This window comes from Emydura macquarii, unplaced genomic scaffold (assembly GCF_026122565.2).
Source record: "Emydura macquarii macquarii isolate MOO-44397 ecotype Brisbane River unplaced genomic scaffold, CSIRO-AGI_Emac_v2 contig_306, whole genome shotgun sequence".
NCBI lineage: Eukaryota > Metazoa > Chordata > Testudines > Chelidae > Emydura > Emydura macquarii.
The window spans coordinates 13,814,157-13,930,081 of record NW_027130443.1 but is presented as its reverse complement, the minus strand read 5'-3'; the positions used below and the strand labels follow the sequence as shown (position 1 = coordinate 13,930,081).

Genomic DNA, 115,925 nt, shown 5'->3' with positions numbered 1-115,925 from the left:
TTCTAGGTATTTGTGCAGAGTATGCATGTCCCATTAGAGGCTCATGGCACTACCACAATAATAGCCCGTCGTCTCACATTTTATGGGCCTGAAAATGTACTTAAAACTGTAAAGAAAAATGGGAACTTTTGGCAATGTCTTGTGTTGGGGAGTGTCTGTTTCTTACATTGGTGTCATTTAATACTTTCCCGAAGTACTGTCTGTTTTGTAATCTTACTTTTGTTTCTCCCGACAATAGAACCTCGCTAATTCTCACAAATAGATCCCTGCCATCAAAACTTTGAGGCTGGTGGGGAGGGGAGATTGCTGGGAATATTTTATTTTGATTTAGAATGAGTAAAAGCACTCTTCGGCTAGTTCTGAGTGCCCTGCTGCTTATTTAAAATGAAAAAACAATATGTTTGGCTCACTCCTCTCAGCAAGACACAGCACATTTATTCAAAGACTCCTACAGCTGTCCAGTGGCCAGTACCTCAGTCCATCTACCCCTCTTCTGAGGCTGAATGAAAAGAATAAGCCCTGTAGTGCCCTCTGAAAGTCAGCAAATCTGGGTTGTTTTGGAGCAGGGCCAGGAGTCACATGGCCTTTACTGAGAACATCTTGCCAGCCGCACCCCTCTCTGTTATATCTAGCATCACTTCCTCTGCTGACAAACTGTGGCCGTGTATCCATATTATTGAAACTTGCTTAATAATCCATTGTAAAGCACTTTGAGATCTACTGATGAAAATTGCTAGTTTGTGAAACATTATGAATGATTGAAATCTAGCTACTTTTTGTAAAATAAATTATCACAATATACTCTGATTTACCTTGGGATGGATTTTTTAAAGTCATGTTTGTTAGTAGACTTATTAAGTGACCAAGTGCTATAAGTTACCATAGGCCTCCTGGCGTTAGTGTGAGGCAACAGGGTTTCACTGCAGGTGCCTTAAGGAGAGAGGAAAGATAGCATTATTTAATACATCTAAAGCTCTATTTAAAAACGTCAGGTGGATGTGGGAGCTTTCCCAGCAGTGCCTTCTAACACAGCTTTTGCTGATGCTTGATCAGACCATATTTCAGGTGTTTGCAACTCTGCTGTTGAAGACCTCTCGAGGTCCCTTCCAGCCTTCCCTTTCTGTGATTTGCTTTGGGAAGAAACTTGATCTGCAAGGTCTTCACTTAGGAGTGTTTTTTAATGAAAAACAACCTCTCCTAATTCCATTTGTTGTGGGGACTATCGCATTGTGCTGTGCGTTTTAAACACAGCCTGGGCATGGCACTCACCCTGCAGGCCCTAGACTGGACCTGGCTTTCCACCCTCATCCCAAAGTTGCTAATGACTGAATGGCAACAGCACAAGCCTGGCACTTTTTAGTTGAATATTTAAACTGAAGGGAGTCGCACAGTGACGTTTGGAGCTATATTTATGGGCCAGTTGTGATTTTAACTTCATAACAGTTCAAACCCTCTGTTCCATTAAGCATGCTAACTCTGCCTGAGATCTCGGCTGTGGAGTCTGGCAAGGAGCAGCTCGGAGACAGCTGCCAAACTAGCTTCATCTGCAGCCTGAAATTAGATTCAGATTGGAAGACAAAAGGTAAAGATTTAGTACCCAAGGACTGGGCAGCATTGGGAGCCCGGAGTTGCAAATTGAAATGGAAAGCAGACTGACTGCTACAGCAAAAGTCTCTAAGGTTTATTTACTGCAGAGAGAACAAATCAAAGCCTCTTGGCTTGGTCCCTGGGGCTTTGCCGTTGTGATTTCACACCCAGGTTCCAGTCACATAATTAGGAAGAGCAATTTCTGTGGCTTCTTAAAAATAAAATAAAAAACCTTTTTTTCACTTTCTCATGCAGGCCACTGGCAAAACTCTGCTTCTGGCTACACAGGTTTAAAACTGGAGTAATTCCTTTGAAATCACTGGATTTACTTCAGATTAACACTAGGGTGACCAGAGCAGAATTTAGCCCCATAGGTGAGTAGGGATGTGTATCTTCTTCCACTCACATTGCTTTGTAATTGAACCCAGCGGTGTTATCTGATAAGTTTCTAATCAGACCACTGCTCTTTGTACGAACAGAGCTTGCCATTGTTTTGTCTTAAGTGCATCATTTTCCCCTAATCCACTAGTGCAGACTCGGCTGGAGTCCTGTTAAATATGCAGGCTTGGAAGGCACAGACTTACCGATTCAACATCTGTTCATCTCGCTGAGCTGAAACCTTGGGTTCAGAGTAAGTGTGTTAATGGCAGCATTATGATACCGAGGCATAAATAAATGTGTGGATTTCACTGAGGACTGAAGGAGAGAAACCTGTTTAGTGATGAAGTCAGTATGCCAAAGCTATGTGCGTGGGGTAGAATTTGGGGAAAGGATTTTTGCATTAGATGTGCATATTGGCTGTTTCCTAGGAAGGTGTGCTCATTGGCGGTCAGATACCACAGTGATGGGTGCATTATAACCACCTCCATGGGTGAAAATGCATTCGGTTTGCTTAGGGAGGAACTTTCTACCCTGCACCTTTTTGTCTAGGTCAACACTCATCACTTTGAGATCTGGACTGTAAAGTGGTTGATTAGAGAAATCCACCGGAAGGGTTTGTTTTCCTAAGTGGGAGGAGTTGGAAATGGTTGACTTAAAAAAAAAACCTAAACAACGCTGCCCTCACCCCAAACCTGACAAATGTTTATTGCTTTTCCAGGACTTGTGTAAACTAGGCCACTCAGCCTGTACTACCCTGGCCTACACTAGCCTGTCTCTGCTTACCATATGGCACGTGCTGGGTTTGTGGCTTTCCCTATCAGGATCTGAGACTTTTAGGCCATCTTAGACAAGGGGAAAGCTGTTTGTCCTCTGGGGCTGCAGCTGTTGGGGTACAGGGGAAGCCCGTCCTTATAACTGGCCGTAGCACTAACAGAGAAAATATTCCAGCCTTTACATCAGGGCATGAATGCCATCTTGTTGGCGCCTTGTCCCTGTCAATCTTGTCATGGGAGAGTTTTAGGCAGAAGCCTAGAAAATAACCAAAAAGCTGCGTGTGGCTTACAGCTTGCAGTTTGGGGAATCTGTCATTTGCATAGTGCAAAACGAGAAGCTCCATTCTGCTTTGGATGGGAATTCTATGAAGCAGAAAATAGGGTTTGAATGAATGAGCCATACCTAGTGAGGGGGAGCCTAAGAAGCTGCTTAGAAAATGCACCCATTTTGAGGTGCCTAGGCCCTGGATTAGGAAAGCACTGAAGTGCGTTAGTAATCACATTCCGATTCAGCAAAGCACTTAAGATTGTATTTCAAAGTTCCAGAAGCACACACAACATTAAGCATGTGCTCATGTGCTTTGCTGAAATAGGACTTAATCGCTAAAGACTGCTTCTCTGAAACTTGGAGTACAAGTGAAGGTCAGACTCAGACAACAAAGACAGCAGTCTAGTTATGGAAACCACTAAACAGGGACCACACTTGGGCTGTTATACTGCTGAATGAACAACTTTCTGCAATGTCTTAGTGAAAGTTAAGACGCTCGAACCCGTGAACTGCTTGGATTTTCCAGGCATTCTAGTTTGTTTGGTGATCCAGTTCCAATGCAACAAATAACAGCCCTCCGCCTTCAAAAAGTCACTCAGTTCTCCTCCTTCCTACTTCTGATTTCTGTGAGCCCTAAATATAAATGAAGGAGGTACAGTGTTGACCTTTTGTTTTCACTTAAAATGTTCAGCTAGGCAAGGAAGCAGCAGTGGTGAGGCCCAGGGCCCTGCACCAATTTTCTGCTGTCTTTAGTTCTGATGAGTAGGACAGGTGAAAACATGAAGTTAACACGCCGCGTGAACCAAATGGAATATTTTCCTTTGAGTCGTGTCCCTAGAGGTGCTCCACTTCAGATGCACATGTGCCCCTCAAGCTCTTCATAGGAGATTTTTTGTTAGCAGTGTCTGTTCAGCCTGCGTGTGCGTCCTCTGCATCCTTGTGTCACATCCCAAGCCTATGTGGGGCTGAGTGCGCAAACTGCCCTCGGTTCCTTCTCAGCTGCCTCAGCACGAGACGGAGCCTTCGTGCGTCTGCCTGGAGTGTTCCTTGGCTGTCGCTCTTGTTTATAGTTGTAGTTTCGTATTAAGGGTGCAGGCATTCCTTTCCTTCGTCCAACTCCAACAATCACTGTGACAACAGATGCATCCCTGTTGGGATGGGGAGCTCACCTGATACTCCCGTGGCTCAGGGCAGATGGTCACCTGGGGAAAGCAGTCTCCATATCATCCTGTTGGAACTCAGGGCAGTCAGATGGGTGTTGGCCTTCTCTCTAGATAGAACCAAGCAATTTCGGAAGTTGCCTAGGGGGTTTGTTTCCAGCTCAGACTATCTCCACTCAGAGGCTGTCTAGGTGGATCTCTGAGTGTACTGTTGCTTGTTGTGTGATGAAGCCGGTGCTCAGCCCAACGGGGTGATAGCGCTTCCTACCAGCTTGCGAGCCACGTCCACGGCATTTTGCAAAAATGTGCCAGTATCTGAGAGATGTAAGGCTGCTCCCTGGGCTTCAGTGCATACATTTTCCAACCACTGTGCCTTGATCCATGCTGCTGGAGCTGATGTGGCACTGGGTAATCTGGTTCTGTCTTCAGTTCATAGAATCATATAGAATGATAGAAGATGAGGGTTGGAAGGGACCTCAGGAGGTCATCTAGTCTGAGCCCCTGCTCAAAGCAGGACCAACCCCAACTACATCATTTAGTTCTGGATTCAATTCTGATGCTCCCTCCTCCTTGTTGAGATACTGTGTGGAGTCAAGTGAAGTGGAGCACCCATAGGAACGCTACGTGAAGAAGACGACATAGAAGAAGAAAGTTTACTCCCCCTGTGCAGTGACTGTGGTTCTTTGAGATGTATGTCCATATGGGTGCTGCTCTACCTTCCCCACCCCTTCATACTGCTCTCTGTGGGAAGTTAAGATAGAGAAGGAACTGAGGGTGATTCACACACACCCCCAGTCCTAGAGAGGCTCAGTGTGTAGCACAAGGATGTATAGGACTCACGCGTGGACTGAATGGACATTGCTAACGACAAGTCTCTGCTGAAGGGCTCACCTGTAGGGACACATCTAGAAGCTCTGCAGTTACAGCACATGGTGAGTAATTCTTTTCCTTTCCTTTCATTCTTCTTGTTCTGTACGTCTGTTTGGGGGGTTGGTGGGAAAGGCGTCCACTTTAAAACTGACACAGGGAAATACCTGTGCTTTGTGTGGGGAAAGGAGTCTCTGGAACTCACTGCCACAAGATCTCACTGAAGTCAGGGTTCCATGAGATTCACAAAGGAGTAGATGTTTTTATGGCTAATGAGAACATCCACAGTTACGTTAGGGAGGAGAGGGATCAAACCTTCACACTTCAGGGCATAAGCTAACTGGTTGGGGCTACGAACGAACTCCTACTGTGGGCTATTTATTCCAGAATTGTCCATTGTGGAGGCTTCTGGCACCTTTCCTCTGAAGCATCTGGTGTTGGGGACTAAGATGGGATCCTGGACTAGATAGACCACAGCTTTCCTTCAGCCTCACTGCTGAGACTGCCCCTAAGGTTGCCATCCGTGGTGTGGATATCTGTCTACCACAACCTGGACTAAGACCCATCCACTCAATAGGGAGTGTTGAGGCTGCCTTTCAGCAGTGGGTGAAGTAAGCTCTGTCTATACAGCCTGTTAAGTTCCTTGAGAGTCAGTGTCTTCGAGATTAAAAACGCTGTATCAGTGTAATGAATTATAACCTATACAGAGAGAGGTCGAAGGGTACAAGAGACTTGTAGCTCCATGTAATTTGAAACCTCCCACCAGACAAGCTGAGAGGCCCCCATCCCAGCACTGGGGATTGCAATGAGGCAAGGAGGGAGGGGGTCACCTTCAGGTTTGACTGTTGTAATGCCCACTGCCTGCGGTTGGATGCTTCTAAAGCAGAGCCTTGTTTGCGACAAAGCCCAATGCAAGTCTTTTAGCCTGTGCTTCACTAACTCCCCATTAGCTTCAGAGCATCCTCAGCATTTCGGTCCTAATCTCAAAGGTGCTTCCAACACAAAAGGTGTAGAGGGATGAGTTAGGTATCTCTACCATCCCAGGGGGTCCCTGTTGCATTTTCCAGTGAGACCAGTGTTCTGGTATGGCCCATCTGTGCTCAAGGGGGAAACAGGCAGACATATAAATAACATTTACAGCATCAGCTCATCATTTTGTCAAATACTTGGTATAGCATTTGTTGGGGGAAGGGTGAAACCTGGCACTGAACTGAACTGCCTTCTTGCCAGAGCCTTAATGCAGTCAATTCCATATAAAGAAGTATGGGTTGGATGAATGGACTATAAAATGGATAGAGAACTGGCTAAAGCATAGGGCTCAACGGGTAGTGATCAATGGCTCTATGTCTAGCTGGCAGCTGGTCACAAGCGGAGTGCCCCAGGGGTCGGTGCTGGGGTCGGTTTTGTTCAACATCTTCATTAATGATCTGGAGGATGGGGTAGATTGCACCCTCAGCAAGTTTGCAGATGACACGAAACTAGTGGGAGGGGTAGATACCCTGGAAGGTAGGGATAGAATACAGAAGGACCTAAACAAACTGGAGGATTGGGCCAAAAGAAATATGATGAGGTTCAACAAGGACAAGTGCAGAGTCCTGCACTTTGGATGGAAGAATCCCATGCACAGCTACAGACTGGGGACCGACGGGCTAGGCAGCAGTTCTGCAGAAAAGGACCTGGGGGTTACAGTGGATAAGAAGCTGGATATGAGTCAGCAGTGTGCCCTGGGTGCCAAGAAGGCTAATAGCATATTGGGCTGCATTAGTAGGAGCATTGCCAGCAGATTGCGGGAAGTGATTATTCCCATCTATTCGGCATTGGTGAGGCCGCATTTGGAGTAGTGTGTCCAGTTTTGGACCCCCCACTACAAAAAGGATGTGGACCAGTTAGAGAGAGTTAAGCGGAGGGCAACAAAAATGATTAGGGGGCTGGAGCACAAGACTTATGAGGAGAGGCTGAGGGAACTGGGCTTGTTTAGTCTGCAGAAGAGAAGAATGAGGGGAGATTTGATAGCAGCCTTCAAATACCTGAAAGGGAGTTCCAGGGAGGATGGAGCTAAGCTGTTCTCCGTGGTGGCAGATGACAGAATAAGGAGCAATGGTCTCAAATTGCAGTGGGGGAGATCTAGGTTGGACATTAGGAAAAAGTTTTTCACTAGGAGGGTGGTGAAGCACTGGAATGGGTTACCTAGGGAGGTGGTGGAATCTCCATCTTTAGAGGTTTTTAAACTGCGGCTTGACAAAACCCTGGCTGGGATGATTTAGCTGAGGTTAGTCCTGTTTTGAGCAGGGGGTTGGACTAGATAACCTCCTGAGGTCCCTTCCAACTCTATGATTCTAAGATTTATATTGTCTTCCAGGCCAGGCACTCAGCTGTAGGCCAGATCCCACCCACACCCCACAATGTGCAGCTTTGAGTGGGTGAGAGACTCCAGAAACAAATAAATGTGTGAATTGTTTTAAAGAAAATGTAATACATTTTAAAAAAATTATTTAAGAAGTTTTAACAAGTTTACACATACTTGGTATGTAAATATCAGGATAAACAAAATTACTACAACAGTTAGCTTTTGTTTAGAGAGATTCAAGAATATAGTTATCAGATCTTTCTATTTGACAGGCTGTTAACACATTACAACACTATAATGTCATGTCTAGTGATTTTATTAAGTTAGCCATGCCTGGTCTTTAAAATATGTTAATCAGATGTTAATATTCAGGAATAATTGGACAGGTGTGCTTTTTTTGGGGAGGGGAGCAGGCAAATGTACGTTGAGTATTGAATAAAAGGTAACCAAATATCTATCTCTCCTCAAGTCAGAGGAGGTAAAAGGTTCTGTTGCCTTGGGGATTAAATCTAATCAAGTGGTCATCCTCAGTCTTTCACCCCATGTTTAATCACATCAGGAGGAAGTATTTATATCAAATTTCATCTTTAGCCCTTAATCTTCTGATGCCAATATCAGCAGATTGATATCTGGGTCTTTGGCTGTTTGATATTCCCATTTGTATTAGTCAGTTCTTAGAGTGGGGTAACTCTACAAATCATTCCTACCCTTCCCAAGCAAAAATAAATGCATGTGGTTAATGAATCTCAGTAAGTCACAATATCTACATGCATTTAGTGCTACAGATCCATTATGCAGCTTGCACAGTGTTAATACCACTGCACAGTCTGTTCCATTTACTCTGATGGGCTGTATTTAACTATTCAGTTTGCTGTTTATCTAATTATTTATTCCTGTTCAATAATACATCAGCCACTAAGTTATAAATGAACTGCAGGTTAGCAAATGGAACTTAAAGTAAAATATTACCTTGCTGTTAATAGTAATAATATATTGTGCTTACAGAGGCATAATTTCATCCAGCCATCTCCAAGAGCTTTACAAAGGTGGATAAATATTCTCTCTCTCAATGGGGCAGCACAGAGGTGGAGTGACTGGGCAGAGGCTGCACAGTGAGTCGGTGGCAGCCTCTTTCCTGTAACAAACCCCGCTCGGTATCTGTAATTAACTCACTTCTGCCACACACACCCCCCCCCCCCCAGCAATCAGAAGTCAGGCCCTTAAAACGAGTGAGCTGGGTTTACATGTGAAATCAAACAGCAGGGCTGGGGGGTGCTGTGTTACTGAGCCCCTGGTTCCTGATCCCTTGGGGGGCCCTTGGGCCTCTCCTCCAGGTGTTTTCCATATGGGGGGGCAGGCTGGGGATGGGGGGGAAGGAAGGGGGAGGGAGGAGTTGGGGGGCAGCGGGGGGAAGGAAGGAGGGGGGGGAAGGATGGGGATGAGGGGCAGCCAGGGCTGGGGGGGAGTGGGGGGGCAGCCGGGGGAAGGAGGGAGGAGTGGGGGGGCAGCCGGGGGAGGGGGGAAGGAAGGAGGATGGGGGGGCAGCCGGGCTAGGTGCCCCCCGCCCATTCGCTCTTAGGGGGTGGGTGGTGGGAGTGGCACGTGGGAAGGGACCAGTGAACAAGAGCGGCAGAGCCAGACTCCGCGCGCATGCGCATTGGACGGCAGGGTACCCGACCTGCTCCTCTTCCTCCTCCCCCCCTCCCCATCTTTAAAGGGCCAGTGTCAGTAACGGGCTCAAGCAAGACAGCCCCGCGCCTGCGCAATGGCGCGTTCTGCATTTCGCCCCGCGCACGCATGCGCACTGGGGGGCACTTCGCCTCCTCCTCAGGCGCGGGCGCGCGGGTTCCCCCTCGCCCTGCCCCGTCCCTCGCGCATGCGCCCTGCCCCCTCCGCTCCGGCCCGGGGAGGGGGATGCGGACGCGGACGGGGGAAGATGGCGGCCTCGAACAACCCGCGGAAATTCAGCGAGAAGATCGCGCTGCACAACCAGAAGCAGGCGGAGGAGACGGCGGCCTTCGAGGAGGTCATGAAGGACCTGAGCCTGACCCGGGCCCACAGGGTGAGCGAGCGCGCGGCCGCGGCGGGGGCGGCTGACACCCTGGGGGGGGGGGCAGGTCGTGTCCTCTTTGGGGGGCTGAGCGGGGGTAGCTAGCACCCCTCTCGTGGGGGAGGGGCGGGTCACATCCCCTCTGGGGGTGCGGGAGGATGCTGCGGAGGGGGAGGGGACGATTGGCACCCCTCCTCTGTTGGGGGGCGGGGGCAGGGAGGATTGACCCCCCTCCGTTGGGGGCGCTGAGGGAGACGGGGCACGGTACACAGCCCGCGGGCCGGGGTCACAGCCTTGCCTGCAGAGCGGAGGCTCCCGCGGCGGACTCCCCCCTCTCTGCCCAGGGTGGGGGGCACCAGATCTACCGGCCGCCCCCGGCGAGCCTGCGGAGCGGCTACTGCTTGCGGCTGTGGCAATGGGTCCTGCAGGCCCCGTGGCCCGGCCCCGCTTTGGGTGGTTGCCGTGATGCCCACTCGCTGGACAGAGGCAGATGATGATTGCGGGGTAGAAGCAGCACCTAGGAAGAGCAATGAGCATCCTCCTGAGCGCCAGAGCCGAGTCTGAGGCGAGAGGACCGTGATCTGGGTGTGTGGTCCAGTTTCCAAACCGCCTATTTTTGAGCAGGATTAAAGTAGCACCATTTAGGTTCAGGGCCCTTTTGTGCTTGGTCCTGTGCAGACGTACAGAAAGAAGGGCATTGTCTCACTCACAAAGAGTTTATAATCGGATCCTCGTCCTCCTTCAATGTAAATAGGCATTTGCTTCCTTGCTACCTTCTGTAGAGTGCTGAGAGCTTCCTTTTGCTTTACAAAACATGGAGTAATGAAGTCCCTGACTTGAGTAGCTTACAGCTGAACTTAGACGTTATGCAGGATGAGTTTAGATACAGGAAGGTGTGGAGGAGGCACCTGTATTACCATACTGATAATAAGTAGAACCTGAGTGAATGCATGGAGTTAACATCACCAATATTTTTCCCATTATGTTTTAATTGTCATCAGTGCTAATTAGTGCACCTCCAGCTCCTTCTTGTCTTGTGTTGTCTTTGGGAAACACATAATTAGAAATTACAGTGTAGTGAATAAATGTTCAGTGCTTGCCAGAAATGTCACGGTGCCTTTTTGACTGCTTATGGATTTTTCTGGTTTAGTTCTAGTGATGATTGGGAAAGAGAACGTGAGCTCTCCATTAGTGACTTCAGCTTACGTGTGTGTATCAACGTTTTTTATGCTGCTTTAAGTTTTTAAAAAAAATATGCAAGCCTATTTGTAGCCAATCACAACATGAAAAGGAACAGTAGAACATGTTGAATGTGCTGTATTGCTTTATATTCCTTGCCATCAGAATAGTTTAAATACTTGTTTATTATTGGTTTACTTTAAAAAGCTCTGTCTCTTTCACCAGCAGAAGTTGGTCTAGTAAAAGGTATTACCTCACACACCTTGTGTCTCTCATAAAACAAAGGCATATTACTTTTATCAGCAAAGTCTTACTACGGTGTGACTCTGTTCATGCTAAACTATTTGTTAACTACACAAAGCATCCTCCATGAAATGTCATTCCTTGTGTTCGTTAAGGGTATACTGAGAGCAGTTTTGTGATGTTTGCAGTTGTCGGAATCATCTCTTATTCCTAGTGTTGCTGTTGTCCTGGTAGAGTTTGACAAGTTGGGTTTTGTAAAGAATCTATTTAAATGTACACAACCTTTGCCATTTTCAACCCTCTGGACACTTCTCAAGATTTGGATATTCTTGAGAGAGAATTTCTGAAACATATACTTAAAATGTGCCTGTTGAAAAGTAATATTCAATAGTGAGCATTCCCAGTTTGAAATATTTATATAAAGTAAGGATGGATATAAATCACAGTCCCAGCTCCAACCACACCCAAATATTGATGTTGAAAATCCCATTCTGAATTTTGCAGATGGAAGTGATCTTTAGTTTAAGGAAAACCACCATTGAGAAAGTGACCTAAGCTGAATAACTTGTTTCAGGATTCTGGGTTCTGAAGTGATGGAAATTTTGGCTAAATAGCTGAGCAAAATGTCTCCTTTGTGGATTTTTTTTATTGCATGATTTCATCTGTGCTTAAAATGCAATATAAAAAGGGTTAAGCACAGTATCGCTGTTTGCTCTCAGTTTCACTTAGCAACCACACAGTTTGCTGTCAGTTTGAAAATACATTATTCTGATTCAATTTGTGGAACCACCCCAAAATTTCTCTTGTTTTTTTCATTATTAGTAATTGTCTTTTTGCAAAGTTTACCATCTTGTCTATTTAGTGTTAGTTATTGGTCAGAGCAGAAGCAAAGAGCTACTGCTGTGCTAAGGCTTGTGCACACACATACACTAATGCTTTTCTGACTTGGTTTTCTTCCAACTATTTATGCAATATAGTCCGTCTTGGTTTTTTTGAAGCCATGGTATTTTCTTGTTCTTATCCAAGTATTTTAAATATGAAACAGAAAGTCTTGATTTTTTTTTCACAGCAGAAACATATTTTCCCCCTGAATTTTAAATTATTTTAGTTTTAAAGGTAACTTACCCTCATCAGGAAGCAGTGGGGAGGAAGGCCCATCCTGCAACAGAGAGAACTTGGGAGCATGTTCTCTCTTTCTCTCTCTCTCTCTCTCTCTCTTTTTTTTGGGGGGGGGTCAGGCAGAGTGCATGGGGATAGGGAGGTGAGTGGCTAATACAGGGAGCACACTGAAGAGGGGATGTGTCTCAAATGGAATTGCTCCTTGTGTATGGGACCTTTGTGTGGGTAATTGGAGAGACCTGTGAGACTCCCATCTTCCCAAAGTGAGTGAAAAGAACTTCTCTTTATTATGGACTTCAGGATCCTAAACAGAGAGTAGGAGGAGCTGTTTTTAAGTTGGGCAGTAACTCTTTTGTGGAGAGCTATACCCCCTATCTGATTTCTCTTTCTTGCATCTGACGAAGTGGGTTGCAGCCCATGAAAGCTTATGCCTGCAGAAATTAAATTTGTGTCTTTAAAGTGCTACAGGACTCTCGTTGTTTTTGCTGTATACAGACTATCACGGCTACCCCTCTGCAATTTTTTGGGACAGGGCATGAACTTCCAATTGCTTTCCTTCTACCAATTACTACTTTCTTTTGATGAATGGGCTATCTACATCACTCTCCACACAAAGTATCTGTTATAGCACAGCCTGATGATGCTTTGCCACTGTATGTCATCTTGAACGATGGAGTAGCAGCTTTAATATATCTTTATAAATATTTATTCCATTTTTTAAGGTTATATGGACCAACATGTTAAGCACAAAAAATATTCAGATAATGTTGATGATCATATGTGGACTTCCAAATGTCAGGAAATTCAGGGTCTAAAAAAATCGGTTTAGGCTCAGAATGTCACATTATTTTAAGGGTGGTTCTAATCCAGTTGGAGATGTTCCCTGGGTTCTAGCTGTTTTTATATTATTTTAAAGTCACTAGGATTTAAGGGATATCAGCCAGAACAGTATTTGAGCTCCCTCTTCTGGACTCAGCAGTGTTAACTAAGTAAGCACTGCTCTGAGAGCTGCGCTGACATGGATGATGCTGGTTCATAAACAAGGAAGTAAACAAAAAAACTAGCTTCATGTCAACAGTTGGAAACATTTTGCATTAGTCCAGTACTCTTGTGCAAAGGTTTCTGTTGTGGATAAAATCCCTATGGTAATGGAAATATGTGGAGTTGTTTCATTCAACCTTAATACTAACAACACTCTTCATCTGAGGACTCCAAATAATAATCATAATAATAAACCTATGATCCCCGATGCCACACATTTACTTTATTATGTTCTACAGTGCACAATCCAGTGCCCTATCAGTCTGTATGATGGTACTGTAACAGTGTTTGTCTGCATATGTTTGACATAAGAAAATGGTACATGCCACCTTTAGTAACTGAGTAACCTTTGAACAGGTAATGTAAGTTACTTTGTGAAATACCTGCTCAAAGTTCACCTTGACTAAGCCTAAATGCTTACATTTTTATATAACGATGAAGTTTTAAAATTGATTTTTCAATCTTAAACACAGAAAGTAAAAACAATAACTTTGGTATATATAAGTGTAGCCATATGACTGAAGTAAAATTAAATAAAAATGAATGAAAGAATAAACAGGGTAAGAGATCAGTATGTTTGTGTGTGTATTATATTTGTGTATATGCAGTAAAAAATTGAGAGAGAATTTCATTACTTCTATTTTTAATTAAAGCCTATATATAATAGCAATATGTCTTATATGTTCATAGAACACACAATTTGCAATCAATCAAAGGTAAACACTATGCAAAACAATATTTAAAAGGTTAGTTAAACCAAGAATGCTAATCCATACGTTTTTTTAAAAGGCAGGCTAAAAATTAATGATGGTGATGGTTTGTTTTTGTTAAAATAATTTGATGAAAATGGTGACTAGATTAGATGGTCATTATGCCAATCTGTACAGCTAAAATATGTTGAAGAAATATATCATGAAAAATTAGGGCCCAACTCTGCAAGCACTGCAGGTAGTGCTTTCGACTGGGATTAGTCCCACTGAAGTCAATAGTACTACTTATGGTAGTAAGCACTACACTTCAGTGTGAGTGTTTGAGATAAGGCCCCTATGTTACTTAATCAGTGTTTAAAATGCTTAGTCATTTTTGTGTATTATTTCAGATCTCAGCTGCCCTAATTTCTTAAGTGGAACAACAGTTTTTATTTGATATTGTGCTTTGGTAATCTTTTAAATATTACCTAAAAATCAACACACAGATGATACAGCAGAGTTTGAATACAACATAAGCCATGTAACTGAAATTTTAAAATAATTAGTCAGCCATTATAAAATCATATGGTATTAGAATGGTCTTTTCTGACACTGCATTTTAGTTTTTTTTATTTCACTTTTGATGAATTTAAAGATATTGGTGTGCTGGTGCTGCTCATGATCTTTCTTTTTTTAATAGAAGACTGCTTGTGTATTGTACATAGATACATACTTATAAAGGAAGTTAACCTGATTTTAGACTGAAATGTACATGTTAATTTTGACTTTGTTCCCTAGTTTTTTAATTAAGGTCCTCCCCTTTATGTCCTTCTCAATGCCAAAGAAAGACTCAGACCTTTGAATACCACATCTCCAAGCCAAAGAGTAGATCACTTAGGACTGGTTCATAATCTTCCAGTATGGTAACTGAATTTCTGTGGCAGGACACAGAATAGAGCCATAATCCTGCAATTGGCTGTGTGTGGGTGAATACCTATGCCTGCAGGTAGCATCTCTGTAGTGATTGAGGATTTGTATGGGTACAGGGCTCTGCTTTTGTGCAACAAATTGCAAAATCTGGATCTAAATGTCCAAGGAGCACTACTGTGTGCCCATTGGCTTTGTGCATCTTGTACTTCTGATACTCTCAAGCTTAGGCAGAATTAAATGTGCAGAATAATTGCAGCAAATGTCATTCGTTCTTTGAAAGATTTAGTGTAAATTGCATTGTGTGAACATGAAAGTTAATTACCCAGAGGGGAATAAAGAGTTTCTGTTCTTGTGCATCACTCAGTGTTCCTTAACTAGTTTGCGCTGTCCAAGGTAAACAGACCTGGGTTGCTGTTGATATGCCATAGTATAATACATGCAGCCTTTATTTACCAGTGTAATATTTCCTACTATAAACTTGCTTACATTTTGTTTGAAGAGAGAAAGGGAAGAAATTGCTTTGCTACTACTTTGTCATTTACATGCATTCAGACTGCTGAATTTTCTTAGAGGAAGTTTTTTTTCCTATAGAATCTCAGTGTTCTTGTATTTAGAGTCATAGTATTTTTTTTAGACCCACAAGAAATTACCCTTGTAAAAATCTGTTATGTTTCAACAGCATCTTGTAAGTGGCAGTAGGAGAACACCAGATTGAGTTGAACATGTTCTGCCTTTTGAAGTTGTTTTCTCTAGCTCAAGTGCTGGAGAATACCTATGGTGGTTTGCTTTCATAGGAGTTACTCAGATTACAAGCCGATCCATTCTGAAAGATAGGTATGCCCAACTCATCCAGGTGAGTTTGAAGTTGAATTTAGGTTCTCTCTCCCAGTAAAATGCATTCTTGGCATCCCAGAAAAATGCCAGAAGTCGCAGTATTTGGGTATTGGGTTGTAGATCAATAGTTTAGAACCATTAGTTTTGAGAGCAAGATTTTCCACAGTTAAGATCCCAAAAAGTTGTTTTGGGTTGCTAATTTCTCAGCGCCCTGTTTATGACCCAAAGTTGGTAATTTTGACTAGTACTGGTTATAGTTACCTGGTTATAGTTGGCCTATAGATCTGAGTGGAGAGCTGCTCGTGTGAATAAGAGTTTCTGCATGAATAAGGAAGGGGTTGTTGGACTGGATCACAAAACCATGTCTGTGCTATACTAAATATTGAACAACTGCTGAAAATGTCTTAGCAACATTGTTTCCCTTAAAAATGTTTGAATGTAGATCAGGTGCAAACCATTTTCAGTAACATTTCAGAAGTGTGTTTGCGATTTGGTGTAAGAAAGCAAGGGAGAACAGTTTTGTACAGTCAATCTCTCAGTCCTGTTTCAGGAGAACCATTGCAGAAAACCATGCTCAGTAATGGTTCAATTTTTTACACTAGATAAGACTTAAGATAACCAGTTCTCACAATCTCTGTTGCCAGCTGCATCTCATTTTCCACAGGACAAAATGATGAGAACGTCAGCTTTTTTCCTTGGCACCTTGATTTTTTTTTAAACAGCCTTAGATTTGACTGTGCCGATTAGGAGAATGCAGACTTGTTTTAAAAAAACTAACGTTCAACAAAATACTACATTTAAAATAGCAATCAAGTAATTAGTGCTAGAGCTAATCTATCATTGATTTTGTTGCAAACTGTTTGCTACTTTTTAAAGAGAGTAAGGACTCAATCCTTCATTGGACTGGGTGTGAGTGGACTTGTGCCCAGATGGAGCCCCACTGAAACTCTGTGCAGGATCAGGGCTGTGAGAGGTGCTATTTCAGCTTTTCATGTTTGAGCACAGTAATTCTTCTAATTATTTGTATGCTTCAGCAAAGTGTCTGGCTGCATTGAGAACATAGAATCATAGAATATTAGAGTTGGAAGGGACCTCAGGAGGTCATCTAGTCCAACCCCCTGCTCAAAGCAGGACTAACTTCAGCTATATCATCCCAGCCAGGGTTTTGTCAAGCCTCAGCTTAAAAACCTCTAAAGATGGAGATTCTACCACTTCCCTAGGTAACCCATTCCAGTGCTTCACCACCCTCCTAGTGAAAAACTTTTTCCTAATGTCTAACATGTAAGGTACTGCTGCTTAGTAATTTTAAAATGATATATTCTTATTCAAAAATGCAGTTATGATTTAGCAGCAACTTCTTAAATCTTCTTGCTATTAACCTTTTTGTTTTAAATTTATTTGTGGGGGGTAAATTGAGAGAAATTTTAGTTTTTGAGAAATTTTTTTTTAACTTGCAGTAATGCTAAAACGATTCAGATTCAGCCAAAAAAAAGTTAAGTTTATCAAAGTAAATTTTTGTTCAAATTGCAAACAATTTAATCAATTTGTAATAGTGAATTATTGCAGCAGTCTTGTCAAAGCAGCTGTGAAAATACTAATGTGCACTATAGCTTATTTTATGTTTTCTTTGATGTTTTTGTACTGAATATATTATCAGGAACTCACAACTTTACTGTTGTGTGCAGCAAATGTAAAACCGTATCTGAGAGAATTAAAAATAAGGGGTTTTACATTTTAAAATAAAAATTCAGTCTCTTAGGGTTGTAATATTACTCTAGTATCATAACTGCTATTGTAGTTGTGTTACGGACAGATGTATGGCAGCTGATGGCATTGGAGAACTAGGTGAAATGAAATAGGCTGTCAAAATATTCTGTCACAGTTTTTGCTAACATGAACATGCAACAATGTTCATTTTGTGACAGCAAGGGGTTGTGACCTCAGCAGTGCGTCCCTTGTGCTGCTTTGCTCTCAACTACTTGCATTTCAGCAAATGCAGCCCAAAGACAAGTGTAAATTTAAGGTAGTGGTGGCCAAAGTGGAGACCTCCATCTATTTGAAACAATGGAATTCAGGAGGTTAGTCTCTAATATAGCTGTTTGGTTTGTTTAAAATTGTCTTTCCTATAGTACTGAACACGCTATGCATGACTGCTCCGAACAAGATGTAAAGATGTTTGTCAAAGTCTCCATTGGCACTTGTGTTTACAGTCAAATTAGCATTGCAAAAGAGCATATTTTATCAATCAAAGATGTTTGAAAATGCATCACTATTGTATAACTTATAATGCTGTCATTGAATAACTATGTTAGCACTGTTTATAGCACTGATTTCCTAGGAACTAAAAATTCTCGTCTCTCTCTGGAACAATCCTTTGCATTATAAAAAGAATATTAATCACATGAAATGGATCTTAAATTTGTTGTTTGTTTGTGGGGGGAGGATTAGAATGACATATTCTTATTTTCGAATTCCATAAACATGATCACTTTGCTATTGGGAGGAATGGTGGTTTAGTGATTAGAGTAGGTTATTGGGAGCTAGGATTCCTGACTTGAGAGTTTCAGCCCATAACTTGGTGTGTGTGGCCCTGGGCATATCACTTAACCTTCATGTGCTGTCCCCTCCTGTAAAATGGGAATAATGTTTGTAAAGCACTTGGCGGTTCTTGGATGAAAGGTACTAGAAAAGTTCATATTTATTATTAGGAAGTGTTCCTAGAATATTTATTTTCTTGTCCATTAATCCCATCTCTTTTTTTCTTGGTGATGGGGAGAATACCCTCCCTGATGGTCCCACATACTTTAATTTTTGAGGCAGCTTGTGAGTTTCTTGCATGTTAGTAATTGAATGTGCTAATGGCAAATTGCTGTGATAGTAGGTGAATCTTCCATTCATTTGGATTCCCAGCATATAATTGCTTTATTATTAGTGAAGGATTTGTTTTCCTTCCTGGATCATCAAGGTTTCAGAAGGGAGATAAACTAGAATTGAATGTCCAAACCCTCATCAAGACATCAGCCATCTGAGAATCCTCCCCAGATCATTCAAGAAGGTGTGTTGCTATTTGAGGCAACTAACTATTCACTGCCAGCTCTTCAGAGGCATCATGTCAGAAACAGACACTTGTAGTGGTGTGTGGTTCTCCTGAGCGTTCTTCATTGTTTTCATGTTTAATTGTTCTGATGCACTGAAATCCCTCAAGGAGTGGTCCGAGACCTCCAGTGGGCTGGTTCTTTTGAGAACAGCTGGAAGCAGGGGGCAAGGCAATGTCTACTTATCACGTGGGAGCTCCCTTTTCTTTTTCCTCAGTGTTACACTGAGATCACTTTTATGGCTTCAAATATTGTTGGGTAGAGTGGTTTACTGACTGTATATTCAGTGGCCAGCAGATTGCTTAAAAGATTGTGAAAAAGGGTGCAATATAGATTTTCCCCCTCTTCCAGTTTTGTGGCATTCTTCCATCAGAGAGGAAGACTGAGGTGTACATTGAAAAAGTGCCTGATTCCCACCCTGGTGCACAGAATCTTCTCAGTGATCATATTTTTCACTTGAACAGCAAAAGACTAAATCTGTGTGAGTTTTTAGCTTGTGCCTCCTTATATAAACTTAGTGCAATTCTTGAGGTACAATATGTAGAAGAGCTGAGACTGAAGAGCAAGTGTGGTTACAATTGCAAAAACTGTCATAGGGAAAAGCGTGTTGCACAGTTTATGACATCATTGGGATTGGTGAAGTGCAAATTTGATAGCACCGACATGGTTAAATAACCTTCTCTCCTGTATGAATGAACACAAGACTCTGCAGTGGCTGAATCATTTATTTATTTTGTAACAATAACATTTTAACTAATGAATCATACTAGGCATACTCCCAGCTACCTGTCAGTGGTGTATGGTCATGTGCCCTCATAGTACACTTCAAAGAATGTAAATATGCCCTGTTTGCCTTTTGATTTATGAAACACATTCTGTGGCTAAAAATAAAAACTTATTTTTCTCTTGCTTAATGAGGGCATCTCTGCTTTTGTTTGATCTTTCCTGAGTCAGTTCTCTTTGAGGAGCAGGGCATGGTGCAAAGATCAGGTATTAGGGGGGCACACTTCAATCCAGATCATGCTGTGATTTGTTAACAATTGCCTAAAGGTGGCTGTACATCATTACCCTTAAAACGTTTCAGATGGGAGAGTTATTTTTATAATAAAATAACCAATACGTTTCAAGTTTGAGTCCAGTTTGAGGTTTTACATTTAATTGTCAGTGTCAACCATTCTCCTTTTGGCTGGCTATTTCTCAAAAACAAAGGGTGACATTTGCAGGACTGGCAATAGATCTGACTTTGTGCTTTTTTTAAAAAAAGAAAGAAAAATAAGGTTTGGTTTGTATTGTAGCTTAGCTTGGCTCCATGCCCAGCGATAGAGAGAACTCTGAAGAACAGTCACTATTTTAAGCTGTATCCTGTTTTTACTTGGTACTCAGTTGTGACTGAGTTTTAAACTGCAAACTTTTGTTCACTAGAAATAGCAAAGTGTATTTAAACATAGAAAAACAATCTGTTAAATTTTTTTACAAATGTTGCAAGACATGGTCTGATTCCTTAGGCACTCAAATTAGTTATACTAGCTCATTTTCCAGAAGACTTTGAATTTGGCTAAGGAATAAAAAAGTGACACAGTGCTCTATTAATTCACCCCCCCCCCACATTTCTCTAGTATGTCATATCTGGATTCATATTCATATGCAAAAGGAATTTTGTCTGTGAAGTGTCATGCAAATTTATCATGATGTATGAATAATAAATATTTTCACTCCTAAAATGCATAATTGGCTGCTCCCAGAATAATAAAGACAACTTTTGTATAACAGCAACTATATCTTCTCTTGCAGAGGTGATCTGTGTGTGTGACTTATGTAAAATATATAATATTGCTTTATTCGTGAGACAAATAACCTTATAATTGAGGCCATTTTGGAGATTTGTTTTAAGCTTAGGGAGAATCTAGAAGTGTCCTGGAGTTCTAGCTTTATGGAATTTACAGATGAAGCATAAGAAAACAAATAACTCAGTGAAATGAGCTGAGGGCTCAAAAATAATCTCTTCATTAAGAAGGCAGAAAAAGCCCTCTATAAACGCATGGAAGGTTGTAGTAATTCTTGATTACTTCGTAATGGTAAATGTGCAATGAATACCACACCAAGTTCAGAAGCCTAATTGGCAGGCAATCGAATGATTACTGACTAAACTTAGATCAATAAATACCTCAACTCTGAGCTCTTATGACTGGGTGTCATTTGACTAGTCTGCACTGATTTTAACAACACGGCATTATAATTATAAGATATGAGAGCTTCAAAAGTGAATGAATGGGTGTGTGTGTATATATAATTGTTCTCCTTTTATAGAGCCGCTATAATAATCTTACAGAAAAGATGGCTTTCACAGAATCTTGGACATTATAAATGGGAACTTCTTGTGAGGTCATCTAGTCCAGAGGTTCCCAAACTCTTTTTTGTATGTGCCCCCTTTCAGAGAGTTGTGTCCCATGCAGGCCGCCCCCCACCATGGGAGACAGGAGAGGGATAGCCCAGCCAGCTAAACTGTGGGAAGAGCGGGAGGCAAGGGTGGTGAGTGCCTGGGAAGATGCAGGGTGAAGATTGTGTGGGAGGCAGGGGGTGAGTGAGTGGGTACTTGCAGGAGGTGGAGAGGCAGGGGCATTCTCACCCCTCCCTCAGTCACACTCCTGTCACGAACGAGTACCAGGTGCCCATTTGCTCCTGCCTCTTACTTGCTGCTGAGCCCAGGGAGATGATCTGCCACTGCTGGGAGGCTCTACTTCCTCCTTGTTGCTGCTTTGCAGTGATCCCTCTCCCTTCCACCAAACCCTACCCCTGTGTTGTGCATGCTGTCTGCCTGGCCCAAAGTTGAGCAAAGCCCCCTCCCCCAGTCTGGCAAGTGAGGGCAGCAGCCTCTTACCTGTGTCACCGGGCAGGGCCTGCAGTGGCGATGTGACTGATTCAGAAGCACCTCTACAGTCCTTGCTCCCCTGATAACCTCATCCCACAGGAGGTGCACCCAAATTTTGAAAACCAGTAAACTAGTCCATTCCTCTTGACCAAATCAAAATCACTCCATGCAGAATCTCCTTCACATGAGGAGAGATTAAAAAGATTGGGACTGTGCATCTTAGAAAAGAGAACTAATATGGGATATGAGAGAGGTCTACAAAATCATGAGTGGTAAGAAAGTGAATAGAGGAGTGTTTGTTTATACCTTCCCATAACACAAGAACCAGGGGGCATCCAAGAAAATTAATTAGCATCTGCTTTACAGACAAAAGGAAATACTACTTCACACAATGCAGTGTGGAACTCATTGCCAGGGGGTGTTGTGGAGTCCAAAAGTGTAAGTAGGATCAAAAAAGAATTAGATATATTCATGAAGAATAGGTCCATCAATGGCTATTAGCCAAGATGCTCAGAAAAGCAACCCCATGCTCTGGGTGTCCCTAAACATCTGACTGCTAGAAGCTGGGACTGGACAACAGGTGATGGATCACTCAATAATTGCCCTGTTCTGTTCATTCTCTCTGAAGCATCTGGCACCAGCCTTTGTTGAAAGACAGGATACTGGACAAGATGGATCACTGGTCTGATAGTGACCATTCTTATGTTTAGTGCAAATTTCTTAGTGTTTTTGTCCAGTCTTAAATTACCTGTATAGGTTTTCCACCAAGTCCATAGCCTTAGAAACCTTGTGGTTAGCAGAGAATAACTGAAGTTGCAACGCACTTCAGACAAAGATGCTTTTAAAGGGTTTGAGAAGTTGTATAGATGAATTTTTAGTGCATGAAGAAGACTTCTGGCTCTTGGGCTTCAGTATTGAGTTTGATAGCATGGAGATGGACTATTGATGTCAGTGGAGCTACGCACAGGTGCAGCAGTCCACCCATATGTAATCAATTTCAGGATTGGGGTCTTCTTTTGGAAATTGTGAGCCCCAGCAATGGGTAGCTTTTACTGCTTTGATGCTATTGAAGAGGGGTGGGATTTTTAAAAAAAAGCTCTAATGAAGTATATCTATGTAGCAAAAACACAGTGTCATTGCTTTTGTCACTGGCTGGGAACTTCTAACGTGTTACAGGTGAGAGGCTTTTTTGATAATTTTCGCTTGGTTGGTGGTAGTCATTTGGCTTCCAGATTTGGCTTGGTTGTCTGTGCCGTAGAACCTATAGCACTTGAATACTAATGGCATCACAACTCAAGTTGAAGACATTGGCAGATGCAAGTAGGGAAACCTTCACAGTCCTATCTATACTATTTGGTTGTAGCCAGTGTCATTGTGCTTCTCTTCTATGAGCAACCAAAAAAAAAAATCACGCATGTAAGAAAATAAAACTGTTACAAAATGTTTCACTATGAAGGTAGGATGGCAGTGATACGTTATGGCCCTTGAGTGCTCTGGAATGTGTAGGTTCTATCACTATAGGCTACAACTTTGCTGTACGCTACAGGCTTTCACTTCCTATGCCAGTCCAGTTTGGATCCAGACACTGTTGTCTGATCAGCATTAGGAACTGCAGCCAGCCAGTGTCTTTAGAAAGCTTGGCTTGCTGACGTTGCTTCCCAATTGTGACAGCAGAGAAACAGGAAGAGGAGAAAGCGATTTGTTAGGTTTTTTCCTCTTTGGTACAGATTCTGTTGTGCAGTGTGTGTCTGCACTGTCCTAGTAGACTTGTGAAAAAGCTGGCTGCTGGTTCTATTCTAGCACAATATATAGTTAAGTGTCTTCTAGATGAATTCACACACTAGTGGCTTTACAGATAAAATCGATCTACTGTCATGAATATTTAATGTTTTCTACAACTAATCTGACAACTAGGTAGTATGCCCTGAAATTTAGGTTTGCTAAAAAATAAAAATTTTAACATTTTAACATTTTAAAATGTCAGCATAAGCAGATTCTGGCTGGATGTAAACATTCTCTTGTTGGGTTTGCAATCTAGATATTAAAGCTTTGGTGCTAGTGAATATGAACCATAAAGAGAAATTGGTCTCTTCTTCTTGTTCAAGTTGATTAAATAGTGCAAATTGTGAAAACCAGGTGTAGCTGCTTTAAATTCTTTAATTTTTGTGTGTGTGTAGAATAAGGTGTTAACATAGGCCCTAATCCTCCTATGAGTAGTTCCACGCAGATGGATGCGTAGGCCTGCATGAGTCCCCATTGATTTTAGTGGGTTCTGCATGAGTGCAAAGGTCTGCCTGCCTGGAATAATTTGCACGATCAGAGCCTTGGATAATGGAATTTTGTTTAAAAAAAAAACAAAAAACCCAAAAACTTTTAAAATCTGTTAGTGCCTCTTTGACACCCTGAACTAGACAGAGATAGACCAAGAGTCAGAATTGTAGCATCTAAGCTAGGCAAGGCAGAGGCATTGTGTTGAGTATTATAAATACATGCTTGGGTGGTTTGACAATTTGAAAAATCCTTGTATTTAATTAGGTGACTCAAAGTCAGAATTAAATTATATACAAATACAGGGATTTGCACTCTTTAGTATAAAAAGATAAATCAAGGGCCCAGAGTTAACCCCAGTGATCATTTGATTATAATTGGAAATTGAACTGCATTTGCCTAGAATTACTAGTTAAATTTATGGAAAAGTCTCACCATGTTCCTTTTGATGACCCTTGCTAATTAGCAGTTATTTCTTCACCTCTGCCTCAGTCAAGAACTGAAAGGAATTTTTAAGCCTTCATCTTAAACGTTGTCTACACTTAAAAAAATAAGTTGACCTAACATAGGTTGAATTAGAGCCATGGCCGTAATTACAGCTGTGGGTGAGGTCCACACTGCCCTCCTTGGATCGGTGGAGCATGTCCTCGCCAGGAGCACTTCCACTGACCTACGGGGCAGTGTGAGGAGCTGAGAACCCGGCCTCTCAACTCCCTGCTTGGACCCCAGAGACTCTCGGTCTTTCTGTGGGCTGCCCTCCTCCCCCGGTCCCAGCAGGGATCATGGGGAGCTGCCAGGGACTTTTCCCCTCTCCTTTCCCCTCTCCTTTCCCCACTCTCTACCAGAACAGCCAGCCATGTCAATTTCACAGCTCAGCCATGTAATTGACAAGGCTGCCCCCAAGCACTGGGGCTTCTCGCCCTGAGCTGCCCCCAAGCACTGGGGCTTCTCGCCCTGGCTGCCCAGCTGAGAGCGGGGACCAGCAGCCTGGGTTTCAGCACTCCAGACTTGGGCTTTTTTTTGTCAATTTGGAACAGTGAAATTGACAAGAATGAAAACTCTAGTGTAGGCCAGGCCTAAGTGTCAGGATTGTACCACTACAGGTGTGAGTGTGACTTTTTGGGGTGGTGGGTGGGTATGTTCAAAAGAAACAGCAAAACCAGCAATTTCAGTTACAGATAATATGCTGTCTTGATTTAGGGTGTTTGGAACTTGTGAGCCCATTTGGAAATATCTTTCAACTGTTCTTGCTAAGTTTGTTAGAGTAAATTTTTTCCCCCTTAATACTGTTCTTTATCGAACATCCTCTATTTGCACTCACTACTCCAATTATTTGTATTACCGTAGTGACTAGGAGCACTAGTCATGAGCGAGGACCCACTGTGCTAGACTGTGCAAACACAACAAAAAACAGTCACTGCTCCAAGAAGCTTAAGTATAAGACTAGAGCGGATAGACGGATGTGGGAGCATGAGGAAACAATGAAACTGTATTGGTCTGCCTGATGGCTGTGGTCTCAGCACACCAGCAGCTTAACTGTTGGCAAATATTTTGTAGGCATCATGATGAAAAGTTTTAAGATAGAATTTGAAAGACAATAATGAGATTGCTTTTTTGGTGTGTGTGGGGCGTTTCTCCCAGACACGCAGGGCAGATACTCCAAGATATATACTGAGTGATGTAATGGCCACTTGTAACTCTCACTTCACTGTTTCCAGTATAATACAAGATGCTGCTTCTTGGCTGTCATCTGTATTCAAGCAGTGGCCCACTTGTTTGTTGTGAGTTGTCCCTCTGATCCCAAAATGTTTGCTGCTTTTTTTTAAAAAAAAAAATCATGTTCATTGTTCAGTGGATTGTCAGACATTTTACTAGTTTACAAAACAATGAAAGCTTTGAAAATCTGACTCCCTTTTGCAGTTTGTGTTTTGTGAAGAGTTGTGCTGAAGGCAAACTTTGTAAAGTCACTGGTCCACTTTAGTAAATGTGCTTACCCATATTGTCTTGCTGTACAGTAAGCCATGCCCAGCAGGCTGGGGAAAAAATCCACTGGTTTGAATTTAGACTAAGTCTTTTGCAGTGAGCACTATCAATATAATGTACTTGGAGGCAGATCTCCCCCCTTGCTCTGACATTCCTGCCTCTTCTGCACATAAGTGCCCCTCACAGATGGGTTTGGAAGCATGGCCAGGAGTAAGAAGGAAGATTTAGTTAGAGGAACCATCCCCAAAATGAGACCAGGCAAAACTTCAAAAAAAGAAATGCTTAAAAATGTTTTTAAGTTAGTGAATATTTTACTTTAAAAATTCCATGGAAAATTCAGTTATTCTTTGAAGAATTATTACATCAAACTTAGAAACTAAACTTCAGTCATTAAAAATGTGAAATGGGAATTTTTAGCCCTACTTGATGTGTAAATTTCAACCCAGGCTTTATTATGCAGTCACTACTGGTTCTTCCCATTGTGCTTAATTATTGAACGCTCATCACATAGACTATGGTGGGTACATTTAAAAATACATTCTGGTTTTAGAGAAAAAAGATTTTGAAGAGATTTCTTGTAAAATGGGAAATACTACTAGGGCTGATTACATCTTAACAAGAAGAATGAACTTTGTAAGAGTGTCCACAGACTTTGAAAACTGCCATTTAATTCTCCATATAGATTTGGCTTCATCTCCCCTTCCAAAAAATCATTGTTAAGACCAAGAACTCTCACTCCTGCTTCCTAAAATGGGTTTAGGGTTTTTTTTGTATTAGTGGGTGCATTAGGGTTGGATGGTGTGAAATTTAACCTGATGGGAGTATTATTACAGGATACGTTTTATTTCCTCTGCCCACCAGGAAATGATTTGAATGAAAGAGCAACTCCTATCATATACTTGCTCTGGTGGGTGTAAACTTAACTGAAAGAGGCAGTATTAATGGCATTGTCTTTGATTTGGTCATCTAACTTTTCATATCTTGCAAACTGAATTTAAAGGGCTAAAATTGCACATTGACAGCTCTCTCTCACTTTGCCACGTGTTCAGTTACCAATACAACTTGTAGGTGAATGTTGATCTGTAATTTCCAAACTCTGAAGATCTTTTAATAACTGAGTTAATTGTCAAACCCTCTTACTACTGTCCCTGCGTTCCCCCTCATATGATCAATACATCACAAGAAGGCGTACTCTTAAAATTCACTCATTCGTGGGCTATGTATGGACTAGGATTATGTGGCTAAAATTTCTCACTGTTGCTACCACCGGTTCAGCTCCCTCCCCTTTCGTTTTCTCCAATATCCCCACTCTACCACCACCATAGCCTCTCTTAATGGGGGGAAATTTTCACTAAAAATTACACCCTCAGATGTAATGTTTAGGGTTTCACTTCATACATAATCTGGTATCCTTGAATGCAAGGGATCCTGAAGTGGCCTTATGTTCACCATAATCTTTGTTGCTGTGGACCAGAAGAATTAAAAAAGAAAAAGCAAACAAATAAAACTACACACTTCATCAAGCAGTCATGTCATTCAAGGCCAAAAACAGTCTAAGGAGTTTTTTGGACAAATGTTAACCGTTCTCCCCACCATTATGCTGAGTGAGTGATAACTTGCCTAAGGATGCTTTGGGTGTTTAGGCTAATAAAGTGTAAAATACCTTGAAGCTAAAGATATTAGCCAAAATGGTCAGGGATGCAACCCCATGCTCTGGGTGTTCCTAGCCTCTGACTGCCAGAAGCTGGGAGTAGACAGTGAGATGATTCACTCAATGATTGCCTGTTCTGTTCATTCCCTCTGAAGCACCTGGCGTTGGCCACTGTCGGAAGACAGGATATTGGGCTAGATGGACCATTGGTCTGACCCATTATGACCGTTCTTGTATAGGAGGATGGGACCTGCCCATTAGCATTGTGCTTCTAATAATTGATTTTAATGGGACTCTGACATGGGAGGGGGATATGTTGATCTGCCTGCAAGTATCTGATTGCAGGATACATGTCATGGTTTGTGAAAATGTGGGTACGTATTTCAAATTTTCCTTCTTGAGAAGGGACATATGGGTCATCAGGGTCAAAATTTTCTTTTTTTCATGGTTTGTATGAAAACTTTTGTGATCACAATTAAAAAGAAAAAGAGAGATTTACAATTAAAATAAAAATTCTAGATCACTCGTGGGTAGGGTGATGTTAGTTAGTAAATAAGAGAGTCCATGGTGAAGGGGGGGAGGCTATCTTAAATAGCACTAGGTGAGGGGTCTGTGCTGTCATACAGGGGTACAGAAATTTGTAAAAAGTTAAAAAGCCTAAAATGACGGAACTTAAAAATTGAATGGTAACAGATTGCGAAACCTGCTGATATTCTAAACAAAAAGAGCTCTCAACCATGCTTCTAGCTGTTTCCATTGGTTCACGCTGACTCAACAGACATTCTAGGCTTCAGAGAGAGAGAGGGACAGTGACAATCCTGGAACCTTATTATATAGATTAATCAGAGAGTGAATGCCTTCTTATTAAGATTTCTAGCATTAAAAATGCAAAGTGAATTTCAAAAGTCTGAACAAGAGGGCTGTTCATTGATAGTTACAATGATTTTATATTCAGAATAGTTAAACTATTGTATAGTTTTGGGAAGCTTCTCAACATAGGCAGAAAAAAACAAGACACTTTAATTTTCGATGGCTTAAATAGACTTTGCTTTATGTAGTGGCTGGTTGGCTTATGATGAAGTTTTTAGCTGAAGGCAGTGCTGTCAAGTCCAGATCCATATATGTGACTCTCTTTTATGCTATTCACTTATCTTTCCTTTTAAGATTTTATTTGCTTTGCTTATCTTTGTGGGAGTGGTGGACAGGGAAGAGTCTTGTTTACTTTGGGAAAATGTTTCCACAGGGAATTTGAGACTAGCTGGCCAGTCTTGAGGTTATTAAATTTTGTGTTTAATTTAGAACTGGAGAAAGGTGCCAGACTGACAGCCTTGGAGGGTGTGACATCCACAGGTCAGTTACAGCCTGTGCATTTGGATTGGCAAGCTTTTCTACTGCACTGCTGGTGTGCCTCCCACGTGATCTACAGGGCCCGTCTCTAGGAATGAGAGGGGAGTTTGGTCTCAACTACCCCTGTGGTCCTTGGCCTCTGCCGAGATGGCCAACCAGTAATTATTATGGTATGGTAGCTTTTTGTTGATGTGGATGTGCACAGAGGGAACTGGACTGGGACCCCTACCTCATTTCATACAGGAGACCACAGATTAGCTATTGAATAGTAAGTGTGAGTGCCAGCCCAAAAACTTCCAAGCAACTGTAAATACTTCTGGGATGATGTTCCTATTTCCCAGGTGGTCATTTAGCAGGGGCAGTTACTGAGCACTTTTAAATGTCTTACCTGGAGACTGCTTGGTGTGCTGCTCCATGCAATCTCATTTCAGTTGAGGTTTGTATTAGCAAACTGCCTGAAGAGTCTTCTGTAGTGTAACTGTGTGGATTTAGGAAAATTCCTCTTAGCTCTTTAATCAGAAAAGTTTATCTTTACTGTTTTAATTTAAATTTTAAATTAGATTAAATCTTTGTTTAATTCTCTGTATATTTATCTTGAAAGTACTGGTTGATTCTGGGATGGCCAAGTTTCAATTTATATATAAAATTTAGTATGGAAACCGCAAACTGACAGCTCTCGTGAACTATTGCTTCCTGTGTTCATCGGATTCACAAGAGATTATCTGTGTTCTCATCAAAAGGACACTCCACCCGTATTATGATATTAGACTTGTGGGAGCCAAGCATTCTGAATGTTTATAAAGAGATGTTTTAAGAAGGGTTATCATAATGGGACTTGAAACAGTTCTCTGTTAAAATTGGTCATCTTATTGCAGCTGAGTTCTGTGTACAAGCTTGTAATTTGCCTGAGAATATTTTTTGGAAGAGTTGAGAACGGCTAGTGTTCAGTTTGCATAAATGCTGTTTTATTTCCAAAGGTTAGCACTTCCTTTGGCTTCCACCTGCTTATTTTGATACTTCTTAATGTTGTGCAGGAAATCCCATGTAAAAATAACACACTTCTCACTCTGAGATGTTTCTCTCCCATGCCACCCCATCCCCCCAAAGCACAATTTGAATCCCACCATCCAAACTGTTATATTTTTAGAAAGTTTTAGCCCAATTTAAATGGGACTTTTGGAGGTAAGTCAAGTGAATGTCATTCTAGTTCTTATGTGCAATTCATAAAGCAGATATAAGGGGAAATTGTGGCACTGCTGGCTGTTAGGAGAAGCCAGTAATTGTGTTAAACCAGGTGGTTCTGGATTCTGGTCCAGATTCTGATCTAGGTTATACCGTTGTAAATCCAGAGTAATTCCACTAACTTCAGCAAGATATTTCTGGGTTCTCACTGTGTAACTGAGTTAGGAATATAGTTATTTGGATTTTGCAGGCAGTTAAGGCAAGTTACCAAATTGTTACATGACAAATTACTGTTTCATGGTGCTGTCAGCACACTGGAAGTTCTTGATTGTATCATTTTTGTAGCTTTTTGGAAATGTATGTTTGTTTTTATTTTTAAATATAGCTCCTTTCACAAATATAAGATAGCAAATAAGTAGTGTGAAATTTTCATTTGGGTAACATTTAATTTATGATATACAACTGCTTAATGCAAAACCATTGATTTTAATGAAGAAATTTATTTTAATTTAAGATACATATTTCTCTAAGTAGCATAGAAGAAGTGCTATTGGGAGGGAAAATTACAGATCCAGTTAGGATGTGCACAATGTTTACACATCAAACAGTGTCTAGATTGCTGAGGGGATTAGTACATGTACTCCCTCTGATTAGAGAATCCTCTCCTTTGTAGACTATTAATGTGTAGTGTTACCTGGTGCTACGGGTCCTCCATTTGAACAATTATCTGTGTTCATTACATCATCTTTCCATGAAAATGTCCTTTTTCGTGGTTGTTAGTTCTGCTTGTTGAGTGAGAGAAATTCATGCTTTAATGGCAGGCTCACCATGCACTAACTTTCATAAGGATATGGTCTCTCTCTAAGTAGGAACCTTGGGTGGACATAAAATAACATCTAATTTTCATGTTAGACTATTCATTTACTTATTTTCTTTCTGAAACCCTATGCCACTGATTTTTTTAAACAAAATTACTCTTTAGATGTTCTAATAGCTTTCTTTGCATTTAGATAGCCATTCAGAGTCTCTTACAGCACAGGCATAGGCTATGAATAATCTGGATCAGGCTGTGTTATCAAATAGGTAACCTTGATCCCCGTCACTAGTCAGAAGGTCACTCTGCATCTGTGACTTCCTTTAGAATGTCCCCATCATTGAAGTTTGTAGAGCTCTGTTCCCTGGCATTCAATTCATACATGCACAAAACACTATGTTATTGGGGAGGTATCCAGAGCAGATGTTTGCTTTGGCAAAGTGATCCTTCAATCATTATTTGGTTAAGACTCTGATTATGCACCTCCGCACAAGGTTACTACTTGAGTCCCAAGAGTGGAATACATGGAGACAATTGCTCAAAGAAGGAAAGACCATTATTTAACTTACAATAACTGGTGTACTTTGAAATGTGTTTTTATGTTTGTTCTGTGACCTGCTCTCCTTCCTTGCTATTTCGGAATCCATTAGCATTTGAATTCTGGTTGGCTAAGAGAAGCTGAGGCAGTTGGCTCCACTGCATCTTTTTATGCCTTCATGAGCAGGGAGCAGGAGGGCACCTAGGGCATAGGCCAAATGGCACAGCTGGCCAAAAGGTTCTAGTCTCTGGCACATGGGGTACATGTGCACCCAAGATTGGACTCCGTATAGACAACGCATTTCAAACACCATTTATTGTAAGGTAAGTAACACTCTCTTTTGTACTGCAAGTCATATCGTGAATGAGAGTGGGTTATAAATTTCCCAGTCTTTTAAAACAGTTGTTTTCTTGGTAGAAGGGTATTAGGTGAGGCATTCAGACAGCTTTGCACTGTTACAGCCAAGTTGGTTGAGTGTTGACTTAACTTGTGGGATAACCAGCAGCAGCCGTTGCAGGGCAGAACTTTTAAAATGGAAGAGCTGAGGAGAATAATGAATAAAAATACAAGTGAAATGTAAACTTTCATAGTGGTGAAGACTAGTAATTAGTAACAATAAAAAGTTTAGTAATTTTTCTGCATGTTGCTCACTGAAAGTACTGTTGGTAAAATGAAAGATGTATCAAAGCTTTCTAAGAAGCTTATTTTACTGTTCTTTATCCAAGAGACTGATCCAAGAATAGTGGAAGAAATCATTTTCACTGCTAAATACAGCAAATTGGTTCTCAACTCTTCTGTCCTCTGCAGATTGAGCTGCATTCTTAAGGAATGGGAAGCTCAGGCCACTTGCGTTACAGGTGGTAAACAGCTAGCTTAATTTTTGTGGGGTTTTTTGACAATAAAATTTCTACAGTTGAGATTAAATTTGAGAATTGTCTGATTTAGTGCCTCAAGCAAAACAGTTCAGAGATCTTGGTTTACTGGGTGTGTGGAAAACTGTCGTTTCTGGTAGATGTTCACCGTTAAAGGATTTGTTTTCTGGTAAGGTTTTGATTTTGATCATCTCAGTATGCACACTTGTCTCTTGAGAGTGAATTCAGTGCTCATGAAATTGAGCGACCTGAGAACATTGTCGAGAGCCCTGCAGGCATAATACAAGCAGGTCAGTGTATTTTTCTGCCTCAGTCACGATTATCCTCTGGGGAATTTGCGCATACTCAAAACTACTCCGAAGGCTTGGTCACATTATTACTGTTTTATCTGAGTAGTCCTCGATAGTAACATTTTCCAACTTTTTAGGAGGAAACAAGTTCCTCACCTTGATGTAAATGTCTTCCCTCAATCCCATAGTCTTTGTTTTAGGCCTTTAAATGCGGGACCATGGGTTCCATTTGACCATATCCATTACTTAATTGGAAAAGGAAAGAAAGGAAAAACAAACAAAAATGTAAACACTCTGCTTTAAGGATGCCAGTTTTTAGTGGCATTTCCAAACTTCATTCTTTGAAATCCTGGGATTCCAAGAGAACAGCTTAATGATCTGTTTGTGAATGAAAATGAGAGATCTGTTGATATACATGCTACCATGCTTCTAATCCAAGGATTGAACATCCTTTAAACAAGTGATCATTACCAATCTAGGAATGCCCTTCATGCTTTTCAGAAAGTAAAACAGCAAAGCTGTTACACTGAAATGATTCCAGCCTGCACTTGGTCAGTATGGCAGAGGGACCTGGTGTCACAGTGACATCAGATCTGAATTTGCTATGCAAAAGCAGTACAGAGGTTGACCAGAAATGGCTGAAAATGGAGTTAGTAATCATAGCAAATATGATTTGGACACAAGATTTTCTGATCTTGAAAAGAGAGCCAGTAACTTAAAACTTTGTTAAAAGGCAGGAGGTTCTGTTAATCAAAAGTGGTTAAGGACATACAGTTCTCTGAAAAGAAAAGAAATAACTGTGAAAATAAGATGACTTAATTCCATGTGCAAAGGTGCTTTTTTCCCTTTATTTCTTCACAAAAACTATCATTGGTTAGATGAACATACAGAACATGCTAAAATGCTTTTCAAGTAGTGTGTTGTCATCTGACATTTGAAAGTAAGACGTTTCCTGCATTCTTTGAAACTGTGGCTGCTTGTGCCATGTTTACTCCCCCACAAGTATATTGTAGTGAGAAATTCCTCTTAGCTCTTACATCCAGAAGGTAACATTTCAGTCTTTCTGCAACTTCTCTGAAGATCCTTTTCCAGTGTTAAGAAACTGACTCCTGGACAGTAAAGAGGATTTCCTATGTAATATAAAGTTATAACTTAGACTGACTGATTCTGTTTAAGCACAAATGCTGAAAACTTTGCAAGTTTGGTTAAACAAATACATATACTTTTAAATGAGAATGATTGTTACATATTATATATCTGAGCTCTCTGATCTTGTACCTAATTTTGGCATTATCATGGTCAAACATCAGATTAATGTGAGTTTTTAAATTCTAGCTCTTTAGTATAGTAGATGAGATAAATTATCTTATGGTTTCTCATGTTGATATAAACTTGCATGCGATCACTGTGATTACAAAGCTGACTTTGTCATTTGTCAAGCAGGTTTGGCAGGCTATCATCTTCAATCTTACTCTTTATAGTTAAACTTATTTGTGAGCTGGTGTCAGTTTTCCTTTCACACTGTTTTGGGAGGAAGCTGTTCTCGGCGGTGTCTGAAATTAAGCACAGTTGAATAAAATGAATGTTTTAAGTACCTCTCCTTGTTGCAATCATCCCTTTTTTCTTATTTGTCTTTTAGTTACAGTTACAGAAAACACAATATTTGCAGTTGGGACAGAGTCGTGGCCAGTACTATGGAGGGTCACTGCCAAATGTGAATCAGATTGGGAACAGTGCTATGGACCTGCCCTTCCAGGTGAGCTTCAGCTGCTATTTATACACTTTAAATCAGTGCTCTGACTTTCTTCAACTGGAGACTGTACAATAACTGCTGATAACAGGCCCAGAGCACAGAGTCATAACCTCTGCAGATAAGCATAACTGTATTAAGATTAATCAGTCTTAAAGAATGTAATTAAAAAATATAAAAAGCGCATAGTACTCTAGGGAAAAATATCTATGTTCCCAAGAAATTGGTTGATAGTTCTGCTGCCCTCTGGTTGTGAACAACTTTTACAATTGGTGCCATGTATCAGTGTACACTACCAAACAGCAACTCTGCTTTATTAATGATTATAGTGCTCGTGTACATCTGCATGGTATTGTTCAGAGGCAAGACCCTTCATTTTCAGTTTTTATTTTGTTTAAAATTTCCTGGGAATTTATTGGCGTTTATTACAAAAATTAAAAACCAGGTTAAAAATCAGTTCACAAATATATTTAATAATTTCCTCGGTAAATATTGGGGGACAGGAGGAAAGGAAAAAAGCAACAAATAGAGAAAAGTAAGCATATTGAAAAAGTAAAAACAGTTTAATGCTGTAGTTTAGTTCATGAACTGTACATGAACAGTACATATGCATGCGCATGAGTGTGTGTATCTGCCATTACTTTGCCTGACTTTAACAGACAACCTTGCCTCTATACATAGATAAAAAAACACATCTACTTAATATATTGTGTTTTCTTAACATAATCAGTATTTTTATATACTTAAGTGGTCTGTAAATTGGGTCAAAATTGGTAAAAAACGACTAATAGCTTTTGTAAAAGCTGGGAGTTTTTCAGTAAAACAAATTAAAACAAAGGGCCTTATTCATAGTGTGACCAGTAATAGACATATAATAGGACCCTTCCCCAAAGAGCTGACAGTCTAAAGGCAAAAGTGGAAGCCAACTGGACAGAATAATTCAGGCCACAGAATAAGCTGGGGGTGGGTAGGTGATTCCATTACAGTATGAATATTTTGTGGAATTGGGTGTATGTTCTTGGAAACTTTTTTTGAGGGGGTAAAATGCTTTAATCAAATGTCTTCTGGCTAAACTTCAGCTTCAGAGTAGGCTCCATTCTTCAGTATGGCTAATACCGAGGTTTTGTTATGCGCTGGCTAATTTTTGCGATGACTCCTTTATCTAGAAGATTATTTTTCCCATGGTGCCTGACGCTGGTGGCTTGTTTCATTTCATTATATGTGGTTTACGTAGTAAATCTACTTAGCGTGCTCCATCTACTTAACTTGCTCCTGTATTAAAAGGACACTGTCAAGACAATCCTATTTATGCATTTTTTGTCCATGTTACTGATTAATACCCAATATTACTGAAACTGAAAACTTTTAAAATCTCATTTAATTTTCTCAATTTAGGTTCCTTGTATTCTATTTGAAGATTTTGTGTAATGTCAATCTGTAGTATCTAAGTGCTCTGCTCCTCTGTCTTCCGTAGAATAAGGCAATAATGTCCAGCTCAAAGGAACAAAAACTCTTCTATCCTCCGCAGAATCAATCCACTGCCCACTTTTCACCCCACTCTCCAGCTCTGCAGAATTCCTTCTCACTGTATCACAAAGAGCTGCCTCCCAGGGTCTTCTCCATGGAGGGCTGGTTCCTCCTGAGCCAGAGACTGTCAGGGCTTCTTCTCTGGTGCCTTTCTTCTCCAGGGCTTTCTTTAGGGTCTCCTTCTTCCCAGTTGCCTTCTCCCTTCAAGGACAGTTTCTGTACAATTCCTTCCTGAAAATCCCTCTATTTTTCTACTCCACTGTTGTCTGGGCCTTCTTCCATAGTCCAGCTTTCCTAGTCTTGCCCTTCTTTCAGGGTTTTACTCCCTTTTCAAAACCCTTACCCAGTCCTGCCCTTCTCTCAGGGCCTGCTGCCCAAAGGCCCTTACCCTGCCCTTACCCTGCCACTCAGCTTTTCTGGCTACGATCCCAGGCTCGCCCCCCACCTCTTCATCTTCCTCTTACCTGTCTTATTCCCCTGCGGCCCCTTTCTGCTACAAACTTCCTTTCTTTATACTAACCAGACTGCTCCTGCCCAGCTGGTCATCATGATCTGTTAAGCCTGGCTCCCCCTCCAGGTGCAGCCTGGTATGTTTATTGGCCTGTCAGGGCCTGTGTCGGGTACACAACCCATCAAATCTGTCTCATGAGTTTTTGAAGAGTTCTGGTCTCTCGTCTGTTGGTTCATGGATGTGGGTCCACGGTGCGGAGAGTGAGGCAGTTGAAGTTCTGTTGTCTCCAGTATGCAGTAGACACTGAGATCTGCTTGGTTTTATCACACTTGAGTGGTACAATTGATTTAAGTTACCAGATGCTCTGCTAGGACTGAGAATTTGAAAGGCAAACTGGCTGAGATTTAATCCTGATAAGGCTGAAGGTATGCAGGTAGGTTGTGGAGAGAAATCAGAAGAAACATAAGAGGTGATATCAACTTTTCCAGGCCTTGTTCACGCTTAAAAATGATTGACTTAAGTATGTCGCCCAGGGCTGTGAAAAATTTCACTGCCTGAGCACCGTAGTTAGGCTGACGGAATAATTCTTCAGTCAGCCTAGGTACCTCCTCTTAGAGAGGTTAATTAACTACATTGTACTGTGCTGCAGTAGTGCCTGTAGTGTAGACATACTCTGAGAGAGTTGGCCTGCTATTTGTTTCTCAGTTGCACAGGTTGGGGGTCATCTTGGATCTTTGTGTGTCCCTGGATATCAGAGAAATGCAATGTCCAAGATCTCCTTTTTAAAGTCTCTGCTTGGCCAAGAGGCGCAACTTCTCTGTCACATGTGCACCTCACCCCAGTAATTCATGCCATTGCTACCTCTTGATTAGTTTATTGGTGCACTGTTCATGGGGTTGTACCTTAAAACCAGTGCATTGGATGCATCCCCTTCCTGCATCTGTTGCCTTCATAGTTAAGTTTAAGCTCCATTTGTCAGCATGTTCCTTCCAGATGCATGTTGCATGATACACCAGGAATAACCTGTGTACTAGTTAGCAGTAGGTTGATAGATTATTCTACCCATGTTTATCATTCCTGGTGTTTCAAAGATGTGTTAAGACTTTAAGGTTGGAGAAATAGTGCAAATTTAGGAGATCTGATGCTGTCTGCTTCCCCCTTTTACTAGCCTCTCTTCTGGGAGGTAGTTTCCAGTGCGACCCCATTCCACATATAATGTGATCTGTCTAGTATATGAAAATTACATTTAAGGATAAAGTTACATTGCCCATATGATGATTGGCCATTATGTTCATAGCTGTCAGGTTTATTTTTAAAATCAGAATGCAGTCTCCACAATTTAACGTGCTTACAGAATTAGGCCTTGCTGTGATGTATTGATTCTGGGCATGTGGGTTCTGCATGTATTTTTCTGATAGCTTTTTCTCTCCCTTAGACTCCTTTTCAGTCATCTGGATTGGATACAAGTAGGACAACTCGGCATCATGGTCTGGTGGACAGAGTGTATCGCGACAGAAACCGCCTCGGGTCACCACACCGGCGTCCACTCTCTGTGGATAAACACGGAAGGCAGATATCCTTTGGCTTATGATGTGACATTAAAATTCTGTCTTTGTGAGCATTGTTCGTATTTAAAGCTTGTTTTACAAATTGCTTTAAAAAACAAAAAAGATAAAACGCAAGTATTGTAGATGGTGAGTGTGGATCATAAAGGGGGACTCCTGAGTTCCATTCTGTTTTTGCCACTGATACATTTTGTGATCTTGGCCATAAGAACATAGCACTACTTATACTGACTCAGATTAGAAGTCCATCCAGTCTTGTATCCTGTCTCAGACAGTGGATCATTTCAAAGCATTTCATGCAAAAACCCCATAATGGACAACTGTCTTGTTTGCAGGGGATGTTTCTTCTGAAACCTGGACAGTTAATATCTCCTGTTTTGAAGCATTAGCCGCTCTAATGTAACTGGATAGTCTCATTGTTATTACATGGATGTCTAATTTTTCACAAACCCTAATATTTAGCCTCTCTGTATCTCAGATTCCCCATCTGTTAAGTGGGGATAATAATACATACGTACCTCACAGAGTTGTGGAGAGTCTTAAGTAGTGCATTGACACCGTCTAGTGAAAAGTGCCACAGAAGTGTCAAATGGCAGTGTTAGTGGGTCTGACTCCTGCTTCAAACCTGAGTAGAACCAGGACTGAAGAAATTTTTTGCAGGTGATTTCTTTCCATTTCTATTACAAGCTGACTCATATCAGTTCAGCATCTGCTAAGCACTGTTTCCTGCTGACTTTCATAAAACAGAATTAGCTTATTGCTGTTGACTAGCTTAAAAAGTGTCCGTGCCAGAGTGGTTGGCGGATGAGTCTGGGACAATGACAGTGAGGGCAAAGGTAGGCTTCTCAGCTATTGGAAACGAGGGGGATCCTCCTGTTACTCAAAAGTGACAACTGCTTGCCAGTTGAGCAGCATTATATAATCTCTCTCCCTTCGGAGGAAAGTTGTGGTACAACCTCTAGACACCGGGGGGAATAGATATGTGTGTGGTGGGGGTGTAGGTGTGGGGTACATTGTATCTGAAGCTGCAGGTTGAATTACATGTCCTACTAGCAAAGCTCCATGTTTCGTGACCCACCCAGGCTTGTTATGTCTGAGAAGACTTCAACCTGTGTGTGTGTGTGTGGTGGGGGGAAGCAGGAGGAGTGGATTGCGCAAGACAGTTGTACCACAAGGGGTCATTCAGACACTAGTGTGTGGCTAGGGGAAACATAGCATTGCAAGGGAGGAGGTTAAGAAAGGGAGGTGGAAAGTGATTACCTCTTCAAATGACTGTTCAGAGTGACTCCCTCTGTGACACTCCACCCAAGTAAGTGTAAGCAGGTTTTGTTTCTGTATTGTCAGGCTTGAATTTTTAAATAGGAACATTCTTTCCTACAGCACCTATAAAACCACCATTAACATGCATATTTTGTTTGAAATGTCATGCCAAAATCGCATGGCCTTCACAGGGAATGCTCCTTGCTTTTCTCACTAGAATGTATGGGCTCTGACAGAGTAACTTAAATTGTTCCTTGTTCAGAGTTTTCAAATGGTCCTGTTATTTAAACAAGAAGTTCCTGGTTTTCTTGCCCTTAACTAATTGAATCACGTGGACAGTTGTCCATATGGCACTGTGTATCTGTCGCCTCCATCGGATACAAACTGGAGAAGGTTAGTGGCATAATTCCAATTGCATTAGTCTCTGGTCGAAGGTCTTAGCTACTGTGACAATTCTTAAAAGTGCAAGAAACATTTGCTTTTCCCTATGGCAGTTTACAGTACTCAGGATAATCTGGATTGCCATATTTTTTACTGAATCTAGAACTTTATGTTTTGGCAACTCTTTATGGATTCTTTTAAAAGGTTATTTTTTAAACTTAAAGTTTGCCAGCTACATACTTAGATTTTGGATGTGAAACTGCCCAGGCTTACATCCATAGAGGGGTAAGACACTCAGAATCACAGAGTTAGAAAATCTTAGGTTTTTATCACTGCATTGGAAGTGGGCTGGTCTTCCCTCAAAAGCAATCAGTGAGCAAGGAATGTGGAGTCATCTGTCCCCACCACCATGCCCCTTGCGCCTGACAGTTGGGGTCAAGAAGTGCCTGTGTGGTGTAGTTTGCTGTGCTTATCAGTTTGAGGACACTGCATCATGCAAGGGTGGCATGATTTGAGTAGAGGACTGGGATCCTGGGACTCCTATATTTAATATGTGCTCTAAGGCTACTTTTGTGTTCCTTGGCAAGTCAGTTTCCCTTTCTGTAAAATGGGGATAATATTTTCCTCACAGAGATGCTATGTGAGGCTTAAGCAATGTTTATAAATGGCTCTCAACTACAAAAGTGCTGCTGCTGCTTATTATTTTATGAGACCAAGTACTGCCCCAACAATACCAGCGAGAGTACACCCCAAATGGTTTTCAATGCATAGCAGTCCTTTGTTTGTCTTTGATATTCCTCCTAAACTCTGATTTGTTGTTGAAACAATTACTCTTTAAATCTGTAATAAATTCTCTTCTGTAAAGTTATCCCACCATTTCATAATTCAATCTTGCCCAGCATAATCCCAGTGTAATATTTTACAATTATGAAGTGGCAATGCAGGTTCCTTTTAATTTGCTGAATTTCCCATGTAACTAAAGGGGATTGTTATCCTCGTAAGCATCCTTAGTTTGAAAAGCTAACAGGTTTCTTTGCTTTCTTTTCAGGACCAATTCAGATTCTGCCTTGCATCAAAGTACAATGACCCCAGCTCAACAAGAGTCTTTTTCAGGAGGGTCACAGGACATGCAGCAAAAAAGAGGTAAAATCGGAAGGGGTGGATGAGGGAATGGAAAATCCAGTCAAGCTAATTCACACCAGGGCTAGGCTAACCCATGTGCCCATCTCCCAAGTTAATGCTGCAGTGAATAGATGCCCTAAGTCCCATGTTCAAAAATGATTTATGTCTTAGCCTAAGCTTTACTGAAAGTCTGTGGGACTTAGGCAAAGTCCCTTACATGCTTTTGAAAGTTTTGTCCTACAAATACGTTTTTAGAAAGCTGGTGAGCTACACTTGCGTTCCATGTTCGTTTTCTTTAACATAGTGCTCATCTGGATATAGTTTTATTCAGAAATGTATCTTCTTTTTCATAGTACTTATTATTTAGAGTTAAAAAGGGCCACAGGTTTCCCCCAGCTGAAATATCTCATTGTTTCTGTGGGATTTAGCAGATTTTTCGTATTAGGATGCACTAACTGTTTGTTCCGTTTTCTAGTCTTATTATTGACTGTCCCGGGAATGGAGGAAAGCACGTCTGAAACGGACAAAACCCTCCCTAAACAAGCATGGGACACTAAAAAGGTAGAAATGCCAAATCTGCTGTAAGGTTCAAAAGTTCTAGTACAGAGACTTTATTTTGTAAATATATTTAGGTTAACATTTTGAATAATGTTGCATTGCTGGGACTTGAGTTGAAGTTCTGTATTCTGCAACAAACCACCTAAAGTGAGAAATGAGCGTGCTATCTCTCTGGGCCTTATTGTCAACTGTCTCAGGGAAAGTCTGTATTCTAAACTTGAATTGATAAGGCAGAAAATGATTTCCAGCTGTCTTGCTTAAATATTAATTTGTAAACGTTAAGTCTGCATGTATAAACTCTGTTAATAGGTTGGCCCCATATGCAGTTGCTTTTTTTTTAAAAGCACACAAGCATTTGGTTCACTTCCTAAGGTTTGTCGGGAATTGACAAATTCCAGGACATTTTAAAGTGAAGGCTGATATATCTCCTTAGCTTGCACTATTGTATTAAGGGCGCAGAGATAAGAACATCAATGAAATACAGAATTAAAACATTCTTCCATCATCTTTTCAAATGGAGAAACCCACTTTAATGAAATAAAATGCACTCTGCCCTTACTTGTATCTCTGCTTTCATTTCTGCCAGTCCCCATCCTGCCTCTTCTCATTTTCTTTTTTTCTGTGAATCTAACTGGCATTTTTCAAGGCAACTTCAGAACCAAAACAATTATCAGATTTTTGTTGTTTGTAAAACACATTGTAAATATTCAGGATTTTAGTTATTTGGCTCCTATAGAGCTGCTGTTGTCTCCATATTTCCCCCATCACCTTGGTTACTAGATAGAACTAGCAATGGTAGCATTTGCTTTTGAGATCTGAATATCTTTTTAATGTTTACATAAGTCTGGATGTTTAAGTCTGAATCATTGAATATTAATACACTTTTGATTTGGAAAAATATATTAAAGAACCAATTGGGAAAGGATGTTTGGTTCACGAAGTTCCTCAAAACCAAGGCTGAATTAATTATTTTCATGAGCTGTTCTATATGTTAACGTATTTCCAAAGTCTAACTGTGACTTCTCAGCATGCCAGTTTTCCCTGTTCTTGTCTCTCTGCTACGGTCTCTCTGCTAGCCTTTGGAATTAGGTGTTTTAACTGTCAGTCCTTAGCAAATGTAAGCTTTTTAAAAAAGGGGTAGGCGTTTTTTAAAAAAAGGTATGTATCTAGCTAATCAAGTGATCATTCCCTGTGTCACATGCAGATTTTCATTTATGTGAGTAGCTAATTCTGCTTTATGATCATACAAAGTGTGTCTGCTGCCATCATGTGGGATTTTCATACGAGAAGCCTTGAAAGTGACATTGTTGGAAAGACTGTAAGGTTCCTTTTCTGTGAATTACCAATGTATTCACGTTCATAAAATGGATGAGACAAGTTTCTCTAGTCTAGAGGAACTCACTAAGATAGAAGTAGGACTTATATTCTGGATGTACTGCTGATGACTGAGTCTGGTTAATAACAATTGTATGCATAGTCTTACAACTCATCTGACTGAGAGCTTTTAGTTTCTCATAACTCTTCTTTTAGAACAAAGATTTGCTAGGAAATGCCGTAGTTAATACATTCCATAATACTATGTCTGAACAGGAAGGTTGCAACCCTTTTTCAGTAGAATGTATCCTGCAGTTGTCCAGACAGCTTTTCAAGAAAACAAAATGTGACATGGAACAGGAGGAGTAAGAAACATCAAAGTGGAAATACTTGATCTAAGGAACATTGGGGATCAGAGTCCATATCTGAGCTTGGAGATACAGAGAGCAAGTACTTCTATGCAGCCCTCTTGCAGACTCATGGAGCAGTGTTAGAAAAGCCTCCATTGGTATGAAAGTTGCTATGCTGTGGAGTTTTTGGAGGGCGGCACTGTGAGGTGGGAGACCATAAAGGCTCCGATAACCTATTAAAGTTTTATTACTATACCAGTCTTGTATTTTCCAAGGCTTTTTTTTAAAAGTGCTGCTTCTTTTTCTGTCACTATGGTAGCGCCTTTGTGATAGTTTGTAGATTTTCATTCATTTAACGTTGACACCCCCAAAATAGAGTGAGAGGCTTAGATTTTGTAAGAAAAATGTCATGGCCGACGTTTGCTTGCTAAAGTAATTGGTAATAGTTCAAGGAGGTGATGTTTTATCCTTGCTCCATCTTCATTCTGCTTAGCTTATCATTGGAACCGTGAAGCTTAGATGACTTAAAGTCCACATTGAGATCAGTTTTTTTGGTGTGACACCAAATACCCATTGTGAGCAAAGAGAGGCTTTTAAGAGCATTTAAGAAACTGCTCTCCTTAGGAAACCTACTAAATGAAACAATCTGTCTTTTAAACTAATTATTTCCTAAACATTATTTAGCACCTGTCTTTCCCTATCACAATGTCTTTCTGTTCTATTTTAGACAGGGTCATCAAGACCTAAATCATGTGAAGTTCCAGGAATCAAGTAAGTTTGGGGTGGGATATGTGGTCTTGGAGGGATGCATGTAGAAAGTTCACTGTGTTTACCTAAGCTTCCTGCTTCACAAGCTCTATTGATTAAGGTTCCCTGTGTACTGACAATGAAACAATGTTAGCCACGCTACTTTTAAACCTGAATGCTAATGTTACTTGAACATGGTTTGCTTGGCCATGATAGCTCAGGTGATGAAACCATTTAAAAAATGTTCTAGATTCAGTCCCTAACTAATTATATAGGAGTACATGTGATTAAAGCAGGAGACTGAGCCCTGGTCTACACTTACCTGGTGATTCAACTGCTGTGTTTCCCTTCTGCGCAGCGTCTTCACTGCACTGCGCCCTGCCGACGGGAACTGCATTCCTGTTGATGCAGCGCTACGCCATTTGAGGGGATGGTTTACCAGCGTCTACTTCTGGATCGACTGAGCGGGTCTTCACTGACCACTCACTCGATCCAGATAGGTTGATCTGACGGTGGCGACTTTGCCGCCGTCAGTATAGACGTACCCAGAGAGTCAGGAATTCTTAGTTTTATCCCCAGTTTGGCATGTTTTGTATGAATGTGAACAACTCATTTTACCTCTCTGCGCCCCAGATTCACAATCTGTAAAACTGGGGGCTGAGATCTTCAATTAATGCATTGTAAAGAGCATTGAGATAATCATGAAAGCATATTGCACACAGTAAAAGTCCTCTGGCTTTTTTTGAGTTCTCCAAATGTGCCCCAGAATGCAGTTCTGGAGTAGATACAAGAAGAGCCAGAGAGGTTGCCTGAATAGCCTGTTGATTGCCTTAAATGATGTATTTGGAGGTGGGGAAGGAGGAAGGGTCTCTAGCAAATCCAAACAAATGAATTCTTTCATAGAGGGGATATTTTTTAAGGACACGTTATTGGCTAAATACTTCTCAGAATCTCTTACAAATTGCACTCAGCAAATCTAGGCTTAACTCAAAACTGATACTGCTTTGCAGTTATCTTTGATATCTTTGTCAGCGAACTTTTATCAGGTGCAGAAACATGTGAGTGTACAAAAAATGTTTCTAAATGACTAAGACACAGGAGATTGCATGTGTGTGCGTGATACCTTATGCATACCTCAAGTGGAGTTAGTCATAAGCACCCGAGGGATTATAAACATCCTGAAATGCACCAAAGTGTGGTTCTCTATTCTAAATAATATGGAAACAATTGCAGCACCAGTGAAAATATTGCCATGTGACAATTGTGGGTAAATGTTGAAACTTATAAAGATGACCACTCTAAATATTTTGTGTATATTTTTTACATAGCTTTGTGCATGGCAACTTTAGATAAACTTTCCTTCTGTGCATCATTTAGGAAGGATGTATGTAGACTAAAATCTCAACTGACTTTTGTTACTGTATTTTTTTAATTTAGCATCTTTCCATCAGCTGACCAGGAAAACACTACAACGCTGATTCCTGCTACACATAACACAGGTGGCTCTCTGCCAGACCTGACAAACATCCATTTCCCTTCTCCCCTCCCAACACCATTAGATCCTGAGGAATCCACATTCCCAGCCCTGAGTAGCTCCAATAGCACCGGAAATCTTGCAACCAACTTGACTCACTTGGGCATCAGCACTGCCAGTCAGGGTAAGAACATAGCCATAGGACTAACCTACAGATTGTCAGTAAAATGTCACTTCCCATCTTTGAACAGTTATGTAGCATTGCTGAATATTATTAAAACAGGTGCTGTGTTTCATCTTAGGGTTGGCTTCATTGGTGGTTGAAATGATTGCTGTGTATGCAATTCGTATAAATCATTTTGGGATAAAGAAATGTGAACCATCATCGTTAATTAACTATATTTTGCATATACCGACTGTGACATTCTTTCATCTTTTATTCTTGGCACACATGTATTATTCTGGTTTTATTTTATGTGAGTCTTCCCAGGGTGAGATGCAATATCCCATATTTTGGCAGTAACTCAGCTCATTTGATGGAGTCCAAGCCAGTTTGCACATACATAGGGAAACCTCTGCAGCAAACTTCTTGATTTCTTGTTTCCGTTCCTTCTGGCCTCTTTGTTGTGGCGATTCTCTTATCATTCCTGTATCATTCCTGTATCATTCCTTTACCTGAACCAAATGTGGACTCTCAAGCAACTGAATTAATATATAAGCTCCCTAAAAATATGTTCTAGTGGGGAGTGTTTGTAAACTTGGCTGTTTTGTTTCATAGAACAAATTGAATTTTGAAAGAGATTCTAAATAAACCCATCTGTGTAAGGTGTTCAGGAATAAACTTACCACCACCCAGACCATGTTGCCTTAATGTTGTATCCTACTCACCCTTTGTTTTTTTGGTCTTCTTGGATTGTAAACTCTTCAGGGCAAGGAGTCTTTTTGTACATCTCCTAGCACAGTAAGCCTTGATGCTAGTTGGACCCTCAGGGCTTGCTGCAATATAAATAATACATACTTAAAAATCACACTCTGCCATGCTAGAAAAATCTCAGTGGACCAGCACAAATACTGTATTTTCAGGACAATAACCTTTTCCAGGCAAATATCCTGAGCCAGTGAACAAAAAAGAATCGATCTCTGACTTGAGTTATTTTATTTTATTTAGAACTAACTCATGTTGCCTGAGCAAGCAGCCACCTTGTATTACTAAAAACACCATTAGCAAAGAAATAGCATTTTATAAAACACCAGCCCAGAAGGCCACTAAATGAGTGTGCCAGCATTAATTTCTTTATACAAATTGTCTTGGTTGTACTGCACTCTTCCTTCCCCTTCTTGTGTAGCTTGTTTCTGTTACTGTGTCCTATTATGGGCTGCAAAAGAAGCAGAGAAATGGAAAGATAATGGAAAGGGAGAGGGACTGACAACAGAATAAGAGGCAAAGGACAGAAGGGAGGAGAAGAAAGAAGGTCATGCTGGTGCATATATGGCAAATCCAGTGAGAGAAGATGGGAAAGAGAAGTCGTCTCCGATGAAGACAAAAGTTACATGGGGAGAGTAGAATAGACAAAATGGAAGCTAGACTGGAAAGAGAGTAGGAAAAGCCTTACTTAGCTACCAGCAGTACAAACTTTACTGATGTTTACTTCCCAACTAGATGGCCAGTAGCACCCAGGAGAAAGGGAAGTAAGTGACGGAGAAAGAACTGGCAGCATGATGTTGGTGTGTTTTGCACCAGTTAGATTTTGTTCATAGATTTTAAGGGCAGGAGGAACCACTGTGATCATCTAGTCTGACCTGTAAAACACAGGCCAGATAACTTCCCCAAAATGATTCCCAGAACACATTTTTTAGAAAATCTTTCAATGTTGATTTAAAAATAGAATATTAAAAAAATTTGTAACTGTTGTCATGTTGCATGCTCTCTTTCCACCCCAGTTCTCAACACACCCCAACCATTGTTTAATAACACTATGTGTTTAATTATTTTAGTCAATTGCTTGTAGGTCAGTTTTTGTACTTGTAAGTTTCTCCAGCTGCTTATTTTTGCTGCTCTTCTCAGTTCCCTCCAGCTTGTCAATAACTCTCTGATGCTGAGATGTTGCTCAGGAAACAGACTCAAAGCTGTACTGAAAAGGACCCATCCCCTCCCTGCTCCACAACATACCTAAAATTAAGTTCAGTTGCTTTGGTGTGTCAAAGTCTCTGGCAATCTCTGTGGTGTTGCTTCTTGCATCAGCCGCCAGTGGGTACAGAAGGCATTTTGTCACAGTTAAGAATTGAAATCACTTTTCACATTAACTACATAGTGTTTCTATGAATGCTGTCTTTATCCCAGGTTTTCAAGGATGAGCTGAAGCCAATAATAGGCAGTACAGGTCAGAATGAATGGAGAATCTTGACAGATGTTACCTGTTGAGATGTTGTTGCTTTAGTGGGGAATTAAGATTTAATGCAGTTAAGTTTATTGTAATGAAAATTACTTGTTCATCTACATATGTGAACAAATCTGTTACATTTAAAATGAATCTGTTCTTGCTTTGCCCTTGTTCTTTGCCTGCCGGTAAACCATTTATCTCCTTTCATCTGCAGCTGGGATAGGGCTGGTGAATACAGTGGGCAGAAGCATTTTTCAGGATTCTCTGGCATAAGGACAATTGCAGGGTAGGAGGGAATACCTGTGTTATATACTACCAGGGCAGTACATTTAACCGGGGGGGAAGGGCTGAACTGAAGCACACGACTGAGGGCATGTCCACACTTGACACTTCAGCGGCACAGCTGTGCTGCTGTAGTGCCTCAGTGTAGACACTGCCTACCTCAGTGGGAGGGGTTTTCCCATCGGCACAGAAATCCACCTCTCGATGTTGTGCTGTCTACCTGGGGACTTAGGTTATCTTAATAGCACTCTTCAGGGGTGTGGATTTTTCACATGCCTGGTGGACGTAGTTAAACTGACCTAATTTTCTAGTAGACCAGGCCTGAGTAACATGTTTCCTTGTCTTCCTGCTCCAAGTTTCTGCAATTCTGACATACCATCTGGAGCTGCTGGGTTGCTCAATCTTGTCACATGAATGAGAACCAGAAGCACCTTCAAACTGTGGCAAAAAATTTGGTGTCAGATTCGTGATGGTCCTTGTCCCTCTGACTGCTGCCTCAGTCTCACTTTGCCTCAGTAATGACTGCTCACAGAAACATGGTCTTGCTCCTTCACTGCAGAAAGAGTTGGTAAATTACAACATCTTTGCATCTGTCATCGTAAGGTTGCTTACTTTATCTTCAGTCCCAAGAGCTTGAGGAATGAGAAAGTATCTCCTCATTTAATGGCAGCTCTCTGGGGGTGGAAGGAGTGGTCAGAGTAGGAGATGGTGGAGTTCGGACTGCCACTTTCTTGCTCCGTGACCTAGGGAAAATAATTTAATCTCTGTGCATTCAATTTACCCAGCTGCAAAGTGAGCATAATATCTACGCCACAGGGGTGTTGTGAGGTTTAATTAACGTGAAGTGCTCAGAGAGCCCCTGATGAAAAGTACTGCTACCATGCAAAATGATTAGGAGTAAGAACATCACTCATAACTGTTGTAGAGCACTCTGTGCTGACAGTTAAAACCTCCCTCACCTACAAATCTGACCTCTTATCCCAGTAAAAATGCAACCATTCATCACTGATTCGTCAAACAGGTACTTTCTATCTAGATGCTTTGTATGGCCCTCATCATTGTATATGAATACCTGAGATTACTTATGGATTTGGGCCTCCTATGTAGTTCCCAGAGTCTGAGAAAGGCTTAATTAATGTCTGTACAGCACTTGAGATCTGTGAATGAAAGGTGTCATAGCAGAGTAGGTATTAATAAGTAGCATTGCCTGCAGCCAAAGGTAGTCCATTTGGCATGGAACAATAGTAGCCACAACGCAGGGTCTTGAAAGTGCAGGATATACAGTAGGGGAAATAAGAAGTGGCTCAGGACTATGAGATAAATGCAAATAACAGCCTTCCCCATCATTCCAGGAAACAAAATTATGGCTCTGCTAGCATGTTATAAAATAACCTGACTTCGTTTGCCCATGGAAGTTTCCAGTTGGTTTCGTAGGCTTTGGGATAGGTTGGTGGTTTTGACTTTCAATCTGTGGGCCACTTTGTTAGAAAGGGATCATATTGTAGACACACTTTCTGCTCCCTCTATCCCAAACTGCATTGCCCAGTTCTCAAAATGTTTCATTCTATGAAGCATCAAGAAAGACTCTGCATGCCAGTTTGACAACCACTGGTCTGATTGGATGGCAGTATCTGTTTATACGTTAATAGGAGTGATCAATAGAGATGCTTGCAATAATCGTCTTTCCATCGTGGCATTTTCAATGTCACAAAATCCATTGCAGATTTGCTAAGAATTTTGCCCTGATGCTGCGTTCAGCGTAGAATGTTGCCTAGTCACATTCAACACTTCACTGTAAAGTATTGTAAAATTCAGCTGTTTATTCATCATAATTTGATTTCATATACATAAATTGTGAAATGTAAAAAAGCATCAACAAATCAGCAGCACCGTTCCCATGTAAACAGGTTTCTTCCTTAATGGTAGGAATGACGACAACACAAGCCTCTTCCCGGCAGCCAGCTGTCAGTCCCCTCTCACTGAATGCAGACTCAAGACGACCACAGTCCCAACAGATGTCTCCCACGTTCTCACCTCTGTCGCCAATTACTCAGGTAGGAGGATGCTTGGAGCACTGGAGAAGCAGTACGTTTTATAAGAACAACGAACCTTATTTCATTTCGTAAAGTTTTAAATCATAACTCTCTGTTCCTAACTGCATTCACATAGGGAAATGTTAGCTGCAAGGTTGATAAAACTGTGGTCACATCATTAATTCTGTAATTTTCTCCTTTAGGTATATTTGTAAAGTTAGTGTCATTTTTCCATTGATTTTTAAAATAAATGTTTTGGGGGCTGTTTTTTAAAAAATAACAAAGCCAGCAGCCAGACCTAATCAATTCTCCCAAAATGAATGAATGAATGCTGTAAGACAGTGGGGAGCAGTTTAAGGAAATAATTTCACTTTGTCTTCCAAGGCCTTGGTATAAACAGCACTAAGGAAAATACCTTCCTTTTGAAGATACCATCACAAGATTCTTTTGTGTTTCATGCTTCCACCGGAATCGTGTGAGAAACTCCTTTAGCTCTTAGGATTGTGACCCTCTGGTGCACCTGCCTGCTTGCTCTGCCCTACTTTACATGCTCTAGTTTGGTCCTTCAGAGGCCCCAGAACAGGGACTTAGTAGATGGTTTTCCTTTACTGACTGAATTTTCAGCTCCCAAATCTAACATTAAACTAGGTTTGCAAACACATTTTTTATTTATTTACAACAAACAAAATGTGAAATTAGTCCCTTTAAACCACATCTTGAAGGTTTAAATGTAAGCAAGCAATGTAATGTAAATGTAATGCAAGCAAGACGAGAAATTTAACTGAATTTTAATAAAGTTGGGCTAATCAGCATTTTCCACAGAAAAGTTACAGAAAACTACAGATGCTGCTTTTTACAGCACAGCAATTTGTTCAAGAGGAAATTTTTTTGGCTAACATTGTTTCTTGTCGAGTTCGAGTTGGTTATAGTTACTTTCAAGTTTCTCTAAAGAGCTGAATATACATATCTATATGTATGGCAGTTCAAGGGCAGAGTTAAACCAAGAAGGCAAGCATTTTCCATGGTAACGTGTTCAGTCTGTTCATACAAACTGGAATCCAGAAGTTGGATCATCATAACAGGCCAGCCCTAAGATGATATCCCATTGTGAGTTAGAGGTACCTGGCACATTCTCTGCTGAATCTGCTCTTCTTTGAAGGACAGTGAATTGCTGTCTCCTATTTCCTTGAAACATCTTCTCTTGCTGTCCGGGGGTCAATACTAACAACTATTTAGCTAACCAGAGAAGGAGCCATGCCACTATGGAGTACTAAGACATGATTGTGGGCGTCAGTCTGGGATCAGGTTTAAAACCGGTTGTGCTGGTACATGCTACTCGCTCTTGAAAGAGGTGAAAGAGGTGATTTCTCTGCCAGGATTCTGAAGAGTAGGAGAAGATAAAGGTGAAGGAGAAATCAGTAGTTTGAAGGGATATTGGTTTTAACATGCCAGCCAGTCAAAACAATGTCTGAATGTTTTGATTCTAATGGTCATACAATAACTAATACAGATATTCTGATTTTCCTTCTCTGCTTTCCACATTGCTTTCCTCATCCTAAACTTCTCTAAGCCTTTAGCATTCAGGATGTTAGCTTTCTCTTTAGAACTGAAATTGTATACAAGTACACTACATTTTAAACTTGAATAAAAAGGTATTCTAAGCTACAGTGCAGCTTCATTGAAAGGCTTTCCATTAATCCTCATAGTCCCACTGAAGACCACTCTGCGGTACCTCAGCATAATACCTGAATTCTGTGGAGCTTAAGTATTTTTTGTCAAGAAGTTGTACTAACCTTGAGTTATTATTTATGCATTTTAAACAGTGTCAAAGTGTTAATACACCACTCCTCCACAATATAAAACTGTCTGCGAATAAATTACTCTTTGCTCAGAGATATTGAACTCTAGTTCTTCCTTATAACAATCTTGGCTCCCAAAGACCGCATTATAGAAAGAGCTGAGTTTATTATTTAAACAGCTGCACTGTAACTGTTTTGAGTTTCAATGATTCCGTTACCTTAATCCGGGGTGCATTATGTGACAGTGAAAAGATAATTCTGTAAATGTCTTATCTTGCTAAGGCTGCAAACCACATTGACACTGCAAGCATTAGCCTACAGAATATTACTGTGAATTATCAGACAGTGTCTAGTTCATGTGGTGGAAAATAATTTAGTTCTGAAAAAGATTTGTCCAATTATACACTTTAACCTAGTTAATACACCTAGATTAATTCTTAAGACTGGGAAGAACAGTACTTATATCACTTTTCTAAGGGCTATAGGCATCAAACTAATAATGTGGGGGTGGCAGTTGAGTTTGAGGGTGTAAATACCAGTGTTTAAAAATTATTTCCAGATTGGGAGGTCTCTCCACAGTTCATGTGTTGGCTGGCAGGTTTTTTAAAAATGAAAACAAAACATAAATCAGAAATGCTTCAGTTGTCCTTGAATAACAGCACCTCCCTGTTTTTAAATGTGTATAGCTAGACACCAGACCATGCCATGTTGGTATCTTGACCTTTTTCATGATGTTTGGGGCATTATTCACAGTCATAGCATAATTGCTGATGTCCTGAAGTTGTCGAAGACGGTCTCACCTGACCTCCCCAGCTGTACACCAATAAATATATAATTTTTCAACCTTCCATCAATCCCATGGTCTTTAATTCTGTGTTGTTCTGTAGGCTTCACTCCAGCAGTACCGCAGTAATGCTGGATCCCCAGCCAACCAGTCTCCCACCTCTCCTGTCTCCAATCAAGGCTTCTCTCCTGGCAGCTCCCCTCAAGTAAGGGACTCTGTCCTTCCACAGGCCTTGCTTCTTGTGTTTGTTTTTTAGCTGAGTCTTTCCATTACTGACCCATGGTTGTGTCACTGTAACTTTATGTGCTTCATGCATCACTGATGGATGTCTCATCATGTTTGCAGTTCCATTCAGATACAGAGTTTTTCAAAAGTTGGTAAATTCAGACTTTTTTAATTGAAGCTACTGTTAAACTTTTTTTAAACTCAATTACTCCTTTGGGAGAGCTCCGCAAAACATGCATCCAGAAAGATCCCTTTCATTGAAGTGAATGATGCCTCCTAGGAAGTGTAAGTCTATAGCCGTGATTGTTGCGGTGGCTGGAAGGAGGTGGGGATGTGAAAGAAAGTGAGGGGGTGAGGGATCTTGTTCAGGTGGTTCGTGCGCCTCTGAATAAAGCTCACATCCTCAGGTGCAGTTAAAGCAGGAAACAAGCAGGAATGGGCACTTCTAAAGAAACCCCTGTAGAAAATGAACTCTTGAAAAGGCAACAACTCCATGTGACAGCTCGAAAGAAACAGGTTAGAAATACATAAAAATTAGTTTTGCAGGCTGGCTATCTTCCTGTCTGTGTAAATATGAATTTGTATGTGCACACAGCCCACAAATCATTGTGCACATATTTAAACAGAGCAGCAAGAATTTAATCCATCAGCTGCAGGGCAATTGAAGAAATAGTGAGAGCCAGGTTTTTGGGTGAATTGCTAATCAGATATGCCAAAATAGTTTGGAATCTCCTAGTGCTACAGAAATAGGTCAAAGTTGTTGCCTTTTCCTACATCCCAAATGTGGTGATGGGGTGCAAGAGGGAATTCTCGTTGGACACCGTGGTAAAATCTGACACTGTTTTCTATTACTTTAACTTTTAAAAGATATTTGTAAGGAGAGGCATAAATAAAATAAACAGAATTATACCTCAACATAGGAGATGCATCTCTCCCAGCCATTAGCCAGAGATGTAAACTGGTGGTTTCAGACACAGTTTAATGAACTTAGTAATAGGCATGAGGGTTAGGGCTGTCAGTGTGACTTTTTTAACCTTCACTTAACTGCCACCGTAACTCTTTCTTCTGCCTGCCTCTTCTAGCTCTGCTTTGTGTCTGTGTGGCTCAGAGCAGGCAAGAAAACACACACCGTTTTCTCTACGCTTCCATTAGCTTAATGCTGTCACCCAACACTGTTGCTAATTCTCAGCCCTGAAACTGCCATTTGGGCAATGCACCCAACGTAAGCATCTACTGATTGTTCCTTGGCTGTTCAGTAACTCCTCCCTGGTTGTGTCCTCAGACCAGTTAGGACAGTCTAAGCTGATGGAATGTAGTTGGGAGTAGTTTTTCCTATTGGTCTTCCCTCCCCATCTAGGCCAAGCCACCATGATGTGCGTAACTTTAATTAGTTAGAGGAGGAACTACATGTCTGCTAAGCTAATAGACCGTGGAAGAAGGTGGAGTTTAATTGCATTGCCTGTTTTAGTATTTGGCCTCTTAAAAAAATTTCAGGTTATATTTGGTACATTGGCAAAGGGATATGTGTCAGACCAATTTATAAGTAACAATTAATGTTGGGGTTTAGTTTCCAAATTAGAAGAACTTAAGATAAATGGTTCGAACTACTTCTAAATAGGATGCTGAGATAGGGTTTGCTATCTAACAAAAGCTAAATGGGAAACATTGGAAAACAGTTCTCGATACTTTGTTAAATTAGAAAACATATTCTCCCTTCCACATATGTAAGCCAATGGGTGGAGGTGGGGTGACACAACTATCTACATATTTTTAAGGAGAGAGAGGAGTGATAGAAAAGGGTATAATGAGGAGAAAGAGGATGATAAGAATAGGACATGTAGTTCTCAATGTTTGGGGTGGGATGGTGGGAGAACTTGCTAATGGTGAGATCTGTAAGATGCTTGCATAATCTTTCAGGGAAAGAGTTGGAACTCTCATCAGTTGAGACATTTTAAAAATAGGTTGGTCAAGAAACTAGAAGATGTAGTGAAGGGGAACAACCTTGCTTTGGCTGAGGATGGAGGGGTGGGCTAGATGTGGTTTTGTGGGCCTCTGCCATCTCTAACTACTGTTTTTCTGATTAATTTTAGGTGAATCCCACATTTTAGTAATAAATAGTAGAACTTTATATATGTAAACTTTTAGAATATAACTTGTTTAATCACATCTAGTTCATGCAACAGGAATTATTCCTCAACTTTCCCACCCTCAAATCTGTTTGCTACTCTCTTGAGTTCCAAATGCTTATTTCTGATCTGTAAGGGACTTTCCATTAAAACATGAATTGAAAAGCTCTGCTTGTGGTTCTTAGCTTGTGTTTGCATGGCTCTTCATTAACACTACTTGATTTTTTTCCTTTATGTCATTGTCTCAATTAGATATAAAGTTGCTTTTTTAGTAGAACAGCTGAATACTTAGAATGTATAGTGTGTCTTTTTAGACAATGATTTAAGCTAGGTTTTTTTGCAGTCACTGCACCATTAACTAAGGAAGATGTACTGTTGACAAAACAGACCTCGTGTAGTATTTCTGGAGGAGGTGGGTTAGTCAGGTGTATTTCAGACCAGTTGATAAATTATTTTTGGACCCTGAAGTGTTGAAATAATGCACTTTCCAGTTGATTTCCTTTAGGGAGCTTTACCACTAATAAAATTATTAAATAGTGCATTTAGGAGTCTCAAGAAAAAATTAATATAACTTGGGTTTCTGTGATTTGTTCAGAGCTCCTCATTAGGTACAGGGGCTAACACACTAGAATTTTGTCCAGTTCATTACTTTTCATGTTCTGCTGCAGGCTTCCAGGAAGGGAGCCGTGATAACCATACTATAGCAAGGACCGACCGACCTTCCTTCCTTCCTTTTTCTGCCATCACTTTGAAAAGCGTGTGTAAAAATGTTAGAAGTTAAAGGAGAAGGGTTCTGTTTGGGGTTGCTTCATGTCACCTGCATTTCTAATGACAATTCCAGATTGACTTTAGTTGTTCATATTGAGGATGTAATTTTCTGAGACTAAAGCTGGCAATTGATATGCTAAGAGCTGTCGACAAACGGTGATTAAGAGGAAAGTGTGAATTTTTACACTGGAAGTTTTTTTGTTTTGGCAAAAAATAACTGTGTTGCAACCTTGCTAGCTATTTGAAATGCTGAGAATTATCCTTTGGTAGGGTGAAGTTGGCTAGTCCTAGCTGGCTTGCATGTGTTAACTTGTACACTTCGTTATTGCAGATGGTATATGTGACTGGTTGAGATAGTTTTGAATTTTGGTGAGTAGCTGTTAGAATAGTTATAGATCAAAGTGTAGTGGTGTAAAAAGTAAAACTTTGATAGTTTTAAGAAAAAAACAGTTTAATTTTTTTAAACATAACTTTCTTAAAAAGATGGTGCTTCATCGTAATGCTTTACTGTTTTATGGCTAGACTCTCACTTTTGCCCACATCTGATTACCAGCTTGTTGGCCCCAATCACTCCAGTGATATTGGAGAGGTACAACAGTCTTAAGTATTGGACTGGGAGGCAGGATCTTTTTCTCTTCTCTCACTCCCCAGGAAGGCACTGTTGAGGTTGGTTTTGGGTAGGGCTGTCATGTCTTACAAGTGAACAGCGGGAGACAATTAATTACTGGCAAAGAAGCTCCTTATTTAGCATGCAGGATATAATTCTGGCAAAACACTTTGTTACTTAGGGCTGGTCTACACTAGAGAGAGTTTTGTTAACAAAGGTCAGCTTTTGTTGACAAAACAAGGGAGGTGTAGAGACTAAAATGCTCCTTCCACTGATGTAACTCCCCTGCTATGCCGACATAGTAAAATCACCTCAATGTCGGCTTAGTTAGGGCGACGCAGTATCAGTGTAGACGCTGTGTCCCTTACATTGGCGGTGGGGCTGTCATTCTTCTCAATTTCACCACTTAAAGCCCCCCTGAGAGCCAAGCAGTTGATCTCCACTCCCAGCTGGGAGCAGGGAGAGAAGCGTGGGCAGCTTCCGCCTGAGAATGGGGAGGGGAGAAACCTGGCCCTGGTTCTTGGTGGGGAATGTTGGGGGGGCCCCACCAGAAACCTGTGGGACTCCTGGCAAGGAGCTGAGAGCCTGGGCTGTCGGCACCCCACACTGCCCCTCTTAGGTCAGTTGAAGTGCTCCTGGTGAGGATGGACTCCTCGACACCAAGAGGGCAGTGTAGACATCAGCCTCCACGGTAATTACTGCGATGGCTGTAAGTCGACCTATGTTAGGTCGACTTATTTTTCTAGTGTAGACAAGGCCTTAGATGGAAAAAGTGCATTTATTTTTTACTTTGATGCTATTCATTATAATTTAGTTTAAGAATTCATGAGTGTGTTTGAATCATCCCATTCAAATGTAAGACAATAACAGTGGGAATATTCTGTGAAGGAAACCTTGTTTTCTCTGTGAAACCCTGTTCTCGCTGTTGAATCAGTGTTAAATAAAAGATTCCTCGCTTCATTTAATAGCCGAGTCCTTTCTTAGAGTGACAGGAGACTAAGGGGATCTTTCCTGCTAGACAAGATTTGCCGCGCAGCAGTATATTTTCTGACTTTACACCTCACAGTTTGGCGCACAGACCCTTAGGGGATATCGACGTGCTAGCAGTGAGCCCCGCAGGCTGGGTAGACAGATTCCCACTAGTCGGGCTCAAGCTAGTGCACTAAAAATAGTAGTGTTGACGACCTGACCTCTTAGACTTGAGAGCCCGAGCCACAACATCCATGCTGCTATTTTTACTGTGCTAGCTTGAGCCCTGCTAGTGCTGTCTGTCTACCCGAGGTCGGAGGCTCCCTTCTAGCTGCAGTTTAGACGTAAGCCTAACCCTTAGAGGCTCTGTTACAAGGGTCCAGCACTGTGCTGGATTATACAGAATGCTCACTGCTCAAGAGTTCAACAGCTTTCTGTTCTCTACGTGCACTCAAACGATGCCCTCTGCCTTCCCACACACAATGGAATAGGGTTCACAGTATTATTAAGAACAGGCCTGGTGTCAAATAGGATCTTTTTAACAAATGGACTGAGTATGTGCAGCATCCAAAGCCACACTGAATTCATGGTGGGCTGTCCTCAAGGCTTTTAGTAATCAAGCTATGAATTTCTCCACTAATGCCACAGTAGCCCAAGAGTTTCCATACAGCATAACGGCACTGTAAGGTTCTGCCTCAAGGTAAAAAGTCCATTTCTTTTGCTTTGAAAAGGCATTGTCATCATGTTTGCTTCATGATGGATCCCTCTTACAAAGGACTGTCGGAAGGGTTGTTGAAAAAACCAGGCAGCCATCCCCTCTCCTCTTTCATGTTGTTTGAAATATTTCTCTCTCTCTCTCTCTCTCTCTCTCTCTCACACACAAATGTTCAGTGCCATTAGGAAGAGTGTTTCATCTGAGATGTTACTGTTAGTTATCATAATCGTTGTCTCCTAAATTGATTTTATGTTCACTGTTGTGGACTTCATCCTGTGCTTTTGAGTAGTTTGCAACTTTGCCATGTTAACATCGTTAGTGGTATTAGTTGGTGTAATTATATACTCACTAATTAGGCTTTTGCTTAAAATTTCTTGTGTCATTCAACTTTTTTATGGGAAAAATGATTAGTCTCTTAGTCTTGTAATGAATTTCATGAAATTAAAACTGCTGGAAAATACTGTGCAAGACATTTAAAAACCTAAAACAAATGCATCCTTAACATGAAACAAACTTTCCAAATAGGTTTTCGATAAATACACTAGTTGTTTTTGGGACAGTAGATTTTCAACTAGAATCTACAGAGTTAGATGGAATTTAAAGAAGAAATTATATCTCCTGTGATTTCTGTTATAGCCAGTAGTCTTTTGGGTAAATAGAAGTTGAGAGTTGGTTGATGTTTAAAAACAAAACAACACAACAACTCAAAGCTATTGGTTACCTTCAGAATGACTGATATTGGACATTTCAGCAGAAGGAAAAGAAGGAAATAAGCATGTTTATAGAATTCCTTCTGCAAATTTTCCTTCTCTTAGTACTGCTGAAAGGACAATTTCATATCCAGGCATTTTAATAAGTAATTTTTCTGATCTGCCCTTGATGGAAAAGACTTGATACTGTACATTGTGGTTCATTTTGGCACCCTATTGTTTTAGTTAAACTGCTCATTTTGTAAATACCAGGTGAGAGAGATGGGTAAATAGCCATCACAGGCATATTGATGACAGAAGTATTTCACTACATATTGGTTGCAACGTGCACTTTGCTGCCTTAGCTGTATTTGTAGTTTTTATTCTTTTAATGGAAAAATATTTGTTTCTTGTGCAAAAATTGCAGGGCGTTTTTCTTTGCATAAATCCTGTTCTAAAGCAGAAGTTTATGCATGTCCCCAGTGTGAGCAAGCTTGCTTCCTAGAGTCTACATTTCTTGTACTTAATGAAAAGTGTAACAGAGGAGGACTGGTTGTGGTTGAAGGGGAAAATCTCATATTTTTTATTTGTTCTTTATTAGCTTGCCTTAATAATGAACAGTATTTCCGACCAAACTTGATACCGTTCAGTTGGAAGTGTTCCGTCACTTATACACCTTGGGTACGCCTAACTATTTGTGTGACTTTCACAACGTAAGACTCTGTTTTGTTTTCAGCATTCTTCCATTCTGGAGAGTGTATTTGGTGACTCCTATTACGATCAGCAGATGACAGCTAGGCAGGCTAATGCCCTATCCCATCAGGTGAGCAAATTCATCTCAGATTTTGAACTATATTTTGGCCATTCTGAGATTAAAATAAATACATAGAATTCAGTTTATGGCTATTCTAAAGATCACATTTCTGTCCATATCTTATTACTTCTGTTTTAGTTTGTAATTGCACTGGTATTTCATTTTATTTGCTGTTCCCCCTAAACATTATAGCAGATGGCTTTTAAAGGGACTCTGCCAAGACTATTAGATTTTTTTTATTTATTTTTTTAAAAACAGCCTTTCTTGACAGTGGTCCCATTTGGAAGATCTCACTTTGTGGGTGGCAACAAATACATAAATCTATAATTTGCAACCAAGATGTGTGGGATCCCAAAATTTAACAAGCAGACCTCCATGCCTTCGACAGACCGGCCACCCACTATAGTTCATGCTTTAGCAGTTAAATGTGCCACTGTAGGTGAAGAAGTGAAATGGCTTCAGAATGGGACTGCGCTTGAGGAAGGCAGTTATTTGGCTTTAAATAGCATCAATCATATCGCTTTAATTTATTTTGCTGTTTTTTCATTTTTTTTAAGAATAGTGTTTTCTTTCTTTATTTCAAAGGTTTGACAGTCTGGTAGGATATTGTAGGCAGCAATTTGATTTGGTGCAAAAGCTGAATTTGGCAGTAAACTATTCTGCCAAGTTAGGTGGAAATAGGCCATATTCTGATCTACAAAACCTAAAGATGAATTTGTTTGCCTGGCCTTTTGAAATGTTATCTCCCTAACTAGAGGTTTGTAAATTGCTTCACTGTATTTCCTGATGGTTAGAAGTAACTTTTCCTTTGTGCCTTGATCTTCAGCTTGAACAGTTTAATATGATAGAAAACGCCATTAGTTCCAACAGCCTGTACAGCCAATGCTCCACCCTTAACTACTCCCAGGCAGCCATGATGGGACTTACTGGGAGTCATGGCAACTTACAGGACTCACAACAGCTGAATTACTCCAGCCATGGAAACATCCCCAACATCATTCTTACAGGTAAGGCACTTGCTAGCCTAACAGAAAAGGGACCAGTAATTTTAGCGGTATTATCGACTATACGAATGTTCATGAATTTTATGCTAGTGAAAAGTGCCAGGCTGGCATCCTTCATTTAGTCACAACCTAGACAGTACTTGCAGTGACAATGCTAGCTACTTCATCCCTGACCTTCTACCACCATCTGTAATGGTGTGAGAAGAATTCAGCCTTCATGGCCCATTTTATCTTCAGCTTCTCTGCTGATACTTGGCTACAAGAGAAACCCTAGTACCAAATGTGTTAGTTAAAGCAGCTGAGGTGGATATGAAAGTGAAATGATTTCCCCCAGAGTCACTAAACAAGTCAGTAGCTTAGTCCAAATTTCAGTTTAGGATCCTTCTGGTGTCTAGTCCTTGTCCTCCTGTATGTTAAGATAAGGAGAGAGCTTAGGGAGGGGAGGAGCGAAGTGTAGCTTTGGCCTGACCGCACTCCCCAGTTGGAAGTTAATACCATTTTACTCCTACAGGTGCCTCTGTAAAGCTTTATACATTGTTTGTTTAATACTCAAGCCTTGGTGTGATAGCCATGTGAGTGTGGCTTGTCATTTTCAGTTCCGCTCCCACAGGACCTAATTTGAGTTTTGCTCTGTGTTCAGCTGCTCATGATGATGTAGTGCCCTTTAAGTTAGGTTTTGGAATGCGCTTGGACAAACCTGCAGTGCAGCTTAGGATCTGCTTTTCTTTTTCAAATGTATCCTTGCTACTCCAGTAAGCTACTCTGATCTCTTTGCAAGCTCTTTCCTCACTTTATCTTTAGCCAGAAGATTGGGAAGAGAAGTGAGTGTTTTGGTAATTGAGCATCAATACTGAGGCCTGTCTCCCCTTCTCTTCACTCTAGTGACAGGAGAATCTCCTCCCAGTTTATCAAAGGAACTGACCAGCTCTTTGGCAGGAGTTGGAGATGTCAGCTTTGATTCGGATTCCCAATTCCCTCTGGATGAACTCAAAATTGACCCTTTAACCCTGGATGGACTGCACATGCTTAATGACCCAGATATGGTTCTCACCGATCCTGCCACAGAGGACACTTTCAGGATGGACCGGCTGTAGACTGTGGACACCATGAGCCTGGGAATAAAATTAATTCCTGGAGCCCAGCTGAACTGAAGAGTCCGATGGGTCAGTCATGTCAGATTAAAGAGTTACTGAGAGCAGTAGCTCCGTCATGTACAACATGTACAATGAGTAAGGCTTGTTGTTCTAAGCTTGCAGTGCTGCAGACCCCTATTCCCCGTGGCGCCATATTTTATTCCTTATCTACTCATTGCGATTAAATGAGTAAGAAGTTTGCATTAGCCTTCTCCCCTCCAAACCCCCACCAGCAAAGTTCCAGCATAAGGTTGTCAATTTATCATTTGCACTAGAAGGGGGGTGTTTCTGGGTAGATGATGAAGGTTCAGAGTCAAGGGTGAAGAGATTCTCTTTGTAAAATACCACATCATTGGCATTTGATCATTGGCTGTTCCTGTTAACTGATCAACAGCCATCTCCGTGTGAGACTGAGAGGGGACACGCTCAGACTACTGACCTCTCACTAACTGTAAAGCAAAACACCGGTATGGCCACCCTCTGGGAAAGGGGGAAGGCTTGTGATTTTGACTCTCCCAGACTACTTTGTGACAGCTGCTTTGTAGAGCAAAATGCTTCTCCCTTTATTGATATGCCATATTTGTTTTCAGGTTTGTTTCCTTGACTGTTGTCCAGCACCCACTGCCTGTTTGTATGTCCTGAGCAAACTCGTTTACTTGGCAAAGCAGGAAAGCGGCTTGGCAGCCCAGTGGGCTCTCTGTAGCCGGTTATCCAAAAAGCAACTGTAAACACTATTTCCAGAGCCTTTTTCTTTTTTTAAATTTCTGAGCACACAAAAAAGTACTATAATTCATTACATGGTGAGTGTGAAGGAGTGAGTGGAGCATTTTAAAGCCACTAAAAGTATATTGGTGGCTAAATTGCAGAGAATTTTATTTTTAAATTCTACTTCTTGTGTGAAATTCATGGGCAACAGGAAGGCCATTATGTAGCAATGCCTAGCCCAAGTCATGGTGGCTATTTTTATGATTTTTTTATTCTTGTTCGTTACCTATTAAATATTCTGTTTTTCTTATTTATGGATTTTTAATTTAAGTATTTGGATATTAGAAAAGTAGCTAAACTACATAAGGCCAATTGAAGCACTCTGCATAATATGCGTACAGTACATCCTTTTATTATTTTATTCCAGAAATATTATATATAATATTTTTTAACTAATTGGAATTTGAAGCAGCTGCTGACCAGAAGTAAGGAAACCCAGGGCAAGTCTGTGAAGTGTTTTCCATTTTATGTATTCACATTGGGGTAACAGGAACATACATATTTTTGGCAGGATTACTGGCCTACTGGATAGGGGAGAAGATGGATGTGATTTTTATCTTGATTTCACTAAGGTTTTTGACGGAGTCCCACATAACATTCTCATAAGCAAACTAGTGAAATGTGGCCTAGATGAAATTACTAAAAGGTAGATGTACAACTGGTTGAAAAACTGTACGCAGAGTAGTGATCAATGGTTCACTGTCAGACTGGGAGGGCATTTCTAGTGGGGTCCTGAAGTAGTCAGTCCTGGGTCTGGTACTATGCAGTATTTCATTAATGGCTTGGATAATGGAGTGGAAAGTATGCTTATAAAATGTGCAGCTGACACCAAGCTGGGAGGGGTTACAAGTACTTTGAAGGGCCAGGATTAGAATTCAAAATGAATTTGACAAATTAGAGAATTGGTCTGAAATCAGCAAGATTAAATTCAATAAAGACAAGTGCAAAGTATTACACTTAGAAAGAAAAAATCAGTTGCACAGCTACAAAATGGGGAATAATTGGCTAGGTGGTAATACTGCTGAAAAGGATTTGGAGTTTATAGTGGATCACAAATTGAGTATGAGTCAACAATATGATGCAGTTTCAAAAAAAGCTAATATGTGGGGGTTATTAACTGGAGTGTCACATGTAAGACACAGGAGATAATTGTCATGGTTTACTTGGCACTGGTGAGGCCTCAGCTGAGTACTGTGTTCATTTCTGGGTGCCACAGTTTTGGACATTTTAATTTATCCACATCCTTCCTAAAGAGAACAACAAAGATGATATAGTTTAGAAAACCTGACCTATGAGGAAAGGTTAAAAAAACTGGACATGTTCAGTCTTGAGAAAAGATGACTGAGGGGAGATCTGATAAGTCTTCAAATATGTTAAGGGCTATTATAAAGAGGAAGATGATCAATTGTTCTCCATATCCACTGCAGGTGGGATAAGAAGTGGGATAATAGGCTTAATCCTCAGCAAGGGAGATGTAAGTTATATATTAGGATAAACTTTATATATTATGATAAACTTTCTTGCTATGAGGGTAGTTAAGCTCTGGAACAGGTTTCCAAGGGAGGTTGTAGAATCCCATCATTAGAGGTTTTTAAAACAGGTTGGACAAACACCTGTCAGGGATGTTCTAGGTTTACTTGGTCCCGCCTCAGCGCAAGGGGGTTGGGCTTAATGACCTCTCAAGGTCTCTTCCAGCTCTGTTTCTATGAGTCTGTGACCCAGGGAAAAAGTCACTTGCTAATAGTGAAATATGCTGTGTCCCGGAGCATTCTGAGACTCTTAAATTCCTAATAGACTAGTTCTGTTAGTCACAGCTGATATTCTCTGGTGCAGCATAACAGAGGGATGAATGATTTAAAAAACAAATCACCCATTGATTCGAAAATGGTGATTTTGCTTAAATGTAATAGCTGAAATTTAGATCCCTGGCACTAGGTCACCTTTTACAAATCTTGAGAAATATGCTTACCTCTGTTTACTAAGAGCCCAGTGCACTTACAGTAATTGTCTGAGAAGCAAAGCTGTTAAAATGTTGTGTTCATTACACTATAGTCCTCACAGCAATAGAACCCATAAATACATGACCCTTCTATTCAGCAGAAGTTAAAATCAACATTATTTGACTTGTACTAACAAAGAAAATTGATTATAAATAGTACATTGAATGTGTTAATGAAGGACTTACTGCTAAAAGCGATTATTTCCCTGCAGCAGGGGCCGAACATCCAAATATATTTTTGATAAATACAGTCTCAAATAAAAAAGCCTTCTTAACTTATATTTAAAGACGTTGGTTTGTTTTTTCCCCTTTCAGGAATGGTGTTTGTTCTCCAACCTCTCCAAATCCTGTGCTCCTATTGACTGAGTCTGCATTGCCCTGTTTTGCATTTAGTCAAAAAATGCATTAGTTAGGGTTTTTTTCAGTTGCAAAACTTTTTATTGAAAAACACCCCTTCAACCCAATCACCCCTCCCCCCAAAAAACCTTTTCCTTGCTTCTTTTTTTTTTTTTTTTTTTTTTTTTTTTTTTTTTTGAGCAGGGTATGTAAATGTCCATGGCAAAAGTGGGCTACTCCTAATGAGTTATAGCTAGGTTTCTGTGTGCTTCCAGAAATCTGTGGGGTGCTGTCCTGAGACTGACGGAGACACTGCTGAGCGGAATTACTGCTTGGCTCTTATATAATGGGGTTACGTGTTTGCTCACATATTTGTGCCATTAGTTGCCCATTTGCACTAAAAGTGATGTGGGATTTTTATTTTTTCTGTCTCATAGCTTATATGTAAGCTACTTGTTAAAGGATGGTTTTCTTTGGTTCCTCCCCACAAAATTGCAAGACTATCCTGCATCTCCGTTTATAATGTTCATCAACATTTAAGCCTGATGGTACGTTAGTCCCAGTGTCTGCATATTTCAAATTAATGCTTTTTCAATTAAAAAAAAAAAAAAAAAAAAAAAGGTAGCTTCAAACAGGAGGATATCCTAAACGAACGGGAGTCATTTGGGCACAGATAATGGAGTTCTTTGCTTCAAAGCAGCCAAAGGTACAGTGTGACTTGAGTATGCTTTGTGCAGTTTACTTAATTGCCTTGACAGCATTGTTAGTTCATTGATTGGATCTCTGACCTCTTGTTCAGCTGTCTCTTATGCATGTAATCCTTGTCTGTGGTGATCTATTTTGTTAAAACCAGAGTCACTTCAGATTGAAGCATCCAGTTAGGAATTCATAGATTCTGACTGGATAGTTTCACAGGGAGATTTCGCTCAGTGCTACCTTCTATTTTTTTTTTAAACTACATGTGTATATAGGAGAGCTGTTTGTTAAATTTGTAAGTAGACATTTAAAATGGCCTTAATTTAAAAAGAAATATAAACCCATCTAGATGCAATTTTCAAAAAAACAAACAAACAAAAAGTGGTTGGGGGGAGATTAGGGACCATCTAGTTAGAAGAAATATTTTTACTTTGTGTTTCTTTTCTGGAGGGGATAAGTGGAGAGAGAGAAGTCATCCTTAAAGGAGATGATGGATGTGTATGAAAGAATGTGCTTCATCTCTTCAGCCCCAGTAGGGGGCAGGCTAGGTACTTTAATTTTTAACCCTTTGAGAATCAGAGTGGTTATTTTAGTGCAGTGTCAGTAACATTTCAATAGTTTCTGTACTTTGCTACCTGGGAGAGTGGCCCCTTGGCAGCAGTACGTGTGCCCTATTCTAGTAGAAGAATATTTTTCCTTTCCTTTTAAATCTGATTTTTTTAGCAGTTGTGTATGAGTTTACATTATTTTAAACAATAAATGTTTAAAGTTTTCAAGTTCAAACACAGGGTGGATCCCCAATGCTTTCAGAACGTAAGTAGATTTATATTTCATTTTCAAGTGTAGTAATACCTTTTGCATTTTCTACTTTGCTTATGAGGGTGGTAGATGTGGAAAAGCATTGGCCATTACAATAAAGGAACGCATGATGCTTACACAGCTACTTATGGGAGGACGGAAAGAAAGCGCATTATTTGGGGGGGGAAATAAGAAAAATTGGAAGTATTACATCAGACCTAATCGTTCCAGTGGTAAATCATTTTTTAAATGGTCTCATGTCTCATAGGGTTAATGTCCAAATATGTACCTTCTGGTTGATTTCTGTATAGCTACATTTTTATAAGAATTTCCCAAGACAGACTGTTGCATTTGCCACTACTTTGAGGAAGTAATAGGAATAAACTCAATGCATAAAATACTGTGATTTAAAAGAAAAGTGGACTTCTGCTATTTATTGCAGCTTAAGTGGTGGTGGGGGGGACAAGAGAAGCTCTTTTGCATTGTATATAGTACTGACTTCTGCATTCTCTTTAAAATGGATCTGCAAAGGCTGAGTTATGGTAGTTCTGCATGGTTGACCGCAGGCAGCATCACACATGTCTGTCTCACTACTGCTTCTGCGTGCTAGTGAACACTTTTTGCCAGCATTCTTTAACTGTGCAAAAACCTTTCCTGTACAGAGAGAACCTTTACTTTAAAAAAAAAAAAAAAAAGGCAGAAAGAGAGATGTTGACTTTTAATTATGAAAGAAACCATTGATAATTTATGTACTGTTTTTTGTTTTCCTTTGAAACAAAAAATTATGCCCGAGAATACTGATGTAAACCCTCTTAACAAAGGTGGTTGCTTAAAACTTCCTGCTAGGTGAATAGAGCCACTAAGTTTATAGTAACTGGTACAGGATTCTTTTTTATTAACTTCCACTTCAGAGCAAGGTATGAAGTGTTATATTTTAAAAGCTCTATTTCAGTAGCAGTGATATTTAAGACTTGCCCGTCCCTTATTAAGATATTACTCAATTTGGAAACCACCTCAATGTACAATATGGAAGAGGAAAACCCTCTCATCATATAGTAGGTTAAAATGTACTCTGTGCTTTAAGGATGACAGCATTTATTACTTTGATGAACGGACCCCCTGTCACTGTGATGGCAATGTGAAAGAGCAATTAGTATTTCTTATATGTCTATGTTCTCTTTTTTAAAAAGGAAAAAAAATTGTTGTGTTCCTGTTATTTGTATTTTTAGTTGCTTACTATTTATACTGCGCAGTGTAGGCATGGAGCGCATGTCAGTTTTCTATGCGGGCACCATGATGACATTACGATAACTGTGTATTATAAATCATTTTTACCTTTTTAAACAGAATCATTGTGTGGAATTTCTATACTACAAAACAAAGCACTACATTAAGTACTATATTCATTTGTGTTATTTATTTTTTTTGTCGGTGGGAGGGGGTGGTTTTAACTGTGGTGTATATTGCCTTATATGTGGGCTTGACCAATTTTATCAAAATAAAGGCATAAGGGGGTAAAATATGCTTACTGTTTTATTCAGCAATACAAGGTGGGGCTGCCACAGAGGTATCTGCAGAAAAATGTGTTGTAGAAAGCTTGGGAAGCAAATACATGGTATATAAAATCTTTATAGGACAGGAAATCCAGCTATGTAATATGACTACAAATAATGAAGAATCTTAAAGGCCTGTGAGCAATTGGAAGTTTATATGGCGATTATTATGCCAATCATTTTGTAGTGAATAGTCTAACCTGTACCAGCACACCAACTATATATTCTACAGTTGTTTGTAGAAGCTCGATCTAGTAAAAGATTTGGTTTGGACACGCCCCAAAAAATCTATTCTCATGTGTCCTGTTGGTTACAGGAACTTGACAGATGGTATTACCACCTGCCTTGGCAAGAGGTTGCTGTGTGTTTTTTGAGCCTGAAGTATCAAGGATGCACTGGAGCTATGCATTGTGCTGGGAGTTGCTGAAGGCTGCAACAAGCCAGGCAATAGGAATTATCAAAGGACATAAAAGGTGTATTCTAAAAGAAGAGAGGGAGGGAACTGGAAGAACTCCTGTAGGAGGCTGTAATTCAGTTTGCATGTGCTGTATATTCACAGATTACAGAGCATTATATTAACCAGGGGGTTGTGTATTTAAAAACAGCGCCAGTAAAATTGTCCCAAATACAAGACTTCTGATGATTGTTCTTCCTACATGGCAGTTTGACCTCTCCCTGTACACCTCCCACACCTTTCAGTCTGCATTCACATCTTCCTATAATGTTACAAATCTAAGGAGGCATGTTTAGAGCCACAGAATTTCTCTTTCCTGTCCTCTGATTTCAAATGCATCTAGAATCTATTTGTCTCCATTGTGTTTCTTTTCTCCTTGCAGTAGCATTGCAGGAACATATACAGCTCTGAGGAGAGAATTCATGAGCAAATAGGTATGGCGGAACCATGGCATAGGGAGCCCACACTATTGTGGCATAATCTAGGATAACAGCTCTCATGGTTTGAAATTTCTTTGCCATGGAGTAATGGATTGTTTCTAATTTTGTGTCCCTCTAATTTTCAATACCAAAAAAATAGTTCATGTGTATTTATTGATGCTGTCTAGATGCAGGTGGAATGAAGAGCTTGCCTGCTCAATGCCTGTGCTCTCCTAGATGGCCTGCGTAATATCAGCTCACCGGCATGTGTCTCAGGTCCTGCAGCCTAACATTCAGTGCAATGAAATCAAGGATTGAACAGTTTGTCTGTTTGTTGTGGAAGGCTGAATGTAAATTTGCTCTAAGTGCAATCTGCAAGAAGACTTGGAGCTGGAATTGTTAGTTGTGCTGCATATGGTAGATCATATGTGGTAGAGCGTGTTTTAGTTGTGAGCACTGGCCTTGTGTTACGAATTACTAACAGCTGCATGCTGTAGGTGCCTTTACTCCAGTTAGTCTGGGGCAGGGTGGTTAATATATGGCTTTATTCTTACATTGGATCGGGACAGGAATGTGCCATTGAATTAGCACTCTTGCCACTGCTACTATAATCCAAGCTAGTACAGTATCTGCAGCAGTGTCACTTGCCTTCACTCTAAGAAAGGCCACCTAGTAGACACTACAGGAAAAAATCTGCTACAGTCTCAGGTGGCAGGCGCAGTTTAAAAAGCGTGGCGGGAGATGAATTATAAGAATAACACTCCTGATCTACTCAGGTTATTACAGCCAAGTATTATTGCTAATTTTTATGGGGGTATTTTTAAAGACACAAAAGGGCATTAGTCACCCAGCTACCATTGAAAGTCAGTGGGAGTTGGGTGTCCTGTTTGCATTTGTGCATTTGTAAAACTCCCCTTAGATGCACAGTGACACAGTAATTGGGTGTTAATAATTAAAACCAGAGTGACTTTTAACGTAAAGTGTAATAGCGAAGTTTTGTAATGTAAATCCCCTAGCAAGAGAGCAGTCATCTGCATGCTATTTATTTCTTCTGTTCTGATGTCTGTCAGCTGAAGGGAATGCTGGCCATCTCCTCAATACTAGCTGAATTAAACCATTGCTGCTTTTGGGTTGTACTTAGTCTTGTAGGTAAATGAAGGCAAGAGACGTGCATAAATAGATTTCATGTAATTTTAGCTTGACTCTTTATTGCTGAAATGCTGGATTGTATATTAAATAGCTACAGGAGAGTGGGGCAAATTATGTATGTTGAATTTCTGACTTGTAGTTTCCACCTGCTGGGGAATCAGCCAAATGACGTAATCTTGTATTTACTGGTATATCTGAAGATCCTATTTTCCATTAACTGCATTTTAAGCTGGTACGTGGCCTAGCTTTAATGCAGTATCATGATTCAGCTGAGAAAACATCTGTGGTGAGATCTTCTTTGTAAAAACAAAACATAAAACCTTAATGTCTCTTAGGCAGTCTCCAGCAATCTGCTGGTAAGCCACACATGTCCTGTCAAGTAGTATGCAGGTTAGCAGTGTCAGTTCTGCTGAGCTGGCAATAATTGCTTTGTTTTGGGCTGTTATGCATTTGTTGTCAGAGTCCCAATCCAATCCCCAGTCATTGTCACAAGGGCTTTTGTGTGCTCTGGCTGCAGTTTACTGTGGAGGGTCTGAACTGAGATCTGTCAGATACGTCCAGCTGTGCTGGGCAGGGACACTTGCTGAACAGATCTGGCATGTCACTCAGCAGCGAAGTGCTTGGTAGGTATCTGAGAGAGAATAACTAGGCTTCAAACTGTAACAAGCTGTCTCCCCAGGCAATGTGACGGCGGGGGGAGCGGGAGGGGAAGTTAACATCTCTGTTGATGCTGCTATTCATTTCAGTGTCTGGTTTATCCAGTTACACACGGCTGCTTATTGGTCATTTTCTGAACGTTCTTGGCAATCAAAAGGGTTACATTTCTGTGTTGGAAGGAAAGTTGAGTTCTGGAGAACACTGCAAAACCACTGAAGCTGTTTTACTGTGCACAGATCTGGCTTGCCCTGACTAATGAGAACTTATAGTAGCTAATGTGATAGCGGCAACATTTTAATAATTAAAAGAACAAACACCTCGCGAATCATTAGCTCTGCTGGAGTTAGCAACAGCTATCAGGAAGCTGTGAATATAGTATCTGCGTATTTTCCTAAACCATGGACTCACTGCAGTTATTTTTTTCATTATAATTATGTATTCATCAGCTGCCCAGGCATGGTGCATGTTGCACGCTGTAGTAAATTCCTGGAGACCTCAAACGACTTTTCCACATCCTGATGGCAAAGTGGAAATGAAGAGGACAGTGTTAACTATTTTACTTCTTAATTTTGCTTTCCTGCAGTCATTATAACTTACAAATTTTTACTTTTTAAATTTGCTGAGGGTGTTGAATATTTCTTTGTAGTTAAAATATACAGTGCGGGGTGCGAATGAGTGGAAGGCAGCTCTACGAACTGGCTTCAGGAGAAAAATTAATCACAAACCAGATTATATAGCCAAAATATGGTACATGCAGAAGCTATGCATAGGAATGTGTCAAGTGTAGGCATAGTCATAGCTTCTCAAAACACTCTCTTCAAACATTAGGAAGCTAGACCTCAGGGAGCCACCTTCTATGCCACTTTGCCTTGGAGAGCGAGAGAGAATGTTAGCATTTTGTAAGTCAGTAATTCTGCAGGTTTTGTATTAAATGAGCTCTAGATTTTGAACATGTGCCGTGGTTGGAAATCTAAACTAAATCCAGCTAACGCTGAAAGCTAATTATCTATTTGAAATGGTTTAGCTCTCAACTAGCAATTTTAGATTTCTCTGTGCAGAGAGGAGTGCTTTTCTGAGCGGGGGTGCATGGATTCCTCCCTCTCCGTGAAACAGATGTCTCCTACACTGCCTGATTGTAAATCAGGAGTGTGCTGTAGAGCTGGTGCATTAGCATTAAACCCTCTGGAAGAACTGAGGGTGCTCATTACTGACTTGAAGAAGGCCTCCCACTCACACATCCACCTTGCAGCTTGTCAGGCTGGGACGTTACTTCCTACCTGTAAAATCTGGCATGCAAACTTTGTGGCCTGTGGATGTGTGAAGGTGTAATAGTCCAGCAGCTCCACCTCCTGGTCAGGAGAGCATTAGTAAATTAAGTGAATTTGTTTTAAAATTCTATTTTGAATACAGAATCCTCTCCATTATTTTGTGTCAGCACTCCTAGAATTGAATTGAGTTCTCAGCACTGAATGTGTGCTGTGGGATAGAACATATCTAACACATCTGCAGTACCAGAAGTTGGAGTACAGAAAAGATCCCAGCACCATGTTGGGGGTAGGATGCTGGGTCTGAGCTGTGACCCTTGCTGGTGTGTTCAGAGTTTCTTCCTACCATGTGTTTTTTGCATCCTTTGTTGATGTATAGAGCTCAGTTCAGCTAGGTTGAATTAGGTGCTTGCTCTGTTACTGTATTTCTTACAGCTCTTCGCATTTTTGTCTAATCCTGGGATCAAGCCTGTCATCTCTTGTAGTATTTTCCTTAGCTTTGTGTGGTAGATGAGTCAGAATGAGGTTGGAACCTTCAGTGTTAGAATCGGTATGAGCAAGTTGGATGTTTAACGTGCTAGAGAGTGTGACAAAGGCTGACTCATGATATTTTTCCATTTGGCTGTTAAATATGTTTTCAAAATTCTACATATCTGTTTAAAAAATGACTAAAAAACCCTAGTGATCTCTCCCTCCTTCCCCCTATTGGTTTCTGGAGGGCAGAGCTTTCAAAAATCCTTAATTGACTATTTTAAAGCAGACAAATTAGATCACAATAAGAAAAAAATTCTCAGCATATCAGTTAAATTGGGTTTAGGGGTTGCAACAATTAAGTTGCAACTAATATTAACCTAAGCTCTCCTCTGCTGCTCCCATCACCTTGAAAGTTTACATTCTTTGACTGAAGAAACGTATCTGAGCCTCCTCTCCATGCACTCAATGAGACGCATGATATGCGCTGTCTCTCACAAATAAATAAACAAGCAACATGCAGATGAGATGACAGAACCAGCTGGTGATGATACTGAAGAAAATGTAGATCTTAGAATCACAGAAATGAGCAGCGGTAAAGGCCGCCTAGGTTTTTCCACCCTAAACTCTTTGGGCAGCTGGTGTCTCATTTTGTACCTTGTAAAGTGCCAAGTCTGTTGTCAACTCTTAATAGCGAGTCCCCTTTGCTAGTGCAGGATTCTTCCCTGCATTAAGTTCATCAGTCGTATTTTAAATGTCTCAAGGGCTTTTGTCACTTCCCCTAGCTGAAGCTGAGAAAAAGGAGAGCACTGATTTGGGTCGTGTTGCTTTGAGACTGCTGTGCTATAAAGCACCCTAGTGTAACAACCACACGCCATGTCAGATGAATCAAATACAAATTGCTTGACGATAAGCCTTTCAAAAAACTCATTCATGTGGATGCTAAATGTTAAAAAACACTCCCAACCGTTATATGTTTTAGAAAAAGCACATCTACTGAATTCTGAGAAAGGGAACTCATTTTTGCACGCCCTAATTATGTAGTAAACTTGAAACAAAGCCTTGTTTTTTTCATAATTGCAGTTAGGATTTTTCAGTATCAACATGTAAAGCTACAGGAAAAGATGTTTAAAGAGAACACGGTGGTATGATTACCCTCTCCATCCTACCCATTGGGAGAGGGTAAAGTCTTGCCATGTGTAAGTTTGCTAATGTACGTTTTAAAAAGATCAGTCTGAGATGTGTGAACTGGGTTTCTCTTTCCTAAGCTTGCGATGCAAGTTGTTGCCTGAAATGCTTAAATTGTCGTAACTGAGAGTAACTGGTAGAGGAGGGGTTCCATCAGATGGCAGAAGTTTTACGTCTGTAATGAAGCTTGGCTAAATCTGTGGCAGTAGGGTGAGGCTCATTTGGCCAGTTTGTAGCCAGTCTAATCTATCTTGTTTCACTTTGGGAAGCAAAGTACAAAGCAATTTACTGAACGGCTGTTGTACCTTCTGCTGGTGTCTGCTTTCAGAAGCTCCTCTTACCCTGCCTTCTGAACTGTTGTATTTATACAGTAAATGAAGTGTAAAGTTCATTTGTACATGTCCTATGGATTATTCAATCCAATCTTTTTAACCATAGTATAAAAAGAAAAAAGGAGCGATGGAGGGTGTTTCTATTTATAAATCTAGTGTAGGGGCTCGTTTCTGCCACTGTAATAATGGTGTGTCAGTATTTACATCAGAAATTGTAGGGGCTTATAACTTGGACATAGAAATTAACTCTGGTTTGAAATTTACCATACCTAGGGGCAAAAATTATTAAAATCTTTTCTGCGTATTTGTTGGTGAAGAAAAAGAAAACTAGTAGTTAGTAGCTGTCTTTATGCTTTACATAATGCCATAACAGTCATGGTTTGCGAGGAAAAAGTAATCGTCCGGCCTAATCACTAGCCTAATTATTTTTGGAATCTGAAAGAAAGTTAAACAAACATAAGGAAGTTAAGTGGGTGGAAAAATCTTTCTGTACTTGCAGAGTAGAAAATAAATGTAATTATTTATGGGACAAAGTATTGAGGGGAAATAGGACTCATTTAAACAAATCTTTCTTTACTTACCGAATACTAAATATTTACGGCATGAGCATTTACAGACCTAGAATGATACATGTTATATACATGTATAAATACATATTATACACATCCAGATATTGTTTGGTCAGCATTATAAAGCTTAGCAATTAAAAATACTGTATTTCAATCAGTTCTAAGAAAAGGGATAGTAGATATTAAGGTTGTGTTTTCTTCTGGAAGGAATTGGAAGTTGTCATTTTTATTTTTATCCAAGCAGGGTCCCCATCTTTGATTGGATTCCTTTAAAAGAACTGCAGATTGAATGCAATAGGGAAGTAGTTATGAAGGGAAGGTCTGATTTCAATAAAGCTAAATCCAGCTGCTTCTGGCAGCTTGTCTCACAGACTGGCAGCTAAAAACAACTTCATGTAGTTCACTGAGTTTGGGGGAAAACATGATGGATTTATGTATTTTCGGAGACAGTATAATATACTGTTCTTTATGAGCTAAACTTTTCTATCAAAATAACTTGTGGATTATTTCACTGATATATGCAAATCCTATATTCAGCTACAGCTTTGGTGCCCCAGGAACTCTGGAGAAATTGTCCCTGCGACATAGAAGTTTAATTTATTGTGCTTTTCTATAGGTAAAGTGGAAAACTGAAGTTGGCTTTAAGTGTTTGCAATCTGAGAAATGATGTGAAAAAGCAGCTCAACTCAATGTACATTCTTTTCAATCTTTTCTTTTTTGTGTGAAGGCTTTTGTCTTTGTATCTTTGCATTATTTGTAAATGAAATGTAATAAAGTTCAAATGTTTTCGTCTCTGGCTGCTCAGCTTTTCTTCCTTAATAGTTTTCTTACTGAAGCTTTTTAATGTTCAAGTGGTTTTTAAAAAAAAAAGTGTTAATATTTACAGGAGACCATGGAGGGAAATTATTGTGGCTGGCTAACATTATGCCTGATAATGCTTTTGTGGATATGCAAACTGAAAATTATGTAGGTAATGAATTCTCCCGCTTTAAGATAACAGCTCTGTAAAGATGATAAAGCTTTATGTTAACCCGCAGCATTGAAGATACATAGAGAAGTCCTCTCAGCACCAGTGATAACAGTGGAATGATCAATACTGCCATCTTTCTGCTGGGACATAAACCAAAGTTCTGACCGCTTGTGCTGGTTGTATGGTGCTTTTTGTAAATGTGGGGTGTCTAATGCTGGTGTCCTGACTGAATTCTGAATATGGTAAGTTGTAGCTGCCTTGGCTGAGCCCCCTGCAGTTCTGTAGAAGGTGGTGGTATTCTTCTGTACTTCCTGGTCTAACTTATTGCTGCTGTGTTACATTGGCATGGGGGTCTTGCCACAGTGACTGCATTTCACTAATGGGAGCACGGATCCTACGGATCCTTCCCAGCTCAGCGACCTGTGAAATAGCAGGTAACCAGGCAAAGTCCAAGATGTCTGAAAAGGTTCTAAAAATACAATTACTTTGTGAGTTCCACACACATTGTATTTCAATGATCTGTAGATAAACTTGAGCAGAATCAGGAGCTTTCCCCAACTGGCAGTGCCCCAAACTCCATCTGGGATCTAAAATAGTTGCTGCCACACTTTAGCAGACCATCTTATTGTTGATGTACAGTGCAGAATACACCCAAGCCCATTCTCCTAGAGCTGTGTATTGGCTCTGCAGTGCTAAATGCAGGCGGGTCAAAGGAAGTGAGTTGGGATGGGGAGAGGTTATGGATATAACAGGACTGGGAGTTGGGTAACTTGGTTTTCTTTCCTGGTATCACAGAGTTCCTGTGTGACCTTGGACAAGTCATTTCACCTCCATGCCCTGCTCCATCTACTGTGTGGCTAATCCCTTATGTATAGGGGAGTTGTTGGACTTAGTTCTTTAATGTTGATAAGTGCTATGTAATTTTAGAACATTATAGAGTGAGAAGGGGGGGCTGTTTTTGAGTCATTTTTAAACTATAACTGGACTTGTAAAAGTTCAAGCAGTTTGCTTGGTTGAACCTTCAAGCTTATGCACATATGCTAAAAACTGGGTGCAGACAACAAATGCAGTGAAACCTACTTTATAAGTTGGTTGCTAGAGGTGAAAGACAGGCCTTTCCCGGGGTGAACAGGCAGCGAGTTTTCTGTTTGTATTACAAAGGTAATCCATAGCTGGGATATTGTGACCAATTATTTAGCTATTGCTGAACCCTCCCTGGAGGGAATTAGCCTCTGTTACATTTTGATTTTTTCCTGTTTGAGAGAGGTAAATTGATGGAGGTTTAGCTCTAGCCGGAATTCTAAACTAACGGGCAGCAGCAGTCCTGATCTTACAGTGATGAGATACAGTTCTGTTTTGCATGAGGCGTGTATATTACCTTGTGGGAGAATCCACCCACAGTATGACCAGATGAATATGTACAATAGACACATGCCCTTTGTGCACGTAATAGAATGATTTATTCTTTGTGACAGCAGCCATGCTGAAGATGTATTCAGTTTTTCAAAGGAAGTTGTGGAATCCACATCTCTCCAACTGTTTGAAACTAGATGGGACGGAATCCTAGAGAATAGAAAGTCTTTTGAACAAACACGCTCTGGGCCCAGCAGATGAACAAGACGGACTGCTGGGCTTTTCCTTCACTGAGGTCTCAAAGGATAATTTTTGGTTGACTTTTTAATTCTTGTCCTTCTGATGCCTCTTTTCCTGCCCCAGTCCATCTTGCATTGGGATTTTTGTTAAATTACTTACACCTTTTCATTCTTTGTTTTGGAACGTTGCTGTTCTGCATTTTGTCCTCTGATGGGAGGAAAAACTTGATTGGCTCTGTGCTTTCATGGTAACCTTAAAGGGGTGGAGACACCGTCAAGAAACCTGATCGGAGAAATCCCCATCCCATTATGCGTTTGGCTAGAACAATTAAACTTGACGTGGCAGCTTCACTTAGGCTCTTGTTACAAGGAGAGGAGGACCGCAGTATTATTGTGGCAAGCACTATGCCGTGAACTGGTTCACTAACCAACACGTGGTGGGTTATGGGAAAGTAAGCAGGGCTGTGCAAAATGGATGTCACATCTTGGGTGCAATATCATTCAAATGCAAAATCTTGTCAGACCTGGGCTCTGCTATGTGAGGTTTGAAGCTTTTGCAGTCGTGGCTCATTGCTGAAGAACATTCTGATAAACTCTGGTTTTTTGTGGGGGAGAGAAAACATCTGTGGTTCTCACAGGTCTGAAACACTTGTGCTTGGTTACACAGTGACAATCAACAGAGGCAGAAACTGCACCTTATCCCATGTATCTTTTCAAGGAATGGCTGCCCAGAATAGTATGGGCAGAAGCAAGGTCTGATGGCTCCTGTCCAGCTGCACTAGGCCTGTTATCTGCAGCATTCACAGAATGCGGTTCTGCAAACCAAAGTATGGAAGGACTGATTGATTGAAGACCCTCCCCCTGCACTGCTGAGACCACTGTGAAAGCTGGTATGATAAATAGGGGACTGAACATCACATCAACTGTTTCCCCCTGCAGAATTCAGTCCTCGCTCTAGTCCACTCCTGCAGAAAGGGAAAAGCCATTCAAAGGGGCCTTCCAAGATGAATCCTCTTGGCAAATTCACCATGCAGCCTCATTGTTTATCCTGAGGGAAAGGTTGTATCCTGTGGTGTTCAGGACTTGCTTTCCTTGTCACTAGTCTAAGTGTTTGAGAAGTGCTCTTATGGGTCAGGCTTACCTACCTCAGAAAATAGCTACAACTTCCCCCTGTGGTGGAGTGAGAGGTGAGATGTTTGTAGGGGCGAGGCAGAACATGGTAGGTAAAAACGGAGATGTAAAGAAGAGGACGGGGAAGAAGTCTTTTGAATGGTAGAGCCCAAGCGGGAGGGAGCCTGTGCTATTCTGACAGTCTTGTAGTGCTCGGAGCCTGGAGCTGATCCTATATGGGCTTGCTTCAGCTGAGCTCTAGTCCACATGAATTTCAGCTGCTGAGAGCAGACGTCCCACCTAAACCCCATGATCTTCTGGGAGCTGCTCAACTGCTGTGGATGTATCTTACTAGAAGAGCGGGAGAAAAGAAGGGAACAGCTTGGGTTATTTTTATGAACCCAGAACTGCAGGGACCACCACCACCTTCTGGCCAGGCTGTAATGGGGAACCAGCCAGAGACTCCAGCCCGTAGGAGTAGCCACCTCCGGACAGTGAGAACTTCCTACAGTTTTGACTGGACTTTGGCTTTTTGCTCCAATTCATCCTCCTGCAGTCTCTTCCCCTCCCCCCCTTCTCAGCTGCAGTGTCCCTGCTCTTCCATTCAACTTATTGCCTCCCAACGAAACCCAGAAGAAAATGTGTGTTGTGTACCGAGATTGTAAGTTCTTTGGGGTAGGGAATGCCTTACTCTCTGCAGTGCCGATGAGCACGTTCTTGGTGAGTTCTTGGGTACTACCCTAATAAATGTAACACAGCAAATCCTACTGCTTCTCTCACCTGCCACAGCCAGTCAGCAAAGGAGATTTAAACATGATCAATGATCCAAGAAAAGTACATAAGTCTATTAGAATGTTCTTTATTATCCAAGTTATTCCAGAACAAAGGTGCCCTCTTAAAGTTGTGTAACTCGAACATCATGCCATCGCTACTGTGTGCGCGCTTTTCAGACTGACACTTTCTGGCCTGCACCAGCAATGGGACTTGATCTAACAGGAGGAGTAAAAGGATCTTTAAGGCTTTGGCACCACCAGGTAGGGACAGTTACTCAAACAGTTCCAGCCACAGCAGGTAGCATCTCAGCACATCTGTTTCCATGCGGTGTGGAAGATTAGTGTTAACAGCACAGTCGTCATTTTGGCTTCTATTCACACTTCATTTATGAACCTCCTTCCAGCACCTAAAACCTCTGCAATTCCAGTATAATTTCATAGCAGTTAAAGGGGTTTGCTGTTGCAGAAAAGATGCCCGATAGGCAGTGATACCGGCTGCTGTACAGGGGGGAGTGGTACATTACATCTAGTTCTTTATACAGTATATCAGAGCTGCAGTAGTGGACAGCTGAATACTTTTTAAAAGCAAATGTTGATGGACAAACATTTAAGCCAGGGGCTGATCCAGCTGAGTTCAGAACGTCTCATAATCTTCAGGAATGGTATCTGGAGGGGATGAAATTGAAGTGGGTGTAGATTAGCAGCAAGATTGAAAACGAGAAGCAGAGTAAACCACTAACATGAAATAAAGGCACTTACAACATTGTTGTGCGCAAACAAATCAGACAAGTCCTGAATGATAGGGAGAGGTAAGAGGAGACTGGGAAGCTCCTTTCAAGAAACACCAAGCACGATTCAAAGGGTGTGGGTTTGCTAGTGATGTTACATAGTGAGAGTTTTTTGTCTGAAACACCCAGTTAAGATCCAGACCAAGTGTAAGGTATTGCCAGCACGGTTGTAGCCAAGCTCAGGTGAAGTGACTGCATTCCGTCTCCCTAAGTTCCCTGCAATTTTATTGAAATGAAACTCTTTGCTTCCTGTCTTAAACAGTGCTGCTAGAGAAGATCTGATGCCAAGTTTCACCCCAGACTGGCTGCATTTTAATAATGGACAAGAGAGCCCGCTCGAAACATATTTCATTCCTGGGGGATCCCACAAATGCTTCACCAGCTCTGTTATAGAAGACAGATTAATCTTTGTCCGACACTGAAGTGTAGCTGTCCCTTGGCAGGGGAACAAGGAGTGGTGCTGTCATTTGTGAGGCAGCTGCCAAAAGTTGGATGGGGGAATGACAGGCAGTTAAATTCTGCCTTCCCACCACACGATCTGAGTTAGAGGCATCTTTTAGAGTAAAATGCAAGTTGTGTTGCTTATTTTCCTGGGACAGCAGGCAGCAACGCTCCAGGTGATGGGAGCAAGATGCAGGTTCCCAAAGTGTCAGCACGGGGAGCAACTCACCATTGCAACGGTAACGCAAGTTGGACCAGATAATGTTCTCCTGTGAGAAGCAGAAGACGCCCAGACGACCTCCTCGCATGGTTGTATCAAGGACGACTCCGCTGTCTGCTACCATTTCAGGGCCTTCATAGAAGCGAGCTCTGGAAGGGCAGGATGACTCTTAACAGTACAGGCCTAGCCCTAGTGAAAGTGATTTCCCTTCCCAACAGTGGAGGGAATATTCCCCATTTATCCCAGGGTGTGGGCATGCTGCCTCTTCTAGGAGAGGGGCACAGTGTTTGACTTTAAACAGGAGCTGATTTGATCAGTTGGCTCCTCATTCCTTAAATTGTGCGAAGCGCAATTGTTGGGTTGACTCCCGCTCGCTTTGCAAAGGGAACAGAGCAAGCCCTGCTCCTTACCTGATGTATCCAACTTGAGGCCGATGCTGTAGGAACCAGCGATACGAGGTCTTGTCCTTCCAGCCGGAATTCCTGGGGTCTTTCCATAGCAGTTTGACCTGATCTGTAGTGTCCCCAGTGTGCCAAAGGGAATTGCGGAGATATTCCCCTGGCCCTGTTTTAGATTTCACGGCCTGATGGAGGAGAAATGGCCAGCATCGTGTAGTGGGAACACTAGAGGAAGCTACAGCTTCATTCATACCTTCTGTTTCATAAAGAGAAACTCCGGCCGGAGCAACAGCGAGGCTGGAATGTCTTCTCCCTTCCCCCACATCATGTGCTTGATTCTAAAAGCAACTGACTACCCTCCCCGCCATGCTGAGACCAAGGGAGGACAAATCAGGGCTATCTGAAGACCCCGTGGTGTGTTTCTTTTCTAGTCTTACCTTCAGCTGAATTCCAGGCTGTGCTACTGCTCGGAAGGGGTTTGCCTGCCAGTATGTCTGCTCCATCTGCTTCCACATCACCACATAGAAACTGGAGCTGTCCTGATAGCCGAAGATAAAGCCAGCATAATCGTCGTCCGTGGCAGTGTTGACGTGGAAGGTGCCCTCGAAATCCACCCCGTTGAATGCAGTGTAACCTCAACCAGGGGAAAGGGGGGGAAGAAATAATCATCATTCACGAGCCAAGAAACAAAGCAGCACCATCCCCCCTAAAGTCTGAACCATCCTGTTGGGTTCCATGCTTTCCCTTCAGGGGCTTAATCTAGAGACCCACAGAACCGCATCTCTCGCTCTATTCCCCTAGCATTAGGTCCTAATAGCAGATCAAAACCAGACCCTTTCATTGTTGACCGGAACCTCCTGCCCCAGTGTCTAGTTTGGATAAAATGGAAGTTGCCCTGTTCTGGGTTTTACGAAGAAATGCACCCAGCTGGCTTATTACTGAGCCAGAACATTCAAGACAAGAATTTTTTTCCTCCAGTGGAGGGAATTTGGCTGAACTGCTAAAACAGTCTCTAAAATGCTCTTTGAAAATCATGCTGAGAAGAGGGGTTGCACCTGTTAATGTCCAACAAGGACTGAGCGCGGAGTGTCTTACCTACAGCCAGGCCGGGATCGCTGTTCATGGTCTGGACAATTTCCATGCCCTGTGAAATGCAAGCGTTCACTCGTTACCGTCTGGGGTGGAAAACTTTGTCACATGGACTTGGGGCAAAGGGGTGCAAATATGCTTCCCTCGCCAAGGAGGAGATCACAAAATCCCCCCCAGGGGAGATGCAGGTGCAGAGAGAGTTCATTCCAAGCATCTGAAACTCTAGTACTGATTTAAGACGTGCTGTAATCCCCACCCTCAAGGGTCAGGAGCTAGGGGAGAGATTTGAATACAGAGAAACTGCGGCAGGCTTGTGAAGTGATGCCAGCACCACCCCTAGGGGACTCTAGCTATGTAACCCGAGCCATCTCTCCTGGCCTTATGGCTCTCCCTAATGACAACACAACAGGGCAAAGGGTGGGGGCAGGTTCAAGCCTTGCAGGTCATTTCCCCCCTCCCCCTCCACACACACCCACTCCCATTCAGCCAGTCAAAGGAAGAACTTTGGGGTTTGCGGTGCTAAGTCAGTGGATAATGCTAAGCAATCGAGCTGCATAGCTCGTGAATTCCTAGCATCCCCTCACCCTAGATGTGAAACCATCTCCTCACCTGATTGAGGACAATCCAGTTAGGGTCAATCTGTGCATCGCCCTCTGGGTCCAACACGACTGTCTGGAAAGCCCTGAAATCTGTCAGAGTCACCTCTGCATTCTCTGGGCACACGTCGATTCTGTCGATCACCTGGTCCTTGTCAAAGTCCTCTTCACAGAGATCCCCCACACCATCACCTGTGGGAGGCGATGACGAAGGGCACTAAGTCTCCCCTTCTCCAGTGACAGCATCTACCTGACCCCCCCGTCTCCTCCCACCCATTTGGCTCTTGGTTTTAGGGTGGTTGTATCCACACTGTGGTGATGATTGGGCCTACAAATGTACCCAGTTGTGAAAGGTCGCAAAACATCACAATAACTTAGAACAACAAATGTTGACAGGACAAGGTGCGAAAGTGAAACAGACCGAATTAGTCCACACAAAAGGCCTCCTGCTATATAACTCAAGGGCTGTGTTAAGATCATGCCTCGTGAACAAACAACAACAAACAATCGTGAGATCGAAAAAAATCAATGAACCAAAATTGGTGTGTCAAATCAGGCCTAATTGTGGGCAAACTAATGGGAATAGGGACTGTTCCAGCCATTGCTGCCTTTTGGGAGGCTGCTGCCATGCTGACCATCTGGAAGAAGGGCAAGGAATGAGCTTCTCCCTTATGGGTGCCACCCCGACCATCTCTGGGGACCCTGGACTTTCTTCATCCTACCCTGCAAGATGGCCGGACCTGAACAGGCCAGAGAGAGGGACCCAGATGACATTGCCACTTGCACCAGCTCCGGGTGACTCCCACACTCCAGATGTGACCCTTTCTCCTTCCCTGCCGTATTTTTTCCTCTTTCCTTCTGTCTGATAAGAGTCTGGCTTAGCTGGCCAACATTTTGCCGCACTGCTGTAAACCCGTGATCAGGGAGGCCGCTACAAGCGTGTCGAAAACAGCCCGATGCTGGTACAAGTTTGCCAGGTCTTGGAGCAGACCATGGGCCAGGCCTGTGGTTTTCCAGCAGTGAGGCTGCGAGTGAAAGTCCATGCCAGAGCCAGAAGCTGCATTTTCTCTCTGCTGCTCTTTTCTCTCCCCTTTGGTGCATTCATCTTGTTTCCTCTTTTAACAGCAGCTCCAGCCCATCTCAACTAACTTCCTCTGGTTTCCCTAAATGGACAATTTATTGCCATTTTTAATACGCTCTAAGACACGGTCGAACAGGGGAGGTTGGGGGAGTCCTAAAAACTCTCTCCAGTGAAAGGGGAAGGGAACAAGGGATGTTGTTAATATAAAACCCTCCTTTAATACTTTATATTTCAAATGCTTGACCCGCTCTTCCTTCATTTCCTGTGCCATTTGTAACAGGGTTTGCACCATGATGCTAAGGAGGCCGAGGTCTCAAACCCCAGCCCTCGTTTCGCACGATTAGGGTCTGGTACCCGTCTTTGGCCCATGTATTCCAGCGAAGTTAATATAACCACCGTCCCAGGGAGGGGTTCTGCTGGGGGCCGAGGATATGTGCTCTGGGGGGGCACTGCTCCCGCCCTGCATAGCTGGCATTCTCTTGAGACAGTCCCTAGGAATCTCCATGTGGTGCTGTTTCCCCCTCCCATTAACAGATGCCGTTAATGAGGGGGGGAATAGCTCACCTTTTAACCTCTGCAATGTTCTACAGTGGGTGAGCTGCTTGGAGAGACAGTAGCACCCCTGCTCCCCTCTCTGGACCCCCCCGACGGGTACTGGGCACCTGGGTGATGCCCAGGTCAGTCACTACATCTGAGAAAGGGAAGTCAAGTCTCCTAAATGTTCTTTAAACTGGCTAGCATGTGACTGAACGCCTGCGTAGCTTTTCCCCCTTACGGTCTGTGTCCTCTTGGCCAGGGTTGGGGACTAGCCGGCAGTTGTCAGGGCCTGGAGGTCTCTCATCTGGAACCCCATCATTGTCGTCATCGTCATCGCATTCGTCGCCCATCCCATCGTGGTCTGTGTCCTGCTGGGAGCTGTTGGGAACTGAGGGGCAGTTGTCCCATGAGTCCTGGTGGCCGTCCCCATCGCTGGCAGGGAGAACATCAGACAAGCTAATATCAGAACATCAGGCGTGACCAGTGGATGCTAAAGGGCACCACAGAGATGCATGAACGCTGCCCTACAGACAACTGCAAGAAGCCCGCAACGAGAGAGAGAGAGAGTGTGTGTGTGTGTGTGTGTGTGTGTGTGTGTGTTAAAATAACACAAATGCACCCACCTTGTAGGTGAGTGTGGATCCTGCATGGAAGTGGCAGTTCGTGGTTTCATCAGCCATAAAATCTAGCCTGTGACTTAAGCCATGATGAAGTTTAAATTCACTTTAGCTGGACTTTGTCTTCCGTAGACCAATAGTTGCTTAAAGAGACGCGGTTACTTGTTCCCAAACCCTCCTACTGCCCGGATTCTGTGGGGCCTACACAAGACTAGTTGCAGCTGGTACTCACCGGTCCTCGTCGGTGTCACACAGGTCCCCCACGAGGTCGTGGTCAGTATCTTTCTGGTAAAACAAACCATGAACAATCAGCTTACACTTGCCACAGCTGGGGTCAAGAGTGAGACCTCAAGCAAGAAGGGAGACACCGCTTGGGCCTGTACGTATCTGCTGCCTCGACTGAGATTTAGAGTTGATCACAGTGGAGAGAGCCTCCCCGAGGAAGCAATTTCTTCTGTAGCACTCATTGTGAAGTGGTAGATTTATCACACCCCCCTCCCTCCCCCCGCTCCCCTGCCAACAGTGTATTTAATGTGAAAGTGCAGGTCGTGGAGAGCATGTCCTAGGATGCAAAGAGCCCTGTGGTCTCTGCAGGCTGCATTTCTGTATTAGCGAGGATGAGAGCTACTGATTTGCAAGTGACAGTCTTGTCAGGTCACCAAATAGGCAGCTCGGGCCTGGGCGACGTGGGTGGCAACCCTGCCTCCACACAGGGTGGAGGAGAGAGACGGAAGCAGCAAGATCTCAAGTAGGAGCGATGTTTACTTACCTGGTCTGGGTTACTGAGGGTTGGGCAGCTGTCACACACATCTCCCACTCCATCCCCGTCGCTGTCTTTCTGGTCAGGGTTGGGGATTTTTTTACAGTTGTCCACCGCATTTTTGATCTCTGTAAGCCACAAACACAGGGCCCTTTAAACCAGCCCTGCGCTCAGAGGTGTGTGCAGCAAGTTTGGCTGGGTTAGAGAGAACAGGAACCTGGAACTGCCCTCGTTCATGTATCTAGTGTGTGTTCTTTGTGCCATCATGCAAACTGTGTGTGTGTTCGTACTCACTGGCTTTTCACTGCCTCAGAGTCTATTCTGGGGCTGAATCATCCCAGGGACTGAAATCAGAAGAGTAAAGGCCACATTGTTTTGACCCCTTTAATGGTTCAAAGGCAAAAGCACATGCCTACAAACATGAATTGGTTTATTCAGCCTCGTATAACCTTACTAACTAAATAGGGAAAAAGGCAACAAAAGGTTTGGTTCAGATAAACAGCCTGAAGGGCACCAGGGGCCAGAGGAGAACAGGGAATTGTTGAGGCTTTTTGCATTTGGACAAAAAAGTCACTATCGCTGTGAATGGACTTGACGTGGGTTCTGGCCAGCAATATCAGGAGGTTGCCTACAGAGGGCAGTTATGTCTGTCCTGGCTAAATCAGTGCCCCCAGCTGTTTGCTGCATTCACCAAAGTGGGCTTTGTCTGCACTAGATTTTTTCCCCCTCTTTGCAGCTCGAAGAGTGAGAAACTTTAATTTTCCAAGCACAGATCAGTAAGCCAGAGGTTAAGGCAGCCAGAACACCCCCCAGGGTGCAGGATCCTGCCTGGTCCCCTTTACCCATCCAGCTTGTTGCAGCGGGGAAGGAAGAGTGTCTAGTGGGAGGACAAAATATGTATAAGAAATATTAGAAAATCTGCGTGGACAGGTGGTTCCCAGACTCTGGTTCTAACAGTTGCTTCTGCAAGTCTCCAGGCTTCCCCTTACAAGAAGAGGCCTCTAAAAGCACCTGGAAACGGGGGACCAGCCAGCTTCACTTCTTCCTCTGAGGAACAGGAGCCACACAGGGCTGCAGGTCTAGCGGACCAGCGGGCTGGGTGGCCTGTCTTCAAGCTGCAGTGCCACGCGCGCTGTCGTTGTAGTTGCCATCATGTTATGGGATCGTGACTGGGAGGGAAAGTTTCCCCAAGACTGTCTGTGGAGATGGGCTCCCACGATGCAGAAGTTTGCAAACCCCTGCACGAGACTGACAGGGAGAGACGCCCGTGTAAATTCATTCAGTGCCGCCTCCACGTTATCAGTCCGCCGTGCAGCTGCAGGATGCAGGCCTGAGAGAGGAGCTGGCCTCACACCTGCATTCATTACAGAGTGACAGAGCTGCAGACAGTCACGCCGTGTCCAGCTGGGAGTAACGGGCTGGAGAGCGTTCAGACCAAAGCTGTCAGTGTTTCCCCAAACTGCTTTAAAGCAGATTTTCTGCATTAGCCTTGCCTTGTTTATGCCATCGTGGCTGTTGGACTTGGAAGACTAAGACAGCATCTTTGCAAGGCTTGAGACACGACAGAAACCGTTTAATCAGCCACCTGCATGACTTCACTTCCTACCGCAGTGCCATGAAGTACTCCACCACTGAATCACGCCAGTCAGATTCCTTAGCGGTATTGACGCTTGTGTGGCACCGGCTGCCAGGGGGAACCGTCTGTAAATGAATTTCCTCTCTCCCAGGCCAGAGGCCGTTGTGGTTTCTGGCTCTGGAAAGCTGGGCTCGGGGTGAATGCACAGCATCTGCTGCTGACGTAGACAGGCAAACCTCTGCCAGGACCTGGCCCTGACACTTGCTGTCTTAACTCCCTGCGTCTTCCCTCCTAAGCCTGAGGGAAGACGCGTGTGGCTGGTCAAGCACTGAGCAGCAGCCTCCCTCCACGGAGCGGCCTAGACTGGGTGCCACCTTGATGTGGAAGCTGCTGCAGCTGTGGTTTGGGGAGTCCGGGGCTCTAGGGCCAGGGTGTAGATTGCGTGTGCTGTGGCCTCTTGTGAACCATGACAGCTCCTGGCATCTGTCCTGGGTGGCTGTGGGCGAATCACTGCCCCACGACACAGTAAGGGCTTTAGTCCATCAGAAATTAGGGCTTTTCCTGGAGCCACCCGGCTCCAGTCTCTGGTTTCTGCCCCGTGTAACTCCTGTTCTGGATACTTACTTTGTAGACAAGGCGCCTGGGCTGGCCCGAGGCACCGCAGATCTCAGTTGGGTGTGTTACTAATACCATTCTCAGGGCTTTGGGGGGCCTGCCTCCACCCTCCCACCCAACACTCACTGTCCCCATCGATGTCGTCATCACACTCGTCTCCCTTCCCGTCCCCGTCGCTGTCCCGCTGGGCATCGTTCTTCACGTGCCGGCAGTTGTCGCAGGCGTCGCCGAAGTTATCCTTGTCAGCGTTGCGCTGCTCTGGGTTGCGCACCAAGACGCAGTTGTCCTGTGGGAGGGGTCAGAGAGCGGGCAGTGACTCAGGGAGACGCGGGGCAGCTGTCCCCGGCCGTGGGGAATGGTACAAAAAGGGGTCACAGGACTGACCTACTCTGAGCTATGTGAACCCAGCCAGGGCACCGGGGAACATGCCCTCATTCAAGGCAGTGCCACTGGCAGCCCACGACCGGTTTATGGTCAGCTGTACCAGCAAGACACCACGAGAGCATTTGCCCTGGACCAGGCGCTGAAAAGCTGGGACCTACCCGCTGCTTCCTGCCTTGATCAGCGCAGTGGGGGAGCAAAGCCTCCTGTCAGCACTGTACAAAACCATGGGTCCTTCTGGCCCTCCCCCCAGAAAACCCCATTGGATGCAGGGACGGTAGCGGCTGCCCAGGCTTTGCCCAGCAGAGACGCAGCTTGTCAGGAGCCTGAGTAGAACCAGCCTCAGCGTCAGTATCAAAGTGCCGTCTGCAAGGCTACAGGTCCCAGCCCATGGGGCTAGAGATGGAGCACTGCATGCTGGCGTCTGTAGCGTCCCCGGCCCCAACACCACACTAGAGAGGCAGGTGGTTGCTTTGTGCAGCTCTGTGCTGGCGTGTCTTGGGGGTGAGCGTTAGAGAGTCCAAACCTCTGCATTCAATATCCCGTCTCCATCCGCGTCGTCGTCACACGCATCTCCAATGCCGTCCCTGTCCGCATCCTCCTGGCCCGAGTTGGGGACCGTCACGCAGTTATCCTGGCAGAAAAGCAGCAGGGAAGTCTCTCGAGCTGCTGGCACATTGTGCAGCTTTTCTTACCCTTTCCCCCTCCCCCGCCCGGTCTGGTTGGTGTTAACCGGGCAGGCAGCCGCCTTCCCTTTCCTCTGGGCTCTGCTGGCCAGGTCTTTCCACCAGCCACACACTGGCCAGTCTGCCCTTGGAGCCAGGTCGCTCCCTCGCCGCTCGGGGTGATGCTGGGAGTGACCAGGCTGCATGGCTTAGGCGACTCTGGTTCCCCAGTTGTAGGGAAGAGGATATGACCTGCATTTTGAGCCCTTAGATGCTGGCCTCTCACAAGGCGTGGCCCTGGTAACCCTGCTGGACAAGTTCAGGCATCTCTTACCTTGCGGCATTTTGGGTCTGTGCAGCGCAGCTTCTCATCAGGGAATCCATCGATGTCGGTATCCCACCCGCAGACGTAGCCATTTCCTGCCCACCCGACAATGCACTGCAGGACAGCGGATGTGGGGAGTGAGGAACTGGGAGGCGTCTACGGCGGACCTGCTCTACTGCCCCCACACATCCAGGCTGCGGGTCTGCACGCACTGGACTGCGCTTGGTCTCGGAAATCCTGGGGGATTGGAAGCCTCCTTTGGCAGGTGAAATATCCCCGTGAAGAGGCAGCTGGGCTGGGACGTGGCATAGCTCAGAGCTGAGCACGCAGCAGCCCTGGGCTGCCCCTGGCATCAGCATAATCCCCTGAACCGGGCTCACCTCCCTTCAGCGCCCGTGTAATGCTCTAGGGCTGTGGAAACGGAGGCCTCAGAGCGTCAGCTCTCAGCACGTAAGCAGCATCTTCTCCGAAAGCAGTGGCCGTGCTGTGGGGGGCTAACTGAGAAGTTTCTCTCTTAGCGCAGCTGGGAGAAGGAAGTGGTGGGACATGCCGGCCAGAAATGGTCAGTGACAGACTCTGGCACCCGGGGCACTTGGAAAAGCAGGACGGATGTGAAGGTAAAAAAGGCAGCGGCTGAAGCCCCCCCGTCTAAGCGGAGGGCAGTTTGGTTCTCACCACACACGAGATGGTCCCATCACGTTCAAGGATGCAGCGAGCTTTCTCATGGCATGGACTGAGTTCCCCGTTGGGACAACGACTCTCCGTCTGACTCCTGCACCCAACGACCTGGTCCCCAACAAAGCCCGGCTTACAAGACCCGCACTTGTAGGATCCCTGCCAGAGGAGCAACAAGAAATAACGTGGGTGCTGGGAACACTTGGCTTGAAACCCCCAAACTGGTGCAACTACCCCGTCCCCACTGAAAGGAGAAGCTGCAAGAGGTCTGGGGGCACAGGCTAGTCCAGGCTGGCTGGTGCTAGTTACCCGTGTGTTGATGCAGATGGAGTTCGGGACACAAGTCCTGGCGCTGCCCGTCTCACATTCATTGATGTCCGTACAAACCTGTCCGGGCAGGAGAAAGTGGGAGGGTGCGTCACACTTCAGTAGCAGGCAGCCATCTCGCTTACAGTGGCTTTTGGGAGTGGGGGGGGGGGTGGATGTACCTGTTTGTTGGCTCTGGCGAATGCTAGCCCAAGACCTTCAGGTGCTGGCCCGGTGTAGCCGGTGGGACAGGGCTCACAGTGGAAGCCTGGGGCAGTGTTAACGCAGTTGACTTTTGGAAAACAGGGATTCATGCTGCACTGTAGGCGAGAAGGGAAGTTCCTGCTGAGTTGCTAGTTTTGGTTATAAACCAGCCCTTCCTACAGCCTGAACCTTACGGGACGTGGCAAGAAGGAAAGGCCCCAAACACTGGTTTGTTTTAGCAATATACAAGCAAGAGTGACTAGGGACATTTGAATTTCTGTGTCAGTGGAAAGTTCAGCTCCCCTGTCTAGCCTGCTCTCCCCGGCGGCCCGGGGCGCAGACAGGCAAAGCCAATCAATTGACCAGATTCCTTCACCTTCATTCCTCTACGGTGCCCTCTGGTTTCCCCTGCAGGGAGCCAACGTACACATCATGACTTCTTGGTAGCGCCTCCGAGTCCAAAGTCCCGTATCATTTGTCAGGCTGGTTTGAGGGGCAGGGTTTATTCAGTGCACTGTGATGTAAGTGCCCTGATCAGAAGGAGCACGTTAGCTTCCACAGCAAATCCAGCCCCAAGCGTATACGTCCTTTGATTATGAATTTCTCAATCTTTTCCCCCCGTCATTTGAACTCAATTCTTGTGCATTATACGCACAGTGTCATTAACCAAAGAAACCTGATGACCTCCAACAAACTTCGACAGAATTATATCTGTACCAAGGAAGTAAAATCTGTCTTTAGTCCGTGACCACCCGAAGAGTCGGGGAACAAATCATCCGCCTACTCGAAGCGGATCTTAAGCTGCAGAAGCGGATTTGAAACACTGAGGCTGTTCTACCGTGTTCAGAGGGAGCCCGCTGTGCAGGTTCCATGCACCTGGTGCCTACGGCCTCTAGCCCTGTCTCCAGTGCAGTTTGTCCCGTTAGATTCAGAGGGCCAGAAGGGACCATCATGATCATCTAGTCTGACCTCCTGCATGTTGCAGGCCCAAGACCCTCCCCCGTCATTTCTGCATCAAGCCCATGTCTCCTGTTTGAGCCATTGCATCCCTTTCAGGGAGACATCCCCAGCTTTTCAAGAGCCCGTGTGACGGATCTAGAGGATGGGGGGTTTAATACATTAGACCTGGATTTCACTTCAGTTAAATTGTGAAGGACACTGGTGTGTTGTGTGCAGCAGGGGCATTTAACTGTGTGACCTCCGTTAATGACAACAGGGCTCCAGTGAGGAACCCCCGAGAGGAGTTAGCCACAGTTCTTGTAACTGCCAATGACCCATTGCAGCTGGTCTCTGACCTCATTGATATCTGTACAGTGGGTCCCGTTGCCGGTGAAGCCCAGGGGGCAGGCTCCGCAGCGGAAGCCCGTGTCAGTCTGCATGCAGGTAACTCCAGGGAAACAAGGGTTTGACAAACAGCTGAGATACGGTATTGTGCTGATCCCTGGGCCCGTTGCCCCCGTCTGCATGCCTGGAGATTAGAAGATATGTTAGAAACAGAGCACCCACAGCCAGCACCTGTCATCCCTTACGCTTACATGCTACGTTCTAGTGGAGGGTCTCCTCGTGCTTTACAAGTAGTGAAGGTGCCCCAGGAATGCCCTGGGAGATAACAGTCATGTTCGCATTTTGCAGATGGGGAAATTAAAGCACAAAGAAGTTACTTGTCTGAGGGCTCTCAGTGGCAGAGCAGGAAATAGAGCCTGGAGTCTTGACTCCCTGTCTGGTACTTCAATCACATCAATATCCTTCTCCAGAGGCTGCTGGCCTCCCGCTCACAGCCTAGTATCCAGACTCCGCGGGGTCGCAGTGGGGCTGGAACTGGCTCTGGAAGGGGTGCTATAGGACTCCCACATGGGACTCAAGATGAGGGTCTATTTCAGAAGCTCCAAGGTTATCGCATGGGAGGACTGTTTTAATGTCTTTCTTTCAAGGTCCTGGCAGCTCCCAGGATGGCCCCAGGAATGCCAAGTAACCCCCCCCCCCCCTTTATAAACCAGAACAATAAGCAGGGAAGGCAGCGATCAAGTGAGAGGAAGAAAGTTCAAGACAATTTTATGAGGAACTTCTTAAAGCAAGTGCTGGGGGTGAGTGTGATTCTGTATGGCAGGTCCCAGAGGTTCCGGCTAATCTCTTTCCCTGCAGAAATGTGGAAGCAGTTACTGCTCCAGCCTTTGGATGTGCTGGCAAATAACGGAGCATCTCCATGAACTGTGCTTTGCTACAGCCAAATAGACGGGAAGTAAAGCTCAGTCCAGAAAGGCGTTTATGGGGGCGCGGAAGGCAAGTTCACAACGGGTTGTATATATTGTTTCCTCGGTAGCCAGCCCCCTGGCTAGGATGGGGGGGTAGTGGCTTGGAAGGAAGGGCGCAGAGCACCTCTGGGGAGTAATGTTCCATTTCATTCACAGCGCCAGAGCGGCCAGTTTTAACGAGCAGACACACCCGGCGATGCATTCCTGGGCGATTACAACATGCCTGCCGTGGGGCGTATGCAAAGAGCCGAGGCTGTGGGGATTTATGCACCTGAGAAATGAAGAGTACCCTGCAGAGCGCAGCGTGGGGCTGTTCTGAACTGAGTTTATGGACAGTTGAGGATACGAAGAGGTGGGCGTTGGTTGGGGTTGTGGCTGAAGGCTGTTCCTGTGGCAGCTGTAGATCGAGAGGATTCCTCGGATTCAGGGCTCACCCACAGGCAGGGTTTCTTTCCCTTAAGGCGTGATTGTCAAACGGATGCAAAGGGCCGGGTGACGCTCTGGTTTCAGTCCCAGAGCAACAGTTTGGCTTACGTGGATGAGCTCAACTGTGTTCCTCGTCTAAAATCCACTCGTCCACCCGGCTCTTTGCACCGGTTCAATTCAACCAGGCGTGTTTGTGTCAGGGCGAAGCCTGGATCTCAGCAGGAAAGAAGCTGATGTAGGTGCGTAGCCGCCAGCTCAGCCCCTAGCTAATTCTGCAGCCGGTGACTGCCAAGGAAGTGACACCCTCTAGGGCAAAGCTTTACCCAAGTGAAATAGCCAGGTCCTAACCCAGCTCTGACACTGACTGCCGGGAGGCACGTTGCTCCTCTGTTCACTTTACCCAGCTGTGAATGAGGGATCATTTATCCTCCGCTGCCTCCCAGGCCCCAGGACCGGGTTGGAGATTAGTTAGCGGTTACGGAGTTTGTTGAAGAGGGGCTGGAGCACATCTCAGGCATATCCGATTGCACGTCAAGTGAACGGGAACAAGCCAACTCCTGGAGGGGGGGGCAGGGTGGTAGGCGATGTTCTGGTGCTGGTAGGAGGCAGGTAGAGAGAAGTTGGGCAAGAGGCATTTAAATAGAGCAACTCACCGCAGGCGTCGCACTCCATGACTGTGTTTTTCAGGAATGTGATCTCCTTAATCTAGAGAGGAAACGAGCCCCCAGTTAGCCAGCACGGGAGGTGGATTCCACCTACCCTCTTCCCCCCCCCCCCCTTCTCTCCCCAATTGACATGTACTGCAGATTTTCAGTGCCAGAAACGCCTTTTGCTTCTACATGTTTGTTTACGAGAGGCTCAATCTTGCACCAAAACCTGGTGTGGGGCAGGGTGCGGGCTGGGGCCGCTTCATCTCCCTTTTTCTCCTTCCCCACTTCTCACCCACCCCTACGCCTCTAGGACAGGTGGGCAGACTACGGCCCGCGTGAGCTTTTCATCAGGCCCGCCAGCTCAACCAGTGTCCGCCAGCTCCAGCCGGGTGATCCGCAGGAAAGTTGCGGAACAAGCTGTGCGGCGCCGCAGCGGCTGCTCCCTCTCCCAGCACGTGGGACCAGCAGCCCCCTGACTGGAGCCGCTCCCAAAGCATTAATGGCTCCCCAGACAATTTCTATACCCGGATGGGGGCCGCCCCCCCCCCGCTGTAGGATGTAGGTGCCACTTGCTGCCCAGCAGAGCTCACCCTGGGACAGTGGAGGAGTCGGGCAGGGAAACACTGCACTTGACCCGACTCCCAGTGCCAGGGGCAGACAGATTTCACTGGTCCAGGGGCTTTAATGCTCAGGCCCGGTGCTGGGCTGGCAGCCCCAGAGACGACTGCCTTCTGCCTCACCGCACAGGTCCTGCCTGGATAAAGCAGGGGGGTGGCCCCAGCCCATTCCCTGCAGAGGTAGCTCATCTCTGCGCTGGAGGGGCTGCCCCCAAGAGCGAAGGGGAAAGTCAGGGCCAGGCCAGGGATGAGTACGTGTGAGGGGCCGACACCCACCCACTCACACAAGACGGAGGATCTCCTGGGTTCAGACAGGTGGGAAACGGGCCGCGCCGAGAGACTCCCTGGCCGGGAGAGAGCTGCGTGTCAGCGCCTGTGCAGCGCCACAGCTGGACCACAGCCTCTCGCAGACCTGGCCTAAGTGCAGAGCTGCTGGTGGCCTCGCTCCTGCCTGTCTCTAACAGGCACGTAGGTCGGGGAGCCCCCACCTCATTTCACAGCCTGCGGGGGTCCAGCCATCGGAATGGCTGTGAGGAGCCAGCCACCAGCCTGGCCCTGTTTTCCTCTAATTCAGAGACGGGGGGGGGGGGGGGGGGAAACCGGGTCACTGAGTCCGGCTTCTGTCCCCTGCTGCTCTGCAGGTGGGGGGTGAGGGGAGCTGGGCTGTCCCCTGGGTGAAGTGCAGGATCGTGGCCTGGCCCAGATAGCGTCCGTAGGACGGAGCGTGCCAGCTCTCTTCCTGCCCCCCCTCCCCCCCAACGCTACAGCCCAGCCGGCGCCTGGTTACAGCCCAGACATGGTGTATAGCAAGGGCAGGACCAGTCCAAGGCTTGGGGCTGGTTATGGGGCTGCCACTTTGGTCCCACTCATTTCATCCGGGGCCCCTCTGCGCCCGGGAAAACGCCTTCGCCGGGGTGTTTTCAGGCAAGACTTTGCACCCCGTGTAGACCCCTTTGTAAATGGCCCCGCCAGAGCCTGACGCGCTGGGAGCCTGCTCTACTGACCGGGGAATTGTCTGGATTTCATAGGTGCTTGTCAGCTCCCACTGCTGTGACTCCATAACGTCGTAGGGAGCCGGGGCAGCCCTGCCTGACTCGGGGCAGGGGAGAAGTCAGACGGGAAAGGCACAGCCCCTGGCAGCTGGTCTCGCTCCAGCACCCCCCCCCATCTGGTATTGTGAGCGGTGTCATGCCCACACAGCAGCACTGTTCAGACCTTGCCCACAGCTCCTGCGGACCAGGGCAGGCTCCTTTTACACCAGACTTTTTCTACATCCCATGGGGCTACAGGAAGGTTAATATCAGGGGCTGTGAATAATTTAATTTAATCCATTGTAGCTCCAACCCAACATCCCCAATCCAGAGCATTCCAAGCCGTCAGGGAGGTGGGGGCCAGGTTGGCGTGCCGCTCCCTGGCCCCCTCTCTCCTTCAGCTGGGTTTGTTTTACGGGGCGGGTTCCAGTGCCGGGGGCTAGGTCTGGATAAATGGCCTGGTGCTGCTCTGGTTACTGATGTGTGAAATGCGGAACTATGGAAAATAAGGGAATAGAAAATCTTTGTGCATGTTACAGAAACGAACAGCACGTCTGTGGGAGCTTCCCTCTGGGCTCTCTACTGATGTACATGAGGCCTTCCTTTGCGAGGGTCTTTTGAAGAGGCCGGACGCTGTCTGAGAATGAGTCCATGGCAAAAAGAGAGGGGGAGATTAAAGGGGGGGGGGGGAATAAATAAAAAAGCGGGTGTGGAGAAGCACCGCTAAGCTGGACGGGACCGGTGGAAAGCAGGGCCACGGGCTGCCAGGAGCCAGGTCTGACCTGATTCCTAGCAAACACTGGATATTTATGCAACAGCCTGAGATATGAGAGTGGCTCAGTGCAATACGGTTTTGCAGATTAGAAGCCGCCCAGTTTGCACTGGCACAGGGGCCTGGCTGCCATTCCAATTATCTGCCAGGCCCAGGCTGCTGCCTTCAGCGCAGCGGGTCGTGGGAGGGAGAATGGAACCTTTCTCCCGAGTTAAAAAAGAGCTGACCAGACAAACCGCCACTTACTCGGTAAAACAGGGAAAGATCCACATTCCCCCACCGTTCCCAACTCCCTCCGGTGCTGCTGGAGCCGAATAGGTGCAGGATTAAAGCAACCCGAGGAACCAGTGACAGTGAATGCAGGGCTTGTTTACATCCCATGTGACGTCTTGTTTCCTGGACCTACTGGGTGGCTGAATGGGCTCCTCTATCTTCCAGCCTGGCCTCCGCTTGACGACTTCATAAGCCCACAAAACCAAGGAAAAAGTGACTCTGACTTGTCCTGCCACGTTACTGCAGTTTGTCTGCTTAAAAAACTCATTCTTCAGTGGGGTTTGTTTGCAGTAGACGAGGACCCAGGCAGCAGAGTTTGCATGGAAATTTGAATCCAAATTATCCCAGAATTGAGGGACGCTCCGAGCTAGGTTTGGGGGTCACCGGGGGATCCTACCCTCCCATGGGATGAAAGTACCATTTTAAATGCCCTGTTCCACAGGTCAGTGTGTGAGACAACAGCCTCCCCGGTCCCGCTCGCACAGGCTGCGGGGCAGTACCTGGACACTTTCTCACATACCTGCTGCTTCAGCAAATCCCGGACTTCCTTCAGTGCCAGGTTCGTTTCTCTCATCTCTGCAAGCATCTGGTGCCCAACGTCACTTCCTACTGAAAACACAGACATGAAGGAAGCAGTGGAGCAGGAGCACCAGTCTGCTCACCTATGTATTGTGTTTGCTGGCCCTTAGTTGCTATGACTCTCCAACTAACCGCAGCCCGCCAGGCAATGATCCCGAACCCTCCCCGGTCTGGGGCTAGGAAGGGTTGTTGACAATTGGAAGGAGCTACGTGCTAGGGAAGAGGACATTAGTCGCTGACTCAGCACTGCTGAAGTCCAGACTGCAGGAGCTTTATCACGAATCATTGATCAAGAGGGAGAACCTTTTAATTTGATCAAAACCGCAGGAGGAGCCGGTCTTCATTTTGAATTATCCTCATTTCACCCCACAGTCACTACCCAGACCCCTCTTCCTCAAGGGTGAGCTGTCAACTTCTAGAACGCATTGATTGACCCATGGAAGAAAAGCAAGATGGGGGATGGACTCTCTGCCCCCCTTGCTCCAGGGGAGATGGAGGGTGTGGGTGACATTTGGGTAATGTGCCAAGATCCGTCACTCACACCAGATACCAATTATCCCCACAGCCGAGGCGTGAGCTGGCCTGGCAGGTTAGTGGGGCGGAGAACTGTCTGTGGGGCAGGTTTTGTGCTGGTTGCGTACAGGAGGGGTCGGCGGCTGACACGGTAGAAGGGCAGGAGCCAATTTACAGCCCAAGGCTGTGGAGGATTCTGTGAGAGGCAGCAGCAAACACCGGCAGGCCCTAAGAGCTGCTACACAGCGGAGCATGGCGACAGGAGGCTCTTCACCCGCTGCTGTAAGATGGGCCCTTTACGGGGCAGGTTTGCCTGCCCACTGGCAGACAGCAGCAGCTCCCCCGGCAGAGAAGTCAGCTTTGCAATGAAATTCAAGGCATTTGTTTGGACCTGCGAAGTCTGAGTGGTTTGGGTCTTGTCTGCCACAGAGACCCCCTGAGCCTCGTGCAATCCCATAGCAGGCGTCATCGACAGTGTCACTTCAGCCAATAAAAATGGGGGGCAAATGGCAAGAGATTTTCAGCAGGGGGCCCTTGGCTCAGGAATTCAGTTTCCTCTACCTTGGTCTGCCAGACCCAGATCCACACAGGTATTTAGGCTTCTAATGTCCATTGAAATCAACGGTGCCGAAAAACCTCTCTTGCTCTGGGCGCTAAAACCTGAACCCGGGCAGCCTTTGAGGCACGTTGCAGAGCTCATCTCTTCTCCATTGTGGAGCCGCACATTTAAAAATCTTCCTGGACAAGCCACACAACAGCTGGAACTGGACAAGTCGATCAGCTGTGCTGCTTCCCTCCTGGCCCCAAGAGGAGGATCACCCTTCTCTTCTCTCTCATGTCCCTACGGCATTTCTAACCAATCTGATCCCTCAGCACCGTGCGCTGGGAGTGGGAAGGGTATTTCCTTTCCACACACAGCACTGCATAATTGGTCCGGTGCATTATTCCAGTTAGAACTGTCGTCCTCCTCTGAAACCTGAGGGATTTGCCAATGCCAGGGGCCAGGTATCAGACTTGAAGGCTCACGAGCAGCCTTCCAACCCCATACAGCAGCTTGTATGTTCTTCTGTGATGAATAGAGCGGCCTGTCTGGGGTCGGCTCTGACAAGCACCTCGCAGTTTGGGTGAATACTCGTCACCTCTCCAGCACCCTTAGATCTAGAAATTAACTGACAAACACCACAAGAGTTTCTAAGTCAAATTCCACATGAAACTCGCTTTCCTCAATCTATTGAGAGACAGGACTGGAGGATGGGCAGATGTTCTTTGGCTTCACAAAATATTCCACGCCAGTTCTGGCTGAAGGTTCGGGTCAGTTTCTATTTGATCTGAACAGGTTTGCCTGTCCCTAGTAGCAAGATGCTATTTTAAAAATGAGCAGCAGAAAAGATTGCACATTAAACCAGCTCAACACACACGCGCGTGCGCACGCCCCGGTGCCCAAATGCAATGTCCCCAGGCAGTCTAAGCACTTGCAAACATGCCCTTTGTTCCGGAGCTCCCTCGCACTCTTTAAAAACACACTTTGCCCTTTCAAAGGTGCTCTTTTAGGTCTCACTTTGCTGGGATGTGGGACTCTGATTCCTCCTGATTTGGTTTCCCTAACGTCCTGCTCAAGAAATAAGAACTGCCACAAGTCCCGCAAGGGGCTGAGTTCCTAGATGACAGGGTTTCCCTGCACTCTCTGTGTACGCAGAGCGCACAGAAATCCCAGGTAGCTGCCACAGAACATCCTGTATCAAATGTGTCTTTAATCGTATCAGTTGCAAAACAAAGATGAATTACCAGGGGCGCTTTATTTCCAAAATAACAACAATGAAAATTTGGTCAGTTCCAGCTGCGAGTGGAAGAGATTTAATTTGTAAAAACATCATTAAACAGAGAAAAAAAATACAGCCTAGGACTGGAACATTTAAACCTTTTGGCTCAAGGTTTTATATGAAGCAACTGATAAAAATCGAATTCAGGTATCACCAGCTGTAATTGACATGTCATCTTCTCTCTCACTTCTCTGCTGCAAATATACGTGCAGAGAGGGTCCACGCACACAGAGGTAATTAAAACCTACTTACCTCCTGCATGTGTCATCTGACTTGATGCAAAAGGACAAGAGAGGCTTAGGAGAAAAATGAAGGCTAAAGTCAAAATCATGCTTGAATCCCAGGGACGTGAGGCTGTGTGGGCTTCTCTTGCAGGAATGTTAACCTGCAGGTTTGCCTCTGCTCCCCATTAGTGTCTGAGGTTTGCTATTTATGAAGTTGCATTCCTTCCTCTGAAGTTCTTATTCTCGGATGCTGGACTAGGGGTGGACGTAATTTCTGGCTCCCAGTCCACAGAGAAAGGTTACAAAAGTAAACAATATGAAAAAGTCATCAGGAGAGCAGCTTACAAATGTTTTTCTTTTTAAACCATCTTGCACCACAAATAAGGTCAGAAAATTCCAGAGTTAAATGAATTCCCTTTTGGATCACGGACTTTTTTTTTTTTTTTTGGGTGGGGTAGGAGGTGGAATTTATAGCCCCGTCTGCCGTGGCATTTTCCTTCTAGCATCACTCACAAGACAACATTAGCTTACAGTGAATGCAGGCTTAACTCAAGTTTGATCCAGGGTCCTTTGGAGTCCCAAAAGACAATTCTACCCCTTGCGCTCCATGGCAGGATTATTACATCCTCTTCCAGACCAAACCATCCCATGCTCCCCCCCTTCAGCACCACTGAAAGGGCTTGTTGAACCTTTCCACGGGGTGCAGGCTTAGCACAGCTGAGCTGAACCAAGAGTATTTGGGGGCCTGCGGTGACCCAGGCTGGTTTCTACTCTGTCAGACGGCAAAGCATCTGTGTCGCACAAACCTTCAACACAGGCGGTGCTAGTTAGCCTTCTTGTTAGCAACCTTAGACAAGAGGCCAGACTTTAAACAGGCCGTGGAGATGTAGGCTCTGACCCTCCCCTCAAGAGGGGCTCCTCCGGACAAAGCTGAATCCCCTTGGCAGGGCAGTGGGAGGAAGAGCTCGCTCGGCGGCTTCCTTTGCTGGTGCTGCTGGGCGGATAATGGAGTCTCCATCCAGCACACAGCAACCACAGGGAGATTAAAAAATCCACTTACAAGGCTGCCATGGGATGACCCTGCCCAGACTGGGATTGGGACAGGAGCCTCTCAGGAGAGGAAGTTATGGATTCAGCTGCAGCCCACAAGGAAAGGTTATCAGGAGTGACAAAAGCCAGCGAGCGCTCCTCCTTGCTCTGTGCCCTCTGGCAGAGCGGTTGTGAGCTGTGACTGGCTGGAGCTGCGCGCTGGGGGGGTCTAGCAATCATGCGCTACTCTTGGAGGTGCCACAGGCAGCAGAGCCCCGTGGCTCGGCTCCTTGGGCGCCGTAGGCTGGTACGGCAGCACGACTTGCCGAAGGCCCTTTGGATGCTCGTCTGAAACTTTTGGTGAGGCCTGAAGACAAAGCTACAAGCATCCTTTGTGTGCTACGGTGTGGGGGGTGAGGGGACGTGGAAGGCCTGCACTGGTGAAGGTGCAGGGGAGGTTTCTGCGACGGCGACGGGCCAGCAGTTCATTTGACATTGTGACTAGGAGAACAGGAAGTTTTCATTTGGTGGAGCCAGCCCAGAGCTGTATTTAAAATACAGTGATCTGCAGCTGCTAAGCAGACTTTATACGATTCTTAACTTGTCTGACACACACAAGAGTCAGCTTGAGCCAACTGGGGCTCGCTCCAGCCGGGTCAGGAACCCCGAGGAATACTAACAATGCCAATTGTATTTGTTGTAGATAAAAGGAGCTCAGCTTAAATTCAAAACAACAGTCACTTCCCACCCATCCCGGAATGATCATCATCCTTGCATGGCAAACCAAAGCAAAACCACCATGACTGTCAGAGCTTCCCCAACAACCAACATCTCCTCTCCCGGCGGCCACGCACAGCAGTAGCCAGCCCAGTGACGCTCCCTACTTTATTTATTTTTTTTAAACCAACAAATTTCAGTGAACTAAATTCTGTCAAAGGTGCTGGACTGACAGCCCTGGAGACCACGTCCTCTGTCCCAAGAAGGGATACACGTGGGCAGCAGCCATGCAGGCTTTCCACACATCATCCCCCAACTAACATCCCTCCAGCCGACTTTGGAAAGACCCTTTACTCATGGGCAAGAAGGTTGTTCACTCTCTGTGGCCCATTCAGTCTATGGCCTTTCTGCTGGAGGGCACCCAGGAAGCCATTAGCGCCACTTCTGGCGGTGACGGGGTTTGACGGGACGCACGTTGCTTCGACAGAAGGCTGCCGGCTCACGATGGCAGGCCAGCACCACCTGTCCAAAGCAGCTGTTTGGTTCAAGGAAGAAAAGCCACCCGACTCCAGGAAAAGAGAGACATAAGCCAGGTGGAATGAGGCGTGCACACAAGGGTCCCTTGTGAGCTCATCCCAGCAGGAATTCACATCAGAGGATGTGTGTAACGTGGAGAAATCTCTGTATCTATATAGACACAGACCAGCCAATCAAAACCCCGGCATCACAAAAATAAAAACCGGGAACCATTCGTCCAAAGCAAATAAAACGTGTCTGGACTGTAATAGCCTTTTCTGCCATCCAAGCGAGGTGTTGCTTACTGATAGCGGGGCAACAAAACGCTGGATGGTCTGACACCCCATAAAAAGAGGTGCTTGGAAGCCATGTCACACTCGGTCCTGCTCCAGCCCCATTGGTCTCCTCGCCAAGCCCAGGCAAGAGTGAACCAGGACATGTGCTGCCCCCCATAAGAAAATAAGAAAAAGTACAGGAAGTTAGGCGAAGTGGTTAGACCAGCTCAGCTGCCCTAGGAATTGTTCCCGCTGAGTTAAGGAGGGTTTTATTTTCTTGCACTGTTAGTTTTGCAATCAGAGACTTCTAGGTTACTAAAATTTCAGGAAATCAAAAAGAAAAAGTCTCCACCCTCCCTTGTGTCTCTGCTCCAAAGCAGACATTTGCCAGACCATGGAGAATTGACATGTGAAGTTACACAGCCCCTAGCCAGAGAGGGGACAGCACCCGGAGCCATGCAAAGTCGTGGACATCAGCAGGAATCCTCAGCCCTCTGCGTGGGGCTCAGCATTTATGGCTCAAATGCCTCTTTCCATTGCTAGCCAATGCCTCACTTGGGCTTTCTTGGAAGACCAGACTGATATCATGGATACACAAACGGTCATCAGAGCTACTGTCTGTCACCCTTGCCTCTGCTGGCCAGTAAAAGAGTGGAGAACAACTGGGCCCTCCTAACATGGCCAATTGCACAGTTCCTCTGTTACCAGTGTACGGGCGTGGAGGATCCGGGGGTGGAAGGGAAGGGCAGTCTCTATTGCCCATTCAATCCTTGGCCCGGATACAGACACTGTAGTGTAGATGGGCACTTTCCCCACCCCCACTTCATTCTGTGCACGTCAGATGTGACAGCTTTCAGTCCCCTAGCCTCCTCATCTAGGTTGGAACTAGAAACCCAGAGGGGGAAACTTTTTAATTTAACCCATCACCAATCCATGTAGGCCTCATTCTTAGTGCATAGGGGTGTAAGTCAAGCTAAGTTGTATTCTACAGAACAAAACCAAAATCCTCCCCCCACGCACCCCAGCCCCCCCCCTTTTTTTTTAAATATATACATATTATGCAGAGTTTTTCAGCAGGATAGAGAAGACGGGTCTCTCTCCAAAGCAGCAGCCCTGAAATATTCCCCATGAGTGCATTTTCCTAGGTACCATGTTTGAAATCTGGGCCTGCTGCTTCTCTCACTGCACCACCATAAATGGTAAGTCACCCTAATGAAGTGTATGGAGATGTTGCAATGCAACAGGGACACTAGATAGGAACCTGCTGTCTTAGATACCTCTCTCTGAATGCAGGAAAGCTCAGTGAGGAGACGTTCATCTCTGTCCATTTCTTGACAGGTGAGTAAATCAGTACCATGCAGAATGATGGCAGATGGAAAGGTTTCACTTGGCCCCCTGAACTGAAGGAAAATGCAGTGCACAGCCTATGAAACTCAGATACGATGTCATTACTTTTCTTGATAGATATTTATGTAACACAGGGACACAGATCTCTTATGGTTTTAGCCTTTTTTTGGGAAGTTACAGGTCATTTTTCTTGCCTCCAGAACAGCTTCTGGAAGCCTTTCCCTTCTTATTCATAGGCATACACACATGCAGAGGAAAACAGTCAGAGTTTCTACATGTCTGTCTGGAGTTTAGCAAGCACACTGTGTCCCCACTGGGTGAGATCATTCCTACTCTTATTTTCCTTGGAATCATTCTGCCCCTTTCTTTATTTGGGTCAGCGCTAGAAATCACTGTAAAGCCAACATTCTACCAGCTTAAATACACGGTAGCAGAATAGAAAGGGTTCAGTCAGAGCTTACCGCACCCTTTTTTCTTAAAAAGTCCATATTAAAAGTTGTTGACGTACCTTAAACTTGTTTTGATCTAATGGGGAAAAGTCTTCCAGATTTCCAGTGTTTTTTTAAAGATATATATATATAGAGAGAGAGATAAATATCACTGAGACAAAAATGAACAGTAGCCAGTGTTTACGTAGACCCTAGTGTAACATTTATTCCCTGTGCAATAGCAGAACTTAATGCACACTTTACCTGAGTTGTGCTGACATCAATGAGGCTAATGCAACAAACAAGGAAATAAAAACAAAAGGATAATGTAGGTTTCAAGTTCAATTAGAAACACAGAGGATGGAAAATATTCAGTGAAGGACAAAATCGGAAGGAAAAATGAGTTATTTTCAAGCCTTAAAGGATGAGGTTGTTATAAACCAAGAGTAAAATAAACCCTTATATTCTTTAGAATAGAATTTTACAAAGTACTTGACAATGTCCTTTGTAAAGTGGTGATTATATTAGACAGTCCTGTGCTCTTGTAGAATACAGCGGTTCTGATGTTCATGGAGATTTTATACATGCAGTATATAAAAATGGAGCTGAATAGTCATCATAGTAGTAAGGATGGAACGAGGAGATGGACATGTCTCCATCAAAGGTGAGACAGTGTAGCCCAATGGAGGATACAATTCCTGGCATTTTTATATAAGCTACTGTCACCTTGATTTTCACCCTCTGGACTTTCCTAAAACTGTAGAAGGGCTGAATATACACCTCCCCAAGTTACAGTGTGCAAGTAGCTATGGAGCGCCCGCTGTATCCCTCTGTGAAAGGATGAAGAAATATATTTATGTAAATGTGAAACTAAACTAAGGAGAGATTCCTTCCAATGTCTGAGGGAGAACTCCCACAAATCAAACAACCCATTTTTATTCTCTTTGTCCTCTTCAACTCTTAGCCTCCAGCCAAAGGTCAGAATCAAAATGAGCATGACTTGACTAGGAATTATTCCCAGTGTTGTCCTGCTGCGTAGGAAGTGTGTAACAAATGCACACTTGGTAAGTTCTCTGTGGAGTAAGAGAAATGTGTAATCCTTCAAAGGCAAGACAAGACAGAAAGGTGTCGTACGGACAAAGGGATCACAGGCTTTATTTATTTTGTAAAGAGAATTCTGTGCTGGACTGAAATCCCTGGAGCCTGACCGCCGCTGTTTATCCACAGAACCAGGGCAGTGCAGGCTGTGCCATCTTCCCCAGTGTGACTCAGCCCTGCCCGGGACAGGCCACTACTCAAGGTGTGAGTGACTCCAGTCCCCCTGGTGCACTTATTTCTTGGTGTCTCTGCCTAGACGCCTGGGAAGGGCACCAGCTAGCACCAACTGCGGGAGTCGTTTGTGAGACTCATTTCTCATTGAGCCCACTAAACAATAAGTTGCTCTCATTCCCACCCTCCAGGGTCACGTTCACAGCAGTGATCTAGAGGTGAAAGAGGTTCCATCTCTCGCTACCAATCCCCTGAACTCGCTGGTGATCCCCAAGAATCTCCCAGGTGGTTTGAGGGGATCCCTAGCTGACTGGGTACACACAGGGCCCCAATTACTGAAGTATCTGAGCTCCCCTCACAACATGCCCGTGAGGCGGGCCCAGGCTACTCTCCCTGTTTTACAGATGGGGAACTGAGGCATAGAGAAAAGGAGTGACTTGACCCCGGTCACACAGGGAGTCTGTGGCAGAGCAGGGAACTGAACCTGGTTCTCCCAGCTACTGCTGTAACCATCGACCCATCCTTCTTCTCCTTATGCTTAGGAGCTGGCAGAGGTGATGAGCAGTACAGTCAGTACATGCCACCTGAACAAAGACAATGCCTATTGACTGAGCACCCCCCCTCCACTTGCAGCTGTCTCAGGAGAGGGTATCCACTCCCGAAGGGCAGCTTGGTAGCTAGGAGGATGAGTCACTGAGGGGGTTGACAGCAGAGAGCACAGCTTTCGGGGCAGACAGGGAATAAAGTGTGTGACGCTCTGGGATAAAGAGAGAAAAAAAAAGGAGGGAAAAGGAGCAGAGATTCCTTCAGTAACTATTCTCTTCAGGAAAATAAAAATATACTTCCCCAGAGACAGCCCCAGAATCCAGCTGTAACAGAACACCACAGATCCCGAGCCACGGATCAGCAGGGAATCGGGATCAGGCTAACCTAGAAGAGCCAAAGATGGTGGAAGTCCAAATCTCTGTTAAATGTGTGAATCCGAGAGAGCTGAATTCTAACCCCCCTGGTGCAGGATGAACATCTGTCAATTGCACCAGTGAGTGTACTGCTAGAGCACACCTGCCTGCACAGGAAATGAAGGATTTTCCTCTCCTCTGACTCACTGCACTCCTGAGTTTCTCTCTGCCATGACAGAAACGGTTGACAAATCTAAATTTCAAGGGGAAAAAAAGAGTCAGCAAGAGAATAACCCCTGTTTGAAATAGGCTCAAGAACGGCCTTCGCTGGGGCGCGACTGGTTTCCACGCCTCTCTGTTCTGTGCTGTTCATTGTCATTGCCAAGGTCACAGCACCACTAGCCGTCCTGTGCATCTGGAGCTCTGTGACAGTGTGAAATGTCACCTAGGGCAGGGAAAACCCTCCCCCCAGGCAGCTGACTCCAATTAACCATGCCTCTCAGAGGCTCCTGGGAGTGGGAGGGCTCTATATAACCAGACCTAGCTCCTTGCAGAGGAGGAAGGAGGGAGAAGGCGAGGCAGCACCACAGAAGACTGAAATGCTGGAAAAGCGCCAAGGGGAAAATCAGCTCCCGAAAGGGGCAGCAGGAGAGCATCATCTTGTGGAAAAGGTGCTGCGGCGTTTGGAGAGATTTACGTGTCAGCTGGGCCTGCCTCCCTAGGAACTGGACTTGCCCGAAAGGTAAGAGAACACATGGGGAAAGGAGAGCAAAGGCTCTGGGTGCAGATGATGACAAACAGGATATGGATACATCCTTTATTAGGGGGCTGTTCCTCGAGTGTACACCCCGGGTTACGAGGCAGCTCAGCACCACTGCCCTTAGCACGTGGCAGCCTGGTTTGTCCTTGCGGTGCAGCAGCTCCTTGAATCCACCAGCCTCTGCAACATCAGCGATACCTTCCAGGCCTCATTCTGCACACACCGACCTGCCCATACGCAGAGAGCATTCCCTGCAGCATCCAGCCCCTCAGCCCCGCAACCCTTGCAGAATTACAGGCTCGCTCTTCCCAAAGAAACAGTTCTTTGCTTACCACCACAGCACTTAGATTTATTTAGAGAGGAAATGCTTGTTTCTCATCACAGATTCAGGTGATAATAATGAGTAAGAATATTGGAAACGGAATCAAAATCCCAGGCACGCTTTCTAGAGACGAAAGGTAACGAGCAGGTTAACCTCTCTGACGAAGTCCTCGCTCGCCCGAAGGCAGTGGCCTGGTGTGACAGTTCCAGCAAGGCGTGCAACAACTCACGTTGCATGTGTCTGTGCGTCCATTCCACAAGGATTTTGTTGACCGAGTGAGATGCGTTTATTCAAGACCTTGTACCTTTGCTGAACTAGAAAGTATACACCAGAGCCATGAGGTGCCTGGAACCCCACTGCACCCCCTTGACAGGTGGCAGTAAGAGGTTTTGGGGTCACGCTGGGTACCACTATGCTCTCAGGTGTGGTCAGGTCATCCTGGCCCATTAGGCAATGGCTTGGTGATATCGGGGGTTAGCTGAAGGGTCAAGCTGCCTTAATGCTTGTCTGCCGAACTCTCTGGGGCTGGTGAGGCTCAAAGCTCATCTTGAGAAATCCTCTGCAAAGCCCAAATCTCAGCTCAGAGCCTGATGCGTGTGGAGGCCTAGATGTCTGGACTCTTCACAAACCTGAAGACAGAAGGGTGGTCAGGTTATAAGATTACAGACTTCCCACAATTCCCTCTCAATTATCCTCAGTTTAACCCTGCTGGGATGAGAGGCTCTTGCTCCTTGGCAAGTTTGGGTTCTGGGGAGTGGAGAGCGGTGATGTGCTCCGGCCATGGAGAGCCTCGCTTGGTGGTTTTTTTCCCCCCTCTTTTCCCCTCAAGTAGCTCGTTGTAATGAGGCTCGCAGATGGGGATGTAAAATGCTGCCAGAGCGCCTCTTCCCCGCCACTCCCCTGCTCAGAACTATCCTCCGCACATGTTGTAATCACACACCCCAGAGAGCTGTTAAAGGTCTGACAGGAAACAGCTGACATTTTTTCCTTTGCTATTCATGCCATTTTCTATTAGGGACCATAAAGGCTTCTAACATTGGATTAAACTCATTTGCAACAATGAGCTACTCCTGTTCCAAGAGCCAGCGGGAACTCAGGCTGGGGGGAGGGATAATTAGTTGAACTGGGCTGGGGGGAAAAGGAGAAGACAGAGGTCTGCTCTTGCCAAAAGGAAATGCAAACTGATGGTGTGGTTAAGCCTGCATGCTTTGCTCAGAGAAGTTTTCCCCAGGGCTAGGAGCAGGCACCATTTTCAGCATGCAGTAAAACCACTTTGGCACTGGCCTGCCTTTATTTCCCAGAAGACCCCACCTTAAGACAAACAACACCGTTTACCAACTGCTTGCACTTGTTGGCTCCATGCACAAGGAGCACCAGGTCACTTCCCAAAACTTCCATGGATTTGGCAGAGTTCAAAAGAGTTGCTCTAAGCAAGTTGTTATTTTAAAAGCGATGTATGTAACCCACCTACGCAGTCAAAGCCTCCTACTGCGTCGTCAGGGGATCTTTAGCAATGGTGTTAACAGGAATTGTCTCATGCAAGAGGGACTGGAGCTGCTCAGGGCTCCGAGATCACACGTGTAGAGTGGAGACACCATGTACAAGCTGAAGCATCCTAGGGACATTTCTTATGGAACACAGAGTGGCAAGGGGGTGTGGGTCTTTCATCGGCTCTTTTAACAACACTCCAGAAGCACCCGGCGGTGCAGGAACAAGAGGCACTGCTGCACCTTCTGGCTCGAAGCGGTTTCCATTATATTCAGGGTTTACAGTTTGGTTCAATGGCTCTCAGCACCCCCGCTATAAAAACTCTTCCAGCCCCCCCGAAAGCACCTGGTATCAACCCCCCCAGAGGCACGATGTCAGACTTGATGGACCCAATGATCTGATCTGCTACGGCAATTCCTATGTTCTTAGAGCCCTCTAACTGCACCTGCCGTGCTGCTGAACAGTCTGGGCCGTGGCACGTGGCACCTAGGACACACGGGCCCTATTTCCACGCAGCGTTATGCAGACTAACATGCACTGCCCTCCAATCACCACCACCGGCTACAGCCCTTTTCTAGCACAGCTTCAAACAGCCTCACCTTTCCACCATGCTTTGTAGCCTGAAGGATCCCAAAGGGCTTGACAAACTGTACGCGTCTCGCACCACCACCACACAGCCACCTTTGGGATGGAGAGCAGCTTCCCCATACCCAGCCGCGGGGAGGAGAGGAATGGTTTGGCCAGTGATGCTGGAGCAAACCTCACCTCCTGTAGGTAAGAGCCAGGAAATGGTTCACAACAGGCAGCCTCTGTTTCTAAGATCTGACCCAAAGACCCCCATGCATCGTAAACTCTACCGTGAAAAGACGCAGTGTCAGACCAACGCCAGCATTTTGAACCCGTGGTTCCAGCATTGTGTTTCACACCAGATCACAAAGCTGTCCCCGCTAACTAGGAGTTTCCCAATGAAACATCAAGAAATTCTATCTACCACGGTTTGTCGCAGCACAGAGAGATCCAAGCCTCCGAACGATCTGTACCACACTAGTCCTCAATCTTCATAAAGGCTTGTTTTTGGACACTTCCTCTCATTGGCATTCAGAGGGCCTATCTCTCCTGCCACTTTGTCATGCTCACAGAACATCCCTGGGACAGTTTGCTTACCCAAAGAAGAGACACCAGGAAAAGAGTTAATGAATGTTTAGCTGTTTAATGCTGTTTTATCAGCTGGGAGTGAGAAGGGACAGCTCTTTGCAGACTGCCAGTGCACATCTGCTTAGGAAGCACTGTTCTAGATGTTCCAACTGCTGTCAGATGTTCCAAGAGACGTAACCCTGTTTGGTGCCCGCAGTTGGGATTATACTGCAGGAAAAGGAGGGGGAAGGGGGAGGATAAGCCACGTGGTACCTCTATGCTGCACGTGCCGGTATTATCAGTTGGGGGATGCCCTGAAGGGTAAATCCGCAAACTAAAGCAAGTACAACATTGCACCCTACAACCCCAACTCCCTGGAAAAAATTAAAAAGAAACAATTTAGAATCTCATGGCTAATGTTTAGGGAAAACAGCCCCGAGTTTTGCTCTCGGTATCTAAGCAATCTAGGTGCAGAGATAGGAATGCTAAATACCTCCATCAATGAAGAAAAGGTAGAGATTGGGGCTTGGAGGCAGGTGGTACAATTAGCCTCTCCTCAGAGGTCCCTCACAGCAGTAAAATTACCTGCATAGCCCTCTAAATCTACTGCCCAGGATTCACCAAGTGGAGAACATACCAGACATTCTGACTCTCTTCCCCCACCCTACTCTCACCACTTGCTCTTTTTAATTTGCGATCTTGGAAATAATGGGCTCAGACATCTAGATCTTTGTTCAACGCGGCTCAATCCAGTGTGTCTGGATTGCATAACTGACATCTGTGTTTTCGAAGGGTGATGCATAATTCAAGCCTGTTTTCACCACTTAAGTTTTTTTTCCACCAAGCTTTAACCCACACAATTTTCTTGCCTTCTGAAGAAAACACACACATGCTTTGTCTATTTCCAGGAAAGTGGGATTTTCTGGAATTAAATCCTTCAGGTAGTTAATGGGTCTGTTCACAGGATCCTTATTTTTTAGTTTTATGTCTGCCTTTCCCCATCATCATCATACTGCATGCGGAAGCCAGTAGCCAATAAATTCCTCTTTGGATCACTCACTCGAATGGACTCTAGTGTCCTTTCTATGCAAAATAACTTCTATTTTCTAGGTGCCTGCAGTTTACAGCATCCTGTACGAAAAGAGGGTAGAGAAGGGCCAGAAGAGCTGAGCCCAGTTCAAATATCAGCTCTTAGAATAAGCGGGGTGAAGGGCTCTTGGAGAGGTAGCTGCACAGACAGTTCTACAGTGCAGTGTAGTTTCTCTGATGAAGATGGAGCATGGCATTCTGGAAAACCTCTCCTTGTGAAAGATTAAGGAAGCTTTTTATAGGCTCCCTTTCATGCAAATTCGTTGTGGTCCATGGACTCCTGCTAACCCCTCAGCGTGGCTGTCCTTAGTTTTGTCTATTAACTTTAATGCTCACAATGCTGACCTGGAGATGGGAGTCCTCCAAGAACAGCCAAAGCACAGGCAGCAACATAGCAGGCTTACCTCCTAATCCCCTCTTCAACAAAGCTGATGTGCCCAGAGGCAGCTGACTGGGGGGCCCAACTGCACTGGATTTCACAGTGTGGACACAACAACTGGGAACTGGAGTGAGAGATTTTGGGGGGGTTGTTTTTAAGAATACATTCAGGAAACTAACAAAACCACTCTCAGAAGGACTCAACACTAATTTATTGATGCTGCCATGGCCCCCAGAGCCGAGAGATTCTTTACAGTAACAAGACATGCAGGGAAACAGAGATCAGAGGAGAAATTCTCTGAAAGGAGGAGAAAGCACTTTATGAATTGCCATGGAAATTCTTCAGGTGCAGGTGCTCTCTGCAGTTGCCATGGAAATGGGAGGGCACTTCACATACGGGAGGTTCAGGGAGAGTGCAAAGCACACAAAGATACGCCTGGCCCAAATAGCGTGGCAGGACTGCATGCTGCGGGATCCTGATTACTCACCCGGTGGAATTAAAATCCCAGGGCTCAAACAATCTGCATTTGGGACGGTAGCAGAGCCTCCGTCGTGCAGGTTATGTCTTTCCCCATATGTTCTGGGGGTGGGCTGGGAGGCTGCTTGGATGATTTTTAGCAAACGTCTTGGGGCAATGAAAATTCTCCTTCCCAGAAACTCTTCAATGCCTTCACTGCTTACCCCAAAAGCTTACATCTCTTAGAAGGACGCAGACTCCTCAAGGGTGTGTGTGGAATTGCAAAACCCTGTGTCCTTGACAGAGACCCTGTTACACCACGAGTGGGAAGCTTGCCGCAGCGCTTGCTCCTTACCAGTCGGTCCCTGTCAAAGACACTCACAGCTGTTCTAGGACAGAGAGATGTTTACACGGCCCACGCTGCAGGAGTGGGAAAGACATAGCCGTTGTCCTTGGGCGAGGGAGCAATTTCTCCCACAAGCGACACCCAGCTTGCTGTGAAGATGGAGTTTCAAGGAGAAACGATGAGGCTTCGTTCACAGCGGGTTAGAAAATGACATTGAGTGCTCCGAGCCGCTCCCATGCGAAGCACCCTCCTGCTCCGTGCTGAGAACATTTCTATTATCTGGCTTAATCCACCTTAAACGTGTTACTAACCAAGGGGAGTCAGCCGGCTTCTGAGTCTACTAGTGACTTCATATAAAATGCACACAACTTTGTTTCTGGGAAACTGAGACAATAAAGCTGCAAGCTGCCATTTCTCTAGTCGGTGCAGTGGAGTTGTGGCTGTGTCGGTCCCAGGCTAGCAGAGAGACAAGGTGGGTGAGGTCGGGCCAATAAAAGAGATTACCTGACCCACCCCTCTCATTTCCAGTGTGACACACCAAAACACCAGTGTGTGAGCGCCTCCTGCTGCTCTAGGCTGTCATGTCACCTCACTGTGTCGTCTTCTGCTGTATTCATGACGTTTTGGATGTGACGGGATACTGGCCAGGTCTGAAATTTGTGCATCTTTGTGCATCAGTCACAAGCTTGAGGAGAAAACTCCAAGTTGCAACATCCTCCAGGTGAAGACTCTGACGCTTTCTCCCTGGAGAGGTGCACGAGATGGAGCACATGTGCACTGACTCACTAGTGACAGGCAGCCCTCCAGATCTTTGGAGTCTTGAGGCTTAGTCAAACCTCTTGAGTCTTCAAAAATATCAGGCCAGAACTCACATAAACAGGAGCTGGCCCTTCCCGCTCCTGGCACCACCTGGAGCTGCAGAGACAGCCAAGCAGAAAAACAGCAAGGAAAAGCTTATTTATTTTCAGCACTAGAGGAGGATTGGCATGGTGGTTTGGCTGACGATTCAGGGCCCATTCCCATCAGATTTCTGTCATGGGGTGAATTTGAGAGCTCTCCTCACATGCCTGGTCTCGCCTCTATTTGACAGCTTTTCAATCTGCAAGGCCTTCTCAACGTCCACCGTTCCATTCACCACTTCTTTCAGCCAAACATGCACAATTCAAGGAAACACTGTGCCTCAGATGAACCACCACCATGGTCAGAGAGAGATTTGAATGGCGAGGCAGGGGGAAGCAATGGTGGCTGAAGAGGTCATCTCTGCATGATTCTTTACTTCCTGCTTATATGAAAAAGTAAAGCAAACAGAGGTCAGTATGTCTCTAGGGGAAATCCCACTTACCCAGGATTTCCCAGGAGCTCTGCCATCCAAGCATGGACAGGTCTGACCCTACTTCCTGTGTAAAATCTGAGGAGATCACTGCCAGAGGTGACCTGCGGGCTTGTGCTTACATCTGCAAGCTGCCCCTTTAACTCAGCTGGCAGACAAATTGTCCTAGGGAAATCCAAGTTCCAGTTCTGCCCAGATACTCCCTATAACACACACAGCTATTTGCCATCTATTCCAGTTGGTGCCCTTTTCTGAAATGAGGTTTGCGGTGGCCTCTAGTGGTAAACAGGAAGAACAGTCCCCACTATAACAGCACAAAAAGGAGATGGATTCATGCCCCCAATCTCCTCCAAAGCAGACCAGCCATGCACCATGAGCTTCCTGTGCAACATGGGCACTAGCAACTGGTTAAAGGCCAGATGTTGGGATTAAAGAACCCATAAATTCAGACCAATCATATCTCCATAACTGGGTCATAATCTGACACAATCAGGCTCTCATCTGACTTGTTCTGGTGCTTCCTGTTGCTCATCAGGCCAGACACACCATAAGAACAACCCCTCCAAGGAGTATTTCAGCATTCCTGCGTCCAGGCGAGCCAACAGGAAGAACACCCACTGCAGGGTGGAGGGAAAAATAATCAACCACATTTTTCTAAGCTCCAGAAAAAAGGTTCAAGATCAATTTGAGGGTTTGGCAACTGTTCAGGTCAGTTCTTATTTTACCTAAACCAGTTCTGCCATCCATAGCACTTCGCTCCCCCAGGGTATGACCTGAAAGACTGGGTCAGCAGCCCCATATCTAACAATAAAGCATGCCACCAGGCAGGCAACGTCCCCTGGCAAAGCCTGCTCACCTCTGGGTCAGAAACCGTCTGAGTTTTATTCTGCGCACCAAAGTTTGTGCATCAGGATAAAGGAGAGCGAGAGCTGGGCTCGGGCGGGTGGGGAGGCATTTCCATCACTTCTTACGTTAGCCAGAGGGCATCCGTAGAGTGAGACGAAAAGCCACTCTGCACAGCAGCACACTCATTCCAGGATTTGACTTCTAACTTCAAGACCAGCAACACATGGTCTGGTTGCAGATGAATGCATTTGTCACTTGAATGGGATGCACCATCTCCCTTCCCTCCAAATTCCATTAATCCCCAGATCGGGTGGAGTTACTGGGTTTTGTTTTGATTTTTTTAAAAAGGATTGTTGCCAACTTCTGTTGGAGCCCTTTCCTCCTCTGCCCTGTGCTGCCTTGGACTTCCTGTGAGCCGTCTATTATGTTGTGCAAGTGCCTCTCCTGATGCTGACAGCATTTCCCCGTGTCCTGATGGGTTTTGGCCAGTGGCCCGGTGTTGTTCTTTATCCAAAGAAGTCCATTGCCCAATGCAGTCATATTACGCAACATGAGTTGGGTGGGAGGGAGAGGGGGAGGGGAGGAGAGGGCCGGCGGGGATGGGGGGGCGATAAAGGCATTGTTATTCAAGTGCCACTTAGAATTATGGATCTGCAAACCTTCCATCAAGTTCCATTTGTGAGCCTCCCTTCCAACAGGGTCACATGCAAATCCGTTGCCAGCGGGGTGACCTATCATCTGTTAAATCCTTTGTCAGTGACCAGCATGCTATTTGTTTCCCAAAAAGCAAACCACATGATGCCTTCACTCTGCCTTGGTGCAGCATCTGAAACCACAAGCCATGCGGGGAAGATGTGGGGTCCAGGTCAGTTCAATAACATTCTCTCTTTCTCTTATAAACATTTTTTCCCAGCAACTGCATAAGAAGATGCTCTCCCCTCTTGTTTTTTCCATGTGATAATAAGCAAAAGCTCCTGGATTTCTGGGCCAGAGCTCAGCAACAGCTCTGAGTAATGCTTCTGTTTGGTCATAAATCAAGCCAGGTAATTTGTTTTCTGATTCAGCCAGCCCAAGTCTACAATGCCCCAGACTCCGGTCAGTGTCGCCATGGGCCCAGCTCAGAGCCAAGAAATGCAAACAGATTACTCCTAATTATGGAGCTTGCACCAGCTACTGCTAAGTGAGTGTGAGACACACACACACACACAAAGTAGCGTTTGTACTGCATGGAGGTGCCCTGTTTGTTTCCATTTCTTCGTGGCACTTCAGTCAGTCACTGGTTTACAGTCTCAGTGTCTCTGCTTCCTCGGCTGCTTCATGGAACAAGGGGGGACCCAGAGGACCAAAAGGACGATCGGGCTTTGAGTGGTGCTTTGGGACTGTTGGAGCTCGGGCTTGGTTGGGGCCCAGAGATTGTCCCCAGAGGTGCCAGGGTTCTCACGGTAGGGAATGAAGGGCTAGGGTGGGTCACACATTGCATCAGTCTTCAGCAGGCCGTTGGTGCCAGCCCCCATGCAGCAGCAGCAGCTCAGAGGAGCCTCTCTCTGCTCCTACAGGGCTGAACAGGGGGATGTCCATAAATTACATAACAGTGTTTGGAGATTTTTGAGATCCACCCACCGCTGGGAACACTAAAAACAAACATGCGAAGGGAACGCGCCTCCCTCCACACTAACGCATCATGTAATTTATGGACAGCCCCCTTGTACTGGAAGGAGGGGTGCCAAACAGTGCCCCTTAGACAAGAGAACTAGATGAAACCCTCAGCGAATATTCGGAACGATTGCTTCTGGGAGGCAGAGGCAAACCCACTGCAGGTCAGGTCTGGGCCCAGGAAGCTGATGCTCTTGCCATCTGAGATCTCCACTCTCCAGAGTACAGTTAAAATCGTGGTTCTCGCTATGTTGATCACATCGGATATGGGAACGGCTCCTCCACTCATGAATGGGCCCGGGTCACTGTGGGAGGGAACACATGGCTACACTGTAACCATTCACGATTGACCTACCTGCAGTGCTGGTTTGGGTCCCTCTCAAACCAACAACTTGCTGAGAGGTCAACATTCTCCGTGGGAGACACATTCTTTCCACCAAGAATCAGCCTCCCCATCCGCAAACCACTCTGGCTTACAAATCCAATCTCCTGCTGTCCTGTCCTGACTCCTGGGACAGCAGGAATAACACATCCTAGCGGGACTGACGGTTCTGTACTACGAGGGCTTTCAGACTGGCAAGTCTGTCTATAACTCCTTGTGATCTCTCTCCCCTCCTCTCGAGCCGTGGTTTGTTGGGGGTTGGGAAGAAACAGCAACAGGGCTACATATAACATCAGGATTAGCAATATTACTGTGACCCGTCTGTGCTAGGGTAGACCACCTGAAAATGCGCAGGGCAGGGCAGACTACAAAAGTGGAGCAGATTCTCCCAAAGCTGGTGGGTGACACTGAAGTCAGACTTCCCAACCAGCCACAGACAATGCTTCTGGTTCCCCACACCGGTTATCAAGAAGCTAAAACAAAACTATACCCAGCCCCCTTTACTGCATTTCAGTCTCTGGCTCCCAA

General features: G+C 44.2%; 2 protein-coding genes across 3 annotated transcripts; one reads left to right on the top strand and one right to left on the bottom strand.

Moving 5' to 3' along the window:
- Positions 1-9,252: 9,252 nt before the first annotated feature.
- Positions 9,253-74,646, top strand: CRTC1 (CREB regulated transcription coactivator 1). Of its 2 annotated transcripts, XM_067560695.1 has the most exons (13): positions 9,253-9,445; positions 34,017-34,133; positions 37,541-37,678; positions 39,262-39,323; positions 40,360-40,454; positions 40,909-40,994; positions 43,383-43,426; positions 44,840-45,060; positions 49,466-49,593; positions 52,259-52,360; positions 58,991-59,077; positions 59,895-60,075; positions 60,955-74,646. In XM_067560695.1, the coding sequence occupies exons 1-13, from the start codon at positions 9,260-9,262 to the stop codon at positions 61,164-61,166; spliced, it is 1,659 nt and encodes a 552-aa protein (XP_067416796.1). In that variant the 5' UTR covers positions 9,253-9,259; the 3' UTR covers positions 61,167-74,646. The 2 variants fall into 2 exon arrangements, with proteins under 2 accessions (XP_067416796.1, XP_067416802.1); XM_067560701.1 differs by lacking the exon at positions 52,259-52,360.
- Positions 74,647-78,404: 3,758 nt separating this feature from the next.
- On the bottom strand, positions 78,405-98,839 carry COMP (cartilage oligomeric matrix protein). The gene is made up of 19 exons (XM_067554947.1): positions 98,761-98,839; positions 96,117-96,205; positions 92,907-92,958; positions 90,871-91,043; positions 89,554-89,691; positions 89,375-89,452; positions 89,066-89,224; positions 88,400-88,504; positions 87,927-88,034; positions 87,146-87,305; positions 84,838-84,956; positions 84,301-84,353; positions 83,690-83,883; positions 81,847-82,025; positions 81,244-81,292; positions 80,586-80,782; positions 80,161-80,333; positions 79,760-79,899; positions 78,405-78,967 (listed from the first exon to the last, which is right to left on the bottom strand). Exons 1-19 carry the CDS (start codon positions 98,837-98,839, stop codon positions 78,936-78,938), a joined length of 2,277 nt encoding a protein of 758 aa, XP_067411048.1. The 3' UTR covers positions 78,405-78,935.
- Positions 98,840-115,925: the final 17,086 nt, after the last annotated feature.

Excerpts from the sequence above, each read along its gene's own strand:
- CRTC1 (XM_067560695.1), top strand. The coding sequence starts at position 9,260 with ATGCGCCCTGCCCCCTCCGCTCCGGCCCGGGGAGGGGGATGCGGACGC. Across the intron at positions 39,324-40,359 it reads TCGGATACAAACTGGAGAAG|GACCAATTCAGATTCTGCCT; the intron begins GTTAGTGGCATA and ends CTTTCTTTTCAG. Across the intron at positions 49,594-52,258 it reads CTCTGTCGCCAATTACTCAG|GCTTCACTCCAGCAGTACCG; the intron begins GTAGGAGGATGC and ends GTTGTTCTGTAG.
- COMP (XM_067554947.1), bottom strand. The coding sequence starts at position 98,839 with ATGATTTTGACTTTAGCCTTCATTTTTCTCCTAAGCCTCTCTTGTCCT. Across the intron at positions 91,044-92,906 it reads CATGGAGTGCGACGCCTGCG|GCATGCAGACGGGGGCAACG; the intron begins GTGAGTTGCTCT and ends TCTAATCTCCAG. Across the intron at positions 80,783-81,243 it reads CGATCCCGGCCTGGCTGTAG|GTTACACTGCATTCAACGGG; the intron begins GTAAGACACTCC and ends CCCCTGGTTGAG.